The 144,179-nt window shown below is 36.3% G+C and overlaps 1 protein-coding gene and 1 long non-coding RNA gene across 8 annotated transcripts; both read left to right on the forward strand.

Moving 5' to 3' along the window:
• Positions 1-43,170: 43,170 nt before the first annotated feature.
• On the forward strand, positions 43,171-78,853 carry LOC107850581 (ABC transporter G family member 24). Of its 7 annotated transcripts, none has more exons than XM_016695202.2 (14): positions 43,171-43,584; positions 43,659-43,735; positions 50,558-50,824; positions 51,635-51,698; positions 51,798-51,944; positions 52,902-52,936; positions 53,119-53,192; positions 53,538-54,469; positions 54,733-55,029; positions 58,497-58,988; positions 61,764-61,912; positions 62,021-62,310; positions 62,401-62,534; positions 74,007-78,853. In XM_016695202.2, exons 1-14 carry the CDS (start codon positions 43,289-43,291, stop codon positions 74,014-74,016), a joined length of 3,264 nt encoding a protein of 1,087 aa, XP_016550688.1. In that variant the 5' UTR covers positions 43,171-43,288; the 3' UTR covers positions 74,017-78,853. The 7 variants fall into 7 exon arrangements, with proteins under 7 accessions (XP_016550688.1, XP_016550687.1, XP_016550686.1 ...); XM_016695201.2 differs by having other exon boundaries at positions 62,480-62,534; XM_016695200.2 differs by lacking the exon at positions 74,007-78,853 and adding an exon at positions 72,541-72,927.
• Positions 78,854-89,711: 10,858 nt separating this feature from the next.
• Positions 89,712-99,207, forward strand: LOC107849718. Its single transcript, XR_001668248.2, has 2 exons — positions 89,712-90,163; positions 98,914-99,207. It is a non-coding gene; the product is annotated as an uncharacterized LOC107849718 (long non-coding RNA).
• Positions 99,208-144,179: the final 44,972 nt, after the last annotated feature.

Here is a 144,179-nt window from a genome sequence, read left to right on the forward strand (position 1 = left end):
GAGGTTATTTTCTAATTTTAGAGTTGTAATTGATGATGCTCTCAAACAAAAAAAATTGGTTGATTTTGACAAACAACTGGTTATTGATGATGTTGTTGTAGAGGCTAAGAAATATACAAGTGTTCATATTAGGATTCCTAAAATAAGGAGAAGGATAAGGTTGCAAAACCTTTAGCATAAATTCCTAAAACTCCACCTCCATTTCCTCAAAAGGATGAAGAAAAAAGTGGAATATGGAAAGTTCCACAACTTCATTTCCATGTTGAAGCAACTATCAATGAATATTCCCTTAGTGGAGGCATTGGAGAAAATATTGGGTTATGCCAAGTTTATGAAATACTTTGTCACATAAGAGATAGTAGTTAGTTTGGAACCTATGGATAGCATAAACCATTATAGTGTGTTCTTCATGTACTTTGGTTCAGAAGAAGGAAGATCTAGGTGCCTTTACCATTCCTTTCACCATTGGAGCCTTTAAATTTTCTAAGGCATTGTGTGATCTTTATGCAAGCATTAACCTGATGTCATTTGCGATCTACAAGGAGTTAGGCTTGGGATTCCCTAAGATAAAAACAATGTGGCTATTGATATCTAACTATTCAGTCAAGAGGATTGTAGGGGCCTTGTATGATGTTCTAGTGAAGGTGGAGAAGCTCATATTATCTACTATTTTTTATATTAAATTATGAAGTGGATTTTAAAGTTCCCATAATCTTAGGAAGAGACTGCTTAGCAACTGGAAGAGTATTGATTGATATGGAGAGTAATGAGTTGAAATTCATATTAAACAATAAAGAATTTAAATTCAATATATGTTGATCCATGAAACAACTAAGAGAAATGAATGTGGTGTCTGTGATTGATGTTTTTGATGAGGAAAACATTGAGGTACTTTTAAAGAAAGGTTTTCAATTGAAACCTTAGTTGCAATGATGATGAACTTTGATGGTAATGACATCAAATATTATGATGAAATAGTATAGGCAGGGGTTGGGATGGGTACCTATTCCTATGCTCCAAAGAAGTTGGACTTGGATATACAAAATAGGACTACTCTAACTAAGACCTCAATCGAAGAACCACCATTGTTGGAAATGAAAGTGTTGATTGGCTGCTTACACTATGCTTTTTTGGGAGAAAATAGTACACTTAATATTATTGTAGCCACTAATTTAGTTTAATGGTAGGTTGAGGAACTTTTGTTAATGCTTAAATATTTCATAAGGGAAATATGGTGGACCATTGCCAAAATAATTTTGATCCCTCCTGGGATTTATGCTCATAAGATCCAGCTAGAAGAAGTTTTCATCGTGATCATTCAACACTAGCATAGGCTTAATCAACCTATGTAAAATATGGTAAAGAAAGTGATCATCAAGAGGTTAGATGCAGGGGTAGTCTATCTAATTTCAAATGGAAAATAGGTAAGTTTGGTATAATGTGTCCTAAAAAATTAATGTATAATAGTGGTTCCAAATGAGAAAAATGAGTTGATCCCACTAAGTCACAGGCTGGCGTATATGTGTAGGCTATCAAAAATTGAACTCTTGGACACTTATAGATCATTTCCAATGTCTTTTATGGACCAGATGTTTGATTGATTGGTAGACCGAGGTTGGTATTGGTTTTTAGATGGATATTCTAGGTATAATCAAATTATTATTGCACCTAAAGACCAAGAGAAAATGACATTCCTATGCTCTTATGGTATGTTCATATTCAAATGCATGTTTTTTTGGCTTATGTAATTATCGTACCACCATCTAAAGGTGTATGATGTCTATCATTTCAGATATGGTGGAGGATACAATGGAAGTATTTATGGATGATTTTTCTATAGTAGATAACAGGTTTAAAGACTACTTACCCAATATTGGCAAATTTTTATAGAGATGTTAAGAATCAAACTTGGTGCTAAACTAGTAGAAATGCCATTTTATGGTGAAGGGGGCACTATTTTAGGGCACAAATTTGAAAAGAGTATTGAAGTTGACATATCAAAAATTAAAGTGATTGAGAAGTTAACTCAACAAAGCCAGTCAAAGGGTGCGGAGTTTTCTTGGTTATGCAAATTTTATCTCAGGTTCATAAAAGACTTATCCAAATTATGAATCTTCATTGTAAGTTATTGGAGAATGAGGTTACATTCCTTTTCAATGACCCTTGTTTGAAGGCATTTCATTACCTTAAATAAAAGCTCACCTCTGCTCTTATTATTGTTTCTCCGGATATGTCTCAACCGTTCAAATTAATGTGTTATCCAAGTGGGATAGAACTTGGTGCAGTTTTGGGACATAAGTGGGAGAAACTCTTTTACCCAATTTATTATATGAGAAAAACATTGAATGGAGATCAAAGAACTATACAGTGACTGAGCAAGAATTATTTGCAATGGTATATGCCTTTAAGATATTTTTTAGCCTACCTTTTTGGTACAAGAGTGGTGGTGCACACTAATCATTCAACCTTGAGATACCTTATGTAAAAGAAATATATAAAACCACAATTGATTTGATGGGAGCTCGTGGTTCAGTAATTTAACTTTGAAGTCAAAGATCATAAAGGATGACAAAATGAAGTTGCTGACAATATGTCTAGACTTAAAGATCATAGAAAAGGCAAATGGGCTAGAGATTGGTGACTCTTTTCTGGATAAGCAGTATTAACAAATCTTATTAATCTTATCCCTTGGTTTGTCGATGTTGCTAACTACCTTATAGTGGTATGATGTCAAAATATATAAACTCTCATAAAGAAAGAGATTTATACATGATATGAGTAATTATTTTTTAGACAAGCCATATCTATTTAGTCTTTGTACTAATATCTTGATAAAAAGATGTGTTCTAGAAGTTGATTTTAGTACAGTGGAAGATTTTCACTCATTTTTTGTGGAGGTACATCATGGTAGCGCATACACAAAAAATAAAATATTGTAATGTGAGTATTATTGGCCCACAATCCATCAAGATGCATAATATTTTATGAAGGCATGTGACGATTGTCATAGGCAGTTAGCTATCTCACAAAGGCATGAGCTGCCCATAACCACGATCTTAGAAGTAGAATTACTTAATATGCGAGTTATTGACTTTATGAGTCCCTCTATGAGTTTTGTCAACTATAAATACATATTGGTGGAAGTGGATTATATGTCAAAATAGTTAGAAGTTATGGCACTAACAAATAAAGAAAGCAAGTGAGACTACATTTCTGAAAAGGAATATTTTTTCTAGGTTTGGTATGCCAAGGGCTATTATTAATAAAGGGGATTACATTCTGTACCAAAATATTTTATGAATTGCTAGCAAAGTACAGTGTCAAGCAATGAAGATGGCTACCTCTATTATTCGCAGACCAGTGATTAGGTAAAAGTGACGAATCAAGAAATAAAGATGATTTTAGCCAAGATTGTGAATGCTAGTTGAAATGATTGGGCTTGAAAGATTGATGATGATCTATGGGCATATGACATATAAAACTCTTACTTTGATGTAACCATAGTAGCTGGATTTTGGAAAGGAATGTCATTTGTTGGTGGAGCTTTAACATAAAGACCTATGGGAACTAACCTTAGCTAGAGTGATGCCTCGAAATTGAGGCTTAAATATTGAATAAGTTAGATGAATTTTGGTTGAGAGAATATTAAAGTTTGACCATGAGAATATGAAAGATTGACCATGTATGAAGAAAATATGAATTTGTAGCACTATCGTCAGGATTGAGAAAAGTGAATTCTATCCAGGTAACATGATATTGTAAGGATAATGCTTTAAAGTTAAGGGGAAATAAGGAGGTAAAACTGCTAGAGATGTTATACCTTCATGAAATCTGAGTAATTAAGGTACACAATTAGTGCAGCTGAATTAAATCAAGCGCTATTGAGAGATGACCCAAGATTATTATTGAATAATTATTTTCTATTGAGTTTCATTCTAAGGATATAGTTGATTAATGTGTTGAAGTGTGTATGTGTAAAATCTAGTATTAGATTGAGGTAATAGCAAAACTGACAGCCTAGAGGTCACCCGATGACTCGGCTATTGAACCATCACTTTGGAACTTTTGGCATGCAGAATCTAGATAAGGAGGATGAGAAAAGCTATAGGACACTAAGCAACCAACTAACCATCACTTCAACTGCCACCTAAAAGCTAGTTGAAAGTAATTCTAGTTAAGAATGATGAAAAATATGGTGGGCTATTGAGCAACCAAAGACTATCGCTATTATTCCCATTGTAATTCAATTGCAGATCATTCTGGTAAGCCTAATGGTTGTCCAAACGGATTGCTGGGTAGTCAATGAATTGTATGCCAATATTGGTCACATATAAGATGAGTTTTTCTATAATTAGACTAACCCCACTATCACCCAACCAAAACCTAACACATCATTCTATACCCAATAATATTCCAACCAAAACCCAACATACTCCAAACCCTAGGAAATTTTACAAAAAGAATGGTTCTATTTCATATAAACTTCCCACTTCATCTCTCTTACCCATGATTAAAATGTTATTCTTCTTCCATAACCACCAATCTTCCATAAACCAAGTGTTCAACTCCTTACTTAATCTACCAAATCAATTCTTATAACCATTATCACCATAAAATCCCTTCCCTTAAATTTTTCTTTGAGTGATTGATTTACTAAGTGACAGTTTGCATTTATTTCTTCAGTACATATCCTTTAAGGTATGAACTCTTGTTCTCTAGTTTAAATTACCTTATTTTGAGTTATATGGGATTGGAAAGTTGTTCGTAAGCATTTAAGGGAAACAAAATTTTAAAAAATATATCTTATAAAATTATGTTACCCATCAACTCAAATTTTGAAATGAATAAGTGATGGAGGGGTAAAGTACATGTAACCCTGGTCTATATGATTGCAAAACTTTTCATCACACAATGAGATTTACACCTTGCAAGAATTTGTAACCTTAATTGTGTAAGAAAATTGAACAATTTGAAGGGTACTTCAATCTCCAGGTTTTGTTTGACACTATTTTAAGGCGATGGTAATAGTGATGGACCTTCACATGGTCCACAGAGAATCGACTTCACCATCATAGCTTATAAAAAATTATTTGGTTCTATTAAGGTATGATAAAATGACTGATGGACTATTACCAAGGAAATTGGCCATCAATTTTACCATTATCTGGTACCTCACAAACTGTTTAAGTTTGACGATCGGACTAATAAACCATCTAATAGGTGAAAAACTGACAGGTCTATTAATATTGTACTACTTTTTTTCATCTTATATTTGTATAGTTTTGTTTGGTTACTAACAACACTCCTCAAAAGTCAGTTGCCTCTTAAATTCAAACACACATGTGGAGAAACTTATAAGAGGTACAGAAAGGACACCACCACTCGCAAACTGAGAGATGAACCTGATCCAGAGGCTAGAAATAGAGGAAACATAAGGCTACCATATGATACAAGCTACTAGACAACAAAAAAAATGCTCTCAAATTTGATGAGGAAGAAGGGTCCTTTGACAATAAGTCTAGTATGGGAGCGTCGAGTTTAGATGCAGATAATGAAAGTTGTATTAATGCTATTAAGAGTCTAAAGAAGAAATTGAACCTATTCTAGATATGATCATCAAGAGAAAAACTCTAGGATTATGATAAAGAATGAGTTGGAAAGAGAAGGGTTCTCATAAGCACTTCCAAAATGGTCAAACAACAACTAAAAAGGGAAATCTTAAAAGATCATTTATTGAGTAGTTCTGGATATTCTTGTCCAAACTTGTTGAATATTAGGACATTGAGAAATGGTTTAATAACTATGGCTTAGGTTGTACTATTATAGCACCAAGATATTATTACCGCTACTATGTTCATGACTTCTACCCATACTATGATACAACTCTAGACAGCTATTCTAAGAAAGGAAAGAAAGTCACAAATTTTACAAACTTGAACAAGGTACGGATTCATGGACTATCGAAAGAAATTGTGGATCAAACAATCAAATACTTCTTATATAGGCCTAATTTTACTCCACCTGCCAACACTGCAGACTTTGAACACAAATTGAGGGACATAGAAAATCAATGCCCATGGTGTACACCCTAAAAAATCCAAGACAAGGCTAGAACCATGCTTAAAATATATGTAGGATTAAACATCAATTTTAATAGTATGAGAATGAATTTGGCCACACACCAAGGCCAGAAGAACCTCCTAGCCCATAACCAAGCCAAAATATCTCTTACCAATCAATTCCTTTGGAAATAATCAGTTTTAAACAAGTATAATTCTAGATTTTGGTGCATATGTGATCTCCAAATCCACCAAATTATAGATAATTGAAAAATCTTTCCAGCGCACATAGTTTTACCTTAATCCGACATCAGAGTAAAAAGTTATGGCCTTTTTAGAGAAGAACTACTCTACAATTAATACCACGATCGTGGTTACATTGTACGGTCATACAAAGGTCTCACCTGATTGAGACAACCCTAACATTTGTAAGTTGAAAAAGTGTACCTTCATACCATGAGAAAGAAGCATGATTGTTCTTTGAAACAATAATCCCAGGCACGATCTTGAGTCCCACAAATCCTTCTAATGTAACCTTCAACCTATAAAAATGGTACAATTATAGACAGATCCCATGATCAAACCAAGGCTAATATGATCATATTCAGATAGCTCTCATACATCTATAAACTACGAGTGCAACCCATAGTTGTGGGAATGTCTCGTACATCCCACCAGTCATTTCTAATTATGAATTTTAGAGGGCAATATAAGTTTGTTCTCGTAATTTTAACATCAAAACAACATTGTTTTGTGTATACTAACGGTTATTATTGGGTTTAATATTACCCTAATCCCTCATTACTCAGAATAACATCTGACACTTAGTTTTAAACAGAGAAAAAAAGACAATTTCTTTCCCAAAGGCAAAACTAGGGTTCATCTTCCTCATGCATCCAATTCTAAAGAATTCTTCAAGGCTTCCATCTACAGGTGTGTGGAATTTAATTAATAGGTACCCTTTCACCCGTTGAGTCCCAAACTTAACCCAACTCTACAGTTTAGTTCCTTCTTCACAACTTAGAGTTTAAGGATATTGGTAAATTTATTGATATCTCAGTCCTTTGGTGGCATTAAGCTATAATCCCCAATGACCTAGGATTTCATGCATATTCTTTTGGATGTTATATTCCCCAAATTACATACTTTGAAAGCTTTCAGCTAATGTATTTATTTTTAGTATTTAGATTATTATTAGCAATAACCATTACAGTTATCAGTGTCATTAAGTTAGGAGTAGTACTTAGCACTGAGCGAACGCAGGGATAGGCTCATCCCCAGTTAGGCTGAGACCTTTAGTAGAAGTTACTAAGTCCCAAAAATATAGTACCACTACATGTTCTAAAGGGTCACCTATTAGACCAGGCTTAAGAACTTTTTCTTTTTAGACTCTAGTTTAGTGGATCCACGTCAGTTAGTATTCATAACCTTGGCGAGGACTAAACACCCTTCTAGTTGGGTTTACAAGTTAGACCCTAGTTAGCTTAGATTAGGGTATGTCAATTATTAAAAGCTCCCAAAAGCCATCATTTATACTTCAGATCTTGATTCTTGCATGACCTTGTATTCAATCATTCAATCCACTATATAGCACATATTTATTACTTGGTCTTGCATTAGTTTATCTTGTTATGTGTACCATGTTCAACTTATATTAGCTATTTCCTATCTCAGATACTCACTACATTCAAAGTACATATCATATACTTTCTTTTGCGCTATATTATCTTATAATATAGGTTCTAGCTAGCACTTAAATCGTGCCTAGTATGATCTTTTACCATATCAGCAATTACATTTTTAGTGATTTCTCATCAAATAAGGGCTATTGTCAGCTTTTTATTTTGTTTTGTCTTTATCATTCCCAATTTTTAAAAGTTAGAGTTAGCTTAGTAAAGGTTTTTCAAACTTATAGTTAGATATTCATCTTGTGATCCCAGATTTTGTTATTGTTGAATGGATTTCTTTTGAATATTTATTCATTATTCAGTTCAGCTTTTACATAAGCATTTTTATCAGTCATTTTTATATGTAAGTATTTTGCCAGGATATAAGTTACCTTAGGGTCACTTGTGACTCTAAGAACCATATTATGTCTAAGAGGTAGTCTCAAGTTGTAACACATTCTTCGCTCAATTCATAGATAAAAATGAGTCGGCATGGTCAAAAAATATAAATAAGAAGATCTTTAAGTCAACCCATAACGTCATAGCTAAGTTCTGGTGGGTGTGGTGTGTTATAGGTTGAGTCCTAGGGGATATAACAATTTGTTTGTTGATGAGAGAATTATGGTGTCTAGTCTGAGTCAGGGCTCAATATGAATTTTGGGATGATCATAACTAACAAAATAAGGACCCAAGCATCAAAACCCTCTATTTCTTTTCCATTCCATTTCCTCATTACTAGGTTTTATGAACTAGATCAAGTACAAGTGCTAGAGGGAATTGATGACCAAGTTATTGCATAAAAGAAAGTTTACATTGAGAGGTTTAAAGAAGAGATCAAGTCTAAATTAAGAGTGCACAAGCTATTTCCTTATATCCTTGGTTCTAGTAGTCAATTCACGAAAGGTAACCTTTAGAGATATTGAGAGATACCATAGGTAGAGAACTAACTCTCAACACTATTTTGGTAGCTACTCAATATACCTCTGGTGCAACTACAGCTGCACCTATGATATATCTAACTGATACTGCAACTATTGTAATACTAGATTTAGAATATCTATTAACACTACAGAACTTTATGAGATAGGTAGAGAGATCATGGAAGATTTGAATTATAGCTAAAGGCTTTTGCAAAATAGTTTCATCCATGTGTTGAAAAAGCTATTAATGCAGAACTTAAGACAGACGCCGAACTTTATGGATGGATTAATAATATAGAAAGAAATTTAATGAGTGTCTCAAGGTAATGATGACTCCTAATTTGGCCAAATTCTTAGCTGAGTTAGAGAAGGCTAAGACAGACACTACTTAACTTCAAGGTACACCCCTCGTAACATTTTAGATTCTGGATGTTGAGGAGTCAGAGGATTATGACATACTTGACTTGATTGATGGGACATAAAATGAGTAATAGGCCATAAGAAGATGTCGAGGATTCTAAGAAAATTGAAAGAAAAAGGTTGAAGAAATAAAAACCAGATATAAAGAACGCTTCAAAGAATGCCATTGAAGAACAAGATAAGAAAGAGAAAGCGATACGGGCTTAGGATATTGGAGCATCCACCATTGCTACCTGGTGTTGCTATATTAAGTGTAGAGTCTTCTACTCCACCAGCTGCCACATTGAGTGTGTTTATCAACTGTGAAGCCACTACTGATGATATGTGGCTAAAGTTACAACCCACTCTATGTCACCTAACATATGGGCTCCTTAGCTACGTCCTCCCTTTATCACTCTAGTTACTTTAATTTTGATACATTATGTATAATGCATATCTTTTTTATGAGGATGGGGGCATATTATGATTCATAACTTGGGGGTTTTTATTATTGTATTTCTAGTCCCTCGGGTGTACTATCTAGTAGAATGACATATTTAGGTTGTTGTTTTTAATTTAATTTTTTTGTGGTTGTGTTGGTAAAAAGAATAGAGAGGAACTTAGGCAATTTATTTTGATTGGTTTTTAAAAGTAGAGATCCCTCCAAAATATGGTAGGTCCATTTTTGTTTTGAATTCTCTAATGATGTGGATATTTGCAAAACATTAGGTGTATATAAATAAGATAACTATTAATTGATCTTGAACATAAACCTGATAGTCAGTGGTTGATTATGTTATTATGTTCCAAGTGTGTGTGAGTTGTATTTGTTTAGTTCCTTACTGTGGATTCAATTCAAAACTTGTCAAATTAGTCTTGCATAGGTAATCGGATAGAAGATTAGAAAAGGATCATAGGCCTTGTTCAATTTCAGTCCACTCAATACAAATGAAATCCAAATAATAATGATGTATCCCTTATTCCTAAAGTTTGTGCCTAATTGACCCTTGTATTCATTAGTTGATTCACCTTCTCCATATTTTTAGAAACCATTGTCTTGGCCCTATTCCCTCCTTGGATATTGTGTATCTCAACTTTGAAAAATAACCTAAGTTAAGGGTGGCTACTATGAAGGCTTCCCTAACCTTTATTTTGGCCCTGGTTCAGTGTATAACATTGTGCACCTCAACTTAAGCAAATTGCCTAAGCTAAGGGTGACAATATTAAAGAATTGTGAAAAAATAAAGGCATATGAATAGATAAAAATAATAATAAAAAAGAGATGTGGGTGTGGTTTGTGCAAAAAAAAGAGAAGTGATTCATGTAAAAAAAGAGTAAGAAGCTCACTTGCAGTTGAAGCAATGAGTAAGTAAACAAAGAAAATTGAGAATAGGGAAGATTATAGGGCCAGTCATAAGTGGAGAAGAAGTTTGGTAGCTCTAAGGAGGGTTTAGTCACTAATTCCAAATATACCATTTCTATTCCCAAGCCTACTTTACAAACCAAAAGAGTCCTGGAGTGGTCTTAGTCTAACTATCCAAAAGCTGAAGCATATAAATAGGGGCAAGCTTATGATATTGTATATGCATTGCTTAAACTTTGTTGTGGATAAGAGATTTGAGTCCAATCCCAATTTAATTTGATCTTTTATGTGTGGGACCTTTTTGTGGAGAGGGAACTTAGAACATACTTTTGGTTGAAAGTTAATAGGGTTAGTGTGTATTGTGTATGCAAAGTTGTTTATTAATATCTGATGACATCCAAGCAACACCTCTTTTTAGATGATGATAAAGTCATTGTCAAGATATAATAACCCAACTAAGGTTGGGGTTGAATCCCAAGGGAACACGTGGCTTTGTAGATCTCAATAGTTGTAGTCAATAGGCAGAACAAGAAAAGTAAATGAGGGGTTTGGTTTGTAATAATCTCAAGCAAAGAATGGTATTAACTTGGTTGAAATCCATCATAAGTGAACACTAGGATTTTTTTTCCTGTGGCTTCTCAACTCCGTAGGCTTATCATGCATTATTGAACCAATCCAATACCTTGCATGTAGAATCAATAAGTTATGTAACTTCTACAGTTTTTTGGACGAGTAGAAGGATTTCACCATTTACCTTTTGAGTCTTTGGGTGTTGCACTACTAACCCTTATCTTGATCCCAGTTAACAAATACCTTTTGATTCTCTGTTTATTAGATGAAACCTAACCATCATACGTAAATAGAACCTAGAAGCCTGGATCGATCATAAGTGAACACTAGGATTTTTTTTCCAGTGGCTTCTCAACTCCGTAGGCTTATCATGCATTATTGAACCAATCCAATACCTTGCATGTAGAATCAATAAGTTATGTAACTTCTACAGTTTTTTGGACGAGTAGAAGGATTTCACCATTTACCTTTTGAGTCTTTGGGTGTTGCACTACTAACCCTTATCTTAATCCCAGTTAACAAATACCTTTTGATTCTCTATTTATTAGATGAAACCTAACCATCATACGTAAATAGAACCTAGAAGCCTGGATCGAAAATTAAACTTCAAATTACGGTTGTGTTTATCCTTTCATAGTCACTACTCCTCTTTTGGAGTAAGTAGAATTATCTTGGTAGGATCATAATGGGTGCACCCATTAAGAAATCAATCATAACAAAGATAAAGCAATGCATGCCATGGTTATTAGTTCAGATCAATAGTCGCACTTTCTCTATTTAGTTAATTTCCTAGGGTTTCCACAACCCTAGTTATGGGTTTTAGCCACTCATGATTGTGAAGAAATAAGTAACATTCATAATATAAAGCATAGATGAAATCACAACAATAAGATTAATAAAAAACAATAACCATAATTGAATAAATCAATCAAAGTAAATACAAGAGAATGCCAAGATCAAAGATCGATCTTGGAATCAAAATATGTTTCTGAGTGTCAAAAGTGCATAACTCTTACTAAAAGATACATAAAGGGTATTTATAGTACATGAGAAAACCCTAAAAACAAACCCCAAATAAAATAAGAGAAACTTGCATCGGTGGCCACCTTCTCTCTGTACCTGTGGCATAACACAAGGCCCAGGTGCAGACTGTAGATTGCGGATGGACAAAGTCCTGCAAGTCTGCTCATGAGATTTTGGATTTCTCGCACCTTCTTTGTCTACATGTTGTATGTAGGTTGACTTAGTAGGTGTCGTGAGCGAGTTTTTCAGCTCTTCTTCAGCTCTCAAACATGCATTAATCATGATTAAGTCATAAAACATATAGAACATCCATAATTGCTCTAAAAGTCTCCAAAAACACCTTTTTCACAAACTTAGCATCCAAAAGATGGTTTCCTGCAAATCATACCCAAAATGGACCATATCTAACAAAAAGACCTTAGAAACTTGCATATATTACTTGTTTAAAGCATCGAAAGTGTTATATTTCTATAGCACATCAACACTCTCAACTTAGAATATTTGCATGTCCTCAGGCAACAAAAACACAACAAAAGAAAAATGACTCTTAACTAAGAGAATCTAGGCATTTCAAGGCAGTCAGTCATCAAATTAAGTTAAAATCCCAACATCCCCTCCTATATCTCTTTCCAAAGCCAACTGTGTCTGAATATGAAGTACAACAATATAACATAGTGGGATCAAGGTATGGAAATTACATTAGCAACAAACAACCACTCATATGCACAAATTACACTACCTGAAATAAGTAAATAGCTAACAACATGACTCAAGTGCCCTCACAATAAGAATTTCCCACTCGCTTATATGAAGTAATGCATGAAAAGGCAGGGACGTTCAAGAGACACTCACACTCAAAAAAGAAGTTCCAATTAATGCATGTTGAATACCATAGGCTTGCCCTTATTTTCCTTACCTTAGACTTCAGATAGCCAAGTTAGGATCACTATAGGACTTTTCTTGGCTTGTAATGTAGGCTTGGGCGTTGGTATGGTACATATGGAAATTTCAAGTGACTAAGCCTCCTTGGCACTACACTAACTTTAGGGTCTCACTTACTAGCCAATTTCCTTCTTATTCCACCTTTATTTCTCTCTTTTATTCTTTTATTGCACTTTCAGGTTGGGTGTGGTCTTTTATTCCTTCTTTTAACAATTTGCACAATTTCTCTTTTCTTTCTTCTATTTCTTTTCTACCACACATAGACCTACTAAATTTTTCTTACTTTACCTTTCTTCATACCCATTTTACACTACGAACCATTATGATATCCATCCTCAACTTAGGCATTTTACCTGTGTTGAGGTTCACAATATCCAAGGAGGACCTAGGCCAAAATGGGTGAAATATAATACAAATGGGAAGGTGACTAGTTAAAATAAGAAAAATAGTCTTACAAGGCTCAAAGCAGGGATCAAGGTATATAATTCACGCATGGAAGGTCATTTAGGCTAAAAGTGAACTAAAATCAAAAATGACCTATGGTCCTTTCCTAACTATCCTTCAACCTAGACAAGGCTAACCAGGCAAATTTTGAATTCGACATACAAAGGGAGCTAGGTAGTTTCTCACACACACACATTGTTAAAGTGATTATCATGTCCCGAATCCTAATTCCATAACAAGATCCACAAAGTTCACACATATATACATCAACATAGTTCTAAATAGCCAATATTTTGGAGGGGTATCAAAAATTAGTCAAAATATGACTATTTTTGTTAATACCAAAATCTCCTAATTATACAAAGACAATACAATACAAAGTAAAACACCATATGACATATAATTATCCTAGACAAGTTGGTTCTACAACCATACTACAAGTAAAAGGAAAAAAAACACGACAACAAAAACCCAATGCATCATGGTATGCCCACCCCTAACTAAAATCTTTACACTATACATAATGCTCTAAAATCAAATAAAAATAGGGAAGTGAGAACATACCTGGGATGCACTAGGCGCCCAAATTAGAAGCATCCCCAGATAGGGGCATATTAGCTGAGAAGGTGGTGGTGGTGGCGATGCACTACTTGTGGATGCATCCTATGCTATAGATGCTCACCTATGCCTGTCGACGAATACAGTCTGTAAAGAATTATGCCTGGCCTTTTTAATGGCCTCCTCCTTTATCATATCAGGATCCTGCAAGTTGTCTAAGTAACCACTCTTGGTCCCATCTGCTGAGACCTCATCATTATTTTCTACAAAGAAATAAAAGTGTATTTAGTGCATGTGGAGGTGATATCTGAACCACAGGGTGTATAATCGAGGGAGTAACTTCTACACGGCTCTCCACAAGAGAGTGTACCTTAACTTATAGGATATCAAAATCCTCCTTCATCTGAACTAGATCTGGCACCTATCTTTGTATATTAGGATATAATCCATCTCTCCAACTCCTCAATGTGTGTCAAAAAATCATCATGCGGCTCTGACAGTACAGTCCTCTGAGCAGGGTCCCATCTACTTTAGCCTGCTCAAATCTGGTCCTAACCCCTAATCTTAGATGCCCAAATAGGGTAGTCATATCGGTCTCGACAAACTTCAATCAAGAAGCTGTATCCATCTGGCTGTCCACTAAGCTATGTAAGAACTCACTGGATGTAGTAATCATACCTATCATAGGAGAAATAGTGGATGGACGATCAAGCTCTGTAGATACACCAACCGGCTCTAAGGTAGAAGCTAGGGTTGAAAAAGAAGTAGCATGTTTCCCCTTTCCCAGTGTACTCGAATATAGAGCATCTATTTGCTTCCCTATCTTCATGTTAATACCAACACCCGCATCATCTGTATATGCCTTATTAAGCTTTACAGAAATTGTTGGGCCCTCAAACTAGGACTGTGGTACTGCTGCCCACTATCTCAATCTCCTATAAGTGCCTGAAGGTACTAGACCTTTCATGGTCCTCGTCTGCAGAGTTGCGGTCACAAAAACCCTCTTGTCTATACCTGGTAACTCAGGCACACTAGCCTCGTCGCACAAACTCTAAATCATGCACAGGAAGGGTAGATTATTCAACTCCCCAAATGCACTATCATGCAACTCATGTCAAAGAATAGCAGCAAAATCAACATCATAACAGCCCATCAGACAGGCAATCAGCTTTGCTCTCTCCCACGTCAATGTATTATCTAAAGTAGTAGGTATCAGTCGGTATCTAATTAGCAACCACCAAAACTTGGCTTCTAATGTTAATAGGACCTTCTTGATCACAGCTTGCCCCTCAATCCATGGGGTCGCATCACCCAGTGGAGAAATATAACTGGCTATCCACCTAGCCATCGAAACAATCTATATACAATTCTCAATATCCTATATGATATGTCGATCACGTGCAATCCTCAATCTATGGTCGCACTCAGCTGTAGATGCAAGAGTGATATAATTTGGGTCGAATATAACTCTACAGATAGTCTCATCGGTGATATCAACTTTAACCCCTCTAACCAATGTGTGATCAAGTTATAACTTCTGTCTAAATCTAATGAAGCCTAGATTATGGCATATAGAAAGCACTACGGTAGCTCTATAGGATGCATAAAACTACCATACAATAGTCGGGTTCTACGAACCAAGTGGTCTGGTCATCCACTCTAGCTGATATCTATCAAATGCTGCCCTTATTTTTGGTACTCACTCTAGCCTCGATAAGTCATTATGATGCTCCTCATAAATATATATTGTAGTACTGTCCAGCTCCCAAACACGACTGTCAAGATCAAATATATTCCTTTCACGACCCGAGTCTACCCCTAGTCATGACAACGGTGCTTACGGTCACAAGTGACCACAAGCTAACCATGAGTTGGTACTTGCTGTGAGCATGGAATAATATACTGATAATGAACATATGCGGAAACAACTTAATAATCCTTAAGGTTTAAACACTAATAAGATAATGTAAAACTGAATACTAAAATACGTATCAAAACATGTCTGAATAGCTGAAAACATCTAATAAAAAACAACTGATTGTCTAACTGACTGACTGCATGTCTAAAAGTCTCTAAACTAAGTGGAAAGAGTTGATGGGATAGGCCCCAACTAAATCCAAACTAAACTAAATAAAAGGAAATATGGAAATACTAAAATAACATAACAGGTCCTTAATATATGAGGACTCACCACAACTATTGCTACTGATAAGCTGAACTATCTATGCGCGGTCGAGAAACTTAGCATCCATACCTATGATATAAGACATCATAGCATAAAGAAAAGTATGCGGTTAGTACTTTAAATGTATTGGTATATGAGATGAGGTTAGTCTGTAATATATATGTTAACTATGCATGAAATACTGAAGTTGAATAACATGAGATAACTGATGCATAAATACATGAAAGCTATAAAATCTGAGAATGCATAACCAAACATATAACATGATACAGAAATATTTTGTAAACTAAAATACTGAAATCTGATAACCGATAACTGATAACTGAATAATTGATGTACTACATATTATGGTCAAGAGAATCTTTATTTGTGTATATACTGAATACTGTACTGATACTGTGAGAGGTATTATCTAACAGACATGCTCCAATCTGAGCTAAGTAGGGTCTAACCAGTAACCCCAGTTGGAAGGGTGCCAGTACCGTACCACGGGAAATAACACATGGTTGTATGGATCCACTAAGCTAGTGTCCCTAAGGACTAGGGAGTCAATCCTAAACTTGCGGGTGACCCCTAAGAGAATGTCAATCCTAAACTGGCGGGTGACATCTCAGAGAATATCAGTCTTAAATTGGTGGATGACATCACATAATTGTGCGCTGGTTACATAGTTCTGGAACTTAGGGACTATTTCTAAGGACCTATTCCTGACTGGCGGGTGATCCCCCATCCCTAGGTTCTTTCGATGTTAAATCCTACTCCCAACTAAACTGACACTGATTACTGGACTGAGCTAAGTTTAACCACGCAATACAACTGATTATGGTAACGAACTGGATGACAATGCTTATGGTTTATTTGAAACCATTCTGAAAATACTGGAATAATAGAAATAGCAAAGTATCGGGTATTCATAACCCCCAGCACTGAATATAAATAACTACAAAATCATGTAAAAGCTTCGAAAAACCATAATGGGGAATCATTCTACAAAATTATTCTCTTTGGCATTTCATCAAACACATGGAGATTAAGACTTTAACATAGGGATACTTTTAAACATGATTAGATAACATGATTATATGACCAAAAGTATAAATTGAGGGTTTATCCTAAATTGTATGAACATGACATGGAAACTTCAACATCCAAAATATACTATAATCCGTTCCAGTTGAAGACAATTGTAATATTAACTTGGAATCAAAATAACAAGTAATTCATAGAGATAACTCATTTTGAACATGGAAAACTCATAATTTAACATTTAAAAAGGGGTTCTTAGACTTTATGGTGAAAGAAAACCATAGATGAACGTCACACATACCTTGAACCCTTAAGCTTGAAAGGAAAACACAATCTTGAAAGCTCTCTTGAAGTTCTTGGATTGGGAGACTTAAATTCTTGGTTTTTCTTGAAGAGAATGTAATTGAATTTCATGTTCTTAGGAGAAAGTTAGGGTTTCATTCATAGAAAATTGGAGAAGAATAGGCAAATAATGCCCAAATTATTACTATAAGTCAGGTTATGATGACTTGGACTATGGGGAAAAGACATTACTGCCCCTCAAATATTTAAATTCGTAACTGGAATGCGTTTTACAGGAGCACCGCAATGCGATAAGGGCCTCATCTATATACCCACTGCGATGCGCTACTATCTTGGTGAGGTACTGGAAATGAAATCCAAATGTTCCCCAATCTCGTTTGAAAAATTTAAAACTATCCCGAGATATGCTCTTTACACCTCTGAACATGAATTAACTCAAAAACTTATGTCTCGGGGTTGGGAAGGCCAATTTAAAAATCCACAAATTTAAGAGGTCAAAAATAAGACTAAGTCCCCAACACAGTGAAATTTTTAGGTTTTAAGCCTCTTGTTCAAGCATTATAAGTTGAACTAAGTTAAGAAAAGTACGGGGTATTACAATATATCCCCCTTGGGATCTTTCTTCATCGAATAAGATTGATTAAGCTGAGAATACTGAAGAACTGAGATTACCTACTGAACATGCATAACTAAAAACATGATTACATGACTGAGCTTGAAACATAATACCTGACTGAATTGAATTCGTGAATGTATGCAAAGACATGAGAATGATTATATAGCTAGGATTGAGAATGGAAAAGAGTCAATCTAAGAAAACCTGTTACCCTAAGTTGAGTCTGAATTTGCAGAGAAAAGATGAGGGTATTTGGTACACATATCTGGTTTTGCTTCCCAAGTGGCTCCCTCAACGGACTGATTGCGCCACAGAACTTTGACCAAGAGAACCTTTTTGTTCCTTAATATGAGGATCTGATGATCAAGGATCTTGACTGGGACTTTTTTGTAAAAGAGGTTATCCTAAACATCTGTGCTTTCTAATAAGACGACAATAGCTCGATCACCGATACACTTCTTTATCAAAGAGACAGAGAACACTAGATGCACTGATGCCAAATCTGCAGGCAACTCAAGCTCGTAAGCTACCTTCCCAAAATGACTCAAAATTCTGTAAATGCTAACATATCGGGGACTGAGTTTTCCCTTTTGGCTAAATCTCTTCACTCACTTCATGGGAAAGATTTTCAAATATAACAAATCCCAAATTTCAAACTCAAGATCTCTCCTATGCACATCTACATAGGATTTCTACCGACCTTGGGCTATCTTAAGCCTCTCCCTAATCAATAAAACTTTCTCCATCGCATCAAATATTAAACCTGGAGCAACCAAAGTGGCCTCACCTGCCTGAAACCAACTAATAGGAGATCTAGATAACCTCCCATAGAGAGCCTTAAATGGAGCTATCTGAATACTGGAGCGACATCTGTTATTGTAGGCAAACTCAATCAAAGGTAAGAGATTATCCCAACTACCCTTAAAATCAAGAACACAAGCCTCTCTTCCTGACCATCTATTTGAGTATGAAAAGTTGTACTAGGTTAAACTTAGGTACCAAAACACTTCTGAAAATCTTTCCAAAAGTAAGAGGTAAACTGACTACCTCTATCTAAAAATAATAAACAATGGGACTCTATGCAAAATAACCAACTCTCTATATAGATCTTCACATAATCCTCATCTAAATAAGAAGTATGAACTTGGAAGAAATGGGTTGATTCGTTCATTCTATCTACAATGACCCAGATCGAATTATGCTGACAACGCGTACGAGGCAAACCGATCACAAAATCCATGTTCACCTCTTCCCACTCCAAGTAGAAATGCTGAACTCCTGTATGGTACCACTAGGCCTCTAGTATTCAAATTTAACCTGCTAACAATTGGAACACTTAGATACAAACTCTACAATATCCCTCTTCATACACTCCACTAATATATTTCCAGCAAATCACAATACATCTTAGTGGATCCTAGGTGAAAAAAATAATGCGTACTATGCACTTTGGCAAAAATCTGTTGTCCCAAACCATCAACACACGGCACACACAGCCAACCCTAACAAGATGACAATAAAGCACACCATCTCCTCCTTAGGACAAAACCTCTACCTTCTGATCTCTAACCGATTCCTTCAACTTAACTATACTAGGATCCCTATCTTATTTCTCCTTTACTTTGGTAACCAAAGAATATTTTGGACTATTCTGAACCCATACAATACCTTTAGCTGAATCAACCAACCGAACACCTAATTTAGTAAGCTGATGAACCTCCTAAACTAACTTCTTCTTATCATTCTCAACATGATCAATACTACCCATGGACAATCTACTAAGGGCATTTGTTGTTGCATTGTCCTTGCTCGGATGATACAACACACTTATATCATAATCTTTCAACAACTCTAACCACCTTATCAGATAAAGATTTAAATCTTTCTACGAAAACACATTCTGCAAACTTTTGTGATCCATAAACACATCAAAATGAACCCTATAAAGATAATGCCTCCAAATTTTAAGGGCAAATACAATAGTTGCTAACATAAGATCATGGGTAGGGTGATTTTTTTTCAAGGGGTTTAATCTGTCTAGAAGCATAGGCTATGAACTTACCTCTCTACATCAAGACACAACTAAGGCCAACTCTATTAGCATCACTGTAAACAACAAACCCATCTGAACTATCAGGCAAAGTCAAGACTGGGATGAGGTGAGTCAAGTTTTCAACACCTAAAAACTCTTCTCGCATGAATATGACCACTGAAACTTGACTTTATTCTAAGTAAATCAATACATGGGGGATGCAATAGATGAAAACCCTTTAATAAACTGCCTGTAATAGCCAGCCAAATCCAAGAAACTCCTAATATATGATGGAGAGATGGGTCTAGGCCAGTTTCTCATTTCCTTGGTCTTTTGAGAGTTAACTCTAATGCCATCACCTGAAATAATATGGCTAAGAAAAGCTATTGATCATAGCCAAAACTCACACTTATTGAATTTGGTGAACAACTGATCGGCACTAAGAGTCTGCAATATAATTCTGAGATGGTTTCCATAATCATTTTCACTATGGGAGTAAATGAGTATATCATCAATAAAGACTATAACGAACATGTCCAAGTATTGTTTGAACACTATGTTCATCAAGTCCATGAAAGCTATTGGGGAATTCATCAATCCAAAAGACATAACTCAAAATTCGAAGTGACCATATCGAGTTTTGAAAGTTGTTTTTGGAATGTTACATTCTCTGACTCTACGATGATGATAGCCGAATCTGAGATCTATCTTAGAGAAATAACTGGCACCCTGAAGTTGGTCAAACAAGTCATCAATCCTAGGGAGTGGATACTAATTCTTGATTGTGACTTTGTTCAACTGACAGTAATCGATACACAATTTTAAGAGAACCATTTTTCTTACACACGAAAAGGACTAGAGTACCCTATAGGGAAACATTGGGCCTGATGAATCCTTTATCTAAGAGATATTTTAACTGCTCTTTTAACTCTTTTAGCTCAGCTGAATCCATTCTGTAGGGAAAAATAGAGATAGGTTGGGTATCTGGAAGGAGATCTATTCCGAAGTCAATTTCCCTTTTAGGAGGAATTTTGGGAAGATCTTCAGGTAATACATCTGGAAATTCCCTTACAACTGAAACTAACTCGAGACTTGGATTGTTAGAACTAAAGTCTTTGACTCAAACAAGATGGTAAACATAACCTTTGGAAATTATTTTTCTTGCCTTAAGATATGAAACAATCTGACCCCTAAGCACTGAAGTACTACCCCTCTATTCAATGACTAGTTCATTAGGAAACTAAAACTGAACGACTCTATTTCTATAATCAACTGAATCATAATATAAGTGGATACAATCCATGCTGAGAATGATACAAAATCAGTCATCTCTAACCCCACAAGGTCAATTGAGGTGACTTTCTAGGATATTATGATCGAACAATTCCTGTATACCTGTCTGGCTACAATGGATACACCTATTGGAGTAGACAGTGAGAAAGGTTCTACTAAAGATTTAGGACTGACACCAAAATTAACAGCACAATAGGGGTTACAAAGAAGATCAAAGCTCCGGGCTCTAACAAAGCATAAACATGAAGATAAAAAACCTGGAACGTACCAGTAACAATATTAGGAGAACTTTCCTGATCCTGTCGGGACTAAAGTGCATAAAGCCTATTCTGACATTGTCCACTGGTAACACTGGAAGTAGCGTCTTACTGAGTCGGGCAACCTGCTGGAGCTGATGACAGATTGGACTAGCCCTACTGGCGCATATCCTTTCCTCTTTAAGAGACTACTGGACACACTCTGACCCTATGGCCTGGCTTGCCACATCCAAAATACATATCACTACCAGCCATGCACACACCTTGATCATTTCTGCCACACATATGGCAAAGAGAATTAGTACGACCACTATTCACACTACCATAGGACTTAGAGCCTGTGGCCCTATCCCAATTATTATTCCAGAACATTGTCACTGGTGCACTAATTGAAGATGGAGTTAGGGATGAAGACTTCTTATGGAACTAAGAATGATTACCATCCTCTGACCTGGGCTGAGAAAAATTAAAGCTACCTATTCTGGCCTTCTTATTTTCTATCTCTTTCTCCTTAAGCTTCTACTCCTCAATATGTTGAGCATGGACCATAATCCTAGATATGTCCATATTTTTAATCAATATAGCAGTTCCACACTCCTTGACCACATTATCAGCTACACCAGAAACAAACTTACTTATTCTAGATCTATTATCAGCCACCATCGAAGGAGCATACCTCGCCAACTAAGTAAACTTAACCGAGTATTCCTTAACACTCATATTACAATGATTCAAATTAATAAACTCTAGAACCTTAGCTTTTCTCAACTCTAAAGGAAAGAACCTATCCAAAAGGTTGTATCAAATACCTCCGACTCTACAGGCCCTGCCTCGGCACCCCTATCCATCTTTCACTACTTATACCACGTATGGGCTATATCCTACAACTGATAAGTAGCCAAATTTGCACTCTCACTTGAGGGTATGCCCATGATATATGTAACTTTCTGAACTATAGCAAGAAATTCCTGTGGATCCTCGTTAGACTTGGATCCTAAAAACAAAAGAGAACTTATTCGGGTAAAGTATTGAATCCTTGATGCAGTTGTATTATCGATAGGATTGTTCGGGGTAACAACCTACTGATTACTCTGAGCTTCTACTAAGTGAGCTAAGGTAGTGAATGCAGCTCTGAATTTGACATGAGAGACGTGCTCATTCAGGGGACCTTCTTGAATAGGTGAAGGTGCGGGCTGATTTCCATTGTTTCTTTTGGGAGGCATTATTTATAAATAAAAGAAAGAATGAGTCAGAAAAAGAGTTTAAATAAAGCGTATGCTCATACGCACACTATGAAACTGAAAGAAAGGAAACTTTTATTAAAACATCTTGTAGCCTCTTGTCCATAAATGTGGCTCTATTCACACCTATGCTTAAGACTCTACTCAACGCAGCTTTCAGACTCCCTAGGACACTGTAGAAACTTAGGCACTAATATCAAGTTTTTTCATGACCCGAGGCTACCCCCTATTGCAACAACAATGTTTACGATCACAAGTGACCATAAGCTAACCCATGAGCTGGTACCTCCTATCAAAGGTCATATACTCGATGAGCAGAAAGTACATAGCATATCATATTAATAGAACATAAAGATGTACAATATCCAAAATACAATAGGGATATCCAAAGTATATAGCACATCATGTTTACTTTACCTCCTCAAGTAATGACAAGGGTTGTAGACTTTCAGTACTATGTACATAATAAAACTAAAATTAATAAAAATAATCAATTCAAAATTTCTCAGCCAGCAAACTTTCTCAATGAACATTAATATCTTGCAATCATATATCCGGGAGGTTTTCAAGATCCCACAACAACTTACAAGTATCATAAGGAATATACAAAATGCTCTCCGAGATTCAGATTGGGTGATTCACCACTGCCTTAGACAGTCCACGAGTGGCTGACAAATGAGCTACCCTGAACAACTCTCTTAAATAAGAATATTTATACCTCTTGATAGCCTCTTAAATCAAGTAAGAGGTTTACCACAAATGGATAAAAGGAAGATCCTAGCTTTAGAGTTAGGAAAAAATCCTCATGAACTAGTTTTTGATGATATATGTTGATTTGTACATTTTTACGAAGCTAACTTTTGTTAGGGAACTACTTAAAGTGATATTTTATCTCTTAGAAAACATAACATGTTTAATATTTCTAGTAGGGCCAAAATCAATATTTTACCGTTGACGTGTAAAGGATTGGGCATGTCCAATTCCTTATTTTCTTTAGAGGAGGTAGGCTTCATAATAGGCTATGTTCTATTAATTTACGAGGAATGCATCTAGACCTAGCCTAACCCCCCACCAAGAAGGTGGATTCAACTAAAAAGAAAACTATTGATATCTTGTGTAAACCCTTCAAATGAAAATTTAATAGCCATCTAAAATAATATGTCCTGCCGCTTCACCTAAACCTGGAAACTTTATCCATTTATGCACAAATCAATATAACACACACTTCCTCTTGCCAGGAAAAAGAGTAGCTTAACTATTATACTTGTATTATCAGACTACATTTACAGTTATATACGATGTTCCACCCAATGTTCGTAGGAAACGATAGATGCAGCAGCTCAAGAACATGTTAATATTGTGGAGGGGACCTAATACAAGATCGACAAGAAAGACACTAACACACACCAAAATAGTCCATGATATGAAGAACCGAGGACCCCCTTTGGTGATCCCTCTCGGATTCACTACACAATAACAATACAAGCACGATAACAACAAGATTCTAAGGTGTTCAACACCTTTAATTAGCAAGCCACAAACTAAGATTACAACACCATAACAAGAACAAAAATGACACAACAAGGTCTCGGGTTTGGGCACCCAAAACTGAGAATGAACACAACAACAATAATAAGATAGAATGATAGATAACTTGACACACAATCCACAAACACTATGAACCAAAGTGCATATTGAACACTAAGACCCAAGAATTCATACAAATAACATCAAGTTCTTACGGTGACCTCAAGGTAACAGAATCCCCAAGAAACCAACATTTCAAAACAAGCAACCAAAACAAGTGATTCCACACTTGTCACAAGTGACTCCACACTTGTTACAAGTGATATCCACACTTGTATGAACACTCTCAAAGAGCTCTCAAAATATCATCTAAGTTATGAGAAAATGACCTAATATGTTCTATGTATAGCCTAGGTTACAACTTATTACAAAATGACTAAAATGCCCTTAATGAGCCAACACTTCAAAGCTTGTTCCATTAGTTGGCCAGTCACTCGAGTACGAGTTCTTTACATATTAATCCACAATTACGATCGTACTTGTATCATCCTTCCCTTTTTGAAAAGAGATTCGACCTTGAATCTGAACCTTCAAAAAATGGAGGAGACAAAAGAACATATATTCCTCATTACATGAGGGTGGTCCTCGGTTCTTTAAATCATGGACTGTTTTGGTGTGTGTTAGTGTCTTCTTTGTTGATCTTGTATCATTTGGTATCAAATCATGGCTTGATTTTGTTTTCACAAGATCAATCTTAGGCTAGCTATCTTAAAAATACAAAAAAAAAAAGGAAAGTGTAGAAGTTGTTCTTGTTCTTGGCCAAGACATATTTCTTTATTGCCAGATCTTGTAGTCTTTTGTTTGTTTAGATTGTTTCTAGTGTTGGTTTCTTTCTCACCAACACTAAAGTGTCTAGATCTAAAGGTTTGATCTTATGTTGTTGACCTTGTTGATGTAAATTAGAAGTTGGTCGTGTGTTGATATTATTGATCTTGGCCATGTGTTGCAATTGTTGTGGACTTGAAGGTGAATGTTGGTGATGTTCTTGAGAAATTGTTGTTGAAATCTTGTTGTTCTTCACATCTCGACATCTCTTAATCAATACAAAGTATAACATATATCCAAAAAAAAGTGTAAGATAAAGTTGAAAAGTTATTGGTGAAAAGACTTGAACACATTACTTCAAAGACTTGTCAACCACATTTCCATATTTCAAGGACCTTGTTTTGTGGAAATAGTAAAGTCAAGTCTCATTTTTTGAGTTGAAATTTGAAAAAGTTTCTAAGACTTGAATTTTTCCACCAAAAGACAAACTCATCCATTCCAAATTGTATCAAGACAAAAGCTTCAAATTGGTGATTAAAAAAAATTATGTGGGACTGCGACCAATTATGTGGCTGCCACATCATACGTTTTATGTTCATACAACATAAGTAAGCTCGAATTTTTTGATTTCTTAGTTTCTAATCTTTGTTTCTTAGTTGCATTTTTTTTATTCTATTGCTAATCAACAAACTAGTAATTGTCTACTAGGTTGTAAATTAGTTTTGGGTCCGTTTATTCATGTCTACATTTCTTTGTGTGTTTTTATCTTTTCAAAAACTTGTTGTACAAATTTATTTTGAGTCGTTGGAAACAAAAATTCATTCTGACCTTAAGCCGCAAGTGGGACCAAGTAACTTAATTGAAGTAAAAATGGTGTACCAACACTTGTGAGACCAATTGAGTGATACTTGAAAAAGTGTGAGCTTGAGAGTTAGTGAGGGTGATTTTTGCTAACCTTAACTTGTTATTGTTTGTGTTTTTTTTATTATTTCTTATTAGGTACGATGGCTTCCGGTGAAGGTAGTCCAAGATCCTCGAGAGAGGTAACCATGGATTTAAAGTTAGCATAATCAACAAAAAAATATCAAACCACGAGTGTACATTCTGCATATGCCGTGGAAACTTAGGGAATAAGATACCCTTCTAAGCACTAAAAGAAATACTTGTCTATCCACCTAAGCGTGACAAGAAATAAGACAAAAAGAAAAGTGTACTTCCTTGGAGCAAGGACCATAGCGTACTCTCGGGTTCTTCATCATCAAGAGGTCAAAGTGGAATCAAGACCTCACCTTCTTCAGGCCAAGCATCATCATGAGGTGTACTCATCATCAATCTACAAGGCACATTAACTTTCCCTTCTTCCACCACCCTCTCGAGTTCACGATCATCTTCATTATCACCTTATTTGGGCCAAGCATCATGATGAGGTGTTCTCCTTATCAATCTGCAAGGCACATTAACTTCCTCTTCTTCCACTACCCTCTCAGTTCACCATCATCTCCATCATCAACTTGAGGGGTTCCTTCACTAACATCATTTTTGGTCACTTTATCCTAAAAAAAATAAGGATCACTCTCCACTAGTACAATGTTCCTTCGATTTGGGAACTCGCTAGCTTAGTGACCACAACCTTGACATTTAAAACAAACGATACCCTTAGGATTAGGAGTGGAAGAATTAGTACCTTTAAGCCATGGATACCATTGGATTGTTTTATCAAATGGAGGGAAGGATGATCTTAGTGGTGGCCATAATGAGCGTGAAACATGATTTTAGTGGTCGAATGGAGAGGATGGAGAGAAGGATGGATGGGATGGAGGGTTCCTTTTCAAGGAGAATGGATATATTGGAAGTTTGTTTAGATTCCAACCATTCAAGTCCGAAACACTACCACGCCTCGACTAGTGGACATACTACCACCCCGGATACATTTCCCCAATTGCTCAATCCACCTAGACCAACCCATGAACCCATCCACCAAGTCCCTACTTATCCAAAAAACTGAAGTCAAGTCCATTAAGAAGCGTGCCAAATTCGAGACCTCCTTGATATGCTGAGAGCACCACTAAACCAAAACCAACTAATCCAAATTGATGATGTAGAAGGTGAGGGTCTTTATGGAGGTGAGGGTTTAGATGAAGAAACTCTCTTTATAGAATTTGTGCACAATAGAAGAAGAGTTTAAGGCAAAGGACATAGAGGCCGAGAAGGAAGAGTTGGACTGGCTCCTTATGGTAAGGGAAACGTGGGACACAGACCTCATGTTCAAGAAGGTCTAGTGGACCAAGGAGGCAATGTGGGTAGAGACACAGGCCTAAATTCCATCAAGAGTACTCTTTCTTCTTTCAAAGGGACTAGTGATCTATCTCTCTATCTTGATTGAAAGTTACAATATAATCGGATTTTCTAACTCAATGAGTTAACTTCCCAAAAGAAAGCCGCACATGCCATTTCTCAATTTGAAGGTTATGCATCTACTTGGTGAGACACAAAGCGGTTGCAATGGGCAAGGAATGACAATCTTGACCTTCCAAATTGGGATGAATTGAAAGCTCTTATGAGGGAGAGATATGTCACAGAAAGGTACAAACAAGAGCAACTAACAAAGCTCTACAACTTGAGGCAAGGAGATAGAAGTGTGGAGAAGTATTATGATGAGATTCAAAACTTGATACTACGTCTTGACATAGTCGAACCTCAAAATCATTGCCTAGCTCGGTTCAAGGGTGGCTTGTGCTATGAAGTTGTTTCTCAATTAGTTGTCTATAAGTTTGACCGAATTGAGGACCGTGTAGAAGCGGCCATTGAAGTTGAAAGGAACAATCGTGCTAAGAAGACCTTACCAAGGACCCCTTTAAGTGACCCATCTCGAATTCACAACATAATAACAATACAAACACGATAACAACAAGATTCTAAGGTGTTCAACACCTATAATCAGTGAGCCACAACTTAAGATTACAACACAATAACAAGAACAAAAATAACACAACAAGGTCACGGGTTTGAACACCCAAAACCGAGAATGAACACAACAACAATAATAAGATAGAATGATAGATAACTTGACATACAATGCACAAACACTACGAACCAAAGTGCATATTGAACACTAAGACCCAAGAGTTTATACAAATAAAATCGAGTTCTTACGGTGACCTCAAGGGAATGGAATCCCCAAGCAACCAACGTTTCAAAACAAGCAACCAACACAAGTGATTATATACTTGTCACAAATGATATCCACACTTGTATGAACACTCTCAAAGAGCTCTCAAAATATCATCTAAGTTATGAGAAAATGACCTAATATGTTCTATTTATAGCCTAGGTTACAACTTATTAAAAAATGACTAAAATGCCCTTAATGAGGCAACACTCCAAAGCTTGTTCCATTAGTTGGCCAGTCACCCGAGCACGAGTTCTTTATGTATTGATCCACAATCATGATCGTACTTGTATCAGGACCAGCATAGGAAGATAAAGTTACCCATTCCAAAAATAAAAGGTGGTACTAATATTGTGATATAGAGTGGGAAGGATAACCTGGTGCACATTATTGTTGGCTAATTCTAGAATGGAGAAACAACATCAATCTTTTTGGAAGTACTACAACAACTTTATTCTTTAGAATCTTTCTCATCACTCATTGGAAGATAAAAGTGTCATTGTTGGGTGTAAGGAATCATAATTAATAAATGAGTGACAACTGAATAAGGTCATCCTTTTTTCACTCATTAACCCATTTTGCAACCTCAACTCGAACGAATCTTCTATCATGTAATGACCATTAACACACCTTTGAGGACTCTCGCTCAAGGATTAGACTATACATGACTATATTGGGAAAAAAAGTTTGGCTACTAGTTACATAGCATTTATGATACTATCACTACACAAAGTCACATTAATAAAGTACAATAACCAACCCAATTGTCTGGGGAGGGTAGTGCGTACGGAGCCTTACCCCTACCTTGATAAGGTAGAGAAATTATTTCTGATAGATCCTCGGCTTAAGTATAGATATCAAAATGATTTATACATTTTAGCACATGAGAGAAGAAATAATACTACTCTACGATACTGGACTATCGCAAAAACATAAAACATAGAGTAGTTAGAAATGTTAAAGAAAAGGTACTATGAGTGCCATGTTATAACCAATGTTATTAAATTATTTCTTTGACAATTAAGAAATCGAATAATGCAAAAAGAGAGTCACTGCCTCATTAGTGAAGCGATGCACTTCAAAGGAGCACACACCTTGTACAATGAGCCATAGGGTGATCGTCGAGAAGGGTGGATTCTTTCGACCTAATTTTAAAAGATTTAAAAATTATACTATGACCCCTTTCAAGTTCTTTGCCAATGTTGTCTTATTTCTTGAGCTTGTAATGCCACTTCCATAATACTTTTATTTCTCTACTTCATCTTCTTCTTCTACTTTTATTTCTTCTCCAAAATGACTTCAACTTTTTCTTATAGTACTAGTACAAGAGTCTTTTTCTACCACTACTTAGGATTGCAGGTTTCTTACTTTTTTCCTCTACTTTTTAAGGATAATTACTTCACCGGAGAGAGTAAAGTGAGTAAAAGTTATAAGGCCAGTGCTTGTGAAGCGCAATTTAAAAGAAAAAAAGGACCAAAACAAATAGAGATGCAAAATCAGAACCAAAAAAAACTAGAAGAAGGAAAAAAATAGCAATAGTAATTCAAAAGCAGCTTCTGAACAAAAAACTGAAGAAGAAATTAAAGTAACAAACTGAAAAGCCAAAAGAAATAGATTAAAACAGTTTGGAAAAGAAGTAAGAAACTAAAAACAATAGTTGCTAAATCTTTTATTTAGATTACAAATGAAAAACAACTACTGTAATACAGAAATAGGTACCAATAACTTAAAAGGAGATCAGTATTAACAAACAGAAATGCCAAAAAATTGAATTGAACGCTAGTGGGAAAAAAGTTCAATTAAATTAGAACCTAAAAGGATAAAAGCAAACAACCCAAGACCAAGCAAAGAAAAAAGTTGTTGCAGCATTAATTAGAAGAGGAACGAAAAAGAGAAGAAGAAGAAGAACAACAACAACAACAACAACAACAACAAAAACAAACCCCTACTTTGCTTAGATTCATTGCTATCTTTAAGCAATGAAGTGGACATTCTTTACAACTATGCTTCCGCATCAAATTGAAGGCATCAAACAGAACAACTGAAAATTCAAAAACCAATTTAGCAATTGAAGTTATCTCTAGACTTGGTTTAAATTACATTGTACTGATGCGAATTTGAGTTGTTGAGGATTAATAAATTCATCTTTTATAGAGGATGCTAAAACTGGTGACTTTAATTGCAACTTGATATATAGGTACAATACTTTTACATGTCATGCAACTTTTTGCAGTAAATTGTGTAGTTCAATTTGAAGAAGCATGTGCTTTGCTTCTTGCTTTTCACTTATATAAATCAATGAATATTGCAACTTTTTGTTTTATTTTTTTCTTTATTATTTGTTTTATTTATGATTTTCACTACTAGAAACACTATCACTGATGGGCGACGACAATAGAATAAAGAACATTTCTAGCTTCAAAATAGAATAACTAACAAAGTGAACAATTTCAGTGTCATACTTTTTGATGTCCCAATAGCTTGTCTGGAGAGTTTTCCCTTTACCTCTTTGGGATTTGCTGAGAAACTGCATCCTTGACGTTTTCTGGATACCGTTATCACACCAGGTTCAAATTTCTGCTCTGGTATCTGGGGGTCCTAAGCCCTACGGATGGGAAAAAAACTCAGGAGTGTTTTTCTTGATGGGTCGTGAATCTGAATTTACTTTGAACTGAAAGTATTAATATTCTTCACATCTCAATACTAATATAAACAACCAAAACGCAGAATACAATTTAATACATTTGTTCATCAAATTTTGAAGCATCAACAACAAATGCATTCAAGTAATGCTACGGCAACTAATAAGGAAGGATGCGTGAAACCACATTCTACTACCACTACCTATTAACCTAATCGTATCCTTTACAACCTCCTATCAAAGGTTATATACTCAGTAAGCATAAAGTACATAGCGCATCATATTAATAAAAAATAAAGATTTACAATATCCAAAATACAATAGGGATATCAAAAGAACATAGCACATCATATTAACAGAAGATAAAAATATATAGAAAGAAACAAACATGAAGGCTCTGCCCCCGCACCACACCCCACAGTTTTAAAAATCTAAGGCTTTTTGTCACACCTCGAACAACCCAGCCATACTTAGAGACTGCCCCGCCCTGCCCTGTATAGCAGTAAACCTGTCACCCTCCACACCCGCTAAACCCCATTGTTATTCCTAGTAGCTAGACTATATAGAGATAATAATTGACCATCCACAAATTGATAAATTTCATAGTAAATTACCAAGTTGTACAAATAAAAAATGACAGATTCCAATAGAATAAAGTAGGAAGAATATAATAATAGCTCGAACAACCAAGCAATAAAACTAATTAGAACAATTTTGGAAGAAAAGAACAACTATAGATAGAACTAAAATCATATCTCGAATTCATGAGAGAGATAAAATAGAGATTGGGGTAAATTTTAGCTGCAATAACCCGAGGAATTGAAGAAGTAATTGACAAAGTTGCTCCCTCACTAGTTGTGCATCTGTAATGTGTATATTAATGGAGCTCTAAGGTTAATTTTTTACCAGCTGCTTGGAGGAATTGAAAATGATATATTGATACACAACAGTACATATACTAGTTGGAGAGCTCTTTTAATTAATTAAGTTTTCAGAAAATTAAATTAAGAAAGGAAAAGATGCATATTTTATTATATCTAGTAAAATAAGGAAGGAAAATATGGGTATTATTATCTTTAGTGAAATAAAAATAAATTATTAAAATTTTACTATAAAATTTTGGGTTAGTTTTCCCGCTCAAAGCTCTAAATAACAATTTGGGACCAGTTAAAAATTTCTTTAGGGACCGGATTTTGTACCTTCGTAATAAAATATAATATTAAGAACCGATATATAATCTCTTCCTAATACATGTACTTTTAAAAACGAGATTATTAATTCATCCCTAAATATTGGTCATAAATAATGCAATTTCTTGTAGTGCGTCTTATATGAGGCTACTTAATTTTTTTACACAAGTACTTTTAGTAATTTTGCTATATAACATTTCATTAATTATTATAAGTCATTTAAGAGATATCTCCTTTGTTTTTTAAATCATGAATTTATTATATCACAATAATTAACAAGTTAAAAGATTTAAAAGATATAAAATATTTGGTTGACTCTCGAAATTATATCAGTTTCACTTAAATTGGAATAGAAAAAAAGGAATTATAAATCTCAATATTTAAAGACTTAAATTATTTTTAAAATATAGTTGACTATCAATGCCTCATTGGACAAGGAGAGTAACATGTATTATTTAAAAATTACATAAAAGGTATTCTAAATTACTACTGTTAACTAACTTAAAATATTTTATTATATATTTAATAATTAATATTTGAAAAGTAATATAAACCAGAATACTTAATAATTGTAAATATTTAAAAAAAAACATTAAAAATTTTAATTTTCTCTCAAAATTATATGGGTGTCATATTAACAACTTAAAATATTCTTATATAAATTTTATTAATCAAAATATAATAATATATGCTTTACTAAGAATTTATCAACCAAACAAATAAAAATTTTAATTAAATGATAAGATTAGACATAACGTAGAATTTTCAAAGATTGACATTGGGCCCGTGCTTAGCACTGCTTAGCCAACTAGTATATATATAATTTTTGGTATTTCTTCTGTTCTCTTTTCAGAGTGAAATATAATTTTTTGTTGTTATTGTAGTTCTAGTTGTTGAATAGTTGATTTAATTTGTTGGTGTCTGTTGAGTTTTTAAAGTTTGATTTTTGTTGTTTGTGTTTGTACAAACAAACCAACAGTGTTGGTGTTTTTGGTTACTATTAATGTTCTTGGTATCTGTGTTGTGTTGGTGTTGATGGGTTTATTTATTATTTTTCTTGGTAAAAATGGTGTATTTGATATTAAATGATAATATTATTGTTGTTCTATTGAATAAAATCATGCTACTGGTTTTTATTTTTTTACAACAGATTAACCATCTGATGCAATAGATTAACCATTTGATGCAACAGATTAACCATCTGATTCAACAGATTACCCATTTGATACAACAGATTAACTATCTGATGCAACAGATTAACCATCTAATGCAACAGAATAACCATTTGATGCAACAAATAAACCATTTGATGCTACATATGAACAATCTAACAGATATTCATCTATTTCGATAGACCATCCTTCTGTTGGAAGAAATCTAAATAATATTGACAGTTGATAATAGTTTCAACAGATCACTCATATGTTACAATAGATGAATGATTTATTGCACAGACCAATAGATGAGTGATCTGTTTTTATTATTTTTAATAGATTACTCATCGTTGCAACAGATTAGTTATATATTGCAACAAATAACCTACCTGATAGAACAGATATGTGATCTATTGGAAGTGTTATTTCACTGTGTTATACATATTAGATTTACTATTATCCTTTTTTTAATGATGCATTAATCAACTATAATCGATTTTATTTCTTGTTATTTTTAGATAATATGGCTCTCAAAAGAAAAGAAATTGAATCAAGTCTAAGTAAAAGAAAAAGTGAAGCATCTAGGCTACATCCACCACTCCATGAGCTTTTTTTACAAGTGATATCTCAATAAAAGCAAAAGATAATGAACATGGGGATGAGAAATATTTTCAAAGAGATAATCCAAATGCTAATAGCCCTTTCACTAAAGAGTTGTTCAAAACCTTCAGTATTGATAGTTATCTTGTGAAAATATAGCGCAATGGTGCCACATATTTAACTGGTGATTTCGTGGTTAAGTCAGCCATGGAAAAATCTTTTGATGTCTTTAGAAAAATACTTTGAGACCAAAAATTGGATGCTTATTTTAGGGATAGCTGCTTTAGGCAATATCTTGATTTGCCGGATGACAACAATGCTTGTTTTCAAATAAAAATAGTATATGATCTTCTCAAGCGTAGATTTATGTATAAAATAAAGATAAGATAGATGAGGTGTGCATAAATTACTGTGGCATACCTGTTTATTTTGGTTGGAAGGAGTTTGTCATAGTTACTAGACTAAAATATTATCCTCTTTCTCCTTCTTAAGTTATACCTATTCTAACCCAAAAAAGCACCCCATACACCCAAAAACGGCAAAGGCTAGTTAAGTGATGGTGATGACTTTGTGTCCCTTGTTGGTCTGAGCTTAAAAAAAAATTGATAGAAATGTTGAAAGGTAAAAGACTTTTAAAGAAGCACAAGTAATCATTGTGCTTGATTTGGTTTGAACATAATATTCTTTTGGGGGAGACGTTAACAACAACATACCGCTTGGTTTAATAAAGCTCTTTGAGGATATTGAGACATTTAACAGCTATCTTTGGGGTTATGAAAGCTTCAATATGACTGTCAAATATTTGTGACTCCGGTAACGGCAAAGACAGTCTACTTATATGGCTTTCCATAGGCTTTCATGGTAAATATTTCTTTTATTATGATTCATTTATTTTTTATTAAATAATTCTTTTAATTTATTGACGTTATTTTATAGGCTTGGACATTTGAAGTCATTCCTTATTTGAGATAACAACTGAACTACCAGGAATAAGTTTTATGTCCAAGAATCCTGAGATGGTTGTTGGCCAAAACTGATAAAAATGCAAAATTTCTTGATCTCTTTAACCCCCGAAGGAAGCAGTAAGTCTAATTCTAATTAAGTTCTTATTTTAATTAATAATTTTTTAAAATAATTTAATCATAATTCTAATATATGTACCGATTTATTTTAGATTATGCATTCGTGGCTTGTTCCAACCAATCAAGGGTTGAAGATGCCATTTTTGCTTACTTTACGGTCAGTGCAAACTTTATCGGATCCAAAGGTCATTGATAGAATGAAAAAGAAATTGTTCGGAGCAACAACCATCAGAAGAGAAATAATTTTAGAGGGTGGACTTATTGTTGTTGATAGTGTTGGTGGTGATGAAGCTGTTAGTAGTGGTAGTGGTAGTGGTGATACTGTTGGGACTAATGATGCTCCACTTATAGTTTTTGAAACAACAAACCATTATGATTATGATCATAATGGTTAGACAGATTTCACCCCTTCTAGCGAATGTTCTGCATGCAAATGTCAAGACTGCAAGGCAAAACATAATGGAGCGATTAATGTTATTGATGCATTAACTGCTTCTGTAAAGGAATTGACATTTGAGACGGGTGTCATTCTATCAAAAAAGATTTCATATTCATGCACTCCATTAGACATTAAGGATGGAAAGAAATTTCCAAGGCATCATCAAGCATCGAAAGAGCAAAATTGCAACTCTTCTGTCTTTGTATTGTACTTTTGATCAATGTACAAGGGCCACAGGAGAACAGCATAAGACGAAGAAGTTGAATATATATTAGCTGTTCCAACAAACAAATGGACTATATATCTATTTCAATATATGACGCATCTGCTGAAAATTATTAAACAAATATATACTTGATCCTGCGCTTGAGAAGACCATATACCATGCTCATTTGGAAATGGGCATTGTAATCCTCAGGAGGCTCAAGAAAGTGTCCAAAGCAGCTCTTCTCAATAAATTCCTCTAGTTTTTCCTTCTTCATAGTGTTCCTAAATTCATCAAAAGGTTTCCCCAATAGAGATTTAACTACAAAATCACTAGTTAGTTCTGCAAGGTTATCTATCGGCATCTCAACTTGAAACCTGTCAATACTAATAGTTTTGACAGGATCATGCTTGGATTTGTTCTTAATTTACACCACATTGGTGATACATTATCACCATGTTGATTATCATCATCTTTCTCACTTTCTACTTCCTCCTCTTCTTGTTTATCTTCTTTTTCTTTCTCCTCACTTTTATTTTCCTCACCAGTCTTTACATACCCTTCTCCACCTTCCTCAACATCATTTTTATAACTTTCCTCAGCTTTACTTTTCCCTGGCTGAGATTGTTCAGGAAGGGTCCATTTGTACTCTAGCCTTTTTTGTCAATACCCTTCTCCACCTTTCTCAACATCATTTTCATAACTTTCCTCAGCTTTACTTTTCCCTGGCTGAGATTGTTCAGGAAGTTCCCCCTAATCCATTTGAACTCTAGCCTTTTTTGTTAGGTGGTCAGAAATTGATCAACTTTCAGTTTCTTTTCTTTTGGGAAACATCTTTTACGTACAAATAAGAGAAAAATAAAAAATACATTATAATTGATGTCTGCATAATTTTTTTAAAAAGGTAAGATATATTTTTTATACCCCATATTACAAAAGAATATTTCAATTAATAACCCATCAGTTGGAACAGATGAACCATCTATTGTAACAGATATACAACCTATTGGGGGGATCAAAACAGTCTTGCTACTAGTTTGTTTTATGCCAACAACTGAAACATTTGTTGCAATAGATGGAGAATCTGTTTGAAGACTAATTTACTATCTCCTAACAGATGTTCCACCTGTTGCAATAGATGGACCACCAACAATAATACCAACACTACCACCAACACTACTGTCAACACCAACAACACCAATACCAATACCAATGCCACCAACACTAATACCACCACCACCACCGGCAAGACCACCAACACCACCACCAATAATACCAATGCCACCGACACCAGCACCACCACCACACCACTAATACTAATACCAATACCAACACCACCAATACCAACACAAATACTAATAGCACCAACACCAATACCAATGTTAGGAGTTTTGCCAAAAATTGATGATTTGTATGGGTTGATTTGTATTTTGGAAAAGAATGAAAAGTTTTGAAAATGTTAATTTGGTCTGAATGGATCTTAATTAATTTTTTAAAAGAGATTAATTTTAACTATTTCATCATAATAAACTATATTAAGTTTAATTGAAACATTAATGAATTTAATATTAACTTAATAATAATTTAATTTGAATAGTTTCAGGTCAAATTGATCAATTGACGACTTGGGTCAAGAGAAACGCAACACCAACATCATGCAATTACAACGGCTCGACTGAAATTGTAGTTGAACCCATAATTCTAGCTAAATCAATTTAGGTATTTAAAATATTGGCTTGATTGGAATTGAATTGATTAATTGGCGACTCAGGTCAGGAGGAATACACTACCAACATCATGCAATTGCAGCGACTCAATTGAAATTATAGTTAAACCTATGAACTCATCCATAATTCTAGCAAAATCAATTTAGGTATTTCAAATAATGGTTTGATTTAAATCGTTTTAGGTCAAATTGATCAATTAATTACTTGGGTTGGGAGGAACGAAATACCAACATCATGCAATTGCAACGACTAAATTGAAATTGCAATAGAACCTATGAACTCATCTATAATTCAAAAAAAATAAATTTAGGTATTTCAAATAATGGCTTGATATGAATTATTTCAACTAAAATTGATCAACTGATGACTCGGGTCAGGAGAAACACAATATCAACATCATGAAATTGCAATGACTTAATTGAGATTGTTGTTAAACCTATGAACTCATTCATAATTCTAGCAAAATCAATTTAGATATTTTAAACAATGGTTTGATTTGAATCATTCAAGTGAAAATTGATCAATTGACAACTCAGGTTAGGAGGAATGTGATAACGCTCAACTTACACGTCAATTTAAGTGCAAGGCAGTCATCATTAATATATTTACCCAACTTTAGAGCCAGGGTCGAATCCACGAGGAACAATGTGAGTGGCAATCAAATTAATTCAAAATGATAGATACAAGTTAAATTCAAACAAATGTTACAAAAAAAATAAAATAGGGGAGGTGAGTTCCTACACTAAGTTTGTTTTTGGAATTTTCTAGTGTAAATTCGGGGCTATGAATAATTAGAGTTTTAACAATTATGCACGGATCTTGGGTGTAACGCCCCGAATCTAGTACCCGAAATGCCACACAATGCTCATGACCCTAAAGGACCACAAGCTAACCCATGACTGATATCTGTAACTGAACACTGCATAACATACTGTACAAATGCAGAATAAAAGGTTGAAAGGCCATAAGGTTCAAAAATTTTGATAAAACATAACATCTGGAAATGAGGTATATCAATACCAAAACAAAACTAAAATAACTGTCTGAACATACTATAGCCTGGAAGTTTTTAAATTGTCTAAAAATTGTGGAGTTGATGGGACATATCTCCAGCTAACTTCAGACTACTGAAATAATAAAGTAATAAAATAATCCTGCTATCCTCGAATAATTAGGACTCACTACTAGTCTGGCTGCTGAACGTCTGATCTACTAAGGATGCTCTGGAAATCATACTTCTGAACCTATGGTATAAAACACCATAGCGTAAATACGTCAGTATATTTGAATGTATTGTTATACAAGTAAGGTAGACTGAATGCAAGGGGTTTATATGCATAAACAATAATAAATAACTAAATAACATGAACGTAAGAATACATGCATGAATACGTGAACTATAACTGAGATCATGACATCACTGAATCTGAATACTGGTAACATAAGTTTTGTATAACTGATATACTATTATCTGAATAACTGTGTCTGACAGTCCTGTTTCTGATAGAATTAGCTGAGTTCCATACTGAACTGGGTGACTATATCTGACAGTCCTAAATTCTGTAGAACTATCTTAGTTCTATTACTGAGACTGAGACTGTAACTGTGGGAAGTAGTTATCTAAATGACATGCCCCTAATAAGCTATTATAGCTGAGTTGGGGTCCAATCTGTAACCCGAATTGGAAGGGTGTCATAGCGCGCAACTGGTAAGGACAAGCTGTGAGTAATCCCTTATCTAACAGGTACTCTAAGGAGAACGATGAGACCCTCATAAAATAGGTTAAGCCACCTCATCTACCCTCAACTAGCAGGTTTGATGTCTCAACCTACGCTGGCTACGTAGTTCTGGAGCGTAAGGATTACTTCTAAGAATCACACCCTCTAATAACAGGTGAGTTCCCATCCTCGGGCTCACTCAGTGCTGAATCCTACTTCCATCTGAATAAACACTGAACATGATTAACTAAACTGAACTGGACTGCGTTCATTGAGTTCCATTGACTGACAGAACACTCATGAGATTACTGAATTTCTAAGATTTCTAAGTTTACTGAGTTTTCCTGAGTCACATGACTGATTGAGTTCTATGAATCATGGCTTGACTGAGAGTATCTGGAAAACATGACACTGACTCTAGGCACATAACTAAATTGTCGAGTACAAGTACCCCCAAGACTTGATAGCATGAAACTGACAAGACATAACACCTCTTGACACATGACCATAGTCAACAATTTACAGTACAATCATTGGGGATTTTTATGAAGTATTCACATGCCATAAGCTTACACATGAATAGGAATGCATGTAAAAATATCATAATTTCATAAGCCTAATCTCATGAGCATTACGTCAATCTATTACAAAGTATAACAATAATGTGGGAGTCATATCAAACATAAGAGAGAAATATGGATTCATCAATTTTGGTCACAAATGAGTCATAAGGCATAATAACTATTCTCTTAGGCATTTTATCAATCACCTTGCATGCATATCTTTAGGCTTAGGCATGAATATTGAAATAATACTTCATGGCAACATTTTACTCTTCCAATGCAAAAATTTCAATCACATACTAATATATTTTCATAATAGTCATTAAAGACTTCAAATTGGAAATCAAACAACAACATAAACATGGATATAATTCAATTCATACCATGGAATCCAAAGTTTATATTTCAAATAGGGTTTCTTGAGCTTCATGGGTGAAATGAACCTATGAATCAACACTTGACATACCTGGATGGATGATTTCTTAAAGATTGGAGGAGGAAAGCTTGAATTCTTAATTTGGAATTAAATACCTAGAGTTTCTTGTTCTTAGGGATTGATCTTTGGGAGAAACCCTAATTTGGTGTTGTGGATGAATAATGAAGTTATGAGCTCTGGTCTGGTATAATTAGGGGTTAAAACGGGTAGAAAAAGACCCAAATATCCTTAAAAAATGACTTTAAATCGCTGATCGGAAGTGGCGACGGTTTGGGCGACGGTCTGTTAATGGCTCGACGGTCCGTCGGTCCTGACTATCGTACTTGGCCAGAATCTGAACTTTCTGCCTCGTCTGCGACGGTTTGGGTGACGGTCCGTCGGTCCTGACCATTGCACTTGGCCAGAAGATGGGTTCACTGCCTTAGTCGTGATGGCTTGAGCAATGGTCCATCGCTAGCTTGACGGTCCTTCGACCTGACCGTCGCTTCTAGGCAGTTCCGACAGTTCTTTGTAAAACGTTCATAACTTTTTACTCCGATACCGAATTTGGACAAAATTGGTATCGTTGGAAAACTAATTCAATTTCCCACATGATAAAAAGTCTAAATTGGGGAAATCCTATCTCATTTAAACATTAATCATTTAGGAAGTCATCACCAACTCTTTTGGAGACTAGATTTGACTTAAATAAAGTTTGGGGTATTACATTGGGATTATGTGTTACTAAGGGAGTGACACGTGAGAGCTAATTATCAACATCACTTTGTAATTCAAATATGGGTAGGCTTGGTTATAGGTTTTAATGTTAGCCTTTCAACAAAACACCAAACTTTCACCCATGGATTCTTTCTAATACCTAATGGACTACAACCTCAATCAAGGCATCTCTATTTCTAGGATGACACCCATGACATAGTTAACCTTACATTCACCTTTATGTCTACGATAGTGAAAATTTAGCAAACTACACGCATAATTGTCTATCATTGTTTTGGTCCCCATATCCCTTCTTCGAGGATGATATGGATTCCTAAAGTTCACCCAAAACCCTTCTTTCGAAGATGACATTGAACTTTCTAGAGCTTGGAGCTTTTGCTCATCAAATCCATGTGAGTATTTGAAGCTGTCACCTATCAAATCCCAACCAAAATAGCATAGCAATAATAGAACCCATAAACATGAACTACCAAATAGATGCTAACAATCACAACCCGCACACATTTTAATTCCTATTCGCACATAACCCAAAAGGGAAATTTAGTTACACATAAGATAAATAAGCATAGATATACCCATAATCTCCATTGAATTAAAGTTGTAGAATATCTAAGCGAATGTTACTTCAAACTTAACTCTCCCATAAATTCAACAATGGAACTGAGCAAATCTTCCACTTAGAAAGTCTCTAATATATTCTTCACCCAAAATTTACATAATATTTTCTTCTCCAAAAATAGAGGCTACAAAGTCTCAAGCTAAACCCAGAGAGAGAGAGGGGAAGATGGAAAGCTAAACTTTTCACCTGCAAAGTTTTCTCTGAAAATCCTGAATCGGCGAAATTTCCGCATAAAAGATTCAATATTCAAATCTGCTTTATGGATTCGAAAACTTCCAGTCTTTGTGGATTAAATTTCAGATCTGCTTCAATGTTACCAATTTCTCAAAAAAGAAAAAAAAGATCTAGCTCTAAGTTTCTTCCAGTTTTTTTGCATCGGTGCATTTTGACTTTTCATATGTTCAACTCTCCCTATCACTAAAATTTTTAAACAAATTGTAGTTTGTACCTTGGTGAAGCTGTTTTTAACTTGCTGCTAATTTGAAAAGTGATCTATTAGCATCACAATCTTGCTGTGGTAGTAAGGAAGTAGAAAAATAATCATTGCATTTACTGATTTTTTCTTGATCAAGTATTATTTATATTAAATCATTTGCAAGATTCAATTATCAGTGAAATGGATATATTTTTGGGATAAGAACGGAAAGGAATTGAAAAAAAATTGAGGGGTAAATTTGTCATTTAATAAATTAATGCATGTATTGAAAGCTTTGTATTATTAATATATAGAAAAATGACGGTATTGGTTATGCATAGTATAATACACAATAGAGTATATAACTAATACAAACATTAGTTATACATAGATTGAAAAGGTAAACCAAACAAGATACTACTAATAAATAAAGCTAATGCATGCATTAATTTTTTTTATCACACTCTACCAAACGATACCTTAATGTTAGTAGTTACAACTCTACACACGCATTTATTGATGGTGAGAATCGAAATGTTTGAATTTTCAACTGTAAATGTAATTCTATTTTTTCAAATTTAAGAGAATCTGAGCCCTAAACTTTTTAAAAAAAATGTTAAGCTATATTCCTCCATTATATTGAAGAGAAATAGATAATTTTGTTGCATATAATTAAAGAAAGTTGCCATTAAAGTGTGAAAATTTAAGCCATTAAAAATAGTAACTGAAACACTAATAATTTTTTTTTGTAATGTCTTTTACAAGATTTTTTTAAAAAACACATCAGATATACCTAAATACAACAGAATGGTGATTTTAGGTTATGAAACATATTTTACAGATGCTTACTCGAAAAGCTCACATATCAAACGAGGATTTTTTTTGATTGCCCAAAACGCGAAGACTTCACTTTGCCGGCCTTGATCAAAACAAAAACATTTAAAGAAGGAAATAAGAAAATTTGAATCTGCTGCCGGCGAGTTGAAGGGGAGTTTTTTTAATATACTACGTTGTTGAATTTTGACACATAAATTAAAAAAAATAGTAAATACATAAACTTTACACAACTTTCTATTTTTATTTCAAAAAATAAAAAATTAACCTTGTAAAAAAATTAATTAATTATCAAATCATAAATTAAATTTGAAATAATTCAATTATTTTAAAATACTAATAAATACCTCAGTAATTTATTTATTTTAAAACAGAGTAAGTATAAAGTATATAATAATATGCTAAGACGTGGTATTGTTCGAATAGCAGAAAAATGGGACACACCATCTCCGCAATTCCCTTCTTTCTAATCAATCATTCACCCGCGCCATGACTTGTCATTATTTTCTTTCCTTATTATATACTATATATGTATAATACATATACACCAGGAAAAAAAGCTTCTCGTGTTATGGAGGCGACTCACAGGCCATCTTCCTTATTCCAACAGGTCATCATTGTCGTCCTGGTGAGCTTGCAGTTGTGCGCAGTCAAGCTTGTTTGGAGTCAATCCATAGTCAATGGTGCCACCACTTCTTCACAACTCGATAATCCAGCAGTGCTTGATTTAGTTACTCGAACTGTATATAGCCGTATATACAATCTCACGCAAAACCTTTTCGACAACGAATTTGCGGATGAATTCAAATTTTGCATCCTAAATCGGTAAATATTTGCTCTTTTTTTTTTTTTTTTTTTTTGTGTTGAATCACCAAGTGACAGACGGAGATGTGTTGCAGAGATGAAGAATGGAACCATGCCTTCAATTACTCATCGAATCTTGCTTTTCTCAGTGCTTGTGTTACCAGAACAAAAGGTACTTCGCATTTTCAATTCCCCTTTTTACGAAATGAAGTGCTAAAGAGAGTCCTTTAGGGACGTTCGACAAAAAGTACCAGAGAAATGTTTGGAAGATAATAAATGACTTTATGTTTTACGTATCTCTTTTTTCTTTCATTAGTTTGCTGTTGTGATTTTGACATAGCAGCGATGATCAAGAGATAAATGACACTACTGGCATAAATTACCAAAACAAAGGAGACGATTAGCATTAAAGTTATTCTATTCATGTAGATCACATAGTATTGCTCTTGATATCCTTTTGATATAAAGTCGGCTTTTATAGTAACTTCTTTTGATTATAAGTTTGCAGTGGTCGCATTTACTTTCACCTTGTTAGATCGTGAGATTGTCACTCTTGTTCGGAATTGATGCTATATAAGATTGCATTAGCTAATCAAGTGATAAAGCTATGATTTAGGACGGTAGAATTTACTCTTTTGATTGGTGAAACAAGTTTAGTTTACAATGGACCAATTAGATAAATTATGTGGCATATTCAAGGGAACTTTATTTGTTATTGCAGATTGCAGAGTGAATTTTCAGGCTGTAGACTTCTCCCCTTCCGCCACTTCCCTCGCGTCTAAACCGTTCTAGATATTACAATCATGTATAGGATTACATTAGGCTTTTAAGATAAATCATCTCCATTTCATGTTGTTTTCCTATTTTATTTTGAGCAAACAACTACCAATATTATCCTAACTCATAAGATGCTGCTAATATTAGCCTGAAATCCTTTTTTTATTTACAAAGTGACTAAAGCTTTCTTCTGTCTGTTTCATGCTTCTCAGTTATTCCTTCTATCAACTGTTTCACTATGTTTGTAAGACCATCACGGAGAAACCTATGAAATTTCGTTGGTTGAGCTTGTTCTGTTAGCCAAGATTGCCTCACTATCTCTGCTACTTCAAAGCTATCTTCTTGCGGAAACTTGCTCTTTTCTTCTGCTCAAGGTTCGTCTTGGATATAAGCTAAGCCCGTAACTTGCAGACCATTACAAGTGTCAGATCTAGCCTCCATCTTCGTGAGTTTGACACTAATCCTTTCTATGGCTTTCCTCTCTATTCCACCCACTGCTCCAGTATTGCAGTGTTCTATTGCAGTGTTCTACTCCTGTATCTACCATATCACTAAGCTGAGCAAGACGTTCCGCATCTTCCACTTCATTACTCCTATCAACATCATAAACAACATGAGAATTGTCACAATAAGGGTTCAAAGAAGGGGAATAAGAGCTAGAACAACCATTTCAACACCATCTTATGCACAATCTGTTCTTGAAAATATTATGACAGTGTTGCTACAAAGAATCATCCACAATTCAGTCAAGGATCACCAAAATAAGGACAACCAACATTCGACAATATCTATTCCAAGATGTCATGTCAAGATGAAGTACAAAATGTTAAACTAAAATTAAAATTTTAAAAATAAATAAAGCCTGAATAGACAAAAAATAAAAGTCTAATCTAGATAAACAATCACTTTTTAAGTCCTTGATAGTAGCATCAAAAACTTATTGCTCCCAAACACACACGCAAGTCTATGTGGTCGTACAAGTACTAAAATGATTAAGTTAATGGTGAACCCACATGGACTTTTCACTGACCATAAACTAAATTAAATTTCTAATCGTCTAAATAAGAAATAAAATCCAAAGTTATAATTATAAACTAACTGAAATAAAAAGGAAACAAATAGTGATCTTTAACAAAGAAGATTTTTGTTGTCAATGAGATAAAATCGATTTTGGGGATATAAGCTACCTAACAATTATTCTATATTCTCTAATTGATTCACCTTCTTGATTTTTCCAAATTATTGATTGACAGGGTTAATATTGCTTGTAAGAATCTCTCAAGTTCTTATTCGCCTATTCAAGTTACGTCACGCCTATATGTCTATGGTTGTGAATCGTTACAAGAACACATTTATATTCCCGTAAATAAACTAAACAAAGGCAATTTAGGTATATATCTATTTAATCCTATTTGCAACCTTAATTCTCATTTCGAGTTCAAACCAAGATTAATAGATGATATTCAATCATAATTAAGCTTAGGATTAGATAAACAACCCAATACGATAAGCTAACTAATTGAAATCCATTTTCAAATAACAAATACTCATGAAAGAAATATAACCCTAGAAAGTGAAATTTACCTCTACATAGAGTCATAGACATGAAAGAAAAACAACAAATCATGAAAAAACAAACATAAAAACTAATAATATGGAGAAATAAAAGGTAAAACCCATTGAACTCTGTCTTCTACGGCGCCTCCTAGCTCTTCCTAGATCCAAAGTTATGTAAAAGTCCGCGTGGCCAGTAGCTGCCAGCTGGAGATTCTGAAACTTATTTTCAGTGTTGTCGCGACACTTTGGCGGCAATTCATGAGTCCACTGAATTTCTTCTGCTTTGGACAGGTAAGAAGGCCACATATATCAGGTCAATTCTCTTTGTTCTATTCCTTCTAACATGCACTTTGTTGCATGTTTATTCTTCTATTCTTTTTCTTCTTTTTTCCATTTTACAAAAATCCAACATGTTGAATCCAATTTTTGCTCCACAACTCCTCAACTTCGAAATGCTTTAGGTTGAGTAGGTCCAAGACGAAATATTTGGAGTGTAAATTCAGCAAGGTGTCGCATGAGTCTGTTGTGGTTATAAAACTTGATACTCAAGTTATACAAAAGAGAGATAGTTTCAAGTATCTAGAGTATCTGGTTGGGGTGTGCATCAGTCGGTTTGGTTCGATTTTACGTGTTTTGGTTCGATTTATCGGTTTTTGGTTTTTAAATATGTAAAACCAATAACCAACCAATAAGATATTTTCTTATCGGTTTATCGGTTTTTGGTCCTTAACGGTTCGGTTTTCGGTTTAACCAATAAGAAAATACTTATAAATAGAAATAGTAACAACTAACATAAAAAAATGAAATCTTAATTACCGTCAAAACGTACGCAATGCATTTTAGTTTACAAGAATTTTCAAATTTGAACTGAATGTTAGTTAGGAAAAAAATTGAATCCTAATTGTTGGAAGCTATAAATGCTTCAAGCTTTTTATTACGATAATAGCCGAACTTTATATTGTACCTTTGTTGCCCTAAATAGGTTAATACTTTGTGAATCACTGAATTATGAATTAGTAGTGCATATAATCTATATATATACACATATCTATATATATAGAGATAGATAGATAGATAGATAGATAGATAAAAGAGAGAGAGATTTAAATATATAACATAAATAGGGATAAAACAATAACTTAGTATATCGTTATTGGGTTATCGGTTAAACCGATATCTCAATAAGCTAAAACCGATATCGAACCATTTACCCAATAAATTTTTTTATAAAACCAATAAAAAACCGTTAACCCGATAACCCAATACCAATAACCCAATAACATTTTTATCGGTTCGGTTTATCGGTTGGTTCGGTTTTTGCACAGCCTTAGTATCTGGGGTGTATGATTCATGGGAATGGAGAGATTGACGAGGATGTCACTCATTGGATTGAGGTAGGGTAGATGAAATGGAGGCTCGCTTTCGGAATCTTGTGTGGCCAAAAATGCATATATTTAGCCTTTTTTTATAAGGATATTTAGCCATTATTTACCTCACATTTAGTACTTTTATCGTCTTTTGAATATTAATTATAATGCCTTGTGCGTAATATTGTTTTCTATTGTGTATGAATAAACAACAACAACAATATACCCTGTATACTCCCACCAAATGGGATCTGGGGAGGGTAAGTGTACACAGTCTATACCACCACTACCTCAGAGGTGAGATAGAGAAACTGTTTACGATAGACCCTCGGCTCAAGATAAAACATTTTATAAAAGATATAGTAAAGGGACAAGATATAATAGGAATACCACACTCAATATCAACATAAACAGGACTCACCAAGTAATACAATAAACGATACAACACTCTGAAATAATAGCTACTAGCACGGATAACAAAACAAAGCCCTCCTACCTCCTAACACTGACGCACTCCTTCTTATTATCCTCCTACCCTAATCCGCCTCCTCCACACCTTCCTATCTAAGGTCATGGCCTTGATAAGCTGAAGCTGCTTCATGTCATGTTTAATCACCTCCCTCTAATATTTCTTCGGTTTACCTCTACCTCACCTGAATCCATCCCTAGCCAACCTCTCACACCTCCGCACTAGGACATTCGTGCCTCTCCCCATCACATGTCCGAACCATCTCAACATCGCTTCCCTCATCTCGGATTTCATCGGAGCCACTCCTACCTTATCTCGAATAATCTTATTTCTAATCCTATCTTTCCTAGTACACTCACACATCAACCGTAGCATTCTCATCTCCACCTTCATCTTTTGGACGTGAGATTTCTTGACTGGCCAACACTCCACCTCGTATAACATAGCCGGTCTAATAACCACTCTGTAGAATTTGCCTTTGATTTAGGAGGCACCTTCTAGCCAAAATCAAGTCCACTCTTTTTCTTCGATTGTCTATTCCTGTTCTGATGTCTTCAGTAGACCACATAAGCTGCTTCTCATTTTGAGTTCTCTTACCATGACTTTTAAACGCTTAGACCGAAACAAGAGATGTTGGTTCAATCAGTTTAAAACATTGGTACAAAATCTAACTATCAGCTGACATTTGAATCTATGACTAAGGGTGATACAGAGCATTCCAGCAAGCTTGTTTTGTTTAATTTAATTTTTGGTCTAACTTAATCATTGTGATGCATTCATGGTGGTACACCAAGCTACTGACAGAATACAAATATGGAACTCATTACTGTCGCAGAGTTCCACAAAATATAACAGGTGTGAGCTCTTAATCTATTTTCATCCCAAACTCTAATTATACATCAGCCTTGCATTATTCCTATATTTTTTTTTTTTTTTGGTTTTAGCCTTTCCCTTGTTTTTTCACTTTTTCGTTCTTTTTCCATTCATTTCTTCCCTTGGGAATAACCAGATCAAAGCAAATGTTATACAAAGAAGATACAATCCTCCTAAAACTTCTCTAATTGTCAAAGTCACAAATATAAGCTTCCAGATACCCAGGCGTTGTGGGATCATTTAGAAAGAAATACTGAAAAAGAAGTTAGTCTTCTTTCCATTTTAGACAGCCTCTATTTGAAGCCGACTATTAGTTTCCACTTTTTGTTTTGATGTATTAATGGAGCTTTTGCAGTAAACTATGTTGAAGGCCAAAGGCCCCTTGATAGTTACTATGATATCTCATCACTAGTTTACTATATGTTCCCATTTTCTTTTTCTTTTTTTTTTTTTTTGGAAATTGGCAACATGTTTCATATGTATTTAAATAGTGATCAGCACAAAGGTCGTGCTGATCAGCAGTTACAAAACATTAGAGATTCCCATATACAAAAAACTTACAGGAATTCTATGACTTCAAGTATGTGGTCCAGTCGTTTACAAAGCTTGGCTTACACCAAAAAAGAAAAAGTAATATACAATTCAGTTTTATCTCTAGATGTAATTACTTGTGTCCTTAAAACATGTGAAGTTCCTTTGCCAACTGTCCACCAAATGCATGCTGGAAACTTTCTATCATATCTTTTAACTGACACCACCAACTACACCAGACCAACATACGCCCCGTTGTTATTTGTTAACTTATGCTAAGCATATTTCTTTAGAAATCATAGATTTAGTAAGGTTAGATGGACTTGATTGATCTTATATATATGTTCATATTAGGATTAAATTTTACCTTTTCAAAAAAATATATATTTTCATGTTAGGTAGGCCAGTTATTTTGTTTGCCAATTTTCCTCAACAGATGGTATGTGCTGAATGGACCCAATTCAGCTCATTGAACTGAATGTTGAGGTGGATGTGTGGGCATACTAGGAGTGGTAAGATTAGAAATGATGATATCTGGGACAAGGTAGGAGTGACCTCTGTGGTGGACCAGATGAAGGAAGCGAGGTTGAGATGGTTTGGGTATGTGAAGAGGTGGAGTGTAGATGCCTCAGTGAGAAGGTTTGAGAGGTTGACAATGATGGGCATCAGGAGAGGTAGAGGCAGGCATGATGAAGAAGTATTGGAGGAGGTGATTAGATAGGACATGTTACATCTTGAGCTTACCGAGGACATAACTTTCTATAGAAGGATTTGGAATTCAAGGATTATGGTAGAATGTTAGTTGTTAATTGCGTGTTCTCACACTTACCTGCGGACAGGATTGGTTGTCGACTTGGACCTACTTTCTTACCAGTTGTACTAACATTGTTCTCGTAGTTTCTTGTTCTTTGGTTTCGGTAATCATCTGTACTTTTTGTGCTTCGATGAGCACATTATTTTGTTTACAGTTCTTTCCTACGTATGTTATGTACTGCTCTCCGTTTCACATTATTTTTGTGAAATTTCGTTGTTGTTACTACTTTCATTTTTGTATTCTCTTTTTCAAATTGCTTGGGAATGTTAATGTTAAGCCAAGGGTCTATCGGAAACAACTTCTATATCTTTATGAGGTAGAGGTGAGGTCTGCGTACACTCTATCTTTCCCAAACCCCACTTGTGGGATTCCAGTGTATGCTGTTGTTGTTGAACTGAAACACTTTTTCCCATTCTTTTTGTTCTGAGTTTTATATTGGTGTTTATCGTCTTCTCGTTAATGTTGTTATGTGGAAGTGAAATGATGCTGGAAACAGTATGATCTAACACCTTTTTCTTTCCTATTGCTAAACATTTTGTGCCATTAATCACTCTCTTCAGGCTACAGTACAGCTCGATGATCTGATGAAAGTTATATATTGAACAGGGGATATTCAGAGAAGGTTGTGTACTGCTGCAGAAATTAGTTTCTACTTCAGTAACACCATAACATCAGGGTCCAATTATTTAACGCCCAACAGAAACTGTAATTTGACATCTTGGGTTTCAGGCTGTGAACCAGGATGGGGCTGTAGCACTGACTCAGATCAGAATCCCGACTTAAGAAATTCTAGAGAAATACCTGCGAGAACTGTTGCTTGTCAGCCCTGTTGTGAGGGTTTCTTCTGTCCTCATGGTCTTACTTGTATGATACGTAAGTACATAACAAATATTATCAGCTTTTCAAAAAAATTAATCAGTATTATCTACAGCTTCTTCTTCAACCATTTTTGAGGAGAAACCACAATTTAGAATTTAATTCTTGTGTTAGTACAAGCACTTGTTTTTCACTTATGCTCTAGTATCAAGGAAGCTATTTATTACTATCTTCTAGATTCCTTTGAGTGGACTGTAAAATTCTTGTATTGTATATATGCATGCGGTCAGTAGCTTTATGGTAAACTAATTTAAGAGATAACTAGCATACTGCAGCTTCATTTGAACAAGGAGGCTTCTATTGCTGCTTTATTGGAAAAGAAACAACATTGTCTAATTATTTTATCATACATAGGACTAGCAACCTAACAGTTGTTCCTACTTTTTACTCCTCCTCCTGAATCCTGAGTTAAAATAGCTGGTTAGGGTCTCATAAACTGCTTGTGCCAAGGTTGTGGTATGATGTACTGATACCGTCTCTAGAGTATGATAGTTTAGTTCAAGCTTTGTTGCAGAAGATATATATAATCAGCTCATACATTGACATCCTTCATGAACAAGGTTTGCAAAAGGGATTGCTGTTGACTTAGCATATATAGTGCCACGTCCAGTAATTTGATGTTTTGTTACAATGCCTTCAGCTTATGTATACGCTACATGGAATAGTCAAGTGTTACTCTATTTTTTGCTTATTTTGGTTAATGTATACAACTTCTTAAATCTTAGTTTCTATTTTTTTCTGATAAGTACCTTATTTGCTGATTCTTAACAAAAGAAAAGATGTCTAATAGCTTTTTCATTTTTCTAGCCTGTCCTTTAGGTTCCTACTGCCCACTTGCCACACTCAATATGAATACTGGAATATGTGAACCGTGAGTTCAGATTCTTGTTACAAGGCTGCTCTGATATTTTTTCACTTCCTTTTTTACCCATTTTTTGTTTGCATAACATGTTTGTTGGTATGTCTGTAGATATAGTTATCAATTACCTCCTGGGCAGCCAAGTCATACTTGTGGTGGGGCAAACATTTGGTCTGATGTTCGCAGAAGCTCAGAGGTATTCTGTTCTGCAGGATCCTATTGTCCAACAAATACAGAGAAGAATCCTTGCAGTAGTGGGTAGTATTTTCTCTCAGAACACCTGATAAAAGTCTGGTTATCTTCTAGCTGTAAAATTTTTATATCAGGATTATGAGCCTATTTGGATTTGCTTATTTTAGGTGGTTTAAAGCCAAAATAGTTTTTAAATACTTTTGAAGTGTTTGGGTAAAGCACTTGGTTTTAGGCCAAAATGCTAAAACTAAGCCAAAAACCATAAGTTAGGATTTCTAACATGGCTTTTGGCTTATAAGTCAAAAGTCAATCCAAACAGGCGCTACGTCTTATTACAGAAATCCCTTGGGAAATCCTTATTACTAGGGATGGCAATGGTGCGGTGCAGGTTTTTTCTAAACCCGCAAGTTTTAAAACCGCACCGCATCACCTTTAAACCCGCATAAACCCGCCCCACATTCATACCCGCGCATAACCGCACCGCACCGCCCCATGTTTTTATTTTTTTGAAAAATTTGTAACTCCATTGAAAATCATAATATTTTCAAATCTACAACTAGGAAATAATAACTAATTTCTATTGTATCATTTTTCACTAAAAAATTGTCAAAAAGTATAACGTGTACAAGTAATGATCGAATATCATATTTTTATTAAAATAAATAGAGATGTGAAAAAAGCTACTATAAAATTATTTATTTGTAGTGTTATATATGTCGTTTTAAGTATCATAAAATTTTAAGTAAAGAATCCATATAATTTTAGGTATATTCACGAGAACAATACTAATTTTTAGCTTTTTTTAATTTAAACCCGCATATACCCGCAACCCGCACCGCATCGCACCATTAAAAAAAAACTTACTTTAAACCGCCCTGCACCGGCACCGCACCGCACCGCCCCATTGCCATCCCTACTTATTACTTAATTATACTTCACTACACACTTACTTGGTGACATTTCATCAATTTTACTCCTCTTATGGCATTTATTTCAAGGCTAATCTATACCCTGTAATTACAGGAATTACTGCCCAACAGGTTCTACGGCTGAGAAACGTAAGTTCCAGGTTGAAAATGACCAATTATTTGCAATACATTGTTGAAATAGTAGTCTTTTTATACAAAATAAATAACAAATCCATATGTATTTCCATTAAGCATATTCCAATTGCATGAATTTAGATTCTTTCTCCAATGGTGCTTCTTCATGTAACAGTCACCTCTTGATGGACTTGCAGGATGCTTCAAGTTAACTTCATGTAATCCAAATACTGCAAGTCAGAATATTCATGCATATGGGGCGATGCTCATAGTAAGTTTTGATTATTATCACCTCACTGCCTGCCTGATTTCTCTTCGTTGTTTCTAGCTGTTTCTAGGTTTATACGAAGTACTTTTTTTTTTGAGGTTTATATTAAGTGAGAACTGGATTCAGTAATGTAACAAATTAACTGAGGTTTTCAATTAAAGTTCACTCTTCTGTTGCCAACTTGCAATAACCTTTCTGGTGATAAAAAATTCACCAGAAATTATTGTGCTACCTTCCCAGTGCTGAAGTTGAAATTGGTCCCGCTCTTTAGTATTTGAATTTCTTTATTGTTTGATGTTCAAGACATTATACCACAATAGGAGATTCAAGTCTTGTTCATCCTTGTAGGCAGCTATAGCCACACTTCTACTTATAATTTACAACTGTTCGGACCAAATCATCACCATACGAGAAAGGAGACTTGCTGGATCACGGGAAGCAGCTGCAAAAGTTGTTAAAGAAAAGATACAGGCACGTGCAAGGTGGAAAGCCGCAAAAGAGGCTGCTAAAAAGCATGCCATTGAATTGCAAGGCCAATTTTCACGCAAATTTTCTCGCAAACAAAATGTCACGATCAGTGACAAGGTCACAGTACTGAATGAGGAATACACTGATACCGAAGGTGTTTCATATCCATCAAAGGAGCACAGTGCTTCTTCAGTGTCCAAGAAATCGCAAAGCATATCTGAAGTCGAGGAAACAGGATCCAGTCCGTTGATGACGATGATTAATGAAATTGAAGAACAAAGTTTTGATAGTTCAGAATCTTTCAGTTTGGAGATCAAAGAAAGAAATTTGAAAACCAAAAAGCCCAAAGGGAAAGATATTCATACTCATAGTCAAATTTTTAAGTATGCATATGCGCAACTTGAGATAGAAAAAGCTCAGCAACAGCAGAATAAAAACCTTACTTTTTCTGGTGTAATTTCAATGGCCACAAATACCGATTACAGGAAAAGACCTGTAATTGAGATAGGTTTTACAGATTTAACTGTTACTTTGAAGGGAAAAAAGAAGCATCTGTTACGATCTGTTAATGGAAAAATCATGCCTGGTCATATTACTGCTGTCATGGGTCCATCAGGAGCTGGGAAAACTACTCTCCTTTCAGCTCTGGCAGGAAAAAATGTTGGATGTACAACTTCTGGTTCCATCCTTATAAATGGAAAATCAGAACCACTCCGTTCGTACAGAAAAATTGTTGGTTTTGTGCCACAGGATGATATTGTGCATGGCAACTTGACTGTTGAGGAAAATCTATGGTTCAATGCAAGGTGCAGGTATGTAATAGTTGGTTCCGTTATAGTGTATGTCCTTGGGACTCTCCACAATCTTATCATTTAAAAGAAACACATTGGAAGTCATGTTATAATGTTCAGCACAGGCTACATTTCAAAATTCTCAATTACTTCTAAATCACCATATCAAGCAGCAAACACATTGTTCTATTGACTACTACTGCTGGCTTGTATCTCAAGTTGATCTGATTGCTATAGCTGTTCGTTCAAAAGATAGAATTGTTGACTTCTTGTACTTTTAAAAGGTTGTCAGCAGATTTGCAAAAGCAAGACAAAGTTCTTATTGTTGAGAGAGTCATTGATTTCTTGGGCTTACAAAGTGTGCGCAGTTCCTTGGTTGGAACAGTAGAAAAACGAGGTATCTCTGGAGGCCAACGGAAACGAGTGAATGTGGGGCTAGAGTTGGTAATGGAACCATCACTTCTGTTTCTGGATGAACCTACTTCTGGACTGGACAGTGCATCTTCTCAATTACTTCTTAGAGCACTTCGACGTGAAGCCCTTGAAGGAGTCAATATATGCATGGTTGTCCACCAGCCAAGGTAACCTGCAGAATGTTAACTTGGATTTTGATACTACATTTACGAATAACCTTTCTGTTTAATACGTATTAGTCTTGCAGCACAACTGCAAAAGCATGCAGTCTCTAATTGTAATTTCCGTAAGCTATAAATTAATTGATAATTTTTAGAATAGGATTAGTATAGCTTTGTCCAGGAGACCAAATGGGTAGGTTTTAAGGCGAGGGATGTGGACGGGTATAAGTTGTGGTACTCTGGTAGCGTGAGACAGGAATGAGGTAGGTATCTTAGTAGATGAAGAACTTAGGAGGCAGGTGGTGGAGGTTAAGCGGGTCAACGATAGGTTGATGTCGATTAAGTTGGTCATTGGAGGGTCTATGTTGAATGTTATCAGTGCCTGCGCTTCATAAGCGGGCTTGGACGAGGAGGAGAAGAAGAGCTTTTGGGATGTTTTGGATGAGGTGGTGAGAGACCTTTCGAGCATTGAGAAGCTTTTCATAGGAGGGGATTTCAAAGGGTATATTGGGTCATTATTGAAAGGCTATGATGAAGTGCATGAAGGTTTCAGTTTCGGGGAAATGAATGAAAGAGGAGCTTCACTTTTGGATTTTGCTAGGGCCTTTAGGTTGGGGTAGCGAATTCGAGCTCCTTGAAGAAGGAGGAATACCTTATTACCTTTCGTAGTTCAGTGGCCAAGACTCAGATAGACTTTTTGCTCTTCAGGAAGCGTGATAGAGCGCTATGTAAAGACTGTTAAGTCATACCTAGTGAAAATCTTTCAACCTAACATAAACTTCTACTAATGGACTTGGAAATCCAAAAGGGCATTAAAAAAAAGGTGTAGAGGATCAACATAGGATTAAGTTGGGTAGCTTTGACTTTGGCCAGTGCTTTAGAGATTGGGGAGAAGTGGATGACAATGGGTACTTGGGAGAGTAGATGGGATATGGATAGTATGTAGGAGATGATTGCAGTTGCATCAGGGAGACAACTATAAAGCTGTTGAGTGTCTCGAGAGGCCAATCTAGCAAGCACCGAGGGGACTGGTGGTGTAACGAAGAAGTTAAAAGGAAGGTGGAGACTAAGAAGGTGACTTATGCAAAGTTGGTTAAGAGCAAGGAGGACGATGAGAAGTGGACGAATAGGGAGGGGTATAAATTAGCTAGGAAGGAGGCTAAGTTAGTGGTTATGGCGGATAAGACAACAACTTTCGAGAGTTTGTATGCGACTTTAGAGGAGAAAGACGGAGATAAAGAAGTTGTATAGGCCTGTCAAGGCTAGGGAGCGGAGCGCCCGTAACCTTGACCAAGTAAAGTACATCTAGGGAGAGGATGGGAAAATGTTGGCGGAGGATGCCCACATTAGGAGGAAGTGACAATCCTATTTCCTTAAACTTTTGAACTATGAGGGGGATAGAGGTTTCGTGCTTGGGGACTTGGAGCTCTAAGAGAGGCGTCGTGATTACGGTTATTGTAGTCGTACCAAAGTGGAGGAGGTCAATGCTGCCATTTTTACGATGCGTATGGTTCGGGTGATTGGGCCAGATGAGATTTCGGTGGATTTTTGGAAGAGCACTGGCGGGGCAAGTATGGAGTGATTTATAAGGTTCTTTAACATCATTTTTAGGACGGCGAAGATGCCCGAATCTTGGAGATGGAGTACGATGATTCCATTATATAAGAACAAGGGGTATATTCATAGTTGTAACAACTATAAGGGTATCAAGTTGTTGATCCATAATATGAAGGTCTGGGAAAGGGTCCTAGAGCTGAGGCTGAGGAGGATCGTGACTATTTTCAAGAATCAGTTCTGTTTCATGCCAGGTCGCTCGACTACTGAGGCCATTCACCTCATGAGAAGGTTATTTGAGCAGTTTAGGGAGAGGAAGTACTTGCACATGGTATTCATCGATCTTGAGAAGCGTACGACAAAGTCCCCAAAGAGATTTTGTAGAGATGCTTGGAGGCTAGCGGTGTGCTCGTGGCATACACTAGGTCGATTTAGGACATGTACGACGAAGCGAAAACTCATGTGAGGACGGTAGGAGGAGATTCAGAACACTTTCCAGTTTTGATAGGGTTGCACCAGGGATCATCTCTTAGCCTGTTTTTATTTGCTTTGGTGATGGATATTTTGACGCAACGTATTCAAGGGGAGGTGCCTTGGTGTATGTTATTTGCTGATGATGTTATACTAACTGACGAGACTGGGAGAGGAGTTAATGATAAGTTAGAAGTTTGGAGACAGACCCTAAAGTCTAAAGGGTTTAGGTTGTGCAAGATCAGAACAGAGTACTTGGAATGTAAGTTCAGTGATTCGACGTATGAGACTGACATGGTAGTGGACCTAGATTCTCAGACCATTTGGAGGAGGGATAGTTTCAAGTATCTTGAGTCTATGATTCAAGAGAATGGAGAGATTGTCGAGGGTGTCATGCACCGTATTAGTGTAGGGTAGTTGAAGTGAAGGTTAGCTCGGGAGTCTAGTGTTATACAAAGGTGCCTCCTAAGCTTATAGGTAAGTTCTACGAAGTGGCAGTCTGACCGGCTATGTTGTATGGAGTGGAGTGTTGGTCAGTTAAGAACTCCCACATCCAAAAGTTGAAGGTGGCGGAGATGAGGATGAGGTTATTCGAAAGATAGTGGGAGTGACTTCGGTGGAAGATAAGATGCGGGAAGTGAAGTTGCGATTGTTTGAGCATATGATGAGGAGGTGCGCGGATACTCCAGTACGGAGGTGTTAGAGGCTGGCTACGGAGGGTTTTAGGTGGGGTAGGGGTAGGACGAAGAAATATTGGAGGGAGGTGAATAGGCATGACATAAAACGGTTACAGCTTAGGAGGACATGACCCTTGATAGGAAAGTGTGGAGAATGCTAATTAAGGTAGAGGGTTAGTGGGTAGTAGTGCATTTGTAATAATAGAGAGGAGTGCTTTATTTTTATCTGTGCCTGTAGTTTCTTGTTCATAGTGTTTTGATTATGTTTTTGATTTCAACTAGATAGTTTATAGTATTAATTTGTCGGTGTCTTGTTTCTTTTATTATCTAGCGGTGTATTATCCCATTTTGTTTATTTTTATGTTTTTTGTTTGTTATATTGTTATCTGTCCTGAGCCAGCGGTCTATCGGAAACAACCTCTTGACTTCATCTGAGGTTGTGGTATGGATTGCGCACTTTACCCTCACCAATCCCCACATGGTGTGAATATACTGGGTATGTTGTTGTTGTTGTTGTTGTTAGAATAGAAGAAATCTTCTTCTAGCTAGTGGAGTTCCCTTCTGATTGATAAATATGCTGTGTTGTCTTGTGACTGAATCCTTGCTTAGTCCTCCACATAGGCAGTCAGCTTTCATCATATATTGGAAATCAACCCAGAAGTCCCCCCCAAAAAATCAATTTTTGAACTGCAGATACAGTGACGTGGACTTTTTAAGATGCTAATTGTTTTCTTTTCTCATAATCACCTTTTTTCCACTTTGCTGTTCCAGCTACACCTTATTCAAGATGTTTGATGATTTGATACTCTTAGCAAAAGGTGGTCTTGTAGTATACCTTGGTCCTGTAAAGAAAGTTGAAGACTACTTTGCAGGCCTTGGTGTCGATGTCCCAGAACGTGTTAATCCTCCGGACTACTACATAGATATTTTGGAAGGGCTGGTGAAACCAAGCACCAGTTCAAATGTGAACTACAAGGAGCTTCCTGTGTTGTGGATGCTTCACAATGGTTATTCTGTGCCCCTGGAAATGCAACAGAGTGCCGCTGTGCTTGCATCCTCACCAGTGGAATTAAACATTGGCAATCAAGCAACTTTTGATCATGTAACAGAGGAAAATTCCTTTGCTGGCGAAATGTGGCAAGACATGAAGACTAAAGTGGAGCGCCAGCGTGATATTATACTGCACAACTTTATGAGGTCAAAGGACCTCTCCAACCGGAGAACTCCAAATGTTCTTCTGCAATATAAGTACTTCATCGGAAGGTACATAATCAAAAAATCTATTTCTTTTTATTGGAGGGTTCTTTCTGTGTTTTATTATGAATTCATAATATAGAAAAAAGCTTTACAAAAAGGTAAGTTGAAGAATTTCTCAAGTATTGAATCACTGATCTGAGAATCGGGGTCCCAAATAATCTCTATACCCGTTATCCAGTTCACTTTCACTAATTTTGACACTTTCCACAAGTTAAACAAAGTTGCCTGCATATTTATGTGACCTAATAATTTCTTGGAATTGCTCGATAATTGATATTATTATCTGTTCGCTGTTATTTATTGCAACCAGTATCTAGTTTTAGTTGAGTTACATCAGTATTGACAGGCAAGCAACTTATCCAATGTCAGCAATATCTCTCTAGAATCGTAAGCCATTGAAGAGGAGAAGTGTAGCTCAATCTGCCTGCAAGAATGAGGAATCTTTTGAATCTCCTACAGTGGTCTAATGAATTTAGCATCAGTTTCACAACTGAAGTAATTTTGTTGATACAAAAAGAAAGAAAAGATGATGGTTGTTAACATACCCTTACACTTTTGGTAGTTTGGGACACATTTTCATAACCCCTGCTTGTGGCTAAAAAGTAGACCCCAAAAAGAAGAGCTATGAATGCTTTCAGAGATCAAGGTTTTCTTTCCATCAAAATAAAGAAGGCTGGTCAATTTTTATAAGATCCTCTACTTACTGTCAAATGAAGCTCCTCACAGAATTCCAGCGTGCTGATTTGGTATCAGTCAAAGGGAATTCTGTCGTTCCTAGGATTATATGTCGTCAACTGGATCTATCTTGCTGAAACTTTTCTAGCTGTTTTTCAGTGAATCAACTTCTGAAATTATGAACTCATCTCCTAATTCCTAAATCCTAAACCATTCTTTCTGACCGCCAAAAGTAAAAGTAAAGAAACGGAAAAAGTAAATCTGTGCAAAATAAATATATAGAAAGAAGAAATGCATCCCTCTTCTTCATTTGCCTACTTATTTGACCCTTGTGTTAAGTTGTCATCTCAAGACGCGCACAGCTATCATTTAAGAACATTGTTCATTCCCCGTCAAATTATTGTCTCCATCACATTCAGGCATTTTAAAGAGGCCTTATGTTTGTTTTCCTTTTTTTGATGTATGTGTTACCTATAAGTCGGGACCAAGTTTTAGTTACGTTAGTACGTTTTCTTTAGGTTTTATGTTTTCTATCGGAAACAGCCTCTCTACTTCTTCGGAGGTAGCGGTATGGACTGCGTACATTTCACCCTCCCCAGACCTCATTGTGTGGGAATATACTGGGTTGTTATTGTTGTTGTTATGTTTTCTAGGAGTTTCTTAGGCGTATCTGAGATTTATATGCTAGTAGAAAATATACAAAACTTCAAAGTGCTTATTAATATTATTACGGAAAAGTCAAATATGGCTTAAAGCATTTGAAATTAAGAAGATATTTCCTTCGATAGTTGGTCCAACTATGCCCTTAATTTCACTGGAGCCTCCAATTAACCTAAATAGGTGGTTAATAAGAGAAAAAGGGTCAAATATGCCCTTATTGCATGCAAAATTAAGAATATATGCTCTTCGTTAGTAGTTTTAACATTTCTTTAACATGTAGAGATTTAACATTTCTTTTCTACTTGTGTTTATGTAATAATTAGTGCCAAGCACTAATTTCTACATCGGAATGTAAATGGTTTAACTTAAGTTAAATATTGTTTTTCTTTTTTACATACTAACAATGTAAATAATATTTCGATGTCCCTTATCCAAAAAGAATAATACACACACACACACCTATATATACATATATATATCGATGTAACTGATGTTCGTATCTTTGGTGATAAAAAATTGTAATTATAAATATATTTTTGCTTTTCAGTTTTCTGAACTTTTTCACTATGATTCATGTATTCTCTACACTGCAGTTGTGTCAAATTAAGGAAGAGATAATTTCCATCACGTTATTGTAAAAAAATAATGGATCTTATGTTTAAAGTTTAATTATGCTGTCTAAAACAATGATTTTCCGGAATAACTGCAATCGTCAAGAGTCGATTTTCTCAAAGGAGAAATATTGTTATACAAAAAGTTAAATCTGAGAAAATTGTATTTGATTGAGTATCGTATATGAACTAAACAATTAACGAAGAGCATATTTGTTCAATTTCGAATACTTTAATGTCATATTTGGACCTTTTATTGTTTTATTACTCTCTCCGTTTCATTTTATGTGGCACCCTTTGAGTTGACACGGTATTTAAGAAAAAAAGGAAGACTTTTGAAACTTGAGGTCTAAAATAATTCTTAGATATATGTTTTGTTGTAAATCATTTTACTAAGGGTAAAAGGGGAATTTTAAAGCTAAATTATTTCTAATTATAGTAAGGTGACATTTTTTTTTTGGGACGGACTAAAAAGGAAATTGTGCCACATAAAATGAGATTGAGGGAGTATTATATTTTCGTATAGCATGGATCTGACACGAGCTTAAATGGAGCGGCATGGTCAATGAAGATTCATAGAGATGATCTCGACTAGCCTGAGATCGAGGTTAAGTTGTTGTAGTATAGTTGACTGAGGTTTATATCGAACATGGAGATTTGGCAAGTCAGCTAATTTTATAACTTCTCCCAACAATTATGTTGAAAATCAGGTCATTATTGGGTTATAGCATCGGAGTAGGTCTGGTTTGACTTAATTGTTGGAAAATATTATTTGTCGTTTTTTGACGCTGCAGTTGAATTCTCATATAATGTTTTCTTTATGAAATTATCATAGGGTAAGTAAGCAAAGATTACGAGAAGCAAAAATGCAAGCAATAGATTATCTCATTCTCTTAGTAGCTGGAGCTTGCCTAGGATCACTAACCAAAGTGAGGGATGAAAGCTTTGGTGCACCTGGTTATACACACACAATAATTGCTGTCTGTAAGTTGAATAACCATTATCCAAGGCTGTGAAGTCCTACTACTTCAGAGCACAGTTTCTTTTCCTGAATTTCTGATTCATTTTTTATTTCTTATAATTCTTTTTCAGCTTTGTTATGCAAAATTGCGGCTTTGAGGACATTTGCATTGGACAAGTTACAGTATTGGAGAGAAAGTGCTTCTGGCATTAGTAGCATTGCTCATTTTGCTGCCAAAGATACAATAGATCATTTCAACACTGTGATAAAGCCTGCTGTATATCTGTCAATGTTCTACTTTTTCTGCAACCCGAGATCTTCTTTCGCAGATAATTACATTGTGTTACTGTGCCTTGTGTATTGTGTGACTGGAATGGGTTATGCTTTCACCATCTTCCTAGCACCAGGTCCCTCCCAGCTGGTAAGCATGAATTCCCTGTGAAACATGTCATATTGCTACAGTGTTAGTTTCTTTTCATACCTCTGACGGACATGCTTTACTTGTACATAGTGCTCGGTACTTGTTCCTGTGGTTTTGACACTCATTGCGTCTCGCACCGATGGTAATAAATTCCTCAAAATCTTGGCAGATTTATGCTATCCAAAGTGGGCGCTGGAGGCATTCGTCATTGCAAATGCCGAAAGGTATGTTATGCCATTGAGCTATGAATTGTTCACTGCTTTTACTTTAATGGTTCTAGTTGTGCAATTCTTGGCTTCCCCCTGACTGAAGACTTTTCAAATGTTTGAACAGAAGTATATAATCTCTCTTTCTCTCTCTCACTCTCTCTCTCACACACACATTGGAGGTGGGTGGGTAGGAAAGAGTGGGACGTGATGTCTGTTAAGATTGAATTACCGAGTATCATGCAGTAGCTAAACAAACTAACAAAGTAAACCTTGGACGATGATAACAACACAACAAAAGAAATATACTTGCTCCATTTCAATTTGTGTTTCTTAGTTTGACTCGGCATGGAGTTACGAAAAACAGAAGGCTTTCAAATCGTGTGGTCTTAAGCTAAAGATGTGTATAATGTACCAAAATGCTCTTTGAATTTTGTGGTCTTGAATATGCCCCGTAGCATATTGGGTGTATGTTACACTAATTAGCTAACTATAATTGGAAATTGTCATGTTAGCAAATTCTATTGTAACTGACAGTTAGTTAGTTAAACTAGTCACTGTTCAGTACTGTTACATTGAGTTACTGTTCACGCAAGGTAGTTGAGCTGATAGTTGGTTGAAAATTAGAGGGAATGGGTCAAGGTTACCATTTCTCAAAAAAAAAAATTAGAGGGAGTGGGTCAATTATACAATTGTATATAAACTAGTGAAGTGTACATGAGATTCATAATAATACAATTCATTGCTTTCTTCTCTAAAATTTCTCTTCTTTTTTGTTCTCAACTCTTGGGCTGTTCTGTAATAGCTCATTCCAATTGCTTGAATCTTCAGTGATTCAAGCTATTTGGGTAACATTGGTATCAGGGATTTTCTTTCCTTGGAATAATGACAAAAAGTAATAAGGGAAATGATGGAGCAACCAGTAGTGAAATGGGTGAACTAAGGGAGATGATGCAAAAAGTTTTGCGGAGGTGGGAACTCTAGCGGGAGAAGCATCAACTCTCAAGGGATTGGATCAGACAGTAATGGAATGGAAATTAGGGAGAAATTGACTTCTGTGTATGAAAATCAAAGGTGTAAATCTCCTGAAATTGTTCGAGAAAAGAAAGGCTTAAATGATGCACCTAGGTAGTTTGATGAAAGGTCACAAAGGGAGAAAAGTACAAGCAATTCCAACAATCATCATTCTAATTTCTCAAGGAGGTCAAAATTGGAATTTTTGAAGTTTTCAGGAGAGGATTTGAGGTCATGGTTATTCTAGGTGGAACAATTTTTCAACATGGAAAATGTTCCCATGGATGAGAGGGTGAATGTTGCATCCGTGCAATTTAAGGGTGAAGCTGTCCAGTGACACTTAGCTTTCATGAAGTATAGGCAGTACTTACATCCTCCAACATGGAGTGAGTATGCGTTGGCTTTAGTTGAAAGATTTGGGTCAAACTATGATGATCCCATGGAAGAAAAAAAGAGGATGAGGCAAACATGATCTCTGTGAAGGATTATCAGACAACTTTTGAAAGAAATCTAACTAGAGTCGACCAGTCAGAAGAAAATTCAATCAACTGTTACCTTGGGAGGTTAAAGAATGAGTCGAATATGGCAGTAAAGGTAACAAATCCAAGGACCTTATCTCAAGCCTACAAATCAGCAACAGTGCAAGAGGCATATTTGGAGGCTATGAAATAGCCTATTCAGAATTTTGTTTAGAATTTCAGTCACAATATGAGGTATGATCAAAGGTTTCAAAGTAAACCTCCCTTATTACCTACTCCTAATAGCAATGCAGTTGCACCAACATCTAGAGAGGACAATAGAAAGGCTTTGAGTCCTGAAGAAATGAATAAGAAGAGGTCCAAAGGGTTATGTTACTTCTGTAATGAGAAGTACGTATTTGGTCACAAGTGCAAAAACTTGAAACAATTGTATTTAATAGAGGCAGTATAGCATGAAGAAGTAGAAAGTGAACATGAAGAACCAGTCAATGATAATCAAGAATAGCTGGACCTGATTAGGTACTTAGAGCATATGGAAATCTCTGATCATGGCCTTAATGGCTCATTAGGATTCAGGACATTAAGAGTGACCGGTTACCATTCAAAGAAACCTCAACACCCCTCCACATTTTAGTAGGCACAAGTGGTTCACATAATTTCATTGATCTTGAGGTGGTGAAGGAGCTGGGATGCCAAGTGACATCTACTACTCCTCAGGCAGTGACCGCGGCTAATGGTAATGATATGTAAGTGAGCAAAATGTGCAGGCTCTCTTGGTTGTTACAAGGGGTGGAGGTTTTCAACAGAATTTCTACTCTTACCATTAGGTTCTTATGGATTGGTATTAGGGGTGCAGTAGCTATTAACTCTGGAAAATATTAAGATGAGTTTAAGAGATCTTACCATGGAGTTTTGGTACAAAAGAAGAAAGCATATTCTTAAAGGAGGAGGCAGACAAATCAATAGGAGTTGGAAAGTTGGCTAAGATATCAGGTATTGACTCTAAACTTTGCATGATTTAAGTTGTGCCTTCAATGACTAGTAAAGACTTGATGATTCTCTTACACAAGCATAACACCTTGTTTGAAGAACCCCAACACTTGCCTTTATCTAGGGGAATCTTTGATCATAGTATAGTGTTGTACAACAAATTGTTCGTAAAACAAGAGGCCTTACAGATATCCGTTTGTCAAGAAGGACATTATTGAAGGATTAGTTTAGCTGAATTTGGACCAAGGGGTAGTGCAACTTAGTTGCAGTCCATTTGCAACTCCAGTAGTATTGGTTGGAAACAAAGATGGTACGTGAAGGTTGTGTGTTGATTGTAGTGATTTGAACTAACAAATTGTCATAAGAAGTTTCCCATTCTAGTTGTTGGAGACTTGTTGGATGAGCTTACCCCACATTTATTAGTGAAGACCCTTCACCTAAACATGCAACGTTATCAGTGTATGAAAGAGAAGTACATGCTATTGTACATGCTGTAACCAAGTCGCCACATTATCTGTTGAATCAAAAGTTTGTCATTAGAATAGATCAAAAGGCCTTGAAGTATCTATTGTAGCAGAAACTACATACTAATTCATAGTTGTTGTGGCTCACAAGCCCTTTAACTATGGATTGAATATAAAAAAAGGGTAAAAAACAAGCTGGCTGATGCCTTGTCTAGGGTGTAGGGTGCTGAATTAATGACTTTAGTGCTCTCTAATACTAGTTCTAATCTTCCACAAGCTATATCAACTAGTGGGGAAGGTGATCCTGCTTTGAAGCTTTCTCAATACAGAGCTCAAGGCAAATCCAAATTGCCACAAACAATTTACTTAGCATCATAATCAACTCAGAAGGAAAGGAAAAATGGTGGTGGGTAATATACCTCAACTTAGATCTTATATTATTTCCTTTTGGCATTTATTTGCTTAAGGAGGGTTCATTTGCTTTTTCTAAGTTAATGAACACCACAATAAGTTCCTCTCTTTCTCCCTATATTGCTCCACCAACCTCCCCATGAGATGAATAACTTCTATAGTCAACCTCCCCGATATGAATCCAAATTGGTTTTTGATAATAGACATATCTCTCCTCACCCTCATCTCCACCACCCTCTCCTAAACCTTCATAGTGTGGCTTAACAACTTTTTATTCGTATAGTTGTTTTGTACTCCACTCCATTCTTCAAGCATTTTTGATTTTCTATAGAAAATGACATTAAAAACTCAGTGACCCACCCTAGACCAACCTTGCCTCTGCACTTTTAAAATTTTACCTGAATCTCGTCTGACTCGGTCACCTCCCCTTTTTCATCTTACAAATAGCCACCTTAACCTCCTCAAACCTTATACCCCTACGACACCTAAAGTTTTGACGACTCATCGAGTGTTCTGAAACTCCCAACATAATATTCTTATCACTCTCGTTATTCGAGAGGTGATGGAAGTAAGTCTCTGCTGTCTTTGTGATACGAGACAAGATAGGAGAACAAGAATCTAAATCCGAAAAATGAAAGATAAAGAGATAGAATGATAATGATAGAAAGATAAACACAAAGATGATAACAAATGGCAATCAAAGGGTATTTCGAACCCTAAGACCTTGTTAATTACCAACAAGCACCTAACTCTTACGTTGACCGTAAGGGAATCGAAACCCCCTTACAACCACCGTTTCTAAACAAATATCAATATTGGCTTTTCCAAGCACTCAAAACACTCTCTAAAAGAGTTTCATCTCAATCAATATCCAAAAACTAACTAAGGAAATAAGCTAGCTCCCAAGTATTCATAGTTTAGGCTAATTATTACACATTTAGGGCCCAAAAGTAACCCAATGGCAAGCAAAGGCCCACTAGGGGCTATTTTGACCCACTTTTGAAATGCTAGAATGGATCAAAAGCGGATCCAAAGTGCCTTGGGCACATTTCCCTTCTTTGTCCCTCCTTAATGGTAATCTTCATCCATTTGGAATCTTTTAATAGCACTAAGGAGTCGTCAAGCACCTCGAGCGTCATACGTATCCCATTCAAAGGGCCGGAGGCAATTTGGCTTGTATCATCTTTTCCTTCTTGAAAAAGATTTGACCTCGAATCATTGCAAAATCAAAGAAAGGACAAACAAACACAACATCCTTATGACATGAGGGTTAGTACAAATAATCATAGCACCATACCAAGGTTGCATACATTTAGGGTTCGTTTGGTGTGAGGTATATGTAATCCCAGGATAAAATAAAAGATTATTTTATCCCGCGTATGGTTGGAGGGATTAATTAATTGTGGGATAACTTATCCCACCATTTACACCATAGTGATGGGATAACTTATCCCTTATACATGGTGGGATAAGTTATCCTGGGTAATCCCGGGATAACTAATCCCGGTATTAGTTATCCTGGTATAACAATTTCCCAACCAAACGACCCCTTAAGATATAACCAAGGATCCCTTGTTTTAATCATGAAAAACTTATTGAAAAGGTTACATAGGAATTGGTTATGACAAATATTAAGAGATAAGGAAACCACAAAGGTCATAATGGCCTCAACAAGCCAAAAATGTGAGACTAAATTCATCTAGGAGCCATAAGACACAATTGCTTCATTATCTCTTCAAGAGACCACACCAAATATGGTACCACCAATGGTTCAAAAATCCACAAGGGTTATTTGGAGTCAAAGATGTAAATGACCTGCATAGCATTGTCACTCAACCAAGTGGACCAATTAACAAGCTTCCTACCTCCACATAAAACAATTCCAAGACTAGCATGGATATCATCATAGATAAAGAGGTAGTATAGAAAGAAATCAAGTATACAAGCATCATCCAAGGTGCTATTATCTATAAGAAGGCTATTTGGCTCAAAAGATTTAGCACATAATGCACACAAGGATGGAATCAAATCATTTAAGCACTTAATAACTTTTTCCTTTCAAACAGCTTCCCTTAAAAAATGGGGCCACCAATTGTAAACAAGTCAACAAGAAGGGTGTCACATTCATGGAATTCATCCAAAGTGTTTTCAAGAGGTAACTCTCCTTGACCTACAAGTAGTGAAACTTTGGTCAAGAATGGAAACACTCAATGTTGAACTCTCTTGGATCTGTTCTTTATTTCCCTTCTTTAATGAACACTCATCTTTGCGGGAAATGCCTCTCGTGCATAACTTGGGTCTATCAAGTGGATTGTAAATCCCTAAGAAATAGAAGGATCCCAACATCCTTATTCAAACTTTGCTTGTCATCTAGACCAAACATCAAGTTGGGTGTATGGAAATCACCACATCCCATTAGGTCATTAGGGTCAAATGGAAAAATTAGGCAAGAACATGGGTCATGGAAATATTCACTTTCTCCAAAGGTGCCATTTTCACCATTAAGTTTACCCTCTACATGACCATTGCCAATTTCATAAGCAAAGAGAGGGTAGAGAAAAGTATCAAGCAAATTAACTTCAACTAAGGGTCCTCATGCGTATACTCATTATCGGATTCAAGATCATTACTATGAGTGTTCTCATCAATAGAGGCACACAAAGAAGAAGGAACGATTTCCAAACAAGTAACACCTTCTCTTTGAAGGGGTGAATCCTCAAGTAGACACAAACCATCGCTAACATCAAAGGAGTCATTACTCAAGTCATCACAAGAACCAAGCAATTCATCCTCATAATTATCAAACAAGGGTGGGGTGTCATATAAAGGATCACAACCACAATCATTTTCATAGGAAAAATCATTAATTGGGTTTCTCAAACATTCAAGCAAATCAAAGTTATCATTACCCAATTGATCATTTCCTTCCAAAACTTCACATTCCTTTCCCTTAAGAGTACTCTCATCTTCATAGAAGAGATTTCCATTCTTAGGAGGAATGTTGTCATACCATAGTAGGTTGTCATATGAGATATAGCCCTCAAGATGAGCCACATCATCAATGCTATCCACAACATTAGGTAATCCACTAGGAGTGATTTCATCAGCTTCAAACAAGATATTATTCTTATAGAGAGAAGGATATATCCATAAAGAGGATTTAGAACATGGAAGTTCACTCTCTAAAAGACAACTATCAAGTGTCAAAGATGTTTCAAACACATGGTTATCCCTATGAGCCAAACAAGCAATAGGAGCCTCACTAAACTCATGCTCAAAGGGTCACTCCTATTTACTTGACCAATAGAATAGACATTTGGTAGAAGGTGACAACATCTAATTTGAGTTCATCTTTTTGACTAGACCATGTGCTTTGCATCTCTAGTGTTTATTCCGTGTCAGTGGCCTTGAAAAGTTACATTTAATTCCATTCCCGTTTTAACATTTTATGGAATTTTCTTGTCATTCACTCACTTAGATTCTTAGCCTCTTAGGTTGTGTTCGGTATGCAGAAAAAGAAGTGAGGTTTTTATTTACTTTCCTTTTTTGGTATGTTAGCAAAAAATATTATCCAAAAACTTTTATATGTAATCTAGACAATACTATGGGGTAGAGTTGGGTGGTAGGGGTGGTGGGGATGGGACTACGGAAGTTGGGAGTGATGAGGAGGTGTGTTGGAGGATGAGATAGAATGTCAACTTATTTAATTTCTTTTCCTTACTGTCACCAAGCGAGTCATTTTTCTCATTTTTAAGGAACTTGTTTTCCAAGAAAAAATATTTTCCAACAATTTTGACCAATGGAACATGAGAAAATTAGGAAAAATTGTTTTCCTCCCTACCAAACACACCCTTTTGTATATTCTCTTTTCCTGTAGTAATTAGTGAGGCTATACTCTCTTATTCTTTTGCACTCCCATATTCTGTCCGTTATAGTAAACAACTACTACGAGTGGCCCCTGAAATTGTAGCATCATTTATTTATTATCATGAATGTCCCTTTGACAAAATTCAATAAAATGATAGAACGACTTGGAGGAGATTGCATTGCCTAGGATCAGACCCACGAATCGAGAATTGTCCAAATAATTATAACGAAATTGTTCCTCCTGCTTCTAGTATGGAGAAAAACGCTTGAGATCTTCCTTCAATTGTCCATGCATGTATCATAGTAACTTTGAACTTTTTCAAATTGCAAAATAAATGCTTTTCTGTTAGAATTACCGCGTTTGAACTGCAGTAACTTTATTTTACTGTTTAGTTTTTGAATAAATCCTATTAATATGTTGTTAGCTGATTTCCTATTAATTAGTAATTAATTAGTTGAGAAATGTTTTTTAGAGATATTTAGGCTAGTTTATCATTATCCTTTTACTGCGTATATTTTTTTCTTTTTTTTATAAATGTAGAGTTTAACAAAGCTGAATAAAGTAACTCCTTTTAGCCTCATTGCAGTATTTTCGTTCAATATTTTTTCTTTGTTATTTTTTAATTTCTTTGATCAAAACCAATAATTGGTGTCTAGAGCCATTTTCTTGAGGAACCCGTGAGTGAAAAGATGAATTTCAAAAATAGTTTTTCACGAATGACTCTTATTTTTTATGGTGACAATTATCAACTATGAGCTGTGAGAATGGAAACTTACTTGGAGGCTCTTGATCTTTGGGAAGCCATGGAAGAGGATTATTGAACATAATCCACTGCCAAATAATCCCATCGTGGCTTAAATCAAGTCACAAGGAAAAGAAAACCATCAATTTTAAGGCGAAAGCAACTTTTTTTTGCTGTTGTTTCAACAACTATTTTCACGAGAATTATGACGTTCACATCACCAAAAGAAATTTGGGATTATCGAGAGAAAGAATATCTTGGAGATGAAAGAATACGAGGAATAAAGGTATTGAATTTAATGAGGAAATTCGAGTTGTAGAAAATGAAAGAGTCTGAAACAGTCCAGGAATACTCGGACCGATTACTTGTTATTGCTAATAAGGTAATCTTGCTAGGCACTGAATTTAAAGATTCAAGAATTGTTGAAAAAGTTCTTGTAACAGTGTCCTAAAGATATGAAGTATGTATAACTATCTTGAAAAACACACAAGATTTGTCCTATTTTGGCAGAATTGTTAAGTTCTTTTCAGGAGCAAAAGAGACTTATAAGGCAAGATGATATGGTTGAAGGAACATTAGCAGCTAGCCACAAAACTCAAAACAAGGGTAAATTTTTTAAAAATTACCTACCCTGTTAGCACTGTGGCAAAAATGGTCATCCTCCATTTAAATGTTGGAAGAGGTTAGCTGCACAATGCAAGATCTGCAACCAGTTTGGTTATGAAGCTTTGATTTGCAAAAACAAATCTCAAAAAGATGCCTAAGTCACTAACGTAAAAGAAGACCACTTATTTATGACAACATATTTTTTTATCAAGAAATCTGATTTTTGGATGATTGATAGTGGTTGTACAAACCATATGACATATGACAGAAATATTTTTAAAGAGCTTATGTCTATGGAAAATAAGAACGTCAGAATTGGAAATGGTGACTATATTCCTGCTAAAGGAAAAAGTGTCTATTGCAATCAAAACAAGTTCAAGTACAGAATAGTTTCAAATGTCCTTTACGTGCCTGATATTGATAAAAATTTGGTAAGTGTGGGTCAACTAATAGAAGAAGGATTTAAGTTGTTATTTGGAGATAAATATTGTCGAATCTTTGATTTCACTAATCAGGAGATTTTGCTAGTTGAACTGAGAGGTAAAAACGTCTTAATTAATCCAACAGAAGATGCACACAAGCCTTGCAATTCTAAAGATAAATTAATAGATTTATTCATGAGGTCAATTCCAGCAAAGTCCAAGTCTAGAATATGCCGTTCTTCAAGCAAGGAGGACTTTTAGAAATACTGCTTTTGAACTGTAGTAACTTTATTTTGCGGTTTTAGTTTTGTAATAAATCCTTTTAATAGGTTATTAGCTGATTTTCCTATTAATTGGTAATTAATAAGTTGAGAAATATTTTCTAGAGATTTTCTAGGCTAGTTTATCATTATTCCTTGCTTTCATTTCTTATAAATGTAGAGTTTAACAAAGCTGAATAAAATAATTCCTGCTAGCTTCATTGCGGTATTTTTCTTTCAATATTGTTTTCTCTGTTATTTTTCAATTTCTTTGATAAAAACCAACATTTTCTTTTCAATTTCATCATAGTTTAATCCTCATGTGATGGTTCATTTTAGATGAATAAGATCTCGACATATTTTCATTTTTTCGAACTTACTTTTTCTATTGCTTAATCTGAAAGCAGAGAAGTAAGAACAGAAAGCAAGACATAGAAGATGAACTGTGTACTCTATATAATAGATCCCTATTTGAATGATTTTCCGTAAACAATGCATGAAATTTAAAATGCTCCAAAGGTCTCTGTATATATCAATCTTACATTTGCGAAATACATATTAGTACACAATTTCAAATTTGAATGCATGTAATAAATACACGTTATATCATAGATCCCCATTTGAATGATTTTTCTCAAACAATGTGTCAAACTAAAAATGCCCAAGTAGTGGTTGTGTAAATGACTATCTTAAATTTGCGAATTACATGATTATACATGATTTTGAATTTGAATGCATGTAATAAATGATTACGTTGTCTAATTTCAGGTATTATGGAGTGTGGCTCATAACACGTTGTGGTGCACTTATGAACTGGGGATACAGTCTTCATGACTGGGATCTTTGTTTGTGCATTCTCTTCCTCATAGGTTTAGGTAGTCGAATCATTGCTTTCATTGGCATGCTAAGTTTTAGAAGAAGTGAAAGTTGACACTTCATGCATTTAGCTAAAATTGAAAAAAAAGTTTGAAAATGAGGTGTAGGTGATTTAAGTCTTAATAATTGAGTGGAGGTGGCAATTACTTTATATGGATTAAGAAAGTTGGGGAAGTTTGAGAATAGCCCACAAGTTTTTAAATTTATACTTGGATTCAAATGTTAACCTAATATAACAAGAAACAGAGGGAAAACAATGCGCTTCTCTCTTTTCTCATCCATTGTTGTTTTTTCGCTTTTCGTGATTTTTGTTGTTCATTGTTGCTGTTGCTTTATTCATCATTTTCTGCTTCATTATCATCATCTTCTTCTTCATTATTATCTTCTTCTACTTCATTGTCATTTTCATTTTCTTCCTGTTGACCATTGTTGTTGTTACCGCTACTGCTGCTATTTGATCAATTTCTTAAGTCAAATTTTATTTCGTACATTACTTTCCACTTTAGCATTACTTATAGGAGACTTCGGTAAATCAAATTATGATTTTTAGTTGAATTTGTCATCTGGGTAACTGCTATTGTGCTGTTTTTTCAACAATAGCTAGCATGCGAACATAAATGTAAGAGCCATTTGTTTAAAAAGAACACTAATCTGTTGCGACAGATGAGCCATCTGTTGCAATGGAAGACTCATATGTTAGAACTATGTTCATGGTTCTATAGTGTCGTAACATGAATCGAACAGATGAGTCATCTGTTGCAACATATGATCCATTTGTTGCAACAGACTAGATTTCTGTTGTAACAGACTAGTTATCTGTTGCAACGGAGTAAATATCTGTCGCAATAAATTGGTAACCTGTTGCAACAAAACTTGAACTCGATTTCAACAGACTAGTTATCTGTTGCAACAAAGTAAATATCTGTCGCAACAGATTAGTAACCTGTTGCAACAGAACTTGAACTCAATTCCAACAGACATATCGTTTGTTGCTACAGAGTAAATATCTGTCGTAACAAGTTAGTTATCTGTTATGATATGTCACTCATCTGTTGGAATCAGCTTTAAAGGTTTCTTAGTATTGTAACATCTATCCCAACAGGCGTTTCATATGTTGCAACAGATGTATAGTCTATTGCAACATATGATTCACCTGTTACAATAGATGACTCGTCCGTTGAAATCTCCTTCAGAAGCGTAACATGAATCCTAACTGATAAGTAATCTGTTGTAACATATTTTTCACATGTTGCAATAGATTACACATCTTGTGGGGTTCATGTTACGGCACTATGAAATCACTATTAATTTTATTATGATATCATTATTAACTTTTTTTAACAAATGACTGTATTTAGGTACCACTAATGGAGGAATCAATAACAATAGGAGTGGATTGTTATGGCCAATGGATCGAGAAGATCAATTGATATGCATGGCATTGAAAGGAGTGTGAAGTGCTAGAGACGATAGCTATGACAGTCTAAAGTGATGTTTCGTATGGTGATTTTGTGAACTTAATCATCAGCTATTGTGGACTGAGTTGTCAATCGGAAGAACTCATCATCAGCTACATGCATAGCTCATTCGAAAATCAGAGGGTACTATCTTTCAAGATAAGCGATCAGGTTCGGTTGCGTGGTTATCTTAGCGATTCATCTAGTCGGTATTAAGGGTGTACGTGGTTGAAAAGACGAGAGAGAATGAGAACCAAAATTGATACAAACCAACTATGGAAACATAAAAACAAGATACTAAGGCAACAAGCACAAGCGGAGAAGGAGAAGACGAAGACAAGATTCAAACACAATAAATACAATAAGATAAAGATAGATAGTGAGACATAGATTATTATAAGAAATAGGAACTAAAGTGTGTATCAAACACCAAAACCCCTGAATACTCATAATAACAACACCACACTCTTACGAAGACCTCAAGGGAACCGGAATCCCCAAGCAACCCTCGTTTCTAAATGGGTAACCAACACCAAACGAATCCACACTCGGCCACAAGTGAATCCACACTTGCCATAAGTGAATCCACACTTGTATAAATATTCTCTAACAGATGCCTCTCAAAATATAATCCAAGTTGTTGAAAATTGAACTAATAGAAGCTATTTAAAGTCCTGACTGAACTTATTACATAGTAAAAAGACCAAAAGGCCCTTAATGAGGCTTTACACTCCATGGGCATTTCTTTGCTCCAAGGAAATGGTAAAAATGCTCTTATGGTGGGGCGACCTTAGAGTGTAATTGGCTTTTGTCCATTCTTCTCACTTGTTCTCTCGGTTTAGGCATCAAAGGTAAGTCCCAAGCTTGAGTCGTCTTTATGTGTTGGCCTTCAATGATGTCGTTAAAAGCTTTGATGCCCCATAGACTCGTATTATCCTCTCTTTCTTGAAAAAGATTCGACCTCGAATCCGAACCTTGCAAAATAGTAGGAGACACAAGCAAGCACACTCTCCTTATGATATGAGGGTTAGGGTTAGCGCAATCAATTACCATACGCATTCTAATCACCAAAACCCGAACACCCTTCCAAAGAAGAAACAACTTGTCTATCCACATAAGTGTGACAAGAAATAAGAGACGAGTTGTTTATCAAGTGGAATCCTTAGACTTTTCTTGGAAAAACAATTAGACTTTCCATCTGAAATAGAAAGATCATACACTCTATGCACATTCAAGTCATTATCATAAGCAAAATGATAGAAAGGAAAAGAGTTAAGGGCACCAATCTCATCAAAATTACTCTCAAACATGAGTGCACAATAGGATGAGACAAGACATTTGAAGTACATTACATCTTTTCTCATCAAGAAACTTCCCTCAAGTAGTGCATTCACCAATGAAATCATGCTATCAGAGTAATTAAAGAATCTATGGGAAACCGAAATACTCTAAGCCAAAGGGTATACCGAAGAAGTTGAGTGACTTCTTTTCATGGCACTTAGCATGCTCCTAAGAGTCCTACCTATTAGTTCAACTTGTCCAACCACATAAGTGTGACAAGGATTAGGAAACCATAGTCGTACATCAAGTACACACCAAGGACTCTTCTTAAGGTAAATAATAGATTGGGCATTAAGATTGTAAGGCCCACTCAATTCAGGCACCAAAGGCAAACACCATAAAGGAATCATGAAGACAGTAATACTCTCATGGTGTGACGTAATTTCAATCAATTTCAAGGGTCTATTAAATATAAGGAAAATATCATGATGTCTCCTAGGATCACTAGGAATATAAGGGGTTAGGTACATACCTTGGATGCAATGCCTTGAATTTATTCTGTTGTCTTCTATACGTGCTTTACAAGGACCTTTCCTTCCATGCATTAACTTAGACCAATAGGTTTGAGTCTTTTGCCTCTTTGTAGGAATTCCTTTGGTAGGGAACTCCTTCCTTCGATCCATTTGGTGATATGCTTCACTCCTTAGCACAAAGTACCCATCTGCCCATAGGAGTTTGGTTAGGTTCCTCCTTTGAGTCAAGTCTTCATCAACTTTGGAGTCCTTGAATAAGAACTTATCCAGGCCTTCAAGCTTATGCTCATGAGAGGTCCTCTTTGAGTTCTCCTTTGGAAGCATTAGCTTATGAACTTGCACGAGAGAAGTATTGGTACTAGGCAAAATGCTAGTTCCATGGTTAGTATGTAACAAGGGCTTAGGCTTGACAAGTTCCACAACTAGGTGTTCCTTGTCACCCTCATTTGGTTCAACCCTTGGCTCAACAATCTCACATAACCCTCTTTCTTGAGACAAGTTCTTCTCCCCAATCTTAGCTTCCTCTTCTATTACTGCCTCAACTTGATTAGGAAAGCTCTGATGCTCTACCAAGTTGTCCAGTTTCTTGCAAAGAGAACTTTACATCCCTTCCATTCTTCCCCTCATTCTCCCTATTCCCCCTTCCATTCTCTCAATTCGGCCATTAACACCCATTATGAAAACCATCAAATCGTTCATGGTCACCTGCCATAGTACCTAGACAAAGAAATACTAAGCAAAAACAAAAAAATAGAAAACAAGTTAGTAAATCAACCCCCAAGCTCTCAAACTCACACCTTTGAAATGTCACTCAATAGGCGTCGCAAATGTTGGTGTCTCCTTTATACTCCAATGAGTTTACTTGGTACCAATTGTGGCTTGAGGTCGAAATAGATTCTTATTTGAAACGACTCAAAGAAAATATGTACGGACTTGAACCAAGAACTACAATGAATCACAAAAAGATACAAGCACACAACGAAAGGTAACACGAAAGAAATAGACTCAAACAACTAACTCAACTAAGTAGAAGATTACTAGTTGCTAATTAGCACTTGAATCAAGAAATGAAACTAAAGAAACAAGAAAAGAAACTTAGAAATCCAAAATTTTGAGCCTAGAATGGTGAGTTGTACGGAATTGGTGACGTGGAAGCCTCCTATTGGACGTGAAATGTTGTGAAAATCTGGAAAAAAATATTCTTGTCTTCAATTTGGATTGGTCAATTTCAATTTGGAATAGTGTATTTTTGATTTTGGGTGGGAAATAGCAAGACTTGGAGGCTTTTCAATGTTCAAATAGACTTGACTTTTCTTTCACCTTTTTGACAAAACACCTTTTCAAAGTTTTTGTCCCCCTTTCCTCTTTGGTAAGTCTTAGGAAAACCCCTTTCTCCCTTTTGGTAGTTAGACTGTTTGAAAGACCTCTTGTACCCTTTCTTCTTTTGTATGTTCTTGGGACTATGTCTTTCAAGACTAATACAGGACACACTCTCTTTTGACTTGGTTTAAGATTAAAAAAAAACACTTTTTCTTCAACAAGGTATGAAGATGGTGAAGAACACCAAGAACACAACCTTTGAAACTTGGAGTTCCAAGGTTCACGTTTGGCCCTCCAATATCAACAACACGTATTCAACCTCAAATCTTCAACAACAATCATCAACTACACCTTTTAAAGCCACCAATCTTTAACAACATCAATAAAACACATTTTTCAAGCTCAAGAATTTAGATCTAGACTCGAATAGTGTTAGTGAAGAAGAAGCTAACAAGAAACAATCAAAACACACAAAAGACCCCTAGATCTAAGTTCAAACTTTCAGCCAAGTTACAACACATGACAACTATAGTTTCGGCCAAGACACAACACAAGAACAACTATTTAGTGAGATTTTTGGATTTTCTAGGCAACAATCCCAAGAGTGATTTTTTTGGAACAAAATCAAGCCTTGCTTTTGATACCAAATGAAACAAACCAACTATGGAAACATGAAAACGAAATGTAATCACCACTAAGGCAGGAAGCACAAATCGAGAATGAGAAGACAAGATTCAAACACAACAAATACAATAAGATAAAGATGGATAGTGAGACATAGATTATTACAAGAAATAGGAACTAAAGTGTGTATCAAACACTAAAATCCCTAAATACTCACAATAACAACACCACACTCTTACGAAGACCTCAAGGGAATCGAAATCCCAAAGAAACCCTTGTTTCTAAATGGGTAACCAATGCCAAATGAATCCACGTTCGGCCACAAGTGAATCCACACTTGTCACGAGTGAATCCACACTTGTATAAACACTCTCTAAGAGATGTCTCTTAAAATATAATCCAAGTTGCTGAAAAATGAACTAATAAAAGCTATTTAAAGTCTTGACTGAACTTATTACATAGTAAAAAAACCAAAAGACCCTTAATGAGGCTTTACACTCCATGGGCACCTCTTTGCTCTTAGGAAATGACAAAAGGCCCTTATGGTGGGGCAGCCTTGGAGTGTAATTGGCTCTTGTCCATTCTTCACACTTGTGCTCTTGGTTTAGGCATCAAAGGTAAGCCCCAAGCTTGAGTCGTCTTTATGTGTTGGCCTCAAATGATGTCATTGAAAGCTATGATGCCCCATGTACTGGTATCAAGAATGTAGAAGAAGAAGAACAAGAAAACATCTTTGATGATAGGTTGGATGATCTGGACATGAATATTCCAAATGATGATCAAACACCTACGCCCGTTGCTGTGAGCAATACGGTGGGCAATTCTTCTCAATTGATACAGTTTGGCAATCGTCAAGACAACGAGACCGGCTTTTACATTAGAATGTTATTCAAGGACAAGAAATAACTATCTACTACTTTGTTTATTTCTTGCTTGAAATTTTTTTTTGAATAATGAAGGTGATTAATTCAAGCAAAGTCTTTTACTACATATGTGCTAATCCGAACTGCAAGTGGTGGTTGAGTGCGGTGAAGTACTTAAGTTCTGACAGATTCACCATTCATAAACATGAAAAGTATCACACATATGGTTCAAAGCATATTTCAGGACAAAATCCTCATGCCACTGAAAAGGTCCTAAGTGAATATTTCAAGAATAGATTCTCCAATGGCAAAGGCCCTTCTACAAGGGATATGTGCAATCAACTCCTTACGGAATTAGGTGTCATGGTCAGTTATCGGAAGATATATACGATCATGGGGATTGCCAAGGACTAGGTTAGGGGGACACACGAGCACAGTATATAGTCCTTGATGGCTACCGTTACATATTTAAGTACAAAAATCCCAAAAGCAAGAAGACGTTGCACATTGATGAAAATCGAAGGTTCAAGTAATTTTTTGTATCCTATAGTGCGTGGATTCAAGGTTTTCGACATCTGAAAAAAGACAGTCGTCGATGGGACCTTCTTGAGGAGCAGGTATAATAGAGTTCTGCTAGCAGTGGTGGCGTTGGATGCGGAGAATCACATCTTTCCTGTTGCTTTTTGTGTAACGGACAAGGAATGTGATGCCTCTTACGGATATTTTTTTGAACAACTGTGAAGTAGCATCAAAGATATCGAATAGGTGTTTTATTTCGGATAAGCATCCAAGTATTCCAAAGATTCTTCACTTTATCTCACTTTGGTTATTGCATCAAGCATCTTGGAGAGAACATTCAGACTAACTTTCACAACGAAAGGGTCATGATCCTTTTTTATAGAGTAGCTAAAACATATAATAGAGAGGAGTTTTTCGACCATTTCAATCAAGTAGCAGATATGCATCCCAAGGCAGCAGAACATCTCATATGTGTCGGTTTCGAGAGATGGAGCTAGGCATACTGTCCGACAAATAGGTACATTCTTATGAATTTAATATCTTGTTTGAGGTACAAGATTAGTATGATGTCGTACTAAGTGATTCTTTTGTATAGGTACAATATTATGACATCAAACATAGCTGAATTGGTGAATTCATTGTTTGACGATGAAAGAGAATTTCTTATCGTGGCTTTGTTTGATATAATAAATGAGAAGTATGGTAAATTTTTCCACGAATGGCGTGTGGAGTTCGACAACGCAGGAACCCAATTTGTTCTAGAAACAGAAAAAAAAATATCAACAAACATTAGTCTGGGGAATAGTTTATTTCTCATCCAATAACAGATTACAAGTTCAATATCAATGGTCATGGTGATGTTGCCACGGTCGATCTTTAAACAAGATCTTGTATGTGCAAAGTTTTTGACTTGGATGAAATACCGTCCACATGTTATGACAGCGCTTCGAGCTCAATACGGTGCTAAATACGAAAGTAAAACTTATGAGTACTTCTCTCCATATTATTCGGTGAAAAATATAAAATGGCTTATAGTGGGCATATTACTCCGGTGCCTTTCGAAAAATCTTGGGTTGTTCCCGCAGAGCTTTTGGGGACATTAATACCTCCTCCACGTATTGACCCAAGCACTATTAAATTGGGAAAAAGGCCATATACAAGGAGACGTGGAATCGGAGAATCATTTCCATCAAGAAGAAACAAGTGCTTCATATGTAAGAAGGCTAGCTACAAAAAAACTACATGCTTGGATCATAATCCACCATGATCGTTTTAATTGTGAAAGCTTGTATTGTTGTTTGTTATAGACTTTTATATATTTATCTCATTGTTGTGAATATAAATGTTATCATTTATTATATAAAATATCTTTTTTAATAACTTGTGCATCAATAAAAAAAGGCAAAACAGAAGCTAAATATAACAGACCACAAAATTATTTTCAATAGATTACCTATCTGTTGCAACAGATGGACATTAGCTGGAAGAATGAAATGTTTTCCTCCAGCAAATGACAAATTTGTTGCAACTGATGGATAATCTGCTGGCAGACACCCAATCAATGACCAATCTTTTTCAACATATGGTCCATCTTTTGAAAGAACTCAAAACACTTACTATTGCTATTGGATTTAAAATTGCTCCTTACCTCCAACCGTCGACATGTTTGTTGAAAAGAAGAAATAGACAATAAAAATTAAAAAGCCAAAGTCAACCAAAAATAATTTTTCATTAAACGAAAAAATACATTAGGTATAGATCCGATATAGAAAAATCAAAATACATACGCTAAAAGAAAAAACACATTCTAATTATTATTATTATCATCATTAGCATCATTATTATTGTCAGTCGGCCAATCGTCAACCGTCAGCAGTATGGCCTTTATCAGCCTCTGCATCTCTCTGAACATCCTTGCTCTCACTGTGATCAACTCCCTCTGCAGGTCATTAACCTGCCTCTGAAATTTCCGCATGGTGTCGTGCAGAATAATAATGTCCCAAACAGGATCAGCTATATCTAGAACACATGAAATGACAAAAAAGTAAACACAAAAGTAAAGAAAATAGTTCGAATGTAATACAACGTATACTACCAACTGGTAGATTTACACACACACAAACACTTACCTTAACGAGAAAGAAATATGCTCTTTGAAGAGAAATGGTTGAATTTCTAATACGAAAAGACAAAATGCAAGAAATAATAAATAAAGCGGAGTAGAATGAAGATTAAGAAGGGACCTAGTTATAGAGGATTGATTCTGAATGTGTTAGGCAAAAATTCACGATTGTTTAGCTCCATTGTATTAATTTAATTACATTTAAATTGCTGACTTTTTGTTTTCTTTGAAAAGTTGTGACTTTTTCTTTTACATTCAAACTTCTCACCTTTTCAAAACGGTTTCTCTCTTAATAACAACCGTTATTATTGAGCTGTTGCAAAAGATGGTCCCATCTGTCGCAACAGATAACCCATCTGTCACAACAGATTTACCATCTGTCGCAACAGATGGTCTGTAGCCATTGATCATTCAAACAAGATCCTGGATTTTACAGTTTAGTTTCGAAGGGTTCAAGAAGGTGGTGCCAATACCCTGTTATAATTTAATGACAGTTTTGCTTATGTTTATGCATTAAGGTCTGAGAAAGGATGATATTTGATGGCATTGTAGATATTTAAATAGTGATTGGACCGATTTTAAAGGTGCAATGGACTATTGAAAGGCCTCCGAAGCCTCTCTCTACAACAAATAAAAATGAAAAAACAAATAGAAATTTCCCTATTCCAAATTTATATGGATGGGTTGCTCATGGAGACTATTATACGATAGAAGGTGCTTGGGAGAATATCTGTGCGGGAAAGGGGAGGTAGAAAAGACTACATATCATCTTAGACATTGTTTAAGAGGAAACACAGGGAAGGATGTAAGGAACTTCTAGCAAATTTGGCTAATAAAACTGACTACCATTATTTTATCCCTTTCTCGAGTTACATGCTAGTGTTTATCCCACTATCTTCAGACGCTGTATGCCCACGTAATGTAGGGTCCGAAGGCAATTCTACTTTTTTTGCACAGCTTTAGGTGGATTAGATCGGTTCGTCGGTTATTTATAGTGAAGTGGTGAACTTTTATTTTTTCAAAGGCTTGATCATTCCATTGGTTTACCTTCATAGACTAGAATTAAAGAGTTCACTTTAACATTATCATTGCCATTTTTATTGTCATAGCTGGGGGCATGTCCCTACATTTGGTTGTTTTTGGATTAGTAAAGGTCTTGTGGATAGTACTGTGGATTAGGTATTGATGTTGACACTCTTAGATGTTGAGCTTATTATTTTCTACCTTTTTTATATTTTCAAAATTCAGGCACTGCTAGGTATGTTGTGATCTATTTGACTAAGCAACCGGGGTGGTCTTTGTTCCTTAGTGGACGTGAGATACCCGTCATGGCAAGGACCTGATTTGGGTTATGACATAGCCGGTATCAGAGCCTAGGTTTGGTGTTATTGGGTATCCACAAACCCTTGTCAAGTAGAGTCTCTTTTATGGGTGTGTAGCATGCCACATTTATAAGAGAGAGGTTACGAGGCATTTAGAAATACTTCCCTTTCTTGTGATATACTTTCGGGCTATGGAGTCTTAAGGTGTTGAAATCTCCTATAATTCCCATTTTTTTGCTTTTCAGATTAGGCCTCCAAGAAGATTTGATGCTTGTGGAAACTTCTTTTTCCTGCTTGAGGATACTGTGGATGGATCTCGTCCTACTATAGAGTTCAGACCCAATCTAGGGTTGCTGCCTTTGATTGCCTTCGTGGAGTTCCATCGATCTCCACTGATCCTTCTCCTACTGGTGACACTCCTGCTCAGTCACCCGAGGGAGATATTACTAATGCTGAGTTCCGTTGTTCCATTCATCTGTTGACCCAATAAATAACATCTCAGTCATGTCAGTCGGGTCCTGTTGGCACTGCTGTAGTTCTTCTAAGGCCACTAGGGTTGGCCATTTTATGAGGCTTAATCCTTTGACCTTTACTGGCTCTAAGGTTGAGGAAGATCCTGAAGGGTTTATATATGAGATGGAGAAGATTTTTCGTGTGATGCATGCTTCTGACACTGAGGGTGTGGAGTTTGCTGCATACCAGCTGAAGGATGTGGTATATCAATGGTATGAGGAGTGAGATTAGTCTAAGAGTGATAATATAGAGTTGGCATTATGGGAAAATTTCTCGGATGCTTTTGTTGATTGCCTTTTTCCTCAGAAGTTAAGAAAAGCGAAGAACTGAGGAGTCTAGGAATTTGAAGCAAGACAAGATGACTGCGAGGGAGTATTCTTTGAAGTTTCATCAGTTGTCCAGTTATGCTCTTGAGCTAGTATCCAGCGTGAGGGCTAAGATGATGAAGTTTGCTTTGAGCTTGTCTCGAGACTTGGTGTTAGAGTGTAAGGCCACCTTGCTGAATAGTGACATGGATATCTCTAGGCTTGTGCTGTATATGCAACAGGTTGAAGATGAAAATAAAAAACAAGTCAAGCTTCGGGAGAGGCAAAGTAAGAGATCCCGATATTCTAAGTAGGGTGGAGGCCAGTAAAATAGGGGTAAAGATGGAAGACAGTGGTCTAAGAAGAAGTGGAAGAGTTATGGTTCTTATTCTACAGCTACTGCTCCATATCTTAGGCCATTCAGTGATTGTCGCTTTCAGAGCAATAGTGGGTTCAAGGCACAAGGTGCCAAATCTCAGGCCAGTGGGGCTCAGTCAGCTCGATCACATGCTCCTTGAAGATTTTGTGGACACTTGCATCATGGATTTTGTGATGAGGGGAGGAACAAGTCTTTCATATGTGGCCAGCTTGTCTACATTAAGAGGAACTATCCTTTAGGCAATGTTTCTATTGGGGCTAATAAGGTCCCAATTGCTGCTTCTTCAGCCCCTACACCAAAGGGTTCTACTTCTGGCTGCAACACTGGTCGGAATTGTCTGTCTGCTCTTGCCACCCATCAGGATTCTAACACTTCTCCTGATGTTGTTATTGATGCGCTAAAACTTTTCTCTCGTGATGTATGTAGTCTGCTTGATCCCGGGTTTACCCTTTCTTATGTGACCTCTTATGTGTCTATCCATTTTGGTTTTGGTCTTGAGAGTATTCTAGATCTTTTTTCCATGTCTACCCTGGTGGGTGACTCTATTGTGGCTAGAAAAGTCTATAGGGATTGTGTGGTATCTATATGTGGTAGGAAGACACTACTGGATCTGATTGAGTTGGATATGTTAGACTTTGATGTGATCTTTGGAATGGATTGGCTCCATTTATGTTATGTGTGTCTTGATTGTCAGACCCGAAGGGTCAGTTTCCAATTCCCAAATAATCGGTGATTGAGTGGGAAGGTAGATCCTTAGTGCTTAGTGGTAGGTTCTTTTCTTATATTAGAGCCCAAAAGTTGATTTCCAAGGGGTGTCTCTATCACTTGATTTGAGTTAAAGATTCTAACTTGGATGGTCCTTTTTTTTAATATGTCCCTGTGGTCTGTGAGTTTCCCCAGGTATTTCCTTATGATCTTTCTGGTGTCCCCCCAATAGGAAAATTGAATTTGGGATAAAACTTCTTTCGGACACTTGTCCTATGTCTATCCTTCCCTATAAAATGGCTCTTGCTGTGTTTAAAGAGCTTAAGGAGCAGTCAAAAGAACTTGATAAGATTTTTATTCATACTAGTGTCTCCCTGTGGGGTTCTCCTGTTCTATTCATACGTAAGAAGGATGGGTTCCTTCGGATGTGTATAGATTACCGTTAATTGAATAAGGTGACTTTGAAGAATAAGTACCCTCTTGCGAGGATTGATGATCTGTTCGACTAGCTTTTGGGTGCTAAGTACACTTCTACAATTGATCTTCGATCGGATTACCATCAGTTGAAGATTAGGGAGGTGGATATCCCTTAATATTGACTTTCGAACTCGGTATGGTCATTTTGAGTTTTTGGTAATGTTCTTTGGTTTGACTAATGCATCAGTGACATACATCTTTTGTACTGTGTATTTTGCCAGTTTATGAGTTTGTTCGTAATTGTGTTTATTGATGATATTTTGGTGTATTTCAAGAGCGAGGCGGATCATGCCAATCACCTTTATATTGTGTTGCAATCCTTGAAAGATCAATGATTGTAAGCTAAATTTTCCAAGTGTGAGTTCTGGTTGAATGCTGTTACCTTTCTGTGTCATGTTGTTTCTAGAGAAGGGATCATGGTGGATCCACAAAAAGTTAAAGCGGTTAAGAAGTGGCCTAGACCCACGATTCTAACTGATATTCTAAGTTTCTTGGGTTTAGCCGATTATTATAGGAGGTTTGTCGAAAGTTTCTCTTCTATTGCTGCCCCATTGACTAAGTTGACTCAGAAAAAAGTGAAGTTTCTATGGTATGATGCTTATGATGGTAGTTTCGAGAAGTTGAAGGATAGGTTAACTTTTGCTCCTATTTTGACCCTGCTCGAGGGTACTGATGTCTTTGTGGTTTATTGTGATGCGTCCCGTGTGGGATTGGGTTTTGTTCTGATTGAAATGGTAAGGTGGTGACGTATGCTTCTAGGCAGTTAAAGGTGCATAAGATGAACTATCCGACTCATGATTTAGAGTTATTGGGCGTGGTTTTTGCTTTGAAGATCTGGCGCCACTACTTGTATGGAGTTCATGTTGACATCTATTCTTGTTGGAAATTGCTTTAAGTTACTGCACTAGTTTTTAGCAAAATAAGTTATTTAGATTAAGATGAATTTAAATTTTAAATATTTGTTAGTTTGTTTAGTTGTTGAGATAATTTAGGTTGTTTTAAATTTTAAATTATGCATCTTTTTATGTTTTGTTGGCTATTTAAAGCCACTTAGTGCTTAATAAAATTATTGAAAAGCCATTGAAAACTTATTGAAAGCTTGAAAGTCATTTCAATCCAAAGAGAGTTATTTTAACCCCTTTGTCGCTGCCCCGTCTTTTTTTTTTTAAAAAAACCAACAGTGGTATCAAAGAGCTTTATTGATCTTACGGGATCTGTGAGTTCTTCCAAAGCGCTACCATATCATTTTGAACCCATAAGGGCCACCTTTTTAACCCGTCAGAGCTACCCATTTTAACCCATCAGGGCTACCATTTTCAACCCATGTTTATTTTCAAAACGTTGGGCTATTTTCAATCAAAAAGATGTTAGACAACAGTCTCTCTTTGAATGCCCCAAAAATTTTCATAGACATAAATAATCAAATTTTTCTGTGAAAAAATCATATCTTGAAACCAATGCTTTATGTGATGTTGTGATGTTTTGATGAATGAAAAATCCTTACATTATTTTGCTAAGTCTATGAAAGTATTTCCAAACAACACAAGATTGTTGATATTTTTTCAACAAAGAATCAAAAGAAGAAAAAGAAAAAAGAGAAAGACGAATATAAAAAAGATGTGCAAGTTCAAAAAAAATGAAAAATTCAGCATCCACTGCCAGAGCGAAAATTGAGGAGGAACAGTTTTTAAAATCACAGCAACTAAAGCAAAAGAGGAGTGTTGGAAATTGCTTTAAGTTACTGCACTAGTTTTTAGTAAAATAAGTTATTTAGATTAAGATGAATTTAAATTTTAAATATTTGTTAGTTTGTTTTGTTGTTGAGATAATTTAGATTGTTTTAAATTTTAAATTATACAACTTTTTATGGTTTGTTGGCTATTTAAAGCCACTTAATGCTTAATAAAATTATTGAAAAGCCATTGAAAGCTTATTGAAAGCTTGAAAGTCATTTCAATTCAAAGAAAGTCATTTTAACCCCCTTTTCGCTGCCCTATCTTTCTTTTAAAAAACCAACAATTCTGATCATAAGAGCTCGCCGTATGTGTTCACCTAGAAGGTGTTGAATCTCAGGAAAAGGAGATGACTTGAGTTGCTCAAGGACTACGACATGAGACTCCAATATCATTTAGGCAAAGCTAATGTGGTTGATGATGCTCTTAGCAAGTTGTCCTTGGGAAGCTTGTCTTATGTTGATGAGGAGAATCAAGGTTTGGTGAAGGATATTCGTCGATTGTCTAACCTTGGAATTCATATTTTAGACTCCGAGAATAGAGGTACGATTGTGCAATAGGTGGTGAAGTCATCTTTGGGTGTTGAGGTGAAGGAAAAACATGTGTTGGATCTTATCTTGATGTAGATTAATGATGATGTGGGTTACTAGAGGGTGATGACTTTTGAGATTGGTGGTTATGGTATCTTGAGGTACCAAGGCAGACTATGAGTTCCTGATGTTAATAGGATGTGATAGAGGATCTTGGCTAAGGCTCATGAATTGAGGTACACTGCTCATCGGTTCTACTAAAATGTACCATGATTTGAAGGAGATCTATTGGTAGAATAATGTAAAGAGGAATGTGGCCAATTTTGTGGCCAAATATATGGTTTGTCAGCAAGTAAATGTGGAGAACTTGAGACTTGGTGGATTATTTCAAGAACTTGAGTTTCCTGTGTAGAAGTAGGAGGTGATTAATATGGATTTTATTACTAGTCTTTCGTGGTTGTGTAGTCGGTTTTATTCGATTTGGGTCATCATGGATAGGATGACCAAGTCCGCTCATTTCCTACCTGTGAGGACTAATTTCTATACTGAGGATTATGCAAGGTTGTTCATTCAGGAAATCATTAAGTTGCATGGTGCTCTAGTTTCTATCATATCTGATCGAGGTACTCAGTTCTCATCTTACTTTTGGCGCTCATTTCGGAGAGTTCTAGGAATTAAGGTGAACCTTAGCACCGCTTTCCACCCTCAGACAGATGAACAAGCGAAGAGGACTATATAGACATTGGAGGATATGCTTTGGGCTTGTGTGATTGACTTTGGTGGTAGTTAGGTTGATCATTTTCCCCTCATCGAGTTCGCTTATAATAATAGTTATCACTCTAGCATTGTGATGGCTCCATTTGAGGATTTGTATGGTAGGAGATGTCGTTCTCCTATTGGGTGGTTTGAGGTTGGCGAGATTGGGTTGTTCGGTCCTGATTTGGTTCATCAGGCTATGGAGAAAGTGAAGGTGATTTGCGATAGGATTAAAACTGCCCAAAGTCACCAAAAGTCCTATACGGTCATGAGGCAAAGGGAGTTGGAATTCATAGTCGGTGATTGGTGTTATTGAAAGTGTCTCCTTGAAGGGAGTGAGGCAGTTCGAAAAGAAGGGGAAAGCTCAGTCCCCGTTATATGGGTCTATATTTGATTTTGAAGAGAGTGGGTAATATGGCTTATGAGTTAGAGTTTCCTCCTTATTTGGGCTCCGTTCACCCAGTTTTTCATGTTTCGATGTTAAAGAGGTGTGTGGGTGATCTTTTCTTGGTCGTTCCGTTGGAAAGGTTGGTGTTTCAGACTATTTGTTGTATGTGGAAGCCTTGTTGAGATTTTGGATCGGCAAGTCCGTCGGTTGCGGACTAAGGATGTGGCTTTTGTGAAAGTTCTTTGGAGGAGCCAAAAGTTTGAAGAAGATACTTGGGAATTCGAAGAGGACATGAAGTCCAGATATTCGTTCTTGTTTGTCGTTGCGATATTCATGCTTGAGGTATGTGTATTCCTTGATATTTTTGTTTTCTGTCTTTGTTAAAGGTAACTGTGGATGTGTTTCGTGTTAAATCGTTCTAATGAATACCTTGTCCCATCTTTTAAGGATGAATGATTTGTGGGGGGAGGGGGGGGGGGGGGGGGGGGGGGGGGGGGGGGGGAAGGAGAATGAAACACCCCAAATTTAAGGTCCCTGAAAAATTTATGAGTTTTTAAGCTTACTACCCTGACTACGACTCTCCTTACGAGTCGTAGGGTGTCATCACGGGTCATAGGACCCCAATCAAAAGGTATCTAGTGAGAGGTTTCCTAAGTTACTGTTGTGATTACGAGTGGCTCCTAATGAGCCGTAAAGACTCTATACGAGTCGTATAGTCCTATCCGTAGTCAAACTAGTGTGTTGCTTAAAATATTCCCTCTTAATTACGACTTGGACCCTTTGAGTTGTAGGGTCACCCATCGAGTCGTATGGAGTGAATCGTAGGGTCACCAGAGATGGGTTCTTCAGCCACTGTCTTGACTATAACTTGTGGTGATGAGTCGTAATGTGTCCTTACGAGTCTTATAGTGACCCTTAGTCACTGGCAATAATTAGCTTTTAATTAAGGGAACTTTGGACATTTATCCCTTTACCCACTTAGTCCCCCTTACATATAACACCTTGGGGCCATTATTTCAAACCATTATCAATCATAAACTCTCTCTCAACAACAACAACAACAACATACCCAGTGTATTCCCACATAGTGAGGAATCATAGACTCTCTCTTAAACTCTCTAAATTCTCCAAGGTCAAGATACTTAGGGTTTCCAAGAAGTTGATCAATTAGGGCTCTCAATGGTAATTTCTCTCCATAATTATGATACTTCCAGGCATGTTACTCTTTCTCAATTCTTATTCCATGGAAAACATGTGTTTTAAATAATTTATTTCTATGGATTTGAATGTGGGTTTTGATATAGTTGATCCTTGTATCGTTTTTCCATGATTTTTATGAGTTATTCATGCTTGGAAATTTATGTTTTGAACTAATGGGGTGCATGGGTGTGGGTATTGGAATGGGGGTCGAGGCATTCCCCCAAATTGATGTTTTGAACTTGGAGTTGGTTTGAAAAATTGTGTTCACTCAACCTACGCGTGTAAATGGCTTGGATTATGGATTTTGTCACACGATTTGACTTACCCACTTAGACTGTTGCATTGCATAGTTGGATAAACAATGAATGTGAGTTTTTTAAGGCATTAATGGCTATGTTTTGGTTGATGAAGGGTTCAAAGGCAATTCTACTTTTCCTGCGCAACGTTAGGTAGATCGGCTCGATTTGTCGGTCGTTTGTGGTGAAATGGTGAGCTTTCATTTTTTGAAATACTTGATCATTTCATTGATTTTCTTTTATAGACTAGAATTAAAGAGTTCACTTTAACATTATCATTGTCAGATTCGGGGGCATATCCCGACATTTGTTTTTTTTGGATTAGTAGAGGTTTTTGTGGATATTATTGTGGATTGGGTATTGATGTTGACACTCTTAGATGTTGAACTTATTATTTTCTATCTTGTTATATGTTAGAAATTCATCCGCTGCTAGGTATGTTATGATCTATTTGACTAGGCAATAGGGGTGGTCTTCGATCCTCGACAGACTTGAGATATCCGTCACGGCCAGACCCTGGTTCAGGTTGTCACAGTCCATGGACCAATAGAGTAAGATAAACAATGATATGCCACTTAATACCACATAAATACCAACTTAGATATTTTCCACCAAGAAAAGAACAACTAATTATATAAATACCAGGCCAAAAATATTACATAAGATCACACATTATCACACATAGCAAATAATATCTCAAAACCAACATATAACAACATAGGCCCCCACACGGGCACAAAATAGTAATAAAGCCATATGCATGATTATTTTCCACACCCATAACATGTTTTTATATCAGTAGTAACTACCCAATCCAGTCTGAAGAAAGTTAAGTCAGAACTTATCTTGAATGAAGAAAATCATATCCGAAAGCCTTCAACACGGAGCCTTCCCTTCACAAATGCACTCAAATCAACTAAAATATACAAATATAGAATATACGCGTTAAAAGGAAGCCAACGATACCAGTATTGCCTATTTTTGAATTGGGGTCAAAATGGACCCCCAAAATGGGTTTTCAAAAAATAAGGGTGAAATCAAAATTTTAGCTCAAAATATATCACCCATGATCAAAGGAATCCATAGAAGAAAAATGAAGTGAAAATGATTTAAAATTGAGGTTTAAATCGAAGAATTACTAATTTAAGCCTTTCGAGCCAAAATCCTTAAATTCCACTTTTAAAATCGAGTTTTAATAAGATTTAAATGACAAAAATTGAAGAAAAATAATTGAAATAGGATTTGAAGCTTATCCAAGCTTTAAAATAGAAGAAATCGCTCAAGAACTCAAAATCAAAGCTCAAAGTATCATAAATTATGAAAAAAAATCTAGAACATGATGTATATATTACCCATGTAATGCTAAAGCGGGCCTTGGGTCGCTCCGCTAAAGCGCCCAAGTGCCGCAAAAGTGGTACTTGCACTGATTCCAGGCCACTTAAGCAGACAAGTGGTGCTAAAGTGGCTAGCGCTTTCGCGGCCAACTTGCCGCTAAAGTGGAACTAGCTAGGCATGGCAGAGTCACTTAAGCGCCATATGGCTGCTAAAGCGCCCAAAGGGCCTCTTTAGCGGTAACACTAGTTTCAATGCATGAGTTGGAGACTTGGAATGCAGACCCCTCAAGATTTATCTAGAATTCTAAAAATACAAGTGAACTATGCTGCCTACTAAATTCATGCTCCGAACTCAAAGGCGATATTATATTTTCAAAAAAGTTTTATTTTCACAAAATTGACCCCCGTAACTCAATTTCACAACTTTCTAAACTAAGGATCGAAATGAGATACAAAATCCGTAAAACTACATCAATAATGTTACCAACCTAAAATCGACATTATCTGCTGCCACAGTCTGTTTTGCCGTCCGACACATAAAACAACAAATATTGATCGAAATCAACTACAAAGCCTTTTTAATCACCAAAAATCACAAACTTGCACAAATCACACCAAAATACATTGGAAACCATGCCGATCATGCCCACATCCCAAAAATATCACAAACCAACCACGGGTAGGGGTAAAATGGTTAAATCACATAAAAATAAATAATTCAAAAAAAATTGCCTAAAATCAAGTCATTACATCATCCACCATAAGAATCTAGTTAGTCCTCAAACTATAGCTAAAGAAAATACATGAATTAGTGAAAAAATGATGATAACTACCATGTATATCAGACTCGGCCTCCCAAGTAGCCTCATCTATAAGTCGATGTCTCCACTGGACCATAACCACTGGAATATCTCTGGAACGTAATCGTGTAATATCCCTGGCTAGAATAGAGATGGGCTCATCAACAAATGTCAACCTCTTATCAAAATAGATTGAATCCCAATGAACTACACGAGACTCATCCAAAATGTAACACCAAAGCATGGAAACATAAAAAACTGGATGGATAGCTGATAAATCTGGGGGCAATGCTAACTCATAAGCCTTATCCCTAATAGTCCAAAGAGTCTAAAAAGGTCCAATTTACCTAGGGCTAAGCTTTCCCCTCTTCCTAAACCTCATTAAGACCTTCATGGGCGATACACGAAGGAAGATTTGATCACCAACACTGAATCTCTGGGCATGAAGTCTATGATCCGTAAAACACTTTTCCCTACTTTGAGCCATTTGAAGTCTATCATGAATGACCCAAAATCTATCCAAAGACTTATGAAGCAATTATGTACCTCGAGGTATAATCTTAGAAACCTCAAACCAACCAAATAGAGAGCGACAATGCTACCATATAAAATCTTGAAAAGAGCCATCTCAATATTAGAATGGTAGCTATTATTATACACAAACTCTTCAAAAGATAGATGTTTCTCCCAGTGACCTCCAAAGTCTATAAAATAAGTGTGGAGCATATCCTCTAAAACCTGAATAGCTCACTTTGATGGACCATCGATTTGGGGGTGAAATTTGTGCTAAGATCAACCCAGCTACCTAACTCTTTCTAAAAAGTCTTCTAAAAATATGATATGATCACTGAACCTTAATCTAAAATGATAGACACTGACACACTATGGAGATGAACTATCTCTGGAATATAGATACGGGTCAACCTCTTAGTGCTGAAAAAAACATGAACCAAAATGAAAGGAGCATATTTAGTCAATTGATCGAGGTTGACTCAAACACTATCAAAACCATGAGAAGTACAAGGAAACCTAGTCACAAAGTCTATAGTGATCCTTTCTCATTTACAAATTCTATAGTGATCCTTTTAACCGCCAAAAACCATAGACTCGCATAAATCACATCGAAACGCATTGAGAACTATTCCAATCATCCCCAGACCCTAGAAGTTACACAAAGCAACCACTCGGAGGGATAAAATTATCAAATCACATAGAAATGAATAATTCACAAAAATCACCAAAAATTAAGTCATTACACCATCTTGACTAGTCGACTTAAATAAAAGAAGTGGAGACAATAAATAGTAATAATTGAATAGGTCCTGGCTTAAGTCGTTTTTATTGAAGCCAAATTACTGATATTGATTAAGCTGGGTATAAGTAATGAAAAGGAAAGAGATAAGAGACATCCAAAATTTTAATAGTATAACAAACTCTTCTCTTCTTTCCACTCTCTAGCTCTCTCTTCTTTTTTGCAAATTCCTTCCAAATATTTCTTTAGATCTGATTCTCACTTCTTTCATTGTTATACCATTCTCCCATTTTTATTAGTTTTGTTATGGTTGTAGTTCCATTTTTTGGTTTATATAAATAGAAAAATATCCCAAAACTCTTATAATTTTTATTTTTATTTTTGTTAATTTGTGTGATTTGAGATCATAATAATTGGCGCTGGAGCCATAAATGTGCAACCTGTAAAGTCAAACATGGAATAGAGGGAACCCAAATGAAGCTCATGGATGAAAATTTATTATATCATGATAAATAACTAAAAGAACAAGTTGAAAAACATAGGGGAGTGCTGGTGGCTTAGAATGACATTCAAGGAACCCTGGAGCAAATCATTGATTGACTAACAAACCTTGAGGGGAGACCAAATTAAGAGCTTAAAGGTGCTCAACCACTAGGAGATAGATTTTTGTTACTTGTACCAGGGCCAGATGGCATACTAGTTAGGTCTCCATCGATGACTATTCCACCTCCTAAATGGGAACTGCGATGATTTGAAGGACAATACCTTAGGTATGACTTTGAAAGTTCGTAGGTATTTTAACTTGTGTGGGTACCGAGAATATAATAGTGGGTGGGGCTGCAGTATAGTTGAATGTTGATGCTGAAACATGGTACATCTCATAATTTCTAAGTAGGGTTGTGGTGGCTTGGACTAAGTACAAGTAAGAATTATGTGTTAAGTTAGAGATATTATGATAGAAGATGTACTTGAATAATTAACAAGCTCACTCAAACTTGAAATATTAAGAATATTTGGTGACTTTGAGGATATGAAAGCATAAATGTTAAGTAGAATACTACTTTAAATGGATTCTCATTTTTTGTCAAGATTTGTGGGGGGATGCCAAGGTGAAAATTAAATATGTTGTGATGATGTTCATGATAGCTACTCTCAATCTTGCAATATAACAAGCTAGAATGCCAGAAAAGACAATTGAAGCTTCTAAAAGCAAGATCATAATCATAACAAAAAAGTGAAGATAGAAGAGCAATATGATATTAAGTCTTTAGAAGGATCAGTGACTATATCAAAGCTTGAGCCTAGTCCCCTCAGACTATGCCCTTAATTATGAACACAAGAAGGCTAAGACAAAAAAGTTGTCTTGGCAGATGGTTACCACCATATCAGAATAAAGATATAAGATATTTATGAGGTTGATTTCAGGACTCACATGGACCATTATGAGTTCAAGGGTATACTCTTTAGGCTAATCAATTCTCTTTCCACCTTCCAATAATTGATGAATCGAGTATTTCAATCCTTATCAATGAAATTTGTTTTGGTGTTTTTTTAATGATATCTTTATATATGGGAAGTCTTTGGAGGAACATATTGTCATAACCCAAGCCCAAGCCCTAGTCGTAATAGTCATTCCATACTAATGGAGGCCCAAGAAGACCCCTTAGCATGTCATCATAATCAGAATCTTAATAAAGTGCGGAATCTGACCCATAAAATGAAATTCCACTGAAATAAAAATCCAAAACCCAAGTCTTGTAATAAGTAATAGAAATATTTATGCACCTCAGTCTATGAAGCTTCTACCATTAAGAATGAAATTTCCTTATCCGGTAACATGGCCCTTACTATACCATAAAATGAGAGAAAGACCAATATATGGATAAAAATACCAAATTCCTTTCAAAGGATGGAGGGCTCACTACTTGCGACCAACTATCCCGCAAGAGATATTGTGAGAGTCCTAGTTCTGCATAAAACACCAAAAAATGCCTTCAAACCTACATCATTAAATGATGTAGCATCCAGGACGGTCAATACGCTGAGTACTGATATGCAACCAAGGGGAAAAGGAAAAATATTCTTATAAAGCACATCATAAAACTCATTTCATATTTATATTACATAAGTATGGGATAAGATATGAAAACCATAAAGACATTACCATTTAAAAGTTAGTTCTAAACTTCATTGTTTTCCATCGACCTTACATAACTCTAGGGTTGTATGGGTCCGGTACGACCCAATTGATAAGGCCTCAATCTATGTTTATTGCAAGAACTGAGGCTAGGCAAAAGTCATCAATAGCTTAAAGCCACATTTTTATCCTCATATTAAGATAAGAATTCGCCATCTAATTAAGGAAAGATTATCTCTATATCGATAAAACATAGGTTTCGAGCATTGGTCACAAGGACATATGCCTTCTTAGTGAACTACATATTTCTCTTTAAGCCCAATTAATACATGTTTCATAAATATGTATCCATGTAGTCTTTTTAAGGCATTCACATTTTGGTATCATTATTCCAAGACTTGAAAGTCATCCATATCATGCCGACATCATTATTATTTAACATTTTAGAATCCGAAATTCCACCTTTAAAATCATGAGTATAACAGTAATTGAGTTTCCCATAACCTTTTCAAAAATTCCATAGTACCATACGTTCAATGATACAAAGGAAGAGAGAACATTTATATTTCTTATGCAACTCCAATCTTTCAAGAGACTTACAATCATGACTTAATTATTCACCCATTTAACATTCAAATTTCAAAACATAAAGAGTTATCATAGCCATTTCATTCTCAAACCCCACATAAAAATTTAAAAATCATTCGTATAGAAAATAGAAATTATATATCAAGCTTTCTTCATAAAATCCTCAACCTTAACTTTTTAATCACTAATAAAATATACATAAATAATAGTTAAATTCACACTTTGTGATAGTAATGAAAGTAGGGTGTGTTCGATATGCTTTTGATGTATTCTACTCACTTTAAAGGTCATATTGGCTCATATGGAATTGACTTGCTTCTTGACTTAAAGATAATGATAGAGAGGCTTTTTGTAGATTTAGGGTTAATGGGACTTAGGGGAAGTGTATAAGAGTAATGGAGGATGATTTTCATCGCATATAGACTAAAATACCCCAAGGCGTGGCCTTCCTCTGTGCAGTGCGAGCCCATCGCGGGTTAAGCCCCAGTCGGCGTGAGGCCACCATGAGATTGAGGTAGTAGCCCCTCGCACTAGCTTGTGCGATGCGCGACCACACTTCGCTCTTCCTCGTGTGACTCACGATCTCATTCTATGTCCTAAACTCCCCCAAAGGTACAAAACTCATCCCACGATATTATTACTCACTCTAAGGTTCTTATAGGCTTATATCTATCTCTAAAAAAGGTGTCTGGACATACAGGGCATTACATTATCCACCCTTGAGATCATTTGTCCCTGTATGACAATTATCGATAACTTTTGCACGATAAGGAAATTTACATGAAAGATTAAGGTATGAATATAAAAAGATTGAATATGAGCATAGGACTAATACCTTAAAGATCAATGCCCAAACTACACCTCTAATTGAGGATAAAATGGTCGATTCCAAGTGAAGTAACCTAACTAAGTTGTGTTCAAACCAACATGGAAGACTTGGATGTATACGTCTGGTTTGTTAAACTCAACAGGCTGAACAGAAAGTAAATAAGGGGTTTCTAGTGATAGTATCTAACAAGTAATAGTATGTAACTAAAATACACTAGTTTCTAGACCTTATAAAATTTATTGGAATTCTGGTCTCTGGACCCAATACGACTCATGGGTTTAAGCCATACGTTGGGGTATGGATAGAGAGGTCCAGTGTATGCTGACCAGTGTTTGTTGGTGGGATGGATTTTGGTTACCAGAATAGATACAACTTAGGGGTATGAATCGTATTGGTTTGTACAGATCATCATTTGGTTTCTTAACTTAATCTTAGACTTGGTTACTTAAGTTAGATTTGAGTATGAGTGGATCACCATAATCTGTAAGCTAGGGTACGAGTCATACCCAGGACTCGTATGGTGGACAATGTGTAAATCTTCCTTGGGATTAATTTGCTAGGGGTATGGATGAGGGATACAAATCATATGCTTTGGATAGGACTTGGTTAGATGATTCGTATGCTAGAAAGTGTTGGATCAAAAGGTTGAGGCAAGGATACAAGTGCAGGGTACCACTTTTGTTAGATGGTAAAACTCATGAGGGTCAGTTGTACCCCTGGGATGGGATTTTGTGCAACTTATGTGGGGGTATTCTAAATATTTTCCAACTTATTCTAATAGGGTTCACAACTTCTAACATAATTGGGAGGTTATTTACCATATTATTCCATTCAGTAACAGTTAGAAACTCTTCTAAAACACTCTATAATTCTCTCAAAATATTTTGGGCAAGGGAAGCTAGGGTTTCAATTATAGGATTATTTTGGAGTTTGTCTTGGTGATTTCTCTCAATCATCATCTTGGTTTAAGGCATGTTCTCTCCCCTCATTGTTAATTCTAACTTGAAGCATGGTTTTATAAATGTTTTTATGATTTTATTGATTGTATGATTTTGGTTTCAAATATGAATTAGGGGTTTTGATATTAAATGGTTGGTTATGGTTTCCCATGGTTTTATTTATGCTTTTATATGCATTAATGGTGGTTTTGGATAATTGGATTGGATGGGAATGGTTTAATGGTAATTGGAATTGACTTTGGTTATATTATACCCCAATGTGTTTGATAAAATACCTATAATAATGTTTTCATTGCATTGAGTATTTTAATGGAACTTCTTCTTGTTTTAAAACTTGATAAAAGAATTATGCATGATTTAAATGGATTGCAAAGGAAAATGGCTAAATGGTTATGCTTGTGGGGTACATAAAATCCCCCATATGGATTAATATGGTAAATGGAAGGGGACTTTGAAGTCCCTCTTAAACCTATATATGGTTGGCTATGGATAGTAATTGCAAGTTTGGTTGGTATGACGATACCACCACTAAATAGCCTTGGTTAATAAATGGTAAATGGATTGGTTAGTTGCTTGGTATTATTTTTAATTGGGCAATAATGGCAGGATGTGTATCAAAGCCGTGGAAGGTAGATGTCCCAAAGGGACCAAAATTGGAAACTCATATTTGTCGATGTAAGGTTGGTATTTGTGATCGCATGCATAATTTCACACTATATTTTAGGGGATGTACTAGACTTCCCAGATTTTTCTTCCCTAGTTGTGCGACTTCACGCACTTGGGGCCTTTTAGCTCATGGAGCTGAACCTATATAGCCAGTGGGTGGTTTAGGACGACAAAGGTACATAGCCTAAGTAAAGGTTTTAAAGGCATGCTAGACCTGGTCCCCGTTTCTAGCATGGTTATATATATATGTATGGTTGTATGCATGTAGATGGTTTTACTTAGTTTTCTAAATAGAATTATTTTATCTTTATCCTGAGTTCATGCTAGCATTCACCCGCTAACCTATTTACTGGCGGCTGTATACCCATGCTATACAGGAACCGACTGTTCTACTCCTCCTACATGGTGATTTACTCAGGATTCAACATTTGGATTGAAGTGGTGAGCTTCCATCCTTTAGAATGCTCAATTTCATATTATGCATATTTTTAGGCACTTGATTTTATTTTTGATATTGGTTTTGGCCATGGTTGGGGGCATGTCCCAATCAAATTTTATTACTCCTTTGGTTAGAGTCTTTGTGGTATTACTATAGGTTAGAATGGACGAGATCGATATATATGTCAACCTTAGCATTGGTATTGGTATTGGTATTGAAGCTTGCATCATCAGACATAATTTCTTACTTTTCCATCATATTTTATTTTGGGATTAATTACATTATATTTTGGAAAATCTTTCGTTATGGCCTAGTTTATCGCCCTTATTTCAATATCGGTTTGGTATGGTTGGATTATTAGTATGGGATTGTTGGATTCAGTTGGATCGGTCACAGTTGTGATCTTATCCCGGAGTCTTCATGTGTGCCATTAAGCTACTTGTTACATGCTCAAAATTTTGCCAACTCAGGGCAGGCAGCTCGAGGTTGGGTTGGGTAACAATAGTGATCTTCGGTCCTGGTCAGACTTGGATACCCATTACAACAAGGTCCCTGGTCGGGTCATGTTATGTTGGTATCAAATCCTAGGTTCATGGTCAATTGGGAGTCGAGAAATTCGTGTTGAGTAGAGTCTCTTTTAGGGTGTGTAATGCGCCATACTCATAAGGGAGAGACTACAAGGAATTTAGCAATGTCTCACTTTCTTCATATTTTTTTCTCAAGCTGGAATCTTCTTAAATCCTTGTTTGTTTCTCTTTCAGATCATGTCTCATAGATGTGGAACACAAAGATATTCTTCTATCCTATTTGGGGTAATGTTGAAGGGGTGCATCCTACTTCTAGGGTTCATCATCTATCTCACGGTCCTATCCCTGATAGTTCTAGAGTTCCACTGATCGCTACTAGTACCCCTTAAGGTAAGGTAACTAATACAAAATTTTGTCAATCTATTTATGTTATTGCTCAGATGGTTGCTGCTCTGGTTGAGCGGGGTACGACTAGTGCTTTGTCTATTGAGGCCATAAGGGTTGGCAAATTTATGAAGATAGGTCCTTTTATTTTTTTTGGAGTGAAGGTAAAGGAGGATCTATAGGGCTTCTTGGATGAAATGGAAAAGATATTTTGGGTGATACCGGCTAAAAATGTGGAGAGTGTAAACTTTATAGCTTATCAGCTTAAAGATATTGCATATCATTGGTATAAAGAGTGGAACACGGATAGGGGTGATGTAGAAGAATCAGTCTTGTGGGATACTTTTTCTAAGGCCTTCTTGGATCGATTATTTCCTCAAGAGTTGAGGGAAGAAAATATGGAATAGTTTGTGAACCTCAAGCAAGGGAAGATGTCTATCGAGGAATATGCCTTCAAGTTTCACAAATTGTCAAGGTATGCTCCTGATTTAGTTGCTGACATGTGGGCAAAATGAGGAAGTTTGCTTCTAGGTTAAATCAGGATTTGATTTTGGAGAGCAAGACTGTCTTGCTAATTAGAGATATGGATATCTCTAGGTTGATTATTTATATGCAACAAATAGAGGATGACAAGAGAAAGCAGACAGAGTTTGGGGAATAAACAGGGCAAGAGGAGTAGGTTTTCTGACCAGGGAGGTACTCAGTCTTAGGATAGTCAGGATGGTGGTAAATGTCAGAAAAAGAAGTGGGGGAGTTCTAGTTCCTACTCTTCTGCTAGTGCTATTCACTAGGTGGGTGACAAGCGTCAGTAAGGTGGTGACAATTTTTTGGCACACGGTGCCTAATCTTAAGAAAATGGAGGTCAGTCAGTTTCTTCATGCTATTCTTATTAGTTCTATGGTCTTCCTCATTGGGGTTATTGCGATGATAAAAGGGACAAATACTTCAAATGTAGCCATGCAGTCCATCGGCTCAGGGGTTTTCTAGTTAATAAGGTTGCTATAGGGGCAAATAAGATTTCTGTGGCTTTATCTTCTTCTCCTACACCTGATGTTATGGGATCTACTTCTTTTACTGCTCCTAGTTCTAGTGTTGTTCGAAATAGATTGTGTGCTTTGGCATCCCGACAGGAATCTGAGGTATCACCTGATATTGTTACTGGTACGTTACAACTTTTCTCTTATGATGTATATTATTTTATTGATCCAGGGTCCACTCTTTCCTATGTGACTCCTTATGTGGTTGTAACTTTTGGTTTTGATCTGAAAGTTATTTTAGATCCTCTTTTTATTTCTACCCAAGTTGGTGACTCGATTATTTCTAAAAGAGTCTATAGGTTCTGTGTGGTATCTGTTGGTAGTAAACAGTCGTTGGTGGATCTGTTTGAGTTGGGTATGGTGGATTTCAATATTATTCTGGGCATGGATTGGTTGCACTCTTGTTATGCGTCCTTAGATTATTGGACCCGTAGGGTTTTCTTTTGGTTCACTGGTTAATCGATTATATAATGGGAGGGTGGTCCTTCCTCTCCTAGAGGGAGATTTATTTCTTATCTTAGAGCTCGAAGGTTAATCTCTATAGGTTATCTTTATCACTTGGTCCAGGTTAAAGATTCTAACTCGAAAGGCCCTTCTTTCTAGCCAATTCCAGTGGTTAATGAGTTTTCATATGCCTTTCCAGATGATCTTCTAAGTGTTCCTTTAGATAAAGAAATCAAGTTTGGTGTTGACTTGGTTCTGGACACTCATCCAATTTCTATTCCTCCATATAGAATGGCACCGGTTGAGTTGAAGAAACTCAAAGAGCAACTTAAGGATTTTCGGGATAAGGAGTTTATTCATCCTTGTGTATCTCCATGGGGTGCACTGGTGTTGTTTGTGCACAAGAAGGGTGGTTTCCTTCGGATATCTATTGACTATAGGCAGTTGAACTAGGTGATAGTCAAGAACAAATATCCTCTTCAAGGGATAAATGATCTGTTTGATCACTTGCACGATGCCAAGTTATTTTCTAAGATAGATCTTCAATTTGGGTACCATTATCTAAAGATTAGGAAGGTGGATATCCTTAAGATGGCTTTTCATACTTGATATGGGCACTTTGAATTTTTGGTAATGTCATTTGGGTTGACTAATGCTCCAGCGACATTTATGGATCTGATGAATAGGGGTTTTTGTCAGTATTTGTATATCTTTGTTATTGTTGTTATTGTGTTTATTGATGACATTTTTGTTAATTCGAAGAGTAAGGTGGATCATGCAATCACCTCCGCATGGTGTTGCAGACCTTAAAAAATCAACAATTGTATTCCAAGTCCTCCAAGTGTAACTTTCTTAGGTCATATTGTTTTGAGTAAGGGGATCATGATTGATTCGTAAAAAGTTGTTGTGGTGAAGAGGCAACCTAGACCCATGGCTCCATCCAATATTCGGAGCTTCTTGGGTTTAGCCGGGTGTTATAGGTAGTTTGTGGGAAGCTTTTCATCGATAGCTACTCATTTGCCTAAGTTAACGTAGAAGAAGGTCAAGTTTTCTTGGTCAGATGCATGTAAAGAGAGTTTTGTGAAGTTGAAGGATAAGTTAACTTCGGATCCAATTTTGAATTTGTCGAAAGGCAATGATGGGTTTGTGGTTTATTGTGATGCATTTCGGGTAGGGCTTGGTTGTGTTTTGATGCAGCATGGGAAGTTGATTATCTATGCTTCTAGGAAGTTGAAAGTGCATGAGAGGAATTATCCTACTCATGATTTGGATCTGTTGGTAGTTGTGTTTGCTTTGAAAATATGGCGGCATTATTTGTATGGTGTGCATATGGATATCTTTTCTAATCATAAGAGTCTATAGTATGTGTTCACTCAGAAGGGGCTTAATTTTAGGCATTGTTCACTCAAAAGGAGCTTAATTTCAAGAAGAGAAGATGGCTTAAACTTCTCAAGGACTATGATATGAGTCTTCACTACCACCCAGGTAAAGCTAACGTGGTTGCTGATGCTCTTAGAAGGTTATTCATAGGGAGTTTGGTTCATGTGGAGGAAGGAAAATGGGAATTAGTGAAGGATATTAACCACATGGCTAATCTTAGAGTTCGTCTCTTAGACTCCAAGGATAGTGATGTGATAGTGCAAGAGGTTTTTCAATCGTTTCTTGGTGCGGAGATTAAGGAAAAACAAGTGTTAGATCCTATTTTTACAAAAATTAAGAGTGACATTAGAGGTAAAAGGTAGTGGTGTTTGAGATCAGTGGTGATGGTTATTTATGGTACCAAAGGAGGTTGTGTGTTCTTGATGTTGATGGTTTGCGACAAAGGGTTTTGGATGAGATGCATGAATCGTGCTATGTTGTTCATCCCTGCTCAGCTAAGATGTATCATGATGTCAAGGATATCTATTGGTGGAATGCCATGAAGACGGACGTGGCCGATTTTGTGGCCAAGTGTATAGTATGTCAACAAGTTAAGGTTGAGCACATGAGGCATGGAGGGTTGTATCAAGAAATTGAATTGCTCGAGTGGAAATGGAAAGTGATCAATATTGACTTTGTTAACGGTCTTACTTGATCTCGGGATCAATATGAATTGATTTGGGTCATCGTGGATAGGATGACTAAGTTTGCCCACTTTTTGCTAGTATGAACTACCTTCTCGGTAGAGGATTATGCGAAGCTGTATCTTCAGGAGATTGCGAACCTACATGGGGTACCTATTTTAATTATTTCTGATCATGGTACGCAGTTTACATCTCACTTCTGGCAATCTTTTCAGAGAGGGTTAGGGAGTAAGTTTAGTTTGAGTACTGCTTTCCACCTGCAGACGGATGGGCAAATGGAGAGAACTATTCAGACATTGGAGGATATGTTCCGGCCTTGTGTAATTGATTATGGTGGAAATTAGGTTGAGCATCTACCTTTGGTGGAGTTTGGTTACAATAATAGCATCATTCTAGTATTGGTATGGCTCCTTTTAAGGCATTGTATAGTAGGAGGTGTAGATCTCCTATTAGTTGGTTTGAGCTTGGTGAGTCGGATATGTTTAGTCCTGACTTGGTTTAGCAGGCTATGGAAAAGGTGAAGGTATGTGTCTTCAACACATCTTTATTTTCAGAGTTCATCAAAGGAAAGATTAATATCATTTCCTCTTTGTTTTCAAATATTGTTAAAGATTGGAAATATATTTGATAATGCAAATGACTCGTACATGTGGTTACCTCTACCTTGTCGGTCATTCGGGGATAAAGGTTACTAGTGGGGGAGATTGAAACACCTTGGTTTCTGGACCTTAGAAAATATCTTTGAATTCTGATCTCTGAACCCAATATGAATCATGGGTACGAGCCGTATATTGGGGTACGGATGGTATGGTCCAGTCGTTTGCTGACCAGTGTTGGTAAGATGGATTTTTGTTACTGGAATGGATATGATTAGGGGTACAAGTCGTATTGGTGGGTATGGATCATTTGGTTCCTTAACTTAATCTTAGACTTGGTTACTTATGTTGGATTTGAGTATGAGTGGCTCACCATGAGCCATAAGCAAAGGTACGAGTCGTACCGAGGACTCATATGGTTGATAGTGTCTAAATCTTCCTTGGTAATAATCTGCCAGGGGTACGGATGAAGGGTACGGATCATGTCCTTTGGATACGACTTGGTTGGATGAGTCGTATGCTCGACAGTGTTGAATCTGAAAGTTGAGGCTAGGATACGAGTGTAGGGTACCACTCGAATTAGAGGGTATGACTCATGAGGGTCAGTCGTACCCCTAGGACGGGATTTTGTGCAACTTAAGTGGGGCTATTCCTAACATTTCCCCATTTATCTTATTAAGGTCCCATAACTTTAATCTACTTGGGAGGTTAATTACCCTAATATTCCATTTATTAACACATAGAAACTCTTCTAAAACACTATAATTCTCTCAAAGCTTTTGGGCAAGGGAGGCTAGGGTTACAACTAGAGGATTGAATTGCGGCTTGTCTTGGTGATTTCTCTCCATCAATATCTTGGTTTAAGGTGTGTTATTGTCACACCCTGAACCGAGGCCCTAGCCATGACGGGTATCCCTAACCATAAAGGACCGAGATCCCTTCTCTAACTGGCAATCATATATACAATTTATATACTGAAAGGAAATGCGAAAAACAAGACAAATGGAAACATGGTCATTTTACTAGTTCGATTGAGCAATGCGGACATAAGTTTAATAAAACGTAAACCATCTAATACAAGTTTATGAAATCTCTACTACAAATGGAAACAACAGTCTATCTGAAACCAGGACAAGGCCCCCAGTCGGACCATGAACTAAAACCAAATTAGATCAACATATGTGAACAAGACCCCTTCTGATGTAAGGGACGCTTACCAACTCTGAATATCTGACAACAATCTACTGTTTATCAGGACTTCTAGACTGGGCCTCAGTACCTGAAATATAGGGGGTTAATACAAATGTACTGGTACGTAAAACAATCCAAAAACAAAATACTGATATATAACATAATTGAGAGCATTACATAAAAGACATGTCGTCATAGAACATTTGAAAATACATGGGCATAATTTGGTGAGTTTCAAAACATTTTTGTAAATCAAAACCTAACTCTTTGTCTTACTTTTAAGCTAAGTGGTACACCCTACAATTTTGATATTCCACGGGCTATATGGAATCTGCCCTTGACTCGGCGGCCAAGTCCCCAACCCAAGTTTGCCATAAAGGTTGGAGTTTCTGATTTTGATATGCCACGGCACTAGGCTAGCATATAATCCCTCTATGGGGACATAATAAAACTGTATCGGTAAAACACTTTTTGGGCATTGAGTTATCTAAACTCTTGCCTTCTTCGGGTAACCACCTAACCCTCTTTAAGCCCATTTTTAGTCTGTTCTAAACATGCATCTTTCAATAATAAAATTCTGAAAATTTGAATAAAATCTGAATTATATTTTGTTCTAAGTCTGTTATGGCATTATCTGCTTTGGTATAGTCATACCAAGAGTTGCAAGTCATATACACAACCATATCATAATATGCTTAGTTCTCCCACTACAATCAAGTCAGTTGACAACCAAAAATTTTAAAAATACAATAAAGTTCTTATTTCAAAATATATGTCAAACTACACAAAGATTCTGTCTTTTCAACATTTCAACAAATGATGGTAAATTTCTCAAAAGAATCAAGAAATTCTTTCGATTATCACATTTAGCATTTACAAACAAAATAATATCCCTCTCTTCAATTTCCAACCAATTTAAAGTTCGTAAATGATAGTAAAACCCTTGGCTCATGCTTTAAGACATGCAATTGAATAACCGTTAACTTGTAAATCAAGGAGTAACTGATAACGCTCAAACTACACCTCTCTTATGAGAATGTAAGCGATCGTTGTCAATATATAACCCAATTAGATTGGGGTCGAATCCCACACGAAATATGGTGTCGATTTAAGTTTTTTGTGAGTAAATCTACTGATAGTTAGCAAGTTCCTATGAATGGGTTTTTCTTGGAAATTATCAATAATTATGTCTGACTTCAGTTTCAGTGTTTGTAAACAATATGATATGGAGAACCAGAGTTATGTTCACTATAGGTGTTGGGATTTGACAGACGCTAGTAACGATTCAAGATTCTTGTGGTATGTAGGAACAATAGACTATCCTCGTCGAAGTTATGTCTAAATGTTTCTCACCCTATTTAGACATTTAACCACCAAATTTTTTCGAACTTAGGGAATTTATATTTCATAACAGGATGTTATCTCAAGTAAATTAATCTTGTTGCAACATTAATTATTAAATGGAAGTTCGATGCTTCCAAGTCCCTGTTGATAATTCGCTTCTTACTAGGGTTGATTTCTTATCTCAAGGAAATCAAATCTCAAGGAAATCACTAGTAAGCAAGGCCTATTGTTTGCAACCAATAGTCAGAATATAAAATAATGGCATTAACAAGAAGTTTCTACCACTGTTAGACTCTTGAACACTTAGTTACGTTACAAACCCAAACCCATAGATCCCACAACTTGGGTTAAAGGAATTCGCTACTCATAAAGTAGAAAGCAAGAAAACCAATTGTATTCATAGTTCGATAGATGATAACTTACAGAATGATGAATGTTAACAAATGTTTCTCCTTCTAAACACAATAGAAAATCCCAAAAAAGTAATAGTGATTTCTCCAAAAGTAAACTGTAAGGTTTTAGAGAAAACTAGAGAGAAAACTTGATGAAAACATGAAGTTCAAGATTCCCCGAAAAACCCTAAATTATGCCTGAAATACTTTATCCTAATGATGGAAATAAATCACAGATTACAGATCTTTTCTCGCACAGGCGACGATGAAGTGTGATGCCTCATTAGGAGTCTGACGACCTATCAGAAATGTCATCAGCTTCTTCTCCAAGTTTGATGATTTCTGCCTTAGGATGACGATGACACTTTGACGGCTTATGAGGAGTCTAACAACTTATCAGAATTGTCGTCAGGTCCTCTTCCACTTTCATGATTTCTGCCTTGGATGGCGACATTCCTGATAGCTTATCAGACACCTGACGGCTTATTAGAGATGTCGTCACACTTTTACTCCTATTACCTCACACTATCTATTGCTGATGATGATTTTTATAACTTATCACAAAGTTGAGGACTTATTAAAATTGTCTTCGTTTCTTCACTTCAATTTCTCAAGCATTGCCTAAGCCTGATGGCTTATGACAACTCTGACGGCCTATCACAAGTAATCGTCACTTCTTCCAGCTGAATCACATTATCTGTCTAAGGATGAAGGCATCTCTGATAGCTTATCACAAGGCTGACAACTTATTGGATAAGTCATCAGCTATACTTCCCTCTCTACTTGCTTAGAAATCAACTCTATTACTTCCATTATTGTTGGTTCTCTTGCATTTTAACTTTTACTGCAATATCAAAGAGAAAACAATCAAAAACAACAAAAGTTGCTTAAGACTTTGCAATTATTCTCAGTTAAAAGCCTCAAATGTGTTAGCATCTGCTCACACATCAATACCCTTAACTTAAAATAATTGCTTGTCCTCAAGCAACTAAAGCACAACCAAAAGGACACAAAGTATATTCGGCAGTCAACCATCCATATTATCTCAAAACATCTTCACCTTCTCCAAGGTCAATTAATTTTAAAAAAAAAACTGTGCATATTATTGAAAAACAACAATGCGACACATTGGAATCAAGATATGGCATCAATTCAGCAACAACAACCATGCATGTACCAAGATTACACTAGCCAAACAAGTTAGAAACTAGCAACGTAATAAGTGTGCCCTCACTACAAAGAAGTCCCACTTTACTTATATCAGACATCACATATGTAACCATGGGGGCAATCAAAAGACGCTTACTTTCAGAATGAAGTTCCAATCAATGTATGCCAAATACCATAGGCCTGCCCTTATTTTCATTACCAAGATTTTCAGATAGGTCAGCTAGGATCACTATAGGTCTTCTTTTTAGCTTGTAATGTAGACTAGGGGCTGGTATGATACTCGATGATATTTAAAGTGACTAAGCCTCGTTGACACTACACTAGCTTCTGGGGTCTCACTTATTAACCTTTTTCTATTTTTCTCTTTTCTTGATCACACATATTCAGGATGGGTGCGGTCTTTTGTACAATCACTTTTTTTTCACAACTTTTCTTTTGTTGTTCTTTTCTACCTCACCCAGATTTTTATTCTTTTCTTTTATTCTACCTTTATTTATACTCATTTTACATCACGCACCCCTATGATAACAACTCTCAACTTAGATCATTTGCCTAAGTCAAGGTGCACAGTGTCCAAGGAGGACCAGGGCCAAAACAGGTTCATTATGATATAAATGGGACGATGATAGGTATCATAAAAAGAAATAGGCCATTCAGGCTCAAAATAGGGATCAAGGGATATTATGCATACAGGAAAGGTAATTTAGGCTAAAAGTAGGCTAATATCAAAACGGCCTATGATCCTTTCCTAACCCCTATCCTTTAACCTAGGTAAGACTAACCGGTCAAGTTCTGGATTTAACATACAAAGAAAAGTAAGTAAAATCTCACACGCATATGGCACACAAGTATATCACAAGTTACTACTTATCCAATTCATGCAATGGTTTAGCAATGATTATCAAGTCACTATAACTAATACCATAACAAGATGCACAGTGGTCATAATTAGATGTAAATCACACAGTTAAACAATTAGACCATTTGAGAGGTGTTCAAAAAATAACAAAACTATGTTAACTACCTCAGGTACTTGTATTTCTCCTAGTCAACTACAAAATGTTACAATAATAACTCACTCTACACCCACAACTTAAAATCAAAGAAAAACTAAACTAAGGGTTAGGGTATACCTAGATTAGATCAAGCACGGGGATCATGGGTTGCCTCCTATGTAGCACCTGATTTAACATTGTGGCATGACTCAAGTATCTCGATTACTTCATACTTCATCGAGATAGATAGTAGCAATACTTTTCATCGAGTTTTTTGGACTGATATAAAGTTTGACTCATTGCCCATTAACCTTGAAGATGCTGCCGTCTTCATTTTTAAGTTCTACTACTCCAGATGGGTAGACTTGACTAACTCTAAACGGGCTTGACCACTTGGATTTAAGCTTACCTAGGAACAGTTTGAGTGTGGAATTAAACAGAAACACCAAGTCACCTTTTTTGGAAATCTCATTTCTCAATCCTCTAATCATGATACTTCTTTATCTTTTCTTTGTATAGGTTTGCTCTTTCATATGAAATTCATCCATCTCATTCAGTTTCCCCAATCTTAGCTCTGCTGCCTCCTTCCAATTCAACTTTAACCTTTTGAGTGCCCATGAAGCCTTGTGCTTCAGCTCTATTGGTAAGTGGCATGCTTTGCCATAGACTAACTAGAATGGTGACATGCCAATGGGTGTCTTGAAAGCAGTTCAATATGCCCACAAGGCATCATCGAGCTTTCGAGACCATCTTGCCGACTAGTGTTCACCGTTTTGGCTAGGATGACTTTAATCTTGTGATTAGACACCTCCACTTGTACATAGTTTGTGGGTGATATGGAGTGGCTACTCTATGCTGTTTCACCCCATTTTTTGGTAAGGCAGCTCAAAACACTTTGTTGCAAAAATGAGATCCTCCATCACTTATAATAGTATGTAGTACTCCAAAGTGAGAAAAGATGTTCTTCTTGAGAAAAGCAACAACCCTCTTTCCTTCATTATTAGACAAGGCAACAGCTTCGACCTATTTCAAGACATAATCAACAACAACTAGAGTGTACATCATCCCATACAACTCATAAAAGGACCCATGAAATCAATGCCCTAGACGTCAAATAATTCCACTTCAAGCACCTTAGTCAAAGGTATGTCATATATTTTGGAGATCGACCCCTACCTCTGACATTGGTCGCACTTCAGCACAAACTCGTGAGCATCTTTGAACAATGTTGGCCAATAGTATCCACTCTGCAATAGCTTTCTATCCGTTCAGTCACCTATATGTTGACCTCCAACTGGGGAAGCATGACACGCTTCCAATATACATAATACATCCACTTCTGGCACACATCTTCTTATAATATTGTCACCACATCACCAAAAAAGATACGGCTCATCCCAAAAGTAGTTTGTTACATCATGAAGGAATTTCTTTCTTTGATGGATGGAAAGATTTTATGGAATGACTTAACTCACAACATAATTTACAAAATTAGCATACCAAGGCATTTTCTCCATAGCAGCAGACAAGATCTCCTCATTAAGAAATGCATCATTTATCTCTATTTCCTCACTAACTTCCTTCTCACCTTCTATTCTAGACAGATGATCCACAACTTGGTTTTCGCAACCCTTCCTATCTTTGACTTTAAAGTCAAATTCTTGTAGCAGAAACACCCATCTAATTAGCCTTAGTTTTGCATCCTTATTAGCCATCAAATACCTTAAGGCTGCATGGTCAGTATGGACCACCACCTTGATCCCAAGCAGGTAAGCCCTAAATTTCTCAAAAGCATACACTACAGCTAGGAGTTCCTGTTTAGTGATGGTGTAGTTCATTTGCGCCCCATTTAGTGCTTTGCTGGCATAATATATTGGATAAAATAGTTTGTACTTTTTTTGTCCCAATACAGCTCCAAGGGCAACACCGCTTGCATCACACATGATCTCAAATGATTTTGACCAGTCTGGTGAACAATGATAGGGGCCTCGACTAGCTTCTTTTTAAGGTATTTAAATGCCTTCAAGCAATTATCATTGAAGCAGAACTTCACTTCTTTCTCCAAAAGTTTGCAAAGTGGATTTGCAACCTTCAAGAAGTCTCTTATAAACCTCCGGTAAAAGCTAACATGTTGAAGAAAACTACGCACTCCTTTCACTGAAATGGGAGGTGGTAGTTTCTCAATAACTTCAACCTTGGCTCGATCAACCTTTATCCCTTTTGCTGAAATTTTATGCTCAATAACGATGCCCTTCTTTACCATAAAGTGGCATTTCTCCTAATTAAGAACCAAATTGAATTCAACACATTGTTGTAAGGCCATACTCAGGTTTGCCGAACACAGATCAAATGAATCTCCCACCATAGAGAAATCATGCTTGAACACCTCTAATGTGTCCTCCACTATATCTGAGAAAATAAACATTATGCACCCCTGGAAAGTAGCGGGTGCATTGCATAACACAAATGACATCCTTTTAAATGCAAAGGTACCATATGGGCATGTGAATGTCGTTTTCTCCTGATCTTCAAGAGCAATACAGATCTAGTTATATCCATAATAACTATCAAAGAAGCAATACCAACCCTTTTTGGCCAATCGATAAAGCATTTGGTCCATAAAAGGCATCGGGAAGTGGTTTTTCGAAGTCCATGAGTTTAGTTTGCAATAGTCCATGCAAACTCTCCACCCAGTCATAGGACTAAGTGGAATCAACTCATTCCTTTCATTTGCAACAGTAGTCATGCCCACTTATTTTAGGCACCATTGAACAAGGCTCATCCATTTACTATCAAAAATAGGGTAAACCAATCTTGCATCCAACCACTTAATAATTTCCTTCTTAACCACCTCTTGTATTGGTGGGTTGAGATGACGCTGGTACTTGATGGTTGGAGTACAATCTTCCTCAAGTTGTATTTTATTCGTGCAGACGCCAGGAGAAATACCAATAATATCTACGATAGTCCATCCTATTACTCTTTTGTACCTCTGAAGTACTGAAATAAGTGCTTTTACTTGCTGCTCACCCAAATCAGTTGCAATAATAATGGGTAGCATGTTTCCATTGCCTAAAACCATGTACCTTAAATGCCCTGGCAGCTCTTTTAATTCCAACACCAGTGGCTTTTTGATGGATGGCTTAGCCGGTAGTGTTGATTGATTAACAAGATCAAGATCTAACTTCTTAGGAGCATAAGAGTATGAACCTATTCCTGACAAAGCACAAACAGTCTTATCATACTTCTCAATTCCTTCACAATTAAAATTTATCAAAACTGCGGCTAAAGGCTCGACAACAAATTTCTCCTTTATTGACATCTCCTTCTCATCCTCATAATATACATCAACAATTGAGAGCAAACCCATTTCTTTATGCTGCTTCTTTGATTGACATACATCAAATTGGATCACCTCATCATTCATCCTAAATAAGAGCTCATTATCTCGCAAATCAATCAATATACTTTTGGTTGCGAGGAAAGGTCGACCTAAGATTATGGCACCTCGAAGTCCACCTCGCAGTCAAGAATGATGAAATCCACAGGAAATATGAAGCTAGCTACCTTTACCAACAAATCATACAAAATAACAATAGGTTATTTTACCAACCTATCCACCATCATGAGTTGAATGTTAGTGGGCGTGGGATTTCCCAAACCCAACTTTTTATATACAGCCAGTGACATTAGATTAATGCTTACTTCCAGATCACATAAGGCCTTAGCGAATTCCAGAGACCTAACCGTATAAGGAACAAACAATACTATAATAGCACTATAATGATGGACATCTTTCTTCTTCCGCACCAAGGACATCGTAGAAATAGCACTATAATGAAGGAGATTATCCTCCGGTTCATAGCTTAACGCTCTTTTCTTCGTCGCAAGGTCCTTCATAAATTTATCATACCTTGGCATTTTCTCGAGTGCCTCCACCAAAGGTACATTTATTGTTAACTGCTTTAACATTGCCATGAATTTACTTAATTTATGTCGTCAACCTTCTTCTTTAATCTGTAAGGAAAGGGAGGTGGTAGTCTTGGGTGAGTTTTAACCACTACTTCCTTTTCCTTCTCTTTCCCCTTTTCCAACTCATCAACCTGCTGATGATTAGAAGGGATATCAATGCCATCCAGCTTCTTAGATTTCACTGGATTATCTTTTTCAAGTTCACCATCTACTTTAATCACATTTTCAACTCCACCTTTGCCCATAAAAAAGCCAGGTAATATCTTACCACTTCTAGTGGTCATCTCTGTACTTGAGCCATCATTCTGTGGATTATAAATTGTATCACTAGGTAACTTTCCACTCTTTCTCTAGTTCAGCACTGTAGAGAGTTGGCTCATTTGCTGTTCCAGCTGTTTGATCGAAGTGGAGTGCGAGTTTACCAACTGGCTCATAGAGAAAAGATCGGTCTTCATGGTAGTCACCCCTGAGTTGGTAGCATCCACTCCTTTTAATAATTTAGCCATCATGTCCTTCATGGACTTCTTTTTAGAACTTGTTGTAGTAGCCTCACGATTTCCAGGAGGGACATAAAACCCGCTTCTATCATTATTGATCCTCCAATTTCCTTGCTCCTGGTTCTGATATCTAGCCTTGTCATAATAAGTACGACCTTGATTTCCTTGGCTATTGACTTCGAAACCCCCTGATTATTTACATAGTTCGCCTTTTTTTTTTTTGAGTCAGAGTCCACTTTGCCCTGTAATCCTGCAACCTTTACTTTCTCAGTTTTCCCTGATAGTAAAAGCTTGGTTAGCAAGTCCATCTGCATTTTAGGTGAGCCATGTCTTGATCACACTTTTCGTTTCTTATACATTGTTCCACAGTCATACCAACAGAAACAGTGGGGCTTGCTACCACAGAGTCTCTGGTATGCTATGCCCAACTCTGTTTGGTCATTCTCTCTATCATTTTAGAAGTCTCTGGGAATGTAAGATCAACAAATGAACCGCCAGCAGCATTATCTACAATCAGTTTTGTCATAGAGTTAAGAGCCCTGTACAAAGTCTCCTTCAAGTGTATGTCTGTCATGTTGTGGTTTGGACACTTCATCAACTTCTTTTTGAATCTCTCCCAGGTTTTATGCAAGGCTTTAGTTGGGAGTTGTCTAAAGTTACCGATCTCATCTCTCAACTGTACTCTTCTAGAAGGTGGAAAAAACCTTTCTAGGAAAGCTCCTTTCAACTGCCTTTAGTTGGTTATAGAATCGGGTGTTAGCTTGTTAAGCCATTATGTTTCCTACCTAGACAGAGATAATGGAAACAATCTCACATGAATAACATTCTGACCCACTCCTGGGTTATCAAAAGATTTACATATGGTGACAAAGTTCACCAGATGGAAGTTCGGATCATCCCAAGAAGGCCACCAAACAACCCCTTTCGATGAAAGAGTTGAATTATAACACTCATAATATTGAATTTCACCCCAGGTACTAACAATGGAGGAATAATTGAACCCATTGTACCTGCTCCAACCATTCCATCATCATTATCATTGAGGTCATATTGGACCGGCTGGTGATCTTGCTTTCTTTAAAATGGATGGTTCCTGTTAGCATTACACTGTATACCAAGGTTTAGCAACTCTTTGTCTCCTAAGTCTTCATATTTAGGATTTGGATGCCGTACTTGTTGACCATCATTTTGCACATTCACCTGAGCTCTATCTAAGGCTACTAACCTGTCAGCCTCCTGCTGGTCTACCATTCTGCTGATTAGTTATGGTTCTGAATTAAATGGTAATAATGGTTCTTTGGAACTTATGGTTCTTGTCATACACCATAAAAGTCCTGTAATAAACAAAAACAATAAATAAACGTAAAACTAGGAAACTTGACTAACAGTCAATTAGCGCACACAAACTTTAATTTACAATCGTACTCCCGAACAACGGTGCCATTTTTGATAATGCTCAAACTACACCTCTCTTACGAGAATGTAAGTGATCGTTGTCAATATATAACCCAACTAGGTTGGGTCGAATCCCACAAGGAATATGGTGTCGATTTAAGTTGTTCATGAGTCAATCAACTGTAGTTAGCAAGTTCCTGTAAATAGGTTTTTTGGAAACTATCAATAATTATGTCTGACTTCAGTTTTAGTGTTTGTAAATAATATGATATAGAGAACTACAGTTATGTTCACTATAGGTGTTGGGATTTGACAGACGCTAGTAACAGTTTAAGATTCTTATGGTAGGTAGGAACATCAGACTATCTTTGTCGAAGTTATGTCAAAATGTTTCTCAAACTATTTAGATATTTAACTACCTAATTCTTTCGAAGTTAGGGAATTTATATTTCATAATAGGATGTTATCTCAATTACTTAATCTTGTTACAACATTTATTATTAAATGGAAGTTTGATGCTTCCAAGTCCCCGTTGATAATTCGCTTCTTACTAGGGTTGATTTCTTATCTCAAGCAAATCACTAGTAAGTAAGGCGTATTGTTTGCAACCAATAGTCAGAATATAAAATAATGGAATTAACAAGAAGTTTCTACCACCATTAGACTCTTGAACACTTAGTTACATAATAAACCCAAACCCATAGATCCCACAACTTGGGTTAAAGTAATTAGCTACTCATAATGTTGGAAGCAACAACGCCAATTGTATTCATAGTTTGATAGATGATAACTTATAGAATGGTGAATATCAACAAGTGTTTCTCCTTCTAAATCACAGTAGAAAATCCCCAAAAAAGTAATAATGATTTCTCCAAAAGTAAACTGTAATGTTACAGAGAAAACTTGATAAAAACGTGAAGTTCAAGATCCCTAAAAAAACCCTAAATTATGCCTTAAATTCCTAAAAATGTGAAGATGATTCCAAAATTTGATAGTTTTAAAATGTATTTAGGGACTTTAATATCGTGTAATTATGTTTAGGGACGGTTATGTAATGTCAAAAGACCTTATTTTCCTTGAAATAACTCAACCACAGAGTTCCTACACCGTAAAAACATAAGGTTTGCGGCACCTAACCCATGGCAAACCTTAAGGTTTGCGGTGCCTAACCCATGGCAAACCTTAAGGTTTGTAGCACCTAAGCCATGGCAAAGCTTAAGGTTTGTAGCGGCAACTTCATCGCCAAACCTTTCCAGTGAAGGTTTGCAATGGTATGGTGATGCCTAGCCATTGCCTAAGCTGTAGTTTGCAAAAGCTACTTAGTTTTGAGGTCCTAAAACACCCCAAAATCTACCACAATGTCAACACATTATCTACCATCAACGGGGGTCCAAAAGGTTATTTTTTTGATGCATTAAAAGAGTGTTATGACTATGGGGTGTGACAGTTCTCTTCCCTCATTGTTAATTCTAGAAGCATGTTTTTTATGATTTTTTCATGACCTCATTGATTTTATGATTTTGGTTTTCAAATATGAATTGGGAGTTTTGATATTAAATAGTTGGTTATGGTTTTCCATGGTTTTAATTATGCTTTTATATGCATTAATGGTGGTTTTGAAAAATTGGATTGCATGGAAATGGTTTAATGGTATTTGGAATTGATTTTAGTTATATTATTCCCCCAATGTATTTGAAAAAATGCGTATAATAATGTTTTTATTGCATTGAGTATTTTAATGGAACTTTTGCTTGTTTTAAAACTTGGCAGAGGAATTATGCATGGTTTAAATGACTTTGATAAGTTAACGACTAAATGGTTATGCTTTTGGGGTAGCTAGAATCCACCAAGTGGATTAATATGGTAAATGGAAGGGCATTTGGAAGTCCCCCTTAAACCTATATATGGTTGGCTATGGATAGTACTTGCAAGTATGGTTGGTATAATGATACCATCACAAATTAGCGTTGGTTAATAAATGGTAAATAAATTAGTTGGTTGTTTGGTAATGGTTTCAATTGGACAATAACCAAAGCTGGAAACTCATATTTGCCAATGTGAAGTTGGTCATTCTCATTGTGACCATGTGCATGATGTCACACTATATTTTGGGGTCCTGGTCGTGTAGTTTCACGCCTTGGGGCCCTTTCAGCAAGGGGAGCTAAACCCATACAGCCCATAGGTGGTTTAGGACAACAAAGTTGCACAACCCAGGTAAAGGTTTTAAAGGCATGCTAAACCTGATCCCCTTTCCCGACATGGTTATATATATATATATGCATGGTTGTATGGAAATTGTTTTTATAAATGATATTATTTTATCCTTATCCTGAGATCATCCAAGCGTTCACCCGTTAACCCATCTATAGGCGGCTGTATACCTACGCTATGTAAGAATCGACCATTCTATTCCTCCTACATAGTGATTGACTCGGGAATCAATATTTGGACTGAAGTGGTGAGCTTCCATCCCTTTTTAAGGATCCATTTCATGTTATAGATATTTCTAAACACTTGATTTTATTTTGGATATTGGTTTTGGCCATGGTTGGGGGCATGTTCGAACCAAATTTTATTACTCCTTTGGTTAGAGGCTTTGTGGTACTACTATAGGTTGGAATGGGTTGGATCGGTGTAGCTGTCATCCTTAGCATTGGTATTGGTATTGAGGCTGGAATCATTAAACAATTTCTCATTGTTCCATTATAAATCATTTTAGGATTAATTATATTATGTTTTGGAACATTTTTGGTTATATCCTGGTTTATGGCCCTTGTTTCGGTATCAGTTTGGTATGGTTGGATTGTTGGTATGAGATGGTTGGAATCGGTTAGGTCAGTTATGGTTGTGATCTTATCCTAGAGTCTTCATGTGAGCTGTTACACTATCTTTTTACATGCTCTCAATTTAGCCAACTTAGGGCTGGCAGCTGGAGGTTAGGTTGGTTAACGAGGGTGATCTCCGATCCTGGTTGGACTTGAGACGCCCATTACGACAAGGCCTCCAGTTGGGTTACATCAGTTTAGTTGTAAATAGTCGAATATGAACACTAGAGCTATGTCCCCCCGGATTCTCAAATTCATAAATTTATCGTGCTTTGCTTAACCAACCCAGTGCTTTGCATGCAAAATATGATAAGTTGTGTACCATCAGCTATCTTATGGACTCATTGATAGATGTCAGCCTTTATATTTTGAGTCTCAGGATGTCACATTACTAACCCTTATCCAAGATTCCAGCTAACTATTACCTTGTGAGTCTCAAGTTAATAGATAACAGATAACCATCTTACATCGATAGTACTTATTAGCCTAGATTGACAGTTAATCTTTAAATCACTGTTGTAATTATCTTTTTCTAGAGTAGCAATAATCTAGGAAGGATCCTAATGTTTGCAACCGCTAGAACATCTATCAAACCGAAGATAATACAATGCATGCACAAGTATTGGTTCAGAACAACTTTGCACTTCTCCTACTTCATCAATATCCCAAGGTTCCCACAACCCTAGCTAAGGGTTTTAGTCGCTTATGATTGTGAAATGATCAACGAAATTCATGCTTGAAGCTATTAAGCAATATCACAAGAATAGTTGAATAAAACTCAAAGTCTGAAACTGAATTATCAGCCAAAATCAATACAAGAGTAATCCCAAGATCAAATACGAATATTGGAATCAAAATATATGTTTGTGAATATTAAGAGTGGTAACCTAACTATAAATGTAAAAGGGGTGTATATAGTTCACAAGAAAACCCTAAAAATCAAATCCCAAACAACAAAGGAAATTTGAGGACAGTGGCTACTTAAGGCCACATATAGTCTGTATGTACCATATACAGACCGTATGTGGACCTAGGTAAGTGCAGAACTTCTATACGGATCTCATAGCTCTCTGGACTTTTGATCTCTGCACATACTTGGGTCACATACGGACCGTACATGGACATAAGTAAGTGTAGAGTCTTTTTTCCTACTCCTAAGACTTTGGACTTCAACTTCTGATATATACTTAGCTCGCCTATGCATGGTAAATGGAACATATGCCCAAATTTGGGTAAGTAGACAAAACATCAATTTTCATCTTTTTCTTTAGTTTAGCCGCTAAATCCAGATTTCCTGGTAAATAGAACCAAAACATATAATATCACACAAACAACCTAAGTAACTTACATATTTTCAAAGTTTTAAGCATCAAAAGTGTAAATCCATAACACATCACTTAAGAAACACCATTTGAAGTAGGAAACAAAAGGGGAAATCTAACATTCATATCCTCTTTCATTTCCCAAGTAGTTTCTTCCACCATTTGATTTCTCCACAATACCTTTACTGAAGTGTTCTCTTTAGTTCACAACTTTCAAACTTGATGATCCAAAATTTTGATAGGAACTTCCTCATATGACAAGAAATCTTTCACCCCAATATTCTCTATGGGGACTACAAGAGAATGATCACCAACACACTTCTTAAGCATTGATATGTGAAACACCGGATGAATTGAAACCAAACTCGCGAGTAAGTCCACCTTATAAACAACCTTCCCCAAAATTTTCAAATTTGATAAGGACCACTATAATAAGGATGAGCTTGTATTTACTCCCAAACATCATCACTCCTTTTGTGGGAGATATTTTAGGAACACCCAATTGCTCATGCCAATCTCTAACTCACTACACCTTACATTGGCATAGGAATTTTGACGACTTTGAGTGAACTCAAGCATCTACCCAATAATATTAACCTTCTTAATTGCTTGGTGGACAAGGTTAGTGTCACAATCCAATTTACGAGTCATGGTGGCACCTACTTTATCCTGCTAGCAGGTAAGCCAAACTATATCTCGGAGCTATACACAATGGGTAACTTAGTGGAAAATGGCCTAAAAGCTGGAAATAAATAACTAAAGACTTAAATTAGCAATCTAATAGATACATAAAAGGTCAATAATCATCCCAAGACTCAGTAATGTCGATACAAGAGCTACTACAAATGAACTATAAGTACTGAAGAGTCCAATACAATTCATTTGGAAATGAAAGACTAGACTTAGATAAGAAGAAGGAAAAAGGGTAACTCTGACTCCAAGAGCACACCCAATCTCCAAAATTAACCCCGCATAAGTGTCCCATCAAGGGCGGCAACTAATACTCAAATTTGTACCAAAAGGTACAAAACTAAAGTATGACCACCAAAACCATGGGTACTCAATAGGCATCATCGGCTTACTAAGATAAACTATGATATAAATATAATAAGATACAAGATAAAATAACTAAGTCAAGGTTAAAGGGCAAACCTAGAAATAAGCTCCAACACCACTGTGCTTAATTAAGTAAGTAAATATAGAAAAGTAACGTAAAGATCACACAATCCTAACTACTAAATTGGCCCTATATGCCAATAAGTGCGGAAAATAAATAACCCAACATAGGCTCACATAATCCTAAAAGGTACAATCAAAGGAAAGTAAATAACCAAATAACCATAAATTAACCATTTATCATGCCATAACTAAGAATCCGTATGTACTTTATCAGATCATAAATAACTCTCAATGCCAAACTTGAACTGAAACTCAATAGCATCATCATCAGTACATCCTACTTGTATCAACATCATAACATCAATTGTTGGACTTAAACCAACACTCATAAATCAATATCATCATCAATTACCAGACATAAATCAAAACTCCTATCTCAATATCATCATCAATTTTTAGACTTAAACTTAAACTCAGATATCATAATTATCGATTGACCATATAAATCACAACAATGACCCACCGGGTCTTATCCAAAATTAGCACTAACTTTTAACTACCAAATTAGTGTAATCAACAAGAGTTTAATCTTCTTAAAGTCCCAAAAGAGTCATTAATAAGGGTATATCATGCGTAAATAAGTCTAAAAATCTAACACAAGTCTCGGCATAAGGTGGGCCAAAGGACCCTACTTGTACTCCTTGAAATCTATTTTTAGGCAAATTCTATCCCGAACTAGGCTAAAGTATCTAAATTCATTACTATAGGTAAACTAATCCATAATTATCCATAAATTCTCCCTAAAACATAAGAAACTAAGTTAATTACACCTAAATTACTATTTCAAGAAAGTCTTAACGGTCCAACTAACCCAAATATTTATAATCATACCTCCAAAACCTAAATCCCACCCCATATCTAGCATATTTTCAAAATCAAACTATGAAATAGCTTAATCTATGAAGAGGGTAAACCTAGCCTATCTGGAAACCAAAGAAAAGCTCGAAGAATCCACTACACCATCAATTTTCTTTTCTGAGAAGCTTCTACAAGATGCCAAGCTATCAAAATCATAATCTACTCATCAAAATGAGATATTGCACTACTCTTCTTTGGGTCCAAAATTATGTAAAAATCCTATATGGGGTCCGTCTACATATTGGATTTTCGAAACCAACACAATGTCCTTCTATGTTCAAGGAGCATTACCATAAAAAAATGGGTGAATTAAGAGCTCTGATGGTGCTACAATCAAGGCATCATAATTCTAGGAATTTTAGAAAACAATGAAGGTTTTTATCAATAAAATAATGGAACCTTACCAAAAATTCAAAGAAGAAACGTGTAAATTAACTTCACCAAATCTCCAAAATTAACCACAAACGATTCTACCAAGTTTTCCCACTTTTTAGGGTTCAACAATGAGAAATGGTGAAAATCAGGAAAATGCGTATTTTACACTTCCCAGGTCCATAGGTGTCACTTAAGCGGACACCGGGTCGCTTAAGTGACAACGTGCCGCTTAATCGATACTTGTTGCCTTAGCACATATTGTATAAGCGGCCCTGGTATCGCTTAAGAGGAATTTACTTATGCAAAATAGGCCTCACTTATGTGATATTAGTGGGCCAAACCATGTCGCTTAATCGACTGGCTAGTCGCGTCTGCGATGCACTAGCACCAGCTGAGACTTAGAATTCATCCAAAATCCTATATATGCAAATGAACTATACTACCCTATGAAATTTGACATTCCAGACTCAATTAAGCAGTTAAAAGTTTCATCTGAGGTTATTTCAATGAAAAGTGGGTGCCATACCCACCTGCCATTTTTTAAACTTTTTGGCAATAGCTCAAAATAAGTTTGGGAGCCTCGAGACCCAAACTAAGGGCCTTCCTAACCAAAAATCAATGTTCCAAAACTATTGGAATAGTCTGAATTAACATCTAAGGTTGTTTAGCTAAAATTTTTTCCTGGTAGCCAATTTGAACCAACAAAGTCTTTAGAAAAGGGATTAACTATAAAACTCAAACAAGCTACTCGATAACCAAACTAGCAGTTCCAATAAGTTATAAATGACTTAGGACAGCTATAGGAAAGCACTAAATTGCAAAAATAAGCAAAATTATGGAAAATTAACTAGAAGGTCATTATAATACCACTATTAAAAGAACTATCATTCGTGAAAGTAAAGGATTAAGATGTACCTAAATCCTCAAACAAGTGAGGATGATGGGTTCACATCTATCTTTCAATATCCCAAGTAGCCTCTTCTACTGGATGGTGCCTCCACTAAACTTTTTAACTTCTAGAATATCTCTAGTGCACAACTACATGACATTACAAGCCAATATGAGCACTGGCTCCTCTACCAAGTTCAACCAATCATATAACTAAATTGAGTCCCATCTAAGCACATGAGAGTGGTCAGGACCACAACATAAAAATATGGAAAACTGGATAAACAACAACAAAATCTAAGGGAAAGGGTAACCTATAATCTACCTCACCAACTGTGCAAAGAATCTCAAACGGATCCAATATATCTAGGGCTGAGCTTGCCTTTCCTCTTGAACCTCATTACTTCTGTAATACCCCAGATTTTCTTTACGTCGAGTTTCATTATTAAGAAGAGTAAGGGCTGATTTCCCAAGTGAGAAATATTTTAAACCATGTAGAATTTTACAAATATCGACTTTTTTACATGTATATAATTGAATTAGCTTTCCAACAATACCAATTTCGTCCAAATTTGATATGGGGGTAAGAAGTTATGACCATTTTACTGAGAGTTGTCGGAACCGCCCAGGTGCGATAGACAAGTTGACGGACCATCGAGTTTGCGATGGACCATCGTTCGGACATCATAACAAAGGTAGTGACTCCCTCTTTTGGACCAAGTACAACAACCAGGATAATGGACCATTAAGCTAGTGATGGACCATTGCAATTGAGGTAGTGTGGCCTTTTTTTGACCAACGTGCAATGGACGATCCGACGGACAATCATACTAGCGACGGACCATCACTCCAATCATTGTAAATCCTATTCGTTATTTTTAAGTCATTTTAAAAGGACTTTTTGGCCTTTTTCCCCTTTTAACACTTAGATATATGCAAAGCAAAGTATATGACTTCATTATCTCCTAAATCATCCAAAGGCTAGGATTTCTTCCTCAAGAACAAACTCAAAACCCTTCTCCAAGAAATTCAAGAGCTCAACATAGATTCTAGAAATTGAGTTGAGATTCGAGTTCCCAAGTCTAAGGCTTCACGAACCCTCTCTTAAAGAGTAAGAAGAAGAGTTTCAAGCAAGCTTGCTCATCTAGTTTCACAATATAAGGTATGTGGGTTTTTGAAAAAGGGTAATCCTTTCACCTTTGTTCCCAAAGACTTATTTTAAACCATAAGTTTTCTGCAATTTATGAAATTTTACATGAAATTAAATTATGGTTTTTCACCAAGTGTTATTGGTTGCAAGATTTTGATGTTTTGCATGAATTGAAAGTCAAATAGCATAATTTTACCAGTTTTCTTAAAAAATTGAAGTTGGGTTTATACCGTATATTGTTATTACTTGAGAATTTAATGGTTGTAATGCCCTAGAAATTGAAGTATATGAGTACGTTAAGATTTTGAGATAAATTACTGTAAATTCCAAATTTCTATATGATTTATGAGTCCATATGATATCTAGTATGCATTTTGATGAGTCTTAACTTGAGATTTGATTATGGGTCACTAAGCCCTACTTGAGATTTGAAATTTCATAAAATTTTGTGCTATAAGCACCCATGATTTTAATACTTTGAGATTATTGTGAAAGTTTTGACCTTAATGATCATAGTAGCTTTGAAATCCACTTTACAAAATGAGACTACAAATATTATAGTTAGGTTCTTATGATCCATGAGATTATTTTAAAGTAGATTTCCCTAAGATGGGCGTAGCTAACTAAAGAGAGTAGTATTAGCACCGATTTGCGTAAGTTACTATGGTTTCATACTCTAGAACTAGTGCCACCGTAGGATTGATATTTATGGGCCTGAGGCTGAGATAAGTGATCACTGAGTTGAGGTTATACTCCCTGGCAAGAGTCTGACGCTTCTTCTCAACGCGAGTTTTCTTCCATAGGAGGACAAGACGTTGGACTCCATGTGGCTCGCATGGTTTATATATGTTAAGACAACCTCCCTTGAGATAGAATATTTTCTCCAAAGCTTTGAGATAAGTGATTTTTCCCTAATAGTAAGAATTTCAAAATTGTTTCTTGAAGTAAAATTTTCCCAAGAAGAAAGTAGTTTTCTCTACTAGTAAGAGTTATAGAATTCTGAGTTCCAAGTGTCTTGAGTTTAAAAGAGTTCTAAGTTCTTAAGCATTAAAGAAGTTTTACTCTCCAAGAGATAGATGCATGAGTTTCACACAGTACCAGTGTTTTGCTTATTTTATCTCAAATTAAGTTATTATATATAGTAATAGGCTCAAAGGGTTAGATTAGGGCTACGTGTAGCCTTAAGCACTGTGTGACATTTCGGGAGGATATTTTGGAGAGCTAAAAACTTGGTATCAAAGCCTAAGGTTTAAGGAGTCCTAGGGATTCTGACAACCCACCTTGAGTAAAATCTTAATCATCGGTGTGTACCGCACCACATCTATGAGCAAGAGGCTACAAGAATTTTAGGAAAAAGTTGTTTTTTTCTTTCAGATTCTATAGTGCCTACAGTTGTCCCTCTCATCTAATAATTCATGCTCTCTTATTTCAAAAAATGCCTCTCTGAAGAGCGAACGTCTGCAGAAATAATAATGAGCACCCCCAGCCTGTTGATCCCTTGAATGAGACAATCTTTTATGCTAAGTTTTAAGTGGCCTTTCAGGCGTTAGCCCAAGTAGTCACTGCTAATGTTCAGGAAAATAACTAGGCCATAGTTGCAAATCAGCAGGGAGGTGATTTAGCTACTGCTAGGATTCATGATTTCTTGCAGATGAATCCGCTAGAGTTCTATGGGTCTAAGGCAGGTGAGGACCCACAGTTGTACCTTTAGAAGGTAAGAAAGATCACATAAGTAATGCATGTTTCTGAGGAAGAAAGTATTGTTCTAGCATTTTATAGGTTTAAAGACATTTCTTATGACTAGGTTGTATCATAGAGGAAGGGTAGAGGTGAGGATGATGTTCCTATGACTTGGCAGGTGTTTCAAGATGCATTCTTGGACATATTCTTTCAGCTTGAGATAAGGGAAGCGAAGATTGAGGAGTTTAGGAACTTAAGGAAGGGCCCCATGACTGTTAAAGAGTACTACTTAAAGTTCAACCAGTTGGCCAAATATGCTCTTAATTTGATTTCTGATATTCGAGCTAGTATGAGCAAGTTCATGACAGGTGTTTCTGGTTTGGTACTGAAAGAGTGTAGGACGACGATGTTGAATAGGGATATGGATCTGGCTAGGTTGATGATGCATGCACAGTAGATAAAGACAAATAAGATAAGAGAGAGAGATAGAGTGAGGGGTAACAAGAGGGCTAGATTTGAGCAGCATGAGTATGGTAAGGCTAGGTCCCATAGAGGGAACCACCTATAGTTCCAGAGCCGTTCGTCTATGCCAGCACCTTTATTAGCTAGTGCTCCCGTGCCTAGAGGCAGAAAGAAGCAAAGGAACAGGTCTTCTATGTCTAGGTTCCAAAATAGTGTAAGTAATAGACCCCGCTATCCTCCTTGTGCTAAGTGTGGTAGAGATTATCACGGTGAGTGTTTAGTGGATCAGAGGGGTTGTTTTGGTTGTGAAAAGATAGGCCACAGACTTAGAGATTGCCCACATTCTAGGAAGGGGAACAAAGATGCCCGACCTCAGGCATAGACTACCAATGCACAAGCTCCTGTACCTTATCTCGCCCCTGCTCAGGGCAGTTTATCTAGCACTGCTGGCGGTCAATGCCATAATAGATTTTATGCCTTACTATCCCATCACGAGTAGGAGGACTCTCTCGATGTTATTACTAGTATGCTTCATGTCTTTTACTTCGATGTTTATGTGTTGTTGGACCCCAGGTCAAGTTTCTCCTATGTGACCACATTAGTCGCTGTGAATTTTGAAATGAGTCCTAAAAAGTTTCTTGAGCCTTTCCTAGTTTCCACACTAGTAAGGGAGTCAATTATTACTAAACAAGTGTATAAACATTGTCCTTTTACTTTTCTTCATAGAGTCATATTTGATGATTTGATAAAGTTAGACATGATGAATTTTGACCTTATTATTGGTATGGATTGGGTTCATTCTTGTTATGCATCTATAGACTGTCATACCCATGTGTTTAAGTTTTAGTTCCCTGATGAACCAGTTCTTGAGTGGTCCAGGAGTTCGATATCTCCCAAAAGACATTTTATTTCCTACCTCAAAGCCAAAAAGCTAATATCTAAAGGTTGCATTTATCACCTATTTAGAGTCAAAGACACTAAGTTCGAGGCTCCAACTATTCAGTTAGTCAGCATTGTTCATAAGTTTCATGATGTTTTTCTGGAAGATCTCCTAGGGTTACCTCCTAATAGAGAGATATAATTCAGGATTAACTTTTTTCCTAAAACTCTGCCTATTTCTATCCTGCCTTATCGTATGGCACCTGTAGAGCTAAGAAGTTGAAAGAGCAACTCAAAGATCTTTTAGACAAAGTTTTCATAAGGTCGAGTGTATCTTCTTGGGGCACTCCTATTCTATTTGTGCAAAAGAAAAATAGTTCATTGTGTATATGCATTGACTATCATTAGCTTAACAAGGTCACGGTAAAAAATAAGTATCCTCTTCCGAGAATTGATGACCTATTTGATCAGTTTCAAGGTGCAATATGTTTCTCCAAGATAGACCTTAGATCTGGCTATCATCAGCTTAATGTGAGGGAATATGATATTCCAAAGACAGCCTTCTAAACCTGCTATGGTCACTTTGAGTTTCTAATCATGTCTTTTGGGCTAACCAATACCCCGACAGCCTTTATGGACCTCATGAATCAAGTGTTCAAGCAATGTATTGATATGTTTGTCATTATTTTCATAGATGACATCTTTGTCTACTCCCGTACTGAGAATGACCTTGCAAATCACCTTAAATTGTCTTGCAAACTCTTAGAGATCACTAGTTGTTTGCCAAATTTAGTAAGTGTGAATTTTGGCTAAGATCAGTAGCTTTTCTGGGTCATATTATTTCAGTCGAAGGAATTAGAGTTAATCCTAGACAAAAATTGTAAAAAATTAGCCAAGACCTATTTTCGCGTCTGACATTAGAAGTTTCTTGGGTCTAGCTGGATACTATCACCATTTTGTTGAAGGTTTATCTTTTATTGCATCTCCCATGACCCGGTTGACCCAAAATAAAGTTAAGTTCTAGTGGTCAGATTCCTATGAGAAGAGTTTTCAGGAGTTGAAGAGTCGACTTACTTCAGCCCCTGCATTGACTTTGCCTAATGGTACAAATGGTTTTTTGGTGTATTGTGATGCCTCTAGAGTTGGTTTGGGTTATGTATTGATGCAAAGAGGTAAGGTTATAGCCTATGCCTCTAAATAGTTGAAGCCGCATAAAAAGAACTACCCAACCTATGATCTTGAATTAGCTATTGTGGTCTTTGCTTTAAAAATCTGAAGACACTATCTTTATGGGGTCCATGTTGATGTGTTTACTAATCATCAGAGCCTGCAGTATGTATTTACCTAGAGGGAGTTGAATCTTAGGCAGAGAAGGTGGTTAAAGTTGTTAAAAGACTATGATATAAGTGTGTTGTATCACCCAGGCAAGGCCAATGTATTGGAATATGCCCTTAGCGGATTCTCTATAGGTAGTGTTTCTTATGTAGAGGAAGGTAAGAAAGTGTTAGCTCGTGATGTACTGTCTGGCTAGATTGGGTATTAGGTCGCTTGATTCCACTAAAGGAAGTACTTTGGAGCAGAATAGTTTTGGATCCTCTTTAGTTTCAGAAGTGAAGGACAAGCAAGAACGAGATCCTAGTTTGGTCAGACTGAAGGAGTTAGTTAAGTACCAAAAGGTAGAGTTTTTCTCCTAAGGGGGAGATAGTGTGTGGAGATTGTAAGGTAGGTTATGTTTTCTCTATGTTGATGATCTGAGGTAGAGGATTATGGATGAAGCACATGGCACGTGGTATTCTATCCATCCCATAGCTACCAAGATGTACAAGTAACTTGTGGAAAATCTATTGGTGGAGTGGTAAGAAAAAGAATATAGCTGAGTTTGTAGCAAAGTGTGTAATATGCCAACAGGTTAAGGTAGAACACCAAAGACTTGGTGGTGTGATGCAAGAGTTTGGTATACCCACTTGGAAGTAGGAAGAGGTGAATATAAACTTTATGACTACTTTACCTCTTTTACGTCGTCATCATGATTCTATTTGGGTTATTGTAGACAGGATGACTATCTCCGTGCATTTCTTAGCCATGCATACATCCTATGTAGCTGAGGATTATGCTAGATTGTATATCTAAGAGCTAGACAGGCTATATGGAGTTCCCTTGTCTATCATTTCCTATAGGGGTACTCAGTTCACTTCTCAGTTTTGGAGAGCGTTTCAGCAGGGTCTTGGTGCCCAAGTTCATTTGGGTTCTGCTTTTCATTTGCAGACAGATGGTCATGCTGAGAGGACCATTCAGACTCTAAAAGATACGTTGGGGGCATTTGCTCTTTATTTCAAAGGCAATTGGGTTGAGCATCTACCATTGATAGAGTTATCTTATAACAATAGTTACGATGCTAGAATCGAGATAGCACCATTTGAGGCTTTGCATGGTAGAAGATGTTGATCACCCATAGGTTGGTTTAAAGTGGGTGAAGCTGTAGTGATTGGACCTGATGCAGTATTCAAGGATATGGAAAAGGTGAAGTTGATTAAAGAATGGTTGAAGACAGCTCAGAGTTGTCAAAAATGTTATGCCGATGTGAGGAGAAGAGGTCTTCAGTTTAAGGTGGGTAATTTGGTATACTTAAAGATTTCAGCCATGAAAGAGGTAAAGAGGTTTGGTAAAAAGGGGAAGCTTAGTCCCCGTTATGTGGGCCTCTATAGAGTCTTGGTAAAGTAGCCTATGAAGTTGAGTTGCCCGCAGATCTATCAGCCGTTCATCCTATTTTTCATGTCTCCATGCTTAAAAAGCATATTGGTGATTCCATTGTAGTGGATCCTTTGGAAAGTGGTGATATTAAGAATTGTCTTACATTTGATGAGATTCCTGTTGAGATCCTAGATTTTTAGATCCGCAGACTGGGGAACAAAGAGGTTCCTTTGGTCAAAGTTTTGTGGCGAAACCAATCAGTTGAGGGCGCTACTTGGGAGGCAGAAGCAGACATGCGAGCCAAGTACCCGCATCTCTTTTCCACTAGTTCAGATCAAACCGAAGGTATTATTCTTCCTTACTTCAGCCCATCTAAATCTAAAGTTCAGCTATATATCTATTCTTGCATGAGTTCTTACAATTTCTGAAGTATTCAGTTTTTCCTATGTTCTTGGTCTAACAAGAACATTTGAGGATGAATGGTCCAAAGGGGGAGATACTGTAATACCCTGGATTTTCTTTACGTTGACTGTCATCTTTAAGAAGAGTAAGGGATGAATTCCCAAGTGAGAAATATTTCAAACAATGTAGAATTTTACCAATATCAACTTTTTGTCATGTAGAGAATTGAATTAGCTTTCCAATGATACCAATTTCGTCCAAATACGGTATCGAGGTAAGAAGTTATGGCCGTTTTACTGAGAGTTGTCGAAACCGCCCAGGTGCGACGGATAAGTTGACGGACCTTCGCCCGGACTATCGCAACCAAGGCAGTGACAGCCTCTTCTGTCCCAGGTACAACAACCAAGACAATGAACCGTCAAGCTAGCGATGAACCATCAAGCTAGCGATGAACCGTCGCTAGGACCATCGCAACTAAGGCAGTGTGTCCTTTTTCTGACCAACGTACGATGGACGATCTGACAGACCATCATACTAGTGATGAACTGTCACTCCGACCATCGCAAATCCCATTCATTATTTTTAAGTTGTTTTAAAAGGCTTTTTTGGCCTTTTTCTTATTTTAACACTTAGGTATATGCAAAACGAAGCATATGATGTCATTATCTCCCAAAACATCCAAAGGCTAGGGTTTCTTCCTCAAGACCAAACCCAAAACCCTTATCCAAGAAATTCAAGAATTCAACATAGATTCTACAAATTGAGTTGACATTCGAGTTCCCCAAGTCCAAGGCTTCAAGAACCCTCTCTCAAAAGTAAGAAGAAGAGTTTCAAGCAAGCTTGTTCATCTAGTTTCGCAATCTAAGTTATGTGAGGTTTTGAACAAGGGTAATCCTTTCATCCTTTTTCCCAAAAACTTATTTTAAACTATAAGTTTTCTGCAATTTATGAGATTTTACATGAAATTGAATTAGGGGTTTTCACCCATTGTTATTGGTTGCAAGCTTTTGATGTTTCCCATGAATTAAAAGTCAAATAGCATCATTTTATATATTTTTTAAAAAAATTGAAGCTGGGTTTATACCCTATATTGTTATTCATTGAGAATTTAATGGTTGTAATGCTCTAAAAATTGAAGTATATGAGTACGTTGAGATTTTGAGAGAAATTACTGTAAATTCTAGATTTCTATATGATTTATGAATCCATATGATATCTAGTATGCATTTTGATGAGTCTTAACTTGAGATTTGATTATGGGTCACTAAGCCCTACTTGAGATTTGAAATTTCATGAACTTTTGTGCTATAAGCACCCATGATTTGAGTACTTTGAGATTATTGATAAAGTTTTGACCTTAATAATCATAGTAGCTTTGAAATCCACTTTACCAAATGAGACTACAGATATTATAGTTGTGTTCTTATGAATCATGAGATTATTTTAAAGTGGATTTCCCTGAGATTAGCATAGCTAACTAAAGGGAGTACTATTTAGCACCGATTTGGGTAAGTTACTATTGTTTCATACCCTAAACTAGTGCCACCGTAGAATTGATATTTATTGGCCCGAGGCTGAGATAAGTGATCACTGAGTTGAGGTTATACTCCCTGTCAAGAGTATGGCGCTTCTCCTCAGCGCGAGGTTTCTTCCTTAGGAGGATAAGACGTTGGACTCCATGTGGCTTGCATGGTTTATGTATGTTAAGAGAACCTCCCTTGAGATAGAATATTTTCCCTAAAGCTTTGAGATAAGTAATTTTTTCCTAATAGTAAGAATTTCAAAATAGTTTCTTGAAGTAAATTTTTCCCAAGAAGAAAGTAGTTTTCTCTACTAGTAAGAGTTATATAATTCCGAGTTCCAAGTATCTTAAGTTTAAAAGATTTCTAAGTTCTTGAGCATTAAAGAAGTTTTACTCTCCATGAGATAGATGCATGAGTTTGAAAGTATTGTTTAAAGCTTCCTTTAGCCTTCAAGTACTGGAAATAAAAGGAGAGTATAAATATTAAAGTTAAGTATAATGACTCATGAGATTTGTGTTACATGCTTCATTCTACATGATTTATGAGCTTTATATTGTAGACGTATTCAAGCTATGTGAGTCATTTATATTTGCATGCATGATTTGAATAAAGAGTACAGTATTGTTTTCTGTAAATGCATACACCCCGATATACTTAGTACATTCCCAAGTGCTGATCCACATATACGTCTATGTACTACATTGTATTATAATGTAGGTTCAGGTGCTCAGTCCCAGTTTTGTCAGTGATTTCTGAGTACCTTTGTCTACATCTCTACAGTGGTGAGTCCTCATGGTTCGAGGACCTATCTTCAGACATTTCAGTATTATTAGTAGACATATTATTGCTTTTAGTTCAGTTTGAGTCAGTTGGGGACCTGTCCCAATGGCTCTCTAGTAGACTTGAGTAGTAGAGGCTTTGTCAGAATAGTTATGGGATTGTTAGTATGTTGAGATTTCCAGTTTTATAGTCGTTTGGACCGAGTATTTTCTTCGTATTTCCTATCATTTGATATGACAGCACCAGTGTTTTGTTTATTTCATCTCAAATTGAGTTATTATATGTAGTAACAGTCTCAAAGGGTTAGCTTGGGGCTACTTGTAGCCTTAAGCACCGTGTGACATTCTAGGAGGAGATTTCAGGGCGTTACAACACCCTTCATGGGTGATACATGGAGAAATACCCAGTCACCAACTCTAAATTTTAAGGCACAATGTCTACAATCTGCATAATCCTTCCGCCTTCTCTAAGCTACCCTCAAACCATCCTAAATCACCCTTATTCTATCCAATGACTCCTGAAGTAAGTCAGTACTACGAGGCCTAACCTCAGATGTCTCAAACCATCCAATCGGAGAACGACATGGTCTACAATATAATGCCTCCAAAGGCTCCGTCTTAATACTAGAATGATAACTGTTATAATAAGTGAACTCTGCCAAAGCTAAGTGCTACTCCCATTGACCTCCAATATCTATAACACAGACTCAGAGCATTTCCTTGACAACCTGAATAGTCCGCTCTGATTGCCCATCATTCTTGGAAGAAGGTTATACTAAGCTCCACCTGAGTATCCAACTCCTCCTGAAAAGCTCTTTAATAGCTAGAAGTTAACACTGAACCCCAGTCTAAGATGATAGATATGGACACACCATAAAATAGACTATCTCACAAATATAGATATGAGCTAACCTCTCAACACTAGAGGATATCTGAATAGGAATGGAATATGCCGACTTGGTCAATCGATACAAAATGACCCAAATACTATTAGAACCACGAGATGTATTAGGTAAACCACTAATAAAGTTCATAGTAATCTTCTCCATTTCCAATCGAGAATGTGCAATCTCTTAATCAAGACACCAAATTTCTGATGGTCAGCCTTCACCTATTGATAACATAGGCAACGTGCAACAAAGTCCACCATATATTTTCTCATACCACTCCAATAATGCTACCTGAAATCTCTAAATATCTTAGCTGTACTCGAGTGAATAGAATATCTGAAGCTGTGAGCCTCATGCAAAATTGACTGAATTAAGTCATCAACCCTCAAAAAATAAATGCCACTATCAAATCTCAAGAAATCTTGAAATATGTAGCAGCCCTCTTGGACTTACTACTCAACACTTGATCACAGATGATCCAAAGCTTCTTATCCTAAAAAATGATGACTTTGAATCTGCTCAAATAGCAAAGACCTTGGCTCAAAACTAGCAAGAATGCTACTTGTGTTTGAAATATCAGGTCCACCATCAATTGGCAAAGCACTGAATGTCCCGTGCCAATGACCTATGAGAAACTAAAACTCACTGCCTTCTGATTCAAGGCGTCCACTACCACATTTGGCTTGCTCAGATTGTACAAAATAGAGATGTCATAATCCTTAAGCAACTCCATCTATCTACACCACCTAGAATTAATCTCTCTCTAGGACATAAGATGATTAAGACTATGATGATCCATGAAGATCTCATAATGCATGCCCTAAAGATAATACCTCCAATTCTTAAGCATGCAAACAACCACCGCCAACTCTAAATCATGAGTGGGGTAGTTTCACTCGTGCTCTTTTAGCTTTCTTGACGCATAAGAAATCACACGACCTTACTAAATTAAGCAACAACCCAAACTAACACCAAAAGCATCAGAATATACGGTGAATCTCTTACCCTTAATAAGAAGATCCATGATAGGAGCTAAAGTAAGAAATACCTTGAGATTTCCAAAGCTCGACTCACACTCCTTAGACTATCAGAAAGGAACCTCCTTTTGAGTCAATCTGGTCATCGATGCTGTAAGGTAACAAAACTATCAATGAACCATCAATAGTTATCGGATAAAACAATGAAGCTATGGACCTCCAATGGAGAGGTAGGCTTAGCCTAGTCATGAATAGCCTTAATCTTCACTGGTTCTAGTATAATCCTATCCTTAGACACCATATGCCTAAGGAATGTCACCAACTCAAGCTAAAACTCTCACTTAGAGAATTTGGCAAAGAGAATATAATATCTCAAAGGTTGGAGCACAATCCTCAAATGCTGAATATGCTCCTCTCAACTCCTCAAATACCAAAGGATGTCGTCAACAACACAATCATAAACAAAATCCAAATAAGGTATGAACACATGATTAAATAAATCGATAAATATGGCTTGGGCATTAGTCAACCCTAAAGACATTAATAGGAATGGATAATGACCATAACGGGTCCTAATGTCTGTCTTTAGGATATCTTTAGCTCAAATCCTCAAATAATAGTAATATGACCTTAAATCAATCTTAGAAAACATCACTTCTCTATAAAGCTGGTCAAATAGATCATCAATGCGAGACATAGGATACTAGTTCTTCACTGTTACCTTATAAAGCTGCCTATAATCAATGTATGGAACCATTTTCTTACTTCACAAATAATACAATAGCTCCCTAAGAAGACATATTTGATCTAATAAAACCCTTACTTAGAAGATCCTAAAGCTAAGAATTCAGATTCTTAAGCTTGGAAGGATCCAGGTGCCATAGAAATAGGTTAGGTACCCAGCTCAAGATCAATAACAAAGTCAATATCACACTCAGGAGGAAGACTAGGTAGATTCCTGTGGAAAATATTAGGCAACTCACAAACTATAAGAACAAAGTCAATCGATAGAATCTCCACACTAACATCATGAATAGCGATATAACTCTCTTAACCCCTCAAAATAAGCCTCCTAGCATAAATATAAGAATTAATCCCCGTTGGGTCATAGATAACCACTCCCTACTACACGACTGAGGGTACACTGGTTATGAAGAAGGTAACGGCTCTTGGCAAAACAATCTAGGACTACATAATAGTGGTATAACCATGTAATGACCCAATTTCTCAAATAATGATGGGTCCTACTATGACCCACTAGTAGGAAAACCAAACACATAGTCCAGAATGGCTAGTATCGGACTACCCAAATAGATAAAGAAAAGAAAGCAGAATGTACAAAATAAAAGATCAATTACAAAACATAGTCCTAAAACCTTATGGTATCAGTACAAGAGCTGTAACATAATAAGATTTCAAAGTGATGTACAAATAAATATATTGATACAACTATCTGGTATACAACATAGAGACTAGTCTAATACATAATAGGAAGAAAAGGAATACTCCAGATGCTAGGAGCTCACCCTATGTCACCGAACCATGGCTGCTCTGCACAATGTACATGTCAATGATGATAACCCATAGTATGATCTGCAGGCTGCAAACGTTTAGTATGAGTACCAAACACATGGTAGACAGTAGGGAACTGTCGAATGAGCTCCAAAGATAAAGTAAATATACATAACATATAAACAGAATGGAAAAATACACCCATATGTCTAGCAAACACTTAAGACAACTAATGAGATAATAAGGATAACTATCCTAATCATGTCCAAAAGACTAACATAGTAAGGCTAGGGAAGCAATAAGAATGCACAATATTATTTTAGTTGTACTTAGGAATTTCAACGCTATACCATATATCACTGGCCAATATACAAAGCAAGAGCGGAAGAAAGATATATATGTATATATATATATATATAAGTATATAAGTCCAAGAAATAAATATACAATCTGAATAGATGAACAAAAAGAATATATGGTAACACCATATCTACATATCGCTATGAATGTATATATACATATATAAAACAAGGTTTACTAAAGTATAGCCTAAATCATTATGTCTTTATTTGAAGATCTCATAATCCTAATAGGAACTCATGCTGGTATACTTAGGTTTTCTAATCCATATGTCTATTCATAAGATAATCATGCATAATAATATGATCATAAGATAGGGGAGCCAGAATAGTACCTCAAATCTTGATACTAAATCAATAACCAATTTGTCACAAGCTATCCATAACAATGATCATAATAATGATAATAACAATATCAATAACAACGCGAGTAATTAGTTAGTTCATACAGCCAAATACCTAGCCGAACCTATCACGTACCCTTATCGCCCCAGGCTCAGAAGGTTTATTCAACATACAACACACCACAAGGCAAGTCATCACTCATACCTATGCAACCCTCCGATATGGGCTAATAGATATAGGCGCATACTAGTAATTAGCAATGTGTATGCAAAAATAAATGCAAAGTATATATTTAATATCACAATCATCCCTCGAACTTGCTACAATAATATTGATATACAGTAAATACCTGAAATTGAATTAGCCATAATATAAGCAATGTCTGAAATTAAATCGGTCATAATATATATAATCAACACCTTGACTCGAATTAGTAAATAATAAAATCAATACCCCGACTCAAACCATTAAATAATATAATCTATACCCAAACTCAAATTGTTAAATAATATAGTCAATACTCGGACTCAAACCAATAAATTATATAATCAATACCCTCAATACTATCAACATCATCAATATATATATATATATATAAGATCAACATTAAAGTCTGTCATCGGGTTTTATCCGGAAGTTATATCATTAAGCCAACATCTTCCTCTATCCTATCCTGGAGAGATATGTATCTAGAGATGATAGGTTTATGGACTCAATGTATGTCTAAAAGAGTGAAAATCTATACGTCTGTTGCTCGGAATAAAGTGAAAATCTATACGTCTGTTGCCCGAAATAAACTTTGGCACTAAATCATTATAAAAGTGTAGAAAGGGTCCCCATCTCGCACGACCAGAGAATTAGTAGTATCAAATTATAGACCAAAATCTGTCTCGGTCAAGTCTTTAAAACATCATTATTAATCACTTTTACATATAAGTTATTCATTAAGACAGACATTTTGTATAATGAAGTAATCCATTTTAAGGTAGAAAGTGGGCTTTATCCCTCATTTAGTGACAACAATTATAAGATAATAATTCAATTGGAATAGTATCAATCATAGATGAATTGATCATATATGTACCAAATATATGCATGACATCACCAGTATTCAAACAATGGAACCATAAGTATTAATATATCAATAAACTATAATCACATCCTTTAAAAGGATAAACACTTCCCGGATGGTCAACTCATATCATAACATAGCCTTGAGCCCAATAATGTGTCCAAAATAATTCTAACATCATAATCATGGCCTTTGTCCCACATACATATTCGAGACCATTATCAATAGTCATATTGTCACGACTCAAGCTGAGACCCTGGTCGAAATGAGCATCCCAAACCATGAAGGCCCGAGCGCCCTTTACTCTCTGGAAATTACATATTCATAAACTATAAGGCACAATGCAGAAATACATATCAATATGAAATCATGGTCATTATTATAATTCAAATGAACAATTTGAAATAAAATCTATAAACCTCTAATACCATCTAACATTAGTCTGCAAAATCTCTAGTACATCAGAATATAATAACTTGTCTACAACTGGGACAAGGCCCCCAGTTGGACCCAAAAGTAATATGCAGCATAATACTATAGCAAGAGGACTTCTGAAATAAAAAAGGCTCACCAACTGCACACTTCAGTTTGAAAGTTCTACAGTTTGGCGGGAACCCTAGACTGAGCCTCAGACCCTGAAATATAGGGGGTCAATACAAAAGTACTGGTATGTGAAGCAACTCAAAATAGCATTTTTTTAATACAAAATAGATAAGAGAGTTTCATAAAAATAATGATCATAATACGTAAGTAAAAATACATGGGAATACATTAGTGAACTCTAAAGCACTTCTTTGAAACCATGACTCACTCTTTGTTATTCTTTTGAGCTAGTGGGTACACCCTACAAATATGAAATTTCACATACCCTTGACTCAGCGGCCAAGCCTCCAACCTAAGTAGCCACTAGGATTGGAGTTGTGATCCCCCCATGTGAGCACACCATAGGAAATCCCCTATGTGAGATGTCCTAAAAATGTCAATCATGTAGGATCATATATCTTAAGTCCTGTATTGAAACTACGATTTTCAGCGATGAGACCTTGTACTCAAATAATTTCTTAGGGTAACCTACTAGCTCTCTTAAACCCAACTTTTAGTTCTTTAATGAAAACACATTCATACTTTTCAAACATTCAATGTTATCTTGTTAAGGGCATGGACTCATCGGGTATCGTCATATCCTGACTTGTAAGTCAAATCATGTCTGCAACTCTTTTCATTTATCATTATATTCATGACCATGATCATCAAACAAACACTCACCCATTAATTTTTATTTTGAAAATTACTGCCTTTAAATAACCCATAACAATATAAATCAAAAATATCATGATAAAAGAGGGAGTCTTGATCATTCATGCTCTCATTCAACTTTCATTACACCACAAAACATAGATACATAATTATGTTCAAAATTCACGATGAACGATTCAAGGAAACATACAATTACTTGACAACAACTTCCTGACGTATACTTTTCAAAGAATTCCAAAAACCTTTCTTTATGAATATGATTGGGGATCTTTAAAATAATTAAAACAATAGAAGGAAAATTATTCCCATGATGTTTAGAGAAGTACCACATACCTCTATGACTTAGTTTAAATAGTAGAAGTCGAATCTTGATTTGTTTCTTGAAAATTTTGGGCTTAAGGATTGATTTCTTGATTTTATTGTTCTTGGAGGAAATCCTAGTTTGATCTTGTTTTTGAGAGTAAAGAAGGAGTTTTGGGAGTTGTAAAACTGATAATGGTTGAGTAAATAACATTTAGGGTGTAATTTAATTTATTACAAAGGTTTTTGGAGTGAGAAAAAGACCAAAATACCCCTAAGGAATCAAAAAAATCATAGAACTTCATCAGTTGACGTCCAAGGTTGATGTGCCATCACTTAGATGATAGGCTATCACCTAGGTCATCAGTTTTAGGATGGATTTTACCACTTTATTCCCTAGGCTGATGAATAGGGCTGATAGGCCGTCACCTAGTTGATAGGTCGTTAGCCTCATCATCATATTTTGGCAGACTAACACTTCAAAGCATAATGAGCATAACTTTCTCCTCCGATATTAGATTAAGGTGAAACCAGTTGTGTTGGAAAGAAGACTCAAAGAACTTGTATTTTATATATAGTACGCCCCATAATTAGTTATGGTCAATGGAAGTTGACCCAAGTTTAGATGCTCACTAAAACTCAATTGATAGGAAAGCTTTCAACTCATCTTTTATTTAAAGGACCTCTATGATCTCAATTAATGCTAAACTAGATTCCCATACTACTTAATTGATTAACACACAATATTTGCATAGGATTTATTATATTTGGAAATATTACAAAGTGGAAAAACTATTTACATTCTAGCCCAAAATGCGGATTGTTACATTATCCTCCCTTGGGATCATTCGTCGCAGAATGATGACTCGGGACACAACAAGCACGATTTTAAGAACTAAATGGGATAAAAAGAGTAGTATAGGATTTGTACCTTCTAAATCATCATCCATGGCTTTGAAAAGAGTCGGGTACATCTCATGCATAACGTCTTCTGACTCCCATGTCTTCATCTTCTTTTTGATTCCTCCACATCATCTTAACAGAAGCTATTTCCTTACCCCTCAACTTTTAAAATTGGCAATCCATAATGGCAATGGGTTCTTTTTCATACGACAAAAAGTCTTTCAAATTGATCTCCTTTACAGGAAACACTAGGGAATGATCCCCAATATACTTTTTCAACATGGTCATGTGGAACACTGGATGAATAGAAGCCAAACTTTTGGGTAATTCCAACTCGTAAGCAACTCTGCCTATCCTTCTCACAATCTGGTATGGTCTTTTATAGCGAGGACTCAGTTTTCCTTTCCTTCCAAATTGCATGAATCCCTTCATAGGGTAGACCTTTAGAAACACCCAATCACCAGCCTCAAATTTCAACTCCCTTTTCCTAGTGTCGACGTGGGATTTTTGGCGACTCTGAGCTATCTTAAGTCATTCTCTAATGATTTTCACATTCTTCATTGCTAAATAGACAAGGTCAGGCACAAAAAATAGGTTTCACCCACTTCATACCACCCAATCGATGATCTACATCTTCTCTCATAAAGTGCTTCAAAAGGAGCCATCTGACTACTAACATGGTTGCTATTATTGTAGGCGAACTCTATCAGTGGAAAATGATCAACCCAACTACCTTTTAAGTCAATTACACAAGCCCTCAACATATCCTTAAGGGTCTGAATGGTGCATTCAGCTTCCCCATCATTCTTATGGTGCAAAGCAGTGCCTAAGTTCACTTAGGTACCTAAACCCGTCTGAAAAGACTGCTGAAATTACAAAGAGAATTATGTACCTCGATCGGATATAATAGATACTGGTGCCTCATTGAATAAAACTATTTTCTCAATGTACAGCTTGGCATAATCATCTCCCAAATATTTAGTCCTCACAGGCAGAAAGTGGGTTGACTTGGTCATCCGATTACAATCATCCAAATGAAGTCATATTGGTTTCGGGACCACAAAATCCTTGTGATGAAATCCATATTGATCATCTCCCATTTCCACATAGTCAAGGTTATCTCCTAGAAAGTACCTACTGGCCTCAAATGTTCCACTTTGACTTGTTGACAATTCAAACACTTAGAAACAAAATCAATAACATCACATTTCATATTGTTCCACTAATAAATTGTCTTAAGGTCATGATACATTTTAGTAGAGCCTGGGTGAACAACATATCTCGAGGTGTGGGCTTCATCAAGAATCCTCTCTAACAAACCATCCATATTTGGTACACATAACCTACCTTGATATCTCAAAATACCATCACCGCTAATTTCAAATGCCATCACCTTCTGTTGACCCACATCATTTTTAATCTACATCAATATGGGGTCTTCAACCTGCTTCTCCTTAACTTCAGTACATAGGGAAGATTTAGCTATCTCATGAACAATTACTTCTCCATCTTCGAAATCCAAAAGTCAAACCCCAAGATTTGCAAGCCGGTGAATATCTTTCACCATCTCCCTTTTTTCTTCCTCAACCTGAGTAAGATTGCCCATTGACAACCTGCTAAGGGCGCCGACCAGCACATTTGGCTTGCTCGAATGATAGTGCAGGCTCATGTCATACTTCTTCAATAGTTCCAACCAGCGCTTCTGCTTGAGATTTAGTTCTTTTTGTGAGGAAACATATTGTAAACTTTTATAGTCAGTGAAAATATCATCGTGTACCCCATAAAGATAATGCCGCTAGATTTTAAGTGCAAGCACCACAACCTCTAACTACAAGTCATAGGTGAGGTATTTTCGCTCGTGCACCTTCAACTTCCTAGATACATAAGGTACCACCGTGCTATGCTTCATAAGTACACACCTAAGTGCTACCCAGGAAGCATCACAGTATACAACAAAGCCCTCTGTACCCTCAGGAAGGGTCAAAATGGGTGCAGTAGTTAACTTGTTAGTTAATTTCTCAAAACTGTTGTCATAGGAGTCAGGTCACAAGAATTTTACGTTTTTCTGTGTCAACTTGATACGTGGAGCCGCTATAGAAGAAAAATATTCTAAGAAGCTTCTGTAATACCCTACCAAACCCAAGAAGTTTCGAATAGAGGTTAGAGTCATGGGTCTAGGCTATTTTCTCACTGCCTCAACCTTTTGTGGGTCGACTATAATCCCTTAAGTAGAAACAATATGACCAAGGAAAGAAATAGCACTAAGCCAAAATTCACACTTAGAAAAATTTACATATAATGTATGATCTTTGAGGGTATGAAGGAGGGTTCGGAGGTGACCATCATGATCCTCCTCATTCTTAGCGTAAAATAATATATCATTAATGAAAACTATGACGAACAGGTCTAGAAACTGACGGAACACCCTATTCATTAGATCTATAAAAGCTGCAGGGGCATTAATCAATACGAAGGATATGACTAAGAATTCATAATGGCCATATCGGGTTCAGAAAGCTATTTTGGGAATGTCAGCTATCCTAATCTTCAACTGATGATACCCCAAATCAAGGTCTATCTTAGAGAAATATTTTGCACCTTGGAGTTGATCAAACAAATCATCAATTTTGGGAAGAGGGTATTTATTTTCAATAGTGACCTTATTTATCTGATGGTAGTCTATACACATATAGAGAAAACCATCTTTCTTATGCACAAAGAGTACAGGTGCATCCCAGGGAGAAGCACTAGGATGGATAAAGCCCTTGTCAAGAAGATCTGTTAGCTATTCTTTCAACTTTTTCAATTCTACAGGATCCATTCTATATGGCAGAATAGAAATAGGCTGGGTTTCTGGCAACAAGTCAGTGCAAAATTCTATCTCCCTATCAGGTGGTATCCTTGAAGATCATTAGGAAAGACTTCTGGGAATTCATTAACTACAAGAATAGACTAGAGGGAAGAACTTTCAGTACTAGAATCTTTGACCCGAATAAGATGGTACAAACAAACCTTTAATATATGCCCACAGGCTCTAAGATAAGATATGAATTTCCCTTTGGGTGCTAACAAATTCCCCTCTTACTCTATCACTGGCTCATTCAGAACAGAGAAAGTAACTTTTTGGGTTCGACAGTCTAAGGTGGCATAAAACGAATGGAGCCGATCGATCCGTAAGATAGCATCAAAGTCAATAATATCTAGCTCTACAATATCTACCATATTATCACGACCATAAATGGATACAACAAAGTTTATATACACCCTCCTAGCCACAACAGAGTTACCAACAGGAGTAGAAATTGAGAAAGGTTCTAAAATAATTTTAGGCTCAAACCCAAAATTGACTGCCACATATAGTGTCACATAAGACAACGTTGACCTTGGGTCAAGCAACACATATACATTTCTGGAAAAGATTAGTAATGTAATTGTGACAACATCTGGTGAAGCCTTTTCATCCGAGCAGTTAGACAAATCATATAACCGATTGCGATTACCCCCGGTAGCTGAAGTAGTACACTTGGGAGGTGGTGTGGTACTGAGAAATTTTCTTTGTAACTAGCGCCCCTAACATTCTTTCTTGAGGGACAGTCCCTCTAAAGATGTCCTAACCGACCACATGAATAACATACTTTACAAAAAAAAAATACCTCCCTGGATGATTCTTTCCATAGTTACCGCAGAAAGGGTGGGCCCTGAATAACTGAGCCACACTCCCCTAGGACTGAGTACCCTATATATTTTCCCCACTATTGGGACATGAACTCTGAAGCCTCTGATCAACTGAAGGTCTGGGCACTGGGGCACTGGCAGATAATTGAGCGTTGCCCCTAAACTTTTTCTTTGGCCACCTGTTACCCCAATTACCATCCTAGTGATGATAGTAGTTCTGGTCTACTGGCCTGGACCTTTTGGCCTATCTGTCTTTCTCCCTAGCCTCTGTCATTCTCTTTTTCTGCTCCTCAATTTGATTCAAATGAACGGACAACATAGAGAAATCCATATCTCTTTTCAGCAATGCACCTTTGCACTCTAACACCAAGTTATTAGAGAGATCGGATGCAAACTTTCTCATACGGGCCCTAATGTTTCCTGCTAATTCTGAAGCATAACGGGATAGCGAGTTGAATTTCAAGGTGTACTCCTTGATGGTCATCTTCCCCTATTTTATGCTTATAAACTCCTCAGCCTTGGACTCCCTCAATTCCAGGGGAAGGAATCAGTCCAGGAAGGCTTCCACAAATTCGCCCAACACAGAAGGCTTAGAATTGTTTCCCCTCGAGTCCTCCCATTTGTTGTACCATTGATTGGCCACATCCTATAGTTGATAGGCCACCAGTTCAACTCCTTCCACTTCATTCATATGCATCGCCCAAAAAATTTTCTCCAACTCATCCATGAACCCTTGTGGGTCTTTCTCAACCTTTGTACCCATAAACTTAGGTAGGTTCAGTCTAAAAAACTGACCAACCCATGTAGTCTTAGATGCACTATACGCAAACCCAATATATTTAGACCGTCGAGCATAGAAAGCAACTAATTGAGCTATAATATGCATCGACTGTC

This window comes from Capsicum annuum, chromosome 12, assembly GCF_002878395.1.
Source record: "Capsicum annuum cultivar UCD-10X-F1 chromosome 12, UCD10Xv1.1, whole genome shotgun sequence".
Taxonomy (NCBI): Eukaryota; Viridiplantae; Streptophyta; class Magnoliopsida; order Solanales; family Solanaceae; genus Capsicum; species Capsicum annuum.

What these genes read in the sequence shown, in the direction of transcription:
- LOC107850581 (XM_016695200.2), top strand. Translation starts at nt 43,289, where the DNA reads ATGTATAATACATATACACCAGGAAAAAAAGCTTCTCGTGTTATGGAG. An exon ending in AAGAATCCTTGCAGTAGTGG is followed by an intron (nt 51,945 to 52,901) that starts GTAGTATTTTCT and finishes CTGTAATTACAG; the next exon opens with GAATTACTGCCCAACAGGTT. An exon ending in ATGGTTGTCCACCAGCCAAG is followed by an intron (nt 55,030 to 58,496) that starts GTAACCTGCAGA and finishes TTGCTGTTCCAG; the next exon opens with CTACACCTTATTCAAGATGT.